This window comes from Heptranchias perlo, chromosome 20 (genome assembly GCF_035084215.1).
Source record: "Heptranchias perlo isolate sHepPer1 chromosome 20, sHepPer1.hap1, whole genome shotgun sequence".
Classification (NCBI taxonomy): domain Eukaryota; kingdom Metazoa; phylum Chordata; class Chondrichthyes; order Hexanchiformes; family Hexanchidae; genus Heptranchias; species Heptranchias perlo.
This window is the reverse complement of record NC_090344.1, coordinates 16,476,197-16,590,904: the sequence shown is the minus strand read 5'-3', so window position 1 is coordinate 16,590,904 and position 114,708 is coordinate 16,476,197. Positions and strand designations below refer to the sequence as shown.

General features: G+C 44.1%; 16 non-coding genes across 16 annotated transcripts; 6 read left to right on the top strand and 10 right to left on the bottom strand.

Moving 5' to 3' along the window:
* The first annotated feature begins 9,922 nt into the window (after positions 1-9,922).
* Positions 9,923-10,004, top strand: trnas-cga (transfer RNA serine (anticodon CGA)). Its single transcript has one exon. It is a non-coding gene; the product is annotated as a tRNA-Ser (tRNA).
* A 4,646-nt stretch (positions 10,005-14,650) lies between these two features.
* trnat-agu (transfer RNA threonine (anticodon AGU)) lies at positions 14,651-14,724 on the bottom strand. The gene has a single exon. It is a non-coding gene; the product is annotated as a tRNA-Thr (tRNA).
* Positions 14,725-24,320: 9,596 nt separating this feature from the next.
* Positions 24,321-24,402, bottom strand: trnas-gcu (transfer RNA serine (anticodon GCU)). Its single transcript has one exon. It is a non-coding gene; the product is annotated as a tRNA-Ser (tRNA).
* Positions 24,403-27,835: 3,433 nt separating this feature from the next.
* Positions 27,836-27,909, bottom strand: trnat-ugu (transfer RNA threonine (anticodon UGU)). The gene has a single exon. It is a non-coding gene; the product is annotated as a tRNA-Thr (tRNA).
* A 5,499-nt stretch (positions 27,910-33,408) lies between these two features.
* Positions 33,409-33,481, bottom strand: trnav-aac (transfer RNA valine (anticodon AAC)). The gene has a single exon. It is a non-coding gene; the product is annotated as a tRNA-Val (tRNA).
* Positions 33,482-39,603: 6,122 nt separating this feature from the next.
* Positions 39,604-39,677, top strand: trnan-guu (transfer RNA asparagine (anticodon GUU)). The gene has a single exon. It is a non-coding gene; the product is annotated as a tRNA-Asn (tRNA).
* A 6,302-nt stretch (positions 39,678-45,979) lies between these two features.
* On the bottom strand, positions 45,980-46,053 carry trnai-aau (transfer RNA isoleucine (anticodon AAU)). The gene has a single exon. It is a non-coding gene; the product is annotated as a tRNA-Ile (tRNA).
* A 4,669-nt stretch (positions 46,054-50,722) lies between these two features.
* Positions 50,723-50,804, top strand: trnas-cga (transfer RNA serine (anticodon CGA)). Its single transcript has one exon. It is a non-coding gene; the product is annotated as a tRNA-Ser (tRNA).
* Positions 50,805-59,545: 8,741 nt separating this feature from the next.
* Positions 59,546-59,634, top strand: trnap-agg (transfer RNA proline (anticodon AGG)). The gene is given in 2 exon segments: positions 59,546-59,581; positions 59,599-59,634. It is a non-coding gene; the product is annotated as a tRNA-Pro (tRNA).
* Positions 59,635-64,659: 5,025 nt separating this feature from the next.
* On the bottom strand, positions 64,660-64,741 carry trnas-gcu (transfer RNA serine (anticodon GCU)). The gene has a single exon. It is a non-coding gene; the product is annotated as a tRNA-Ser (tRNA).
* Positions 64,742-78,605: 13,864 nt separating this feature from the next.
* On the bottom strand, positions 78,606-78,678 carry trnak-cuu (transfer RNA lysine (anticodon CUU)). Its single transcript has one exon. It is a non-coding gene; the product is annotated as a tRNA-Lys (tRNA).
* A 770-nt stretch (positions 78,679-79,448) lies between these two features.
* On the bottom strand, positions 79,449-79,522 carry trnai-aau (transfer RNA isoleucine (anticodon AAU)). The gene has a single exon. It is a non-coding gene; the product is annotated as a tRNA-Ile (tRNA).
* A 1,867-nt stretch (positions 79,523-81,389) lies between these two features.
* On the top strand, positions 81,390-81,479 carry trnap-ugg (transfer RNA proline (anticodon UGG)). Its single transcript is given in 2 exon segments — positions 81,390-81,425; positions 81,444-81,479. It is a non-coding gene; the product is annotated as a tRNA-Pro (tRNA).
* Positions 81,480-82,005: 526 nt separating this feature from the next.
* On the bottom strand, positions 82,006-82,079 carry trnai-aau (transfer RNA isoleucine (anticodon AAU)). The gene has a single exon. It is a non-coding gene; the product is annotated as a tRNA-Ile (tRNA).
* Positions 82,080-95,367: 13,288 nt separating this feature from the next.
* Positions 95,368-95,439, bottom strand: trnaw-cca (transfer RNA tryptophan (anticodon CCA)). The gene has a single exon. It is a non-coding gene; the product is annotated as a tRNA-Trp (tRNA).
* A 6,322-nt stretch (positions 95,440-101,761) lies between these two features.
* trnak-uuu (transfer RNA lysine (anticodon UUU)) lies at positions 101,762-101,847 on the top strand. Its single transcript is given in 2 exon segments — positions 101,762-101,798; positions 101,812-101,847. It is a non-coding gene; the product is annotated as a tRNA-Lys (tRNA).
* Positions 101,848-114,708: the final 12,861 nt, after the last annotated feature.

Here is a 114,708-nt window from a genome sequence, read left to right as displayed (position 1 = left end):
GGTGTCTCAGTGTAAGTGGTCCCTTAATTTGGTGTCCCAGTGTAAGTGGTCCTGGGATTTGGTGTCCCGGTGCAAGTGGTACCTGGATTTGGTGTCCCAGTGTAAGTGGTCCCTGGATTTGGTGTCCCAGTGTAAGTGGTCCCTGGATTTGGTGTCTCAGTGTAAGTGGTCCCTGGATTTGGTGTCCCAGTGTAAGTGGTCCCTGGATTTGGTGTCCCAGTGTCAGTGGTCGCCGGATTTGGTGTCCCGGTGCAACTGGTCCCTGGATTTGGTGTCCCAGTGTAAGTGGTCCCTGGATTTGGTGTCCCAGTGCAAGTGGTCGCCGGATTTGGTGTCCCAGTGTAAGTGGTCGCCGGATTTGGTGTCCCAGTGTAAGTGGTCCTGGGATTTGGTGTCCCAGTGTAAGTGGTCCCGGGATTTGGTGTCCCAGTGTAAGTGGTCGCCGGATTTGATGTCCCAGTGCAAGTGGTCCCTGGATTTGGTGTCCCAGTATAAGTGGTCCCGGGATTTGGTGTCCCAGTGTAAGTGGTCCCGGGATTTGGTGTCCCAGTGTAAGTGGTCCCGGGATTTGATGTCCCAGTGCAAGTGGTCCCTGGATTTGGTGTCCCAGTGTAAGTGGTCCCGGGATTTGATGTCCCAGTGCAAGTTGCCCCTGGATTTGGTGTCCCAGTGTAAGTGGTCCCGGGATTTGGTGTCTCAGTGTCAGTGGTCCCGGGATTTGGTGTCTCAGTGTAAGTGGTCGCCGGATTTGGTGTCTCAGTGCAAGTGGTCCCTGGATTTGGTGTCCCAGTGCAAGTGGTCCTGGGATTTGGTGTCCCAGTGCAAGTGGTCCCGGGATTTTGTGTCCCAGTGTAAGTGGTCCCAGGATTTGGTGTCCCAGTGTGAGTGGTCGCCGGATTTGGTGTCTCAGTGTAAGTGGTCCCGGGATTTGGTGTCTCAGTGCAAGTGGTCCCGGGATTTGGTGTCCCAGTGTAAGTGGTCCCCGGATTTGGTGTCCCAGTGTAATTGGTCCCTGGATTTGGTGTCCCAGTGTAAGTGGTCCCTGGATTTGGTGTCCCAGTGTAATTGGTCCCCAGATTTGGTGTCCCAGTGTAATTGGTCCCCAGATCTGGTGTCCCAGTGTAATTGGTCCTCGGATTTGGTGTCCCAGTGTAAGTGGTCCCTGGATTTGGTGTCACAGTGTAAGTGGTCCCTTGTGTTTTGAGGCATCGCTCGTGGCATTTTTCTCCTCTTTCCACCTTTATAAAAATTGTTGCCAGCTTATTAATGCCATTAACCGGCTCTCGGTAGGGCACAGAAAAAATTTGACCTCCTAAGTTTCCCTGAGAATGACAGGTCTGAATTCTAGTTGGAGAACATTTAGCAATTAAACCAGACTGGGCGGGGCGGGCCTGAGGTGCGAATTAGCAACTGAAAAGTGGCGGCACCACGGGGGAGGGCCCGAGCACTCGGGTTTCTGTATTATTTATTTATTTATTTTGTTTATTGCCTCCCTGGCACAGACCTCGATGGGATGACAATAATTAATGTTCTGTTCACTAATTCCAGCTTTCAATGGCGGAGTATTTCCCCAGAATCCCCCGCGGTTCAGAATGTGCCCTATCAATGACGACAGGAGACCAGTGCGCAGGTGCAGGACCGGACCGTGCTCTGAGCATGCGCAGTGCGAGTGGTGGAGATGCACTGAGGCCGGGGAGGAATTGGATCTGTGGGTGGGCGGGGAAGTTTCACAAACACCCGGGGGCGGCTTGAGGCCACAAATAAGAGTAAAAAGGCCCCGTGTTTGCACTTCGGTGACAGGCCTGTCCGGCGGCCGCCCGGATGAGCAGTGTGACTGGCCGCCATCTTGGGAGAGGAAGTCATGGTGGAATTATGGCGCATGCGCGGCCATCTTGGTACGGAACAAAGAGTGGGCGGGGCTTCAGGGTCCCAGTGACCGGGAACAATGAGTGGGCGGGGCTTCAGGGTCCCAGTGACCGGGAACAAAGAGTGGGCGGGGCTTCAGGGTCCCAGTGACCGGGAACAAAGAGTGGGCGGGGCTTCAGGGTCCCAGTGACCGGGAACAAAGAGTGGGCGGGGTTTCAGGGTCCCAGTGACCGGGAACAAGGGGTGGGCGGGGCTTCAGGGTCCCAGTGACCAGGAACAAAGAGTGGGCGGGGCTTCAGGGTCCCAGTGACCGGGAACAAAGAGTGGGCGGGGCTTCAGGGTCCCAGTGACCGGGAACAAAGAGTGGGCGGGGCTTCAGGGTCCCAGTGACCGGGAACAAAGAGTGGGCGGGGCTTCAGGGTCCCAGTGACCGGGAACAAAGAGTGGGCGGGGCTTCAGGGTCCCAGTGACCGGGAACAAAGAGTGGGCGGGGCTTCAGGGTCCCAGTGACCGTGAACAAAGAGTGGGCGGGGCTTCAGGGTCCCAGTGATCGGGAACAAAGAGTGGGCGGGGCTTCAGGGTCCCAGTGATCGGGAACAAAGAGTGGGCGGGGCTTCAGGGTCCCAGTGCCTCATTTATTTTATTCTCACTCTGCCCACAGCGGGTTTAGAACTGAACCCAATCAGAGGAGAGGGAGGGAGAAAACTGGGAGTGGAGGGAAGAAATATTGGAGATGGTGGGATCGGTTTGGTTTTCAGCACAGGGAGGAGGGAGAGTGTGTGGGACGGGGATTTACAGCTTTGGAGGAACAAGAGAGGAAAGAATGTTCCACAGAGACTAGAATTGTCTGTTCTGAATTTCTATCCTGTATTTACAGTGATGACTTTTGTAAACTCCTTTTCCAGGGTACGAGAAGGTCAGGATTTGAAAACATCAGTGTGACTGGAAAAGCACCGAGACACACACACACCCGAGTGAGAGTGTTCCAGTGCACTGACTGTGGAAAGAGCTTTAACCAGTTACACAGCCTGAAAAAAACATTGCACCATTCACAGCGGGGAGAAACCGTACACGTTCTTCTGTGTGTGGACGAGGCTTCAACTGGAGAGACACAAGGACACCCGCAACACGGAGAAACCGTGGAAATGTGGGGACTGTGGGAAGGGACTCAATTACTCTCTGAGCTCGAAACTCATCGACGCAGTCACACTGGGGAGAGGACGTTCACCTGCTCCACACGGAACAGGAAAAGCACAGTTTCTGGTCTGGGGTGCGTTACCTGATCTCACCCGGAGTGGTATCAAGCATCAGAAAGCAGGAAACGCCCAGGCTTAGTCCCAGGCCTGTGCGGAGTTAGCTGTTCTCAGGCTCGTGGGTTCGAGCCCCACTTCGGGTGGTTTGTGTTTTAATTTTTAGGCTGATTTCACAGGCGATCCCCAGTTCGAAATTCCTATGGCAGAAAGTTGAAGGAGTATTTTGTATAAACTAGATTCAAGGGCAGTATCAAAAATGTCCTCCTTGATTCTGGACCTTCATCTCTCTCCAACCGCTCGCTGCTGCAGATTGAACTTTATTTCATTTCACCCGCAGCTCGGGGTCAGTGCGGATTTGAGGGGCTTTGGGCCGGTCTCTCCCTTCACAGCCCATCAGAGAGGCTTTGGGCCCGTCTCTCCGTTCACAGCCCATCAGTGCCGAGAAAAAGACGGAGAATTTTACACACATAATGTGTTCTGTAACTTTTCATAAACACTTCAGTATTTTTCACTCCGCATCCAAAATTTTGAGTTCTCCCCTGGTATGCCCGCTTTCTGTATTTATAAACATAAGTGTATTTCGTTCCGTGTCCAACACTGTGAGGTCTCCCCTGGTGTATTTGTATTTTGTGTTTATAAAGAGTGTACATTATTGACCGGGGGTTTGTGTGTAGTGGGTTTGAGGGTGAACTCTGATTCCCACTCCCTGATGGATTGAATGGAGGAAAGAATGAATGAGAGAGAGGCGCGATGTGGGAGACGGGATGATGGAAGAATGTGTCCACGAACCTGGTTAAAAGTGGCCAAACACAAGATAATATTAAGATACCATCAGCAGAACATTAACATAACCTGAGCTCCGAGATCTGGTCGATCCCATTCCCCCGAAGTAAGGAATGAGCGGGAGAGGCAATTCCACCCGGTTTATGTTTTTTTTCCAAAGCAACGCCACACAGTCCAACTTGGGATGGAGCCGAAACAGCTCAGTTGAGAATGCGAAAATTTGAAAGTCCCTAGTTCAATTCCGAATTTCAGCAGAATTTGGTTGTTTTGCTGTCGTTCTTTGGGTCGAATCTCGCATTAATTTACCCTGAAATTTTAACCGGCGCTGGAGGCTTGGGGAAGGAGTCGAGAAGCATCAAGGAAGAGAAATATTGATAGCATCTTTACTTAGCTTTATTTCTTTCTGCATTTTTCTCTGTTTTTTGCCTCTCTCAGCGCCGGCGAACATTTGATTTGAAGCATTATGATTCCTAAAGTGATGCCTTTTCCTCATCTCCGGGCGGCCAGACACGCTCTGTCTGTTTGATACTGCTTGTGACCATTAAAGGGCACAAGCCCCGAGTTAAACGTTTATCAGCAAACCGACAAAGCGATATTACAGCGGGAATATAACTCATTGCTTCATATTGTTAGATACTCAGTGACTCAGATTGCAATGTGTGTCAGTAAACATACCCGGATACTGAGTGACACAGATTGTAATGTTTTTCAGTAAACATACCTGGATACTGAATGACACGGATTGTAATGTTTTTCAGCAAACCGACCCAGATGCTGAGTGACACAGGTTGTCATGTTTTTCAGTGAACATTCCTGGATACTGAGTGACACAGATTGTAATGTTTTTCAGTAAACATACCCAGATACTGCGTGACACGGATTGTAATGTGTGTCAGTAAATATACCGGGATACTGAGTGACACAGGTTGTAATGTTTGTCAGTAAACATACCTGGAAAAATGGTTCCGGAAATGGAAAGAAATAGAGAGATAGGAAAAGAGACAGATAGAAAGAGATGGAGACACAGAAAGGTGAGTGAGAAAAGAAGGATAAATGAAGAATGAACAGAAAGATGCGTTTCTCCGCCCCAGGGGCAAAGATATATCAAACATTGTAATGAATGCTATTCTAAAAACTATTCCCTCTGACTTTTTGCGTGAATTTCCTTGTTTGCAAAGTCTGGATTTTCAAAGTTACTAAAATAACGTAATGCGTTACTGATAACTCGTATGGGGAACGAACCCGCGACCTTGGTGTTATTAGCATCACGCTTTAACCAACTGAGCTAACCGGCCTTTTATTTTTCTTACGGCCATCAGTTTGGGGCAGGCGTTGGATTTTCTGTGTTTCACTTCTCACACTGCGGAATACGGTTATTGCACCAACATTGAACACACCACATCCCTTAAACATTGTTACTTGTTTCTGCATAAAACTGGCAAGGGTATAAATCGAAATTAACAGATAAGGAGCACATTAATGCGACAAATTTAATTCTGGTAATAATTATGTTCTGAACAGTGAAGGGCCCACCCCGAAAACACTGTCCCGCTGTTAAACCAGTGGGCAGGACCCTGAGGTACTGCGAAAATCGTGTGCTGAGGTTTCCGTAGTGTCGTGCTTATCATGTTCGCCTTTTACGTGAAAAAGCTCTAGTTTTGAGGAACTTGCTTCGGATAAACCTCCAGGAGTCAACTTGTGCTTGGAGAAGGGACAATTCTTGTTCCTTCCTGTCAACTTTAACAACGGCTGTACCAAATTCCAGGTGTCATCAACTATCAACATTTGAAACCAGACCCTTAAAATGCAGTCTGGAAAGTGGAAAATGGTGAAAGTGCATCAGACACAAAGCACAAAAACATATTTAAAGTTTCACTATCCATGTTAGTATTTCCGTGAGTCAGCAGCATAAAGTTATCGGTTACAACAATTATTCACCTTTCACAGAATTTCATTAGTTTCATTAATTAATTTAATAACGTTCATTGGTCACTACAACCACAAGCTTGAGCTCGATGAAATATTAATGTTGTTAACCATGCAATGTGATGTTTTTCTCTGGCACAATCATTCAGCGCGTTCGGCTCTCAACCCAAAATTTGGTGGTTCGATGACCCCAAGGGACGATACAATATCCTGGATTTCAATGCGTGTTTTCACTGTAAGAAAATGCACCATAAATGAATTTGATGAAAAGTGACTAATATTGTTGACTTGAAATAGTTAGTGTGCTCCTTGACATTGCACCACATCGGAATCCAAATTGAGATTCGGGGCCAGAAAAGCACATGCATGCACGGAGGCAGAGGGCAAGGCTGAAGTATTAAATGAGTACTTTGTATCTGTCTTCACAAAGGAAGAAGAAGCTGCCAGAGTCAGTAAAAGAGGAGGTCGTGGAGATGCTGGATTGGATAAAAATTGATAAAGAAAAGGTACTAGAAAGGCTGGCTGTACTTAAAGTGTGTAAGTCACACGGTCCGGATGGGATGCATCCTTGGTTGCTGAGGGAAGTCAGGGTGAAAATTTCAGAGTTGCTGGCCATAATCTCCAATCGTCCTTAGATATGGGTGTGGTGCCAGACGACTAGAAAATCTCAAATGTTACTCCCTTTTTAAAAACGTGTGCAAGGATAAACCCAGCAACTACAGGCCAGTCAGTTTAACCTCAGTGGTAGGGAAGCTTTTAGAAACGATAAATACGGGATAAAAATAACAGCCAGTTCTACAAGTGTAGATTAATAAAGGAAAGCCAGCACGAATTTGTTAAAGGCAAATCGTGTTTAACTAACTTGATTGAGTTTTTCGATGAAGTAAAGTGCCACAAAATAGGCTTGTAAGCAAAATTGAAGTCCATGGAATAAAAGCATGGATCCCAAATTGGATAAATGACAGGAAACAGAGAGTCGTGGTGAAGGTATTTTTTTTCGGACTGGAGGAAGGTAGACAGTGTTGTTTTCCATGGGACTGGACTGGGACCACTGCTTTTTGATATATATTAATAACTTGGACTTGTGTGTACAGGAACAATTTCAAAAATTGCAGATAACACAAAACTAGTAAACAGTGAAGAGGATAATAATAGTCTTCAAGAGGACACAGATAATCTGGTGGAATGGGCGGACACATGGCAGATGAAATTTAATGCAGAGAATTGCAAAGTGATATATTTTGGCAGGAAGAATGAGGAGAGGCAATATAAACTAAATAATAAAATTCTAAATGAGGTGCGGGAATAGAGAGTCCTGGGGGCATATGTGACCATATCTTTGAAGGTGGCAGTACAGGCTGAGAACGTGGTCCTGGGCTTTATAAATAGAGGCATAGAGTACAAAATCAAAAAAGTTATGTTGAACATTTATAAAACACTCGTTCGGCTACAACCAGAGTATTGTGTCCAATTCTGGGCCCCGCATTTTAGGAAGGATGTGAAGGCCTCAGGGAGCATGCAGAAAAGATTTACTGGAATGGTTCCAGGGATGAGGGACTTCAGTTATGTGGACAGACTGGAGAAGTTGGGATTGTTCTTCGATCAGAGTCGGTTGAGAGGAGATTTGATAGAAGTGATCAAAATCATGAAGGGTTTAGAAAAAGTAAATAAAGAGAAGCTGTTCCCATTGGCTGAAGGGTTGAGAACCAGAGGACACAGATTTAAGGTGATTGGCAAAAAAAAACAAAAGCGAAATGAGTAAAACTTTTTTACGCAGCGAGTGGTTATGATCTGGAATGTGCTGCCTGAAATGGTGGAAGCAGAATCAACCGTGGCTTTCAAAAAGGAATTGGATAACTGCTTGAAGGGAAAAATTTGCAGGGCCACGTGGAAAGAGCGGGGGAATGAGGCTAACTGGATTCCTCTTACAAAGAGATGGGAAGGGTCTGGATGGGCCGAATTGACTTCCTTCTGTGCTGTAACCATTCTATGATTCGATGATTGGATGGACAGAGCGGTCTAAAAGGATAGGCGATCGGTTGTGGGGAGCAGGGAAACTTTCGACTGGTTGCACGGCTGTGTTACTGACGGCTCGTTGGTCTCGGATTATGGTTTTCACTTTGGGCGTTTCACTAATTGATATGTGAGAGGTCCGGGGTTCAAATTCCTGGACGAGCCCTCCTGTGTCACTATTTTCAGTGGAGATTCATTCATTTGTTTTCCACATCTTTTCAGCGTTGCAGAATACAGGATTGACTTAATTCTAGAGCATGTTTGACGTTCAGTGGCTCGAATGCAGAGGGTTTGTCGACGCAACACCACATAGGGAAAGGAAAATGTCTCAACGTGGTGTGCAGATTGAAGCTGAATGTGAATGTATCCCTTTTCAGGCGATCTCATAGGTGCAGAAAGAAAATCCTCCTTAATCGGCCGGGAATCAATCCCCGTCTCCTCGGGTGGCAGGTGAGAATTCTACCAGTGAAACAGCAACGTCCGGACGGTAGCGGCTGCATGTGTCCAGTTGGAAACCTGTCTGAAAGAACATATAGTCTCACAGATCTCCTGTGAGTACCCTGTGCATTCTGATTTAAAGCCGTGCATCAAAGGCGCTCGCAGCTGCGGTAGTCGAGTGGTTCAGACGTTAGATCTGAAACCCAACGGGGTATTCCGGCAGAAGTTGGAATCGTGCTATCGGCGCTATTGTGTAAAGTTTTGTTCAATGCTCAAATAAATATGATCTGGAGATAACGGGCTGCAATTCCTTCCCTCAGAGAGATACTCCACCGCGGCAGATCCTTTTAACTGGGAGCCCATTGGTCTCTTGCAAAATATCAAGATATGTGAAGGGAACTTCACAATGTTCCACAACTGTCCAAAACTGGGCACCGCACTTTATAAAGGATGTGAAGGCGTCAGAGAGGGTGCAGAAACATTTACTGGAATGGTTCCAGGGATGAGGTCTTCAGTTACGTGGGTAGACTGGAGAAGCTGGAGTTGTTCCCTTAGAGCAGAGAAGGTTGAGAGGAGATTTAATCGAAGTGTTCAAAATCATGACGTGTTCAGATAAAGTTAATAAAGAGAAACTGCTCCCGTTGGCGGAAGGGTCGAGAACCAGAGGACGCAGATTTACGGTGGTTGACAAAAGAACCAAAGGCGATATGAGGAAAAACTTCTTAAACTAGCGAGTAGATATAATGTGGAATGCATCGCCTGAAAGGGTGGTGGAAGCAGAATTAATCGTGGTTTCTAAAAGGAATTGGATAAGTATTTGAAGGGAAAATATTTGCAGGTATACGTGGAAAGAACGGGGGAATGGGACGATCTTGATTGCACTTAAAGAGAGCCGGCACAGGCTCGATGGGCCGAATGGCCTCCATCTGTGCAGTGACGCTTCTATGATTCCCAATCTCCATCTTAAATTCTGCTAACTTGATGTTCGGTTTTTTCTATACTTTTATCTCTCTATCTCTCTCTGTCTTTGTCTCTCTGTGTTTCCCCCTGATGGACTTCTCAGGCAGCCTTGAACGGCCATAGCTGATCGAACCTGCGCCACCAGCAGAGAAGGGTAAAGATAGAAAGACTGAGACGGTCGGAAAAGTAAAAATCTAACCCAGATGATGAATTCGCAGCTAATGTCTACACATTAATGTCTCTTCGTCCTCACAGTGAAAACATCAGTAATTTTATTCCACTATAAAAAGAAAGAAAGTCTTGTATTTATAAAGCGCGTTTCACGACCTCAAGACGTCCCAAAGTGCTTTACAACCAATGAAGTATTTTTGAAGTGCAGTCACTGTTATACTTGTGATGGAGTGGATAATCTGCGGATGCCGAGGGAGAGAACAATGTAACTTTAGAGCAATTAATTCTGAAAAGTCTCACTTGGCATTACAAGTCGCACATTGAAAACGAATGTGGTAAAGAGAGGCTAATATTGTTGATATGAAATAGTTAGTGGACAACTTTACATTGCTGCACATCGGAATAGAAAAAGTGATTGGATGGATAGTCTGATGGCCGATCGGCGAAGGGTGGCACCGAATTCTGCACTGGTTGAAATCTTTTGGTAGCAGTAGCTGGTCTGTTTTATCGCAGCTGCGATGGCCGAGTGGTTAAGGCGTTGGACTCGAAATCCAATGGGGTTTTCCTGCGTAGGTTCGAATCCTGCTCGTAGCGCTATTTCTTAAAGATTTGTTTAATGTTCAAATAAATATGAACTGGAGTGAACGGACCGTGTTTGCTCCCTCAGAGAGATGCTCCAGCGCGGCAAACGTTTTTAATTCGGAGCCAATGGTCACTTGCAAAGTTGCACGGCACGTGAAAGAATCACTCCCAAGCTCCATCTTAAATTCTGTTCGTTCGCAGAGCTTGATAATTATACTATTTATTTCGAAACTTTAATCTCTCCCTGTCTCTGCCTCTGTCTCTTGACTCTCTGAGTTTTCCCCTGATGGACTTCTCAGGTTTTCTTGAACGGCCAAGGATGGTCGAACCTGCAACACCAGAAGAGAAGGGTAAAGATGGAAAGACTGAGACGGAGGGAGAAGCAAAGGTGCAACCCAGCTGATGAATTCGTAGCGATTGTCCACACATTTATGTCTCTTCGACCTCACAGTGAAAAAATCAGCAATTTGAGTACAGTGCACTTACAGCAGAGTGTTTAAATGCGGATGTCGAGACATACACCAATCGATCCGTTGCCATGGTGATGACCGAATCTAAACACTGGACCACAAGGAAACGCTGAAAATTCTTTGGTGCGAACAAGCAGACCAACGCGGCCTTTCCCACTTGCCTCTTTGTAATTCAGGTCATTTTCGTGCCAGACAAGCTGTTCCCACAAAATTGCATCTTCTGTTCAAACTACTACTGCGACAGAAGGTGATGTTCAGGCAATGACAGCACCAAGTGCAACTAGGCAAGTACATGAAATGGAAAGTGAGGTAAAATATTACCACAAGCTGCTGAATGACATGTTTCCATTTCCAAAATTCACGATACGAATGCAGCTCCTGGCAAAACTGCAAGGCCACGCAGGTCCATCATGAATCATTTGAAGCAACTGGCAGTTTAAAGTGGCATCTCCTCCTGCTTCTGTCGGGGGTGAAGGAGAGACACCGTCGGTACAAGCGTACAGTTTGATTTTGTACAGAACTGTACAGAGAAGGAGCACATATACTGGGGCTGTGAGATATTCTATATTATTCATATTTAACCACAAGAATATCCGCAGTCAGAAGCTGAAAAGAAGGGAGAGATAAGAGGCCTGAGAATAAACACAGAGTTGAATGAATCACGAAAGAGTGAAAGAAAAGTAAATCTTACCAGTTCCGCTGTGTTCCGTGCGCAATCCTGGGAGCTCCCCGATGGACGAATGGTTCGAATTCAATGCTCCCACCGCCGCATGAGTTCGATTCCAAGTCAGGGAATTAACTTAAGCAAGAATTATGAAATTATTAAATTAATTACATGAAACTAATTAAACCCTATTGGTCGATGAATGACTGTTTTATTCACCATTAATCAAACGATAACTTTCTATTTCAGACTGAAGAAGATGTTGACGTGGTTACCGAGAAACAGTCAAAACTTTAATAAGATTTTTATGCTTTGCAGGTGATCAAATTGCATCATTTTACAGATTGTATCTTAAGGTTATGATTAAAAGCTCAGTGCAGCTGTTGTTAAATTTAAAATGAATAGGCAATTGTCGCCGTTTATCACAGGAGCGCCCGAACCGGTTCTACGATCAAGGTGAAAGCAACACAACGAGGAACATCTGATACAAGACGAAAGGCCTCGAGCGATGACAAAAATCCCCACAGCTTTGCTTTTCCAACATAAAGGGTGTGACATTTATTCTCTGAACATAGAAACAGTCTGGTCTTGCTCACTGCAGAAATCTCCATGTCACAGCGAACCAGCTCTCCTGCAGCTAGTGCGGCCTCCCTTCTGGCCTTTCGGGGGCTTGTCTGCCAAGGAGAATTGTGATGTTCTTGCTTCCAAAACATACATTGAAACCCTGGAACTTTGAGGCGAAGAATCCTGAGGAAAAATCAAATAAGAGCTCGAACCTAAACATCAAACTTTCGTGGTAACCGACAGCACCTACGAGACAGGCGAAGAGGTCACCTGATAAACCAATAATTAATTGGGCTAAACTTTGAGTTTGCAGCGACCAATATAACAACTGTCTACAGTCAGTCCAAAATGAATGGTTGAAGCTTGTAGGAGTGAAAATCCAAACAGCCGGTCTTCACTCTTAAAGTAGCAACTCTGAAGAAAAACATGCCGGAGAAATACTCGCTTTCAGTGCGGTGACACTGGGCCAGAGTAAAGCTCAGTTAATATGATTGGTGAGTGGCTGGAGGGTGGATTTAGAACTCCTGATCGATTGCACTGTGCATTTTCCAGATCTGCTTGGAGCACCAATCCCTTCAATTCATCACTTACAGGGACAATTCGATTCTCGGTTTCTTTTGGCTGACGCTTGGTGAAATTTTACAAATTGGAAGCGATCAGTGTCAAAGCTAAACACGTCACCGACATGCTCGCAGATACAAAGCGGCCACACTCTGCTTCAGCAAGATGAAAGCCGGGAGCGATTTCACGGTCAAATATAATCGCTAACAAAACTTATTCAAAGAAAGTGCAGGTCGTTGAGTTGCTTTTAAATCCTGATTGTTTGCATTGAACTTCTTCCCAATGCGTTTGAGAGCCACGTGGGGCGATTTGGGGATTTCATTTCCTTTTATGCAAAAGTTTCAAATGAAGTTCAAGGCCTGAAGTCCTGGGACCACTGTTGTTCGCAATTTATCGGTGCTGGGACCAGTGTTGATCACTATTTATCGATGCTGGGACCACTGTTGTTCACAATTTATCGGTGCTGGGGCCACTGTTGTTCACAATTTATCGGTGCTGGGGCCACTGTTGTTCACAATTTATCGGTGCTGGGGCCACTGCTGTTCACAATTTATCGGTGCTGGTACCACTGTTGTTCACAATTTATCGGTGCTGGGACGATTGTTGTTGACAATTTAGCAATGGGCGCTGTGGCTCAGTTGGTTAAAGCATCTATCTCGTAAATAGGAGGTCCTGGATTCAACTCCCCGCAGTGCCTTATGTAATCTATTATTTCCCAAAGGTAGGGGAGTCCCAAACGAGGGGGCATTGATTGAAGGTGAGAGGGGTGAGATACAAAAGGGTCCAGAGGGGCAAATTTTTTCAATCAAAGGGTGGTGAGTGTCTGGAACGAGCTGCTCGAGGCGGGTACAATTTTGTCTTTTAAAAAGCATTTGGACAGTTACATGGGTAAGATGGGTATAGAGGGATATGGGCCAAATGCAGGCAACTGGGACTAGCTTAGTGGTATAAACTGGGCGACATGGACATGTTGGGCCGAAGGGCCTATTTCCATGTTGTAAACTTCTATGACTCTATGACTCTAATTTATCTGTGCCGGGACGATTGTTGTTGACAATTTATCTGTGTTGGGACAACTGTTGTTCACAATTTATAGGTGATGGGACCACTGTTGTTCACAATTTACATTAATGATTTGGTCACAGGAATCGGAAATGCAATTTCAAAATTGACAGACAGCATATAATTGGGAGCTATAGTTAACACAAAGGAAAAATGCGAAAAATACCGGAAGACATCACGCAAAATGGGCGTGTAAATGCAAATTAGTTTCAATATTTATTGTGTATTCCCTTGCCTTGTTTGCCCTCCCTAAATGCATTACCTCATTCTCCAGATTGAATTACATTTGCCACTATTCTATCCACCTGTCCAGTCCACTGATCACTTACTGCAGTCCACAGCTTCCCTCCTCCCCATCAACCACACGACCAATTTTTGTATCTTCTGCAAATTTGTCAATAATACCCCGTATATTTATATCCAAATCAATGAAATGTGCTACGAAAAGCAGCGACCGAGTACGGAGCCCTGTGGAACCCCACTCGAGACAGCCTTGCAGTCACAAAAACACCCGACGACCATTACCCTTTGCTTCCTGCCACTCAGTCAATTTTGGATCAACTTGCCAATTTCCCTTGGGTCCAATGGGCTTTTATATTTTTGACCAATCTGCCATGTAGGACTTTGTCAAAAGCCTCGCGAAAATCTGTGTCGACAACAAAAAACGCACTGCACTCATCGACCTTCCTTGATACCTCCTCAAAAAATTCAATTCAAACGACCTTCCCTGAACAAATCCACGCTGACTGTCCTTCATTAGTCCGTGCCTTTCTATAAGAAGATTAATACTTTCCCCCAGAATTGAGCTCAATACCGAGGTTAGGCTGACTGGCCTGCAATAATTCGATCTGTCCCTTTCTCCCTTTTTAAACAACGGTACAACTTCAGCAGTCCTCCAATCCTCCGGCATCACACCTGTAACCAGGGAGGATTGGAAAATGATGGTCAGAGCCTCCACTATTTCCTTCCTTGCTTCTGTTAACAGCCTGTGATATATTTCATCCGGGCCTGGCGATTCAGGTGGAGTGATTTGGGGACTTCCTTTCCCTCTTTGCAAAAGTTTCCAACGCAGGTCAAGATCACAAGTCCAGGTCCAAATTAGGACGACTTCCGGGTTTGAATCTCAAATCGTGAAGGACACCACGACCCCAACGAACCCAGAAACAAGAAGGTGCCTTTAAATTAACATGTTACAGACACATTCTGTGAGAGGTCTGTCTGAGCAACGAAAGGGCGTTTTTGAACAGTCATTCTGGTATCCGTTTCCTCCTGAACAAATACCACATTGTTATTTTGCCGCTCAATTCCACAAATTAGGTAAATTAACAAGCTACACAAAGCACTGCTGGAAGTTGAACCCAGGATCTTCTGTTTACTGAACAGACGCTTTAACCAACTAAGCTACAGCGCCAATTGATGACACTGTGTCTCCACCTCCTCTCATTAATATCTATCAGCGACACTTCACTGTTGGGGGTTCAGGCCGTTTTATCTCTGTCCATTTCGCTTGTCCGTTTCCCTGTGCATTCCGACACTGACTGGATTTCTCGCTGTGTTTATCATTGTGTATCCATCAGTGCGTTGATACACGGATGATTATGTGTGATTGTATTTGTTACATTAAATAAATTAGGGCTTCAGACAATTCTCGCTCTGACATTGGAGAACTATTGAGCCGAACTTTACAGCGAAGTGTTGTTTATTGTGGTGCTGAAACGAAAAAATCATAAGAGGAGCAAAAAGGGAAAAGGAGAAAAACTTGTGAGGGAAAATGAGGACAACTCTCAAGGTTTTTATAAGTATATTAAGAGAAAGAAGGGAGGTTTAGTGTAATGTGCGCCGCTTAAAGACAGATGGAGGTGATATTGTAATTGAAAATCAGGAAATGGCAGAGTTGCTAAATTTTTAATTTGCATCGGTCGTCACAGTAATGGATGAGGCTAACATATCAGAGACACGAGGAAAACTGTTAATAAATCAATTGGATTCAGTATAAGTAAAATGATGGCGATGGAGAAAATAATTAGGCTAAAGATACACAAATCTCAAGGACCTGATGGTCACCATCCCATGTGATTAAAAGGAACAGGTAAGGAAATTTAGTCATGATCGACCAAAACTCTCTTGATTTATTGTAAACAATTTTACAACACCAAGTTATAGTCCAGCAATTTTATTTTAAATTCACAAGCTTTCGGAGAATTCCTCCTTCGTCAGGTGAACGATGTGAAAATCATTCACCTCGTTCACCTGACGAAGGAGGAAGCCTCCGAAAGCTTGTGAATTTAAAATAAAATTGCTGGACTATAACTTGGTGTTGTAAAATTGTTTACAATTGTCAACCCCAGTCGATCACCGGCATCTCCACATCATCTCTTGATTTAGGAATTGTTATTTAACGAAGTGCATCTTGATTGGAAGCTTCAGTTTGAGAAACATCTCCAAGTGATAATTGAGAGATGGAAAATGAAGCTGTTTGGCAGGAGCGCTGATGCTGTCGGTTGTTCGCTGCTCTCGTGTTGTACAATTGTTAAGCGTGCGTTACTTATTTATAGCAGTATGGGCTCCTGAAATGACCAGGTTGTGAGTTCGAGCGTCTTCTAAAACAATCAAAACTTTTACTCCGAACATTTTGACTGGAGTTCAAGGTACAACTGGTATGTTCCATAACGCATCTACTTCTTCATGTCCCCATGTGGGCTCTTGAGTTCCTCTGGCAATAGCAGGTGCCAGTTTACTTGTTCAAAGGGAGAGAGGGGGCTTTTCGCGGCAGCTGATATGGCAAAGGGGCCGGTACGAGATCATTAAATCTAAAGAACCAAACAAACAATTCTTCTTTTCGTTAAGCCGATATTCATCGGTTGGAAGTTTCGTGTGCGGTAAATTTGGAAGGGAAATATTCTGCCTGGTGTCACTGTGTAACGGGAGAAATTATTCAGCTCACAGATGTTAATACGTTGAAAAGTCGAGAGGCCTTTTCCAACTCCCGTGTGGGAGAAGTTCAGCTTTTGAGCCGCTGGGCAAAGTGTTATTTTAATTGGTGCTAACGAATGACAAGACATTTGGCACAAACAAGAAGAATTGTAAACTCACGAGTTCACTGTCCATGTTTCTTACATCATGTTTAACAGAAACAAGGATTCTCCTCAACACGTCACTGAGAATTTTATCAAACGGACCTCACCCTTGCTCGACGGCTGCAGGGATAATTCAGAGATCTCCCATGAATATGTACGATGGGAGCTTATGTAGTATCGAGCCTGGGTAGCTCAGTCGGTAGAGTATCAGACTTTTAAAGTGGGCAGTGAGCTGAAGGTCCAGCGTTTAACTCCCTGTCCAGGCTCCAAATTTCGGAACAGCTGGCAAGCTGTGACTTTGTAGGGGGACCTGCGATGTGTTGTCAAAGCTTCGATAGTATCTTGTTTCCCAGGGATGGGCAGTAATGCGCTGTCTGAGGCGGTTCCCGATCAGGAATTCAACTTTACTGTATTAGTTCACTGTATTAATTTCGCAAAACTCATTCAACTCTGTAAAAAAGACGAATATTTGTTCAAATCGCCATTGATCAACCAGTAACTTTCTGTTTCCGGCTGAAAGAAATGCGAACTTTTTTATGCGCTCATTCACCAGGCCGAATTTTGGGAGTTCAGAGGGGAAGTGAAAAAGGAAATGAGAGGCAAAGAGAAATATGACTATAGACTGACAGCCAACATAAAAGGGAACCCAAAAGACTTGGACAGGCATGTAAACAGGAAACGGGTAGTCAGAGGAGGGGTGAGGCCGATTCGGCACAATAAAGGAGATCTACTCATGGAGGCAGAGGGGATGGCCTCGGTACCAAATGAGTACTTTGCATCTATCTTTACCAAGAAGATGCTGCCAGAGTCTCAGCAAAGGAAGTTATCGTTGAGATACTGGATGGTCTAAAAATTGATAAGGAAGAAGCACTTGAACGGCTGGCTGTACATAAAGTCGATAAGCCACCCGGTCCGGATGGGATGCATGCTCGGTTGCTGAGGGAAGTAAGGGTGGAAATTGCTGAGGTACTGGCCATAATCTACCAACATCCTTAGATATGTGGGTGGTGCCAGAGGACTGGAAAATTGCAAAGGTTACACCCTTGTCCAAAAAAGGGTGTACGGATAAACCCAGCAATTATAGGCCAGTCAGTTCAACCTCAGTGGTGGGGAAACGTTTAGAAACGATAACCCGGGACAGAATTAACAGCCACTTGGACGAGAGTGGATTGATTAGGGAAAGGCAGCCCGGATTTGTTAACGGCAAATCGTGGTTAACTGACCTGTTTGAGTTTTTTGATGAGGTAACAGAGAGGATAGATGAGGGCAATTTAGTTGATGTAGTGTATAAGGACTTTCAAAAGGTGTTTGCTAAAGTGCCGCATGGTGGGCTTCTCATCAAGATTGCGGCCCATGGAATAAACGGGGCAGAAACAACATAAATGCAGAATTGACGAACAGCAGGAAACAGATTACTGGTGAACTGTTGTTTTTCGAACTGGCGAGAGGTGTACAGTGGAGTTCCCCAGGGATCAGTGCTGGGACCACTGCTTTACTTGATACATATTAATAACTTGGACTTGAGTGCACAGAGCACAATTTCAAAATTTGCAGATGAAACAAAACTTGGAAGAGTAGTATACAATGATAAGGATAGTGATAGACTTCAAAGGATATAGACAGGCTGGTGGCATGGGCGGAGACGGGGAAGATGAAATTTATCGCAAAAAAAATGCGAAGTGATACATTTCGGTCGGAAAAACGAGGAGAGGCAAAATAAACTCCAGGGCACAAATGTAAAAGCGGTAGAAGAACAAAGAGGGGTTTATGTGTACAAATCGTTGAATGTGGCAGGGCAGGTTGAGAAAGCGGTTAAAAAGCATACGGCATCTTGGGCTTTCGAAATAGATGTATAGAGTACAAAAGTACAAAAGTATAGAAGTCAGGATGAAGCTTTATAACACACTGGTTCGAACACAACTGAAATTTTGTGTGGGGTTCGGGACACCGCACTTCAGGAAAGATGTGAAGGCATTCGAGGGGGTGCAGAAAAAAATACTATCATAATTCCAGGGATAAGGGACTTTACTTACGTGGATAGACCGGAGAATCTGAGGTTGTTCTCCTTGGAACAGAAACGGTTTTGTAGAGATTTGATAGAGGTATTCAAAGTCATGAAGGATCTCGGCATGGAAGATGGAGAGAAACTGTTCCCATTGGCGGAAGGGTCAAGGACCAGAGGACATCGATTTAAAGTGATTGGCAAAATAACCAAAGATGACATGAGGAAAAGCCTTTTGACACAGCGAGAGGTTCGGATCTCGAATGCACTGCCCGAGGGTGTGATGGAGGCAGATTCAATCATGGCCTTCAAAGGGGAGTTGGATGAGTACTTGAAAGGAAACAAAATGCAGGGCTTCGGGGAAAGGCAGGGGAGTGGTTCTAGCTGGATTGCTCTTGCAGAGATCTCGCACGGACTCGATGGCGCGAATGGCCTCTTTCCGTGCTGTAAGCTTTCTATGATTCAATTCTATGTGTAGGTTGCAATGCAAAGGGAACAGAGCGTGCCAGAAATCGATACGACTCTGAGTATCCTCACAAGCAATGTATTTTAAGAGCAACTAATTCTGAAACGTCTTACTTGATAACTCAAGTCGTGCACTTGAAAGCAATTTGGTAAAGGGAGAATAATATTGGTGAATGGAAATATTTGGTGTACAACTTGATATTGCTGTCCACCCGAACAGAAAACGAGATCGGATGGACAGAAGTGGTCTGAAAGGATGGGCGATCGGCTGTGAGACGCAACCAACTTTTACACTGGCTGCACAGCTAAAGTAACAGCGGCTCGTTGGTCGAGGGGTATGATTCTCGCTTCGGGAGTTTCATTGAGTAATATGCGAGAGGTCCCGGGTTGAAGTCCCGGACAAGCCCGCATGTGTTTCTCCTTTTAGTGAAAAGTCACCAATTGTCTTCTCACATCTTTTCAGTTTTGCTGTTGGGAGAACTGAATTATATCCAGAGGATGTTTGAGCTCCAGTGGACTGAATGCCGAAGTTTCGTCGACCCAATACACATGAAGCAAATAAAATGTCTCAAGAAGATGAGGAGATTGAAACTGAATTTGGATTTTTCCCAATTCAGGCGGATATTAGATGACGGGATAGAAAGCCACATATCCAAGTTTGCCGATGACACCAAGATGGGCAGCATTGTAAGCAGTGCAGATGAAAGCATAAAATTACAGACAGGCATTAATATAATAAATGAATGTGCAAAATTTTGGCAAATCGATATGAATTTCGTCAAGTGTGAGGTCATCCACTTTGGACCTAAAAGGATAAATCAGCGTACTTTCTAAATGGTGAAAAGCTCGAAACAGTGGAGGTCCAAAAAGACTTAGGGGTCCATGAACATACATCATTAAAATGTCATGGACAGGTACAAAAAATAATCAAAAAGGTTAGTGGAATGTTGGTCTTTATATCCAGAGGACTAGAATACAAGGGGATAGGCATTATGATACAGTTATACAAAGCTCTGGTTGGACCACACCTGGAGTATTGCCTTCGGTTCTGGGCAACGCACATTAGGAAGGATATATTGGCTATGAAGGGAGTGCAGCGTCGATTTACTAGAATGTTGCCTGGACTCCACAGTTTAAATTACGCGGAGAGATTACATAAACTCGGGTTTGCCTCGAATTGAGTAGATTAAGTGCTGATTTGATCGAACATTTCAAAATATTAAGGGGAACTGATGGGGTAAATAGAAAAAAAAACATTTCCGCCCGTTAGCGTGTCCAGGACTCGGAAAAGCAGCCTAAACATTAGGGTCAGGACTTTCAGGAGTGAAGTTGGGAAACACCTCTGCAAGCAAAGGGAGGCAGAAGTTTGGAACTCTCTTCCGCAAACGGCAGTTGATGCGAGCTCAATTGTTAATTTTAAAACTGAAATTGATAGATTTTTGTTAACCAAAGGCATTCAGGGACATGGGGCTAAGGCGATAATATGCAGTTAGGTTACATATCAACCAAGATCTCATTGAATTGCGCATAATGCTCGAGGGGCGAAATAGTATACTTTTGCTCTTCAGCTCCTCATTGTTACAGAATGATCCTGCATTGTATCGGGAATCGAACCAAGGTCCCCAGCGGAACAAGTAAGAATTCGACCCCAAGCACCATCATTGCCCGCGTTTGTAACAGCAGCATGTGTCCATTTGGAATCCGATCTGAATGAATATGCCGTTTACAGCTGCGGTGGCCGAGTGTTTAAAGCGTTGGACTCAAAATTCAATTGATGTTTTCCTGCCCAGGTTTGAATTCTGCTCGCAGAGCTACTGTTCAAAGATCCCTTCAGTGCTGAAATAGATTAATTGGAGTTAATTGACCGCATTTATCTCTCTCCCAGAATGAGAGATTCTCCAGCGAGGCCGATGCTTTTAACTTGTGTCCAATCTTCTCTTGCAAGATTTCAAGACCCAAGAAGGAATCTCTCCCAATCTGTAACATAAATTCTGCTAGTTTGCAAAACCTGACATTTATACTCTTTATTTTCTTTGCATGCATCTCTCCATCTCTCCCTGTCTCTGTCTCTTGTCTCTCTGTATTGTCCACAATGGACTTCTCAGGCTTCCTTGAACGGCGATGGCTGATCTAACCTGCAACAATAGCAGAGAAGGGTAAAGAAAAAAAAGACTGAGGAAGTCGGAAAAGGAAAGGTGCAACCCAGCTGATAAATTCGGAGCTAATGTTTCCACATCCGTGGCTCTTCGTTCTCATGGTGAATGAAAGCAGCAATTTGAGTAAAGTGTACTTATGGTGGAGTGTAAACTATGACGATGCCGAGACAGACGACAATGTCGTTTCAGAGTAATTCATTCTGTAAAGTGTTACTTGATAATACAAGTCGGACATTCAAAACAAATTTGATAAAGAGAGACTAATATTGTTGATCTGAAATAATTAGTTTAGAACCTGATATTGCTCTACATCGTATATCGTACAAGAAAGCGAGTTTGGATGGCCATGGTGTTCTGAAATGATGGCGGATCGGCTGCGTGGCAGCGAAATTTTACAGTGGCTGCACGGCTCTGTTGCCAGTTGGACTTTGGATCTGATTCTCGCTCAGGGAGTTTCACTGGTTCAAATCCCGGTATGAGCCCCCTTGCGTCCCCATTTTTCGTCAAAAACCACCAATTGGCTTCTCACATCTTTGAAGCAAGTGCAGAAGGTAGGTTTGACTTATCTCCAGCAGAGCATGTTTGAACACCAGAGGAGAGAATGCAGAGGGTTTGTCCACGAAAGACACGTGGACGAAATGAAGATAATCTTTCAAGAGGTTGTGCAGATTGAAGCCGGCACATGAATTTATCCCAATTCAGGCGATCTCATGGGTGCAGATACAAAAGGTAAAGGAAGCTGCATTGGCCTGGAACCAAACCCCTGGTTTCCCTTCGGCAGGCGAGGATTCCACACTGAACCACCAATCCACACACGGCTGCAGGCTGCACGTGCAGCGTTGGATACAAGTCTGGAACATGCAGTCTGGCAGAGTTCCTGTGATAAGCCTGCGTAGTCTCCAACCGCGTGCTACCTGTGGGTGACCAAACGAGTGGGTCAAGTATGGCCTTGAAATTCACTGAGATTCGAAATCACATCACACCGCAACTGTAATATGGTCAAATAAATAAGAGCTGTAGTTACCAGGCAGTGTTTACTTTTTCAGAAATAATGTAAGAATCCAGCCCTATGTACACGTCTAAGATTTCACGGCATGCGACGAATTTCCTTTAAGCTGCCACCTAAATTCTGCTCAATCACAGAATTGGAGATTTATACTATTTTTCTTTGCATGTATCTATCTATCTCTGTCTGCGTTTCTTCACTTTCGCTGTTGATCCCTAATGTACTTATCAGGCTTCCTTCAACAGCCAGGTCTGCAAACCCGGGATGGGAAAAGGCTGTCGGTTCTTCGTCCAATTGTTGGATTTCGACGGGATGAGATTTGCTATTTTCCGTCTCCGTTTTCGGAAAAAATAAACCCAGATGGGATTCCCCATCCTCGGGTCCCGTCACCTCCGGGTAATGGGAATGAACCCGATCTAGCACTCGATTTAATATCTGTATTCTCATTGTTTAACAATAAAATTATGGGGATATATTTATTTTGAGGACACATTTTAGAAATTAACATATAACAGACTTATTCGAAAATTAGAAGCACGTGGGATTAAAGGGTCGGTGGAAACGTGGGCAAGTAATTGGCTAAAGGATGGGAGGCCGAGATTAGTGGTGAACGGATGTCTTTCTGACTGGAGAGAAATATGCAGTGGGATCCCCCAGGGGTCGGTATTAGGATTATTGTTTTTCTTGTTATATATAAATGACTTGGATGTGGCAATAGGGAGTACAATTTCGAAGTTTGCGGATGATACAAAACTTGGTAACGTCGTAAATAGTGAGGAAGATAGCAGCAGACTTCAGGAGGACAAAGGCAGACTGGTGAAATGGGCAGTCACGTGACAGATTTAACGCCGATCAGTGTGAAGTGATGCACTTTTGGAAGAAGAACATGGAGAGGCAGTATAATCTAAATGGAACAATTTATTGGGAGTTCTAAGAGCAGAGGGATCTGGGGGAGCATATTCAGAAAACAGGGCAAGTTGATAAGGTGGTTAAGAAAGCGTATGGGATACTTGGCTTTGCAAATGGGGGCATTGAATACATTCAAAAGGGAAATCATACTAATCCTTACAAATCATAGGTTAGCCCTCAGCTGAAGTATATTGTACAGATCTGGGCACCACACTTTAGGATGAAAAGGCATTGAAGAGGATTCAGAGCAGGTTGACCTGGATGACACCAGTGATGAGGGACTTCAGTTTTGTGGAGAGATTGGAGAAGCTGGGATTGTTCTCCTTACAGCAGAGATGGTTAACGGGAGACCTAATAGAGGTATTCAAAATAATGAGGGGTTTTGAAAGAGCAAGTAGGGAGAAACTGTTTCCTCTGGTCAGTGGGTCGGTAACCGGAGATCACAGATTTAAAATAATTGGCAAAAGAACAAGAGGGGAATTGAGGAGATTTTTTTTCACACAGAGGGTTGTTAAGATCAGGAACGCACTTCCTGAAAGGATGGTGGAAGCAGATTCCATAGGATCATTCAAAAGGCAATTGGACATAATTGAAGAGGACTAATTTGCAGTGTTATGGGGAAAAATCTGGGGTTTGGGTCTAATTTGGACAGATCTTCGAAAAAGCTGAAACTGGTACGACGGCCGAATGGCCTCCTTCTGTGCTGTAAATTCTCTGATTCTATGATAACCTTCTGAATCATTGCAATTGATGCTATTCGTTGTTGAGGAACCAAGAAAATTATAACCATGATATTCGGCTTCTCCATTCCCTTATGACTATCGCAGATTATAATGTCCAGGCGGGGGTGGGACTGAATGGGGGATAGAGTGCGGAGATTGGAATGGAAGCCCAGCAGAATGAACTTGGTCTCATCAGTTTTTGTTATTTTTCCGACCAGTTGCCCGAAGCAGGCGGTGAACCTTCGTGTCGAGAGAGGATGGTCATTTCAGTTCAGAAGGAAAAAGGTCTCAAGAAAATCGGGTAAAACGCACACAGAATGTTCCGGGACTTACAGCACACCCCTTTTAAACAGACACAGATATGGAATAATCCGGGACTAACAGTACGTCCCTTTTTAACGGACACAGACACGGAATGATCCGGTCATAAATCTTCATTGTGGTTCATAAGTTTCTCTTACGTTGACCATAAGATTTACTCTTTTTACAATGACACCAATGTGCAATCTGATACTTCGCGACCGTACAATCTCAACACCTTCCTGGAAGGAACTGTTGCTGATTTCAGCAAACAATGCAAAACCCACGGTCTGCCGTTTCGAGAAGGATGGGACTTCGACCAGATCTTCAGGGTGGACTGAATGAGAGAAACAAAACTTAAACAAAATAACGACGAGGATGGGACTCGAACCCACGCGTGCAGAGCACAATGGATTAGCAGTCCATCGCCTTAACCTCTCGGCCACCTCGTCGCATTATGAAATAAGCGAAAGCTCCTTTATTCAAAATGAAAATACTGGCTATGTTGCCAACCTGAAGTGGAAACTGCAAATGTGTTTATCCTCAGCAGGTCAGGCAGAATCTTTCGACAGAGAAAAAGAGTTAACGTTTCAGGTCGATGGCTATCATTTGAGTATTCCAACTCACTCAACTTGAGCATTGTAGATGGTTGAACGGCTTTAGGGAATTAGAAGGTGAGTGACTTGGCTCAGAATATCCAGCCTCTGACCTGCTCTTGCAACCACAGTTTGTATGTGGCTGGTCCAGTTATGTTTCCGGTTAATGGTGACCACTAGTTTGTTGATGGTGGGGGATTCGGCGATGTTAATACCGAATCCCCACAGAAGAGATTTACTGTAATGATTCCAGGGATGAGGGGCATAGGTTTTGTGGACAGATTGGAGAAGCTGGGGTTGTTCTGCTTGGAACAGAGACGGTTCCGAGGAGATTTGATAGAGGTATTCAAAATCATGAAGGATCCAGACAGAGGAAATAGAGAGAAACTGTTCCAATTGGCGGAAGGTTCAAGGAACAGTAAACATCGATTTAAGATGTTTGGCAAAAGAACGAAAGGTGACATGAGGAAAAACTTTTCCACACAGCGAGTGTTTAGGATCTGGAATACACCGCCCGAGGGGGTGGTGGAGGCAGATTCAATCATGGTGTTCAATAAAGAACTGGATAAGTATTTGAAACGAAAGAAAATACAGGTCTACAGGGAAAGGGTGGGGGAGTGGGTCTGTCTGGATTGCACTTGCAGAGAGCCGGCACGGACTCGATGTGCCGAATGGCCTCTTTTCGTGCTGTGACCTTTCTATGATACAATTCTATTTGTCGGAGGCGATGCAAAGCGACCGTAGCGTGACGTAAATCGACCTGCTTATGTACATTCCCTGATAATAAATCCTAGTGTGATGCAAAGAAGAAATTCATAATTATGGGACATATCTTTTATATTATACTGACTATAAGAGGGACTCGGTTCACCAGGGCGCCATTGTGCACATTGATTGATACTTCACCGAGATCACCCCGTCGAAGAAACAGTTGGGTGACAATCCAGACTTTGCTGAATTGTGCACACAGGTTCAAACCAGCAATGCGGAAAAGCACTTCTTATTAAAGAAGGGTTTTTGGTGAGGCGGCCAAAATGAAAAACTCTACAAATTCTGGCAGCAGTGAGATACGAACCGATATAATTCAGAGATGGAAGCCAGCATCTCAGACAGCGAAGTTACTCACGCACATGGCAAATCCTTCAGTTCTGATGATTCAGGTCATCGAGCTGAAACGTTCCCTCTGGTTCTTTCTCCACAGGTGCGGCCTGACCTGCTCAGCGTTTTCAGCATTTTCTGTTTTCATTTTCGTGATTTCACAATAGCTGTTTTCCTGAAAACACCCAATTTGACCCAAGGACGCAGCTCGCACTTCACTTTCCTCACGCGCTTAAAGTCTGCCGTTTCCGAACTAAATCTCCTCCGCGCCGGACATTCAAAGGACCTTTCGCTCACGGCCAATCTCCTGTAATCGACACTTTTTCACCATTGCCGCTCTTTGCATTTCTCCTCATTCCTTTTCAATCGGACATTTCCACAGACCTATTAAGATCAAGCGGAACATTTCCGACTTTCCTTCACCGCCCAGATTGCTGAAGTGCACCTTTCAGCCGTCATTCGCAGCTATGTGGCGCCTTCCGTCTCTCCCGCACATCAACTGCTCGGGGAAAAGCGCCAACGACCATGGAAACAAAACCCAGTTCTTCAGTTAACATCCCCCGTGTCACAAGATACCCCATGGAAATTTCACGGAAAATTATGCGCTGTCCTTCCGAATGCCAGCACTGCTTTCTTTGAGCTTGTCTCTGGAGCAGATCGAAATGTATCGACTGGTTTCAAGGCACAAATGAACATTGATGCGAACGGGACATGTGCCCCCGAGAAACAGCGGTCGATGGAGAGCAAACTTAAAGGCGTAAGAATGTGAAAGTGAATGTTAGAGTAGGCAAGGCCGCAGGAAAGTCTCAATGAAATAGACCATGATCGTAGAAGGAAGGAAAAGCTGGAAGAAGCGGCAGGTCTGAATTGTGGATCATCCAGCAGAGACACATGGAGAACAAAAACAGGATAAAGACACAGGTGCTGGGGCAGAAAGAAAAAGCACGAAATAATAGGAATGAAAAGAGAGTGAAAGAAAGAATGGGAGAGAGGGAGGTGAAAGAAAGAAAGAGAGAAAGAAAGATAGAAGGGAGAGAGAAAATCAAGCGTGCAATACTCACCCCGCAAACGGGCGCTGCTCCCAATCGGCTACACTTGGCCCCACAGACCCTCATCCCATTCACACCATCCTTCAATACACTGTCAATGTTGTGCAGTGAAACAGAGAGTTTAAAGGTATAAAGTCACACACACCATCCTACAATACACTGCCAATGTTGTGCAGTGAAACAGAGAGTTTAAAGGCATAAAGACACTCACACCGTCCGAAAATACATTGTCAATGCTGTGCAGTGAAACAGAGAGTTTAAAGGTATAAAGACACACACACCATCCTAAAATACACTTTCAATACCTGTGCAGAGAGACAGAGAGTTTAAAGATACAGAGATACTTACATACTATCCTACAGTACACATTAAACATCCGTGCAGTGAGTCAGAGAGTTTACAGGTACAGAGACACTCACCGCGTCCCACAATACACTTTAAATCATGTGGTGAGTCAGAGCGTTTCAGGATATAGAGAAATTCACCTTCTTTTTTCAAAAGTGGCACATCCCAGAAGCAAGAGAGAGCGTGGGTCAGTCTCCCTCTCCTGATAGAGCTGAGGCTTGTCAGTCAAGAGTCCCATCCTCCCTGTATTGGCCGTGGAGGAAGTGCAGAGTAGATTTAATAGAATACCTTCAGCCTGACCGAGCTTAGGCTGACTGGCCTGTAATGACTTGATCTATCCTTTTCTCCCTGTTTATAAAACAGTACAACGTTAGCAGTCCTCCAATCCTTCGGCATATCACATGTAACCAGGGAGGATTGGAAAATGATGGTCAGAGCCTCCGTTATTTCCTTCCTTGCTTCTGTTAACAGCCTGGGATATATTTCATTGGGGTCTGGAGATTCAGGTGGAGTGATCTGGTGACTTCATTTTCCTCTTTGCAAATTAGGACTACTTCCGGGTTTGAACCTCAAATTGTGAATTATACCCTGACCTCAACGAGCCCAGAAACAAGAAAGTGTCTTTAAGTTAACCCGTTGCTGACACATTCTATGAGAGGTCTGACTGTACAATGAAAGGGCGTTTTGGAAGAGTCAATCTGATATCAGTTTCCTGCTCAAACCTGAACAAATACCAATTCCAAAGTGCCATTTTGTCGCTTGATTCCACAAATCAGGTAAAAATAATTAGTTACGCAAGGCACTGCTGGGAGTTGAACCCAGGCTCTTCTGTTTACAAAACAGATGCTTTAACCAACTAAGCCACAGCGCCCATTCATGATAGCTAAGTCCCACCTCCTCTCACTAATATCTATCAGCGATACGTCACTGTTTGGGGTTCAGACCGTTTCATCTTTGTCTGTTCAGCTTGTCCGTTCACCTGTTCATCCCGATGCTGCCTGCATATCTCGTTGTGTTCATCTTTGTGTGTCCATCAATGCGTTGATATACGGATGATTATGTGTACTTATGTTTGTTACATTAAGTAAATTACCGGTTTGGACAATTCTCTCTCTGAAAGTGAAGAAATATTGAGACGAACTTTACAGCAAAGTATTGTTTATTTTGGTGCTGAAAATTAAAAACCGGAAGAGGCCCAAACAGGGAAAAGGAGAAAAACCTGTTAGGGAAAATGAGGACAACAGTCAAGATTTTTACCAGTATATTAAGTGAAAGAATGGAGGCTTAGAGTAATGTGGGCCGCTTAAAGACAGATGGAGGTGATATTGTAATTGAAAATCATGAAATGTAGAGTTGCTAAATATTTACTTTGCTTCGTTCTTCACAGAAATAAATGAGGCTGACATATCAGAGATATGTGGAAAACTGTAAATAAATCAAGGGGATTCAGTATAAGTAAAATAATGGCAATGGAGAAAATAATTCGATTAAAGATAGACAAATCTCCAGGATCTGATGGTGACCATCCCAGGGGACTGAGAGGACTAGGTGAGGAAATTGTACATGCTTTAGTCATGATCGTTCAAACTCTCTTGGTTCAGGAATTGTTCCTTTGATGGAAACAATTTCAATGTCACTCCATTATTTGGGATGGGTAGCAGAGATGATGCTGGAAATTATAGACCCATTCGTCTGACATCCTTTGTGGGGAAGTTGCCAGTATCCGTTATTAGGGAAAGAAAGATTGAGCACTTGGATAAACATGAATTGATCAGAGAGAGCCAGCATGGATATTTTGTAAGTCAAGTCTAACAAAACTAGTTGAACTTTATGAAGATGTAACTAACGTGGTAGATAATGGAGTGTCCATGGTTGTTAAATGATATTGACTTCCAGAGGTATTCGATAAGGTACCATATAAGAGACTCTTAACGACAATGACAGTGCGTAGAATTTATGGCAACTTAATGAAATGGGTAGGGAGTTGGTTAGAAGGTGGGAGACAGAGACCCGGCATAGAAATGACGTAGACCAAGGAATAGAGAGCCGTATATCCACGTGTGTCGCTGACACCAAGATAGGTGTCACAGTGAGTCATGTAGATGGAAGCATAAAGTTGCCAAGGGAAATTGATAAATTAAGTGAGTTGGCAAAACTGTGGCAGATGGAGCTTACATAGAATTACATAGAATGTACATCACGGAAACAGGCAATTCGGCCCAGCTAGACAATGCCGGTGTTTATGCTGCAAACAAGCCTCCGCCATCCCCATTTAATCTAGCCCGATGAGCAAACCATTATATTCCTTTCTCCTCCATTTCTTTTTCTAGCTTCGCTGTAAACGAATCCATGCTATTCGGCTAAACTACTCCTTGTGGGAGCGAATTGCACATTCTAACTTCTCTCTGGGTAAATGTGTTCCTCTTGAATGCAATGTTGAATTAAATAGTGACTACCTTATATTCATTGCCTCAATGATTTGGAGTCCCCACCTCCACAAATGCAAACACCTTATCTACGTCCAACCTATCAAACCCTTGGATAATCTTAAAGTCCGATATCAGGTCACCCCTCAGCCTTCTCTTTTCTATGCAGAAGAGCCCCAGTCTGTTCAAACTTTCAATATGGAAAAGTGTGAGTTCATCTACTTTGGACTGAAGCAAGATAGATCAGAGTATTTTCTAAATGGTGAGAAGCTCGGAACTGTGGAGGAGCAGAGAGATTTAGGGGTCCAAGTACAGAAATCGCTCAATCCAGTGGAATGGTAGAAAAATTGATTTAAATGTCTCATGGGATGTTGGCCTTTATCTCAAGGAAGCTGGTATTCAAAGGGGGGAAGTATGTTACAGATAGAAATCCCTGCTGAGACCCCATTTAAAGTACTGCATTCAGCTCTGGGCACCACACATCAGGAAGGAAATATTGGCCTTGGAGTGGTGCAGCGCAGAATGACCAGAATGATACCGGGGCTAAAATGGTTAAATTATGAGGACAGGTTATGCGGACGTCGGTCCTCATTTTTCTCTCAAGGATCCGGCCCCATCCGTTTACTGTTGACGGGAGCGCGTCTGATACTAAGTCAGTCAGAATCGGATGCAAATCACATCACGGGCACAGCGGGTCTGGGACTGGCGACTGGTTTTACATTGAGTCTTTTTTATGGGATAGGCTGTACATTGTTTGTATAATAATAATAAGTTTGATACAATGAAGGTTTTTTCCGTTATTTCCCATTTCCACTCTCACCAGTTTTATACAGTAACAGGTAACAATCTTTAAGGGATGTGATGTACAGTGTTGGTGGAATCAGTGTAATTTAACTTGATATATTGTAAAATCTCTTGTCTATCCCAAGCTCTTAACTCAGGTTTAGACCCTCACCTAGTTTAAAATCAGCCACTCACTGATATAAATAAATCAGTAACAACCCCGAAACCTCAGCGGGTATATTTGTTCCGATACTAAGTGACGGTCCCAATTTCCACTGAAATTCTCGATGAGCAAATACCAGAGGCTGTTTTGGGTTTGACAAACTGAAACAGATTGTTTTAAAAGCCGGAAAGAGGGAAAAACTCGTGGTTGATATTTAGTGTTATACATTAACTCTTTCTGTTTCCGATTTACAATTTCTCTTTGTGTGTGACTGACAGGAGCGGCTATAACGGAGCCCAGTGACTGGGTAACGAGCTGCGCTGAATCATTGTCCTGTGTTACAGACCGGCTCGTTAGACCTGTTCATTTCGTCTCATCTCATTGTCAGCAAACAGGACATTACTGAAGTTAAGGCTGGTGAATAACAGCTCGAAATATCAATCCTCTCTACCATTGGGGACAGAGTCTTCCGAAAAACAGGGATTTTCACTCGTGCAAATTTCATCCACATTTTCTGCTCTTCATTTCTCTGATCTGTTTGATGCGGCTTTGCCTACAATTCACGACTTACATGAAAACCTCAATTTTACAGTCGATTTTCGGGTCAAGAGTTATGGTGAGATTTCAAATAATTGAAATCCACCCTTATTAACGCCAATATCGTCACCTACACGTTTGACAAATGCAAAGCGGCTTCACTCACGGTTTTGTGCACAACTCATTCAAAGATACTTTCGGTAATTGGAGGGTCTTTGAAGTGATGACACGAACATAACAGTTCGCGCTGCCGTTTTCCGCAAGACGCTTCAGATTCATGTGGAATGATTTCGGTCTGGCGGTTAAATCCGTTCCCTCTTCACAAATCCCTCTTTGAACCTGTATCCTTTAGTATTTTTGAGAACCGATACCAAATCGGTTTGCCCTGTACTGTACATTACTTTTTTAAAAATATTACAGATAAGCAGAGCACTTGAGCTGTCACAGCTGTGACTTTGACTTATCTCCCTCTCCTCCAGATCTCCCCGGTAACTGCCACTAACCACAATCTTCTGTCACACTTCTCCATCAGAAAGTTCCGAGCCTCGGTTTTCAAATGAAATAAAGCCCATCTCTTCAATCAACGACATCCCAGGGAGAGATTCTCAGTTTCATTTCACACTTTATCCAAATCCTCTTTAAAGCAACATCAAAAGTTGTCCTTTAGTTAATAATAAGATCAATAAAAGTTCTTATCTTCTGGGGTTTTGTTTCAGATTCCAGGCCTTTTAAAGTTCACTGCGGATATTTATCGAAGCGCATCTTGATTGGAGGCTTCTTGGAGAAATCGGAAAAAGATCACAACGCGATAATTCAGAGACGGAAAATGAAGCTGTTTGACGGGAGCACTGATAGAACCGATTGTGCGCTGCTCTTGTGGCGCAAGCGCTCAGCGTGCGGTACTTTTATGAACTCCAGAAATGCCCAGGTTGTGAGTTTGAGCCTCATCTGGAACAATCGAACATTTTGAGTTCAAGGTGCAACTGGTAAGTTCCATAACGTATCTACTTCTTAGTTTTCCCATGTGAGCACTTGGGTTCCTCTGGCCTACCGTCTTGCAATAGTAGGTGTGAATTTATTTGTTTATAGGGGGAGAGGGAGCGATTAGCGACAGCTGATATGGCAAAGGGGCCGGTACGAGATCTTTCAATCTAAAGAACTAAACATACAATTCTTCTTTTCGTTTAGCGGATATTCATCAGTTGGAAGTTTCGTGTGGGGAAAATCTGGATGGGAAATATTCTCCCTGGTGTCACTGTGTCACGGGTGAAATTATTCATCTTACAGATGTTAATACGCTGAAAGGTCGAGAGGCCTTTTCCAGCTCCCGTGTGGGGCAAGTTTAGCTTTTGAGCCGCTATGTAAAGTGTTATTTTAATTGCTGCTAACGAATGACAAGACATTGTTAAATAATAGCTGCATCATTAAATAAATTTAAAACAGAAATAGACAGTTTCCTAGAAGTAAAGGGAATTCGGGGTTACGGGGAGCCGGCAGGAAATTGGACATAAATTTAGATTTGAGGTTCGGATCAGATCAGCCATGATCTTATTGAATGGCGGAGCAGGCTCGAGGGGCCGATTGGCCCACTCCTGCTCCTATTTCTTATGTTCTTATGTTCTTATTTGGCACAAACACGAAGAATTGTAAACTCACGAGTTCACTGTCCATGTTTCTTACATCATGTTCAACAGAAACAAGGATTCTCCTCAACACGCTGCTGACAATTTTATAACAGGCACCCTCACCCAATTTCGACGTCTACGATGGATAATTCAGAGTCCTACAATGAATATGTACGATAGGAACTTAACAAATTGCGAGCCTGCGTAGCTCAGTCGGTGGAGCAACAGACTTTTAAAACGGGTAGTGATCTGAGGATCCAGTGTTCTGGTTGTAAATTTTGAAACAGCTGGCAAGTTCTGTCTTCGCAGCGGAGCAGCAACTACGGGACAGACGATGCCTGTGATGTGTTGTCAAAGCTTCGGTGTTATCTTGTTTCCCAGGGATGGGCAGTAATGCGTTGTCTGAAGCGGCAATTGCAGCTTCCTGCCAGTGATCGGACAGACGGCCTGAATGTTGTTGCTCTCGTGGCCTCACTCAATGCGGGAGCTGGGGAACATCAAAAAACTGATCTGTTTGTTGCCGCGGCTGCAATGCTGTTTATAACTGTATTTATAAACAGAGGCAGCGCTGCAGGATCCTTTAATGACCTCTCACAAATCAACTGAAAACAATCGCAATGTGCAGCTTTGAGAGGGGCTTCCTGCACAGTCGGGGCATGAAACGTGAATGAGGGCGAGACACGTATATGTGTAGTGTTTGAATGTGTATTGAACTTTACAGAGAATGGAAAATATATCAGTTCTGTGAGGTGTGGTATTTTGTTCACATTTAACCACAGACTGAATTCTTGCTTTTTTTCAGACGTATTGATTTTTCGTGGGGAACTTTTTCAAAATGTTTCTGCCCGGTTTCGAACCGGGGACTTTTCGCGTGTTAGGCGAACGTGATAACCACTACACTACAGAAACTCTGCTGTACATTTCGCTATAGGAAACCCTCAGAAGATAGCTGCCGACTGCAAATGCTCTCAGTGTGGGAGACGGGTCCCTGTCCCGTTCAGGGAATTAAATTCTACAAAATAGTTTACTGTATTAATTTCGCAATACTCATTAAACTCTGAAAGAAGAAGAATAGTTGTTCAAATCGCCATTAGTCAACTAATGACTTTCTGTTTCAAGCTGACGGAAATCCTAACTTTTAAAAAATTTATTCACCAGGCAGAATACAGAAAGTTCAGAGGGGAACTGAAAGTGGAAATAAGAGGGGCAAAGAGAGGGTATGAGAATAGACTGGCGGCCAAGATAAAAGGCAATCCAAAAGTCTGCCACAGGCATTGTAAACATTAAACGGGTCAGAAGAACCCGACTTTCATTCGGGACCACAAAGGAGATCGATTCATGGAGGCAGCCCAAAAATGCATCTGCTGGGTTTCGAACCAGAGACTTTTTGCGTTTTAAGCGAACGTGATAACCACGACACTACAGAAACTCGGCTGCGCATATTTTTATAGGAAACCCTCAGAAGATAGCTGCCGTCTGCAAATGCTCTCAGTGTGGGAGACGGGTCCCTTTCCCGTTCAGGGAATGAACGACGACGAAATAGTTCATTGTATTAATTTCGCAATTCTCATTAAACTCTGAAAAAAGACGAATAGTTGTTCAAATCGCCAATAATCAACTCATAACTTTCTGTTTCAGGCTGACGGAAATCCTAACTTTTTTTTTATTCATTCACCAGGCAGAATATCGAAAGTTCAGAGGGGAACTGAAAAGGGAAATAAGAGGGGCAAAGAGAGGGTGTGAGAATAGACTGGCGGCCAACATAAAAGGCAATCCAAAAGTCTTCCACAGGCATGTAAACATTAAACGGGTCGTGAGAACCCGACTCTGATTCGGGACCATGAAGGAGATCGACTCATGGAGGCAGACGGGGTGGCCCAAAAATGTTTCTGTACGGTTTTCAACCGGGGATCTTTCGCGTGTGTTGCAAACGTGATAACCACTACACGACAGAAACGCTGCTACATACGTTGTTTTAGGAAACCCTCAGAAGATAGCTGCCGTCTGCAAATGCTCTCAGTGTGGGAGACGGGTCCCTGTCCCGTTCAGGGAATTAACTTCTACAAAATAGTTTACTGTATTAATTTCGCAACACTCATTAAACTCTGAAAAAAGACGAATAATTCTTCAAATTGCCATTAATCAACTAATAACTTTCTGTTTCTGGCTGACGGACATCCTAACTTTTTAAAAATTCAATCACCAGGCAGAATACAGAAAGTTCAGAGGGGAACTGAAAGTGGAAATAAGAGGGACAAAGAGAGGGTATGAGAATCGACTGGCGGCCAACATAAAAGGCAGACAAAATGTCTTCCACAGGCATGTAAATATTAAACGGGGAGTAAGAACCCGACTCTGATTTGGGAGCATCAGGGAAATCGATTCATGGAGGCAGAGGGGGTGGCCCAAAATACTGTGGACCAAACTCTGGAAAGTGGGTTGAGGCTCGATACCTCTTTTTTGACGGCTCAGACACGAAGGGCCGAATAGCCTCCTTCTGTGGGGTAACTTTCTATGATTCCATGATATGATTGCCGTCTGTCTCGGAATGGTGTTAATATACAATCTCCTCTAAGTATACTTTAATCAAATTGGTGCCTCTGTTTCACTGTGAGAGCGAAGAGGCATTAATGCGTAGACATTGGCTGCAGCAGCTGGGTTGCCCCTTTACTTTTCCTCCTGTCCCAATCTTTCTTTAACCTCCTCTGCTGGTGTTGCAGGTTCGATCAGCCATCGCCGTTCAAGGAATCCTGAGAAGTCTATCAGGGGATAACACAAGACACAGAGACAGGGAGAGATAGAGAAATGCATGCAATGAAAATAAACTGCATAAATAGAATTATACACCCATTATTTTTTGAGTTCGTTCATGGGATGTGGGCGTTGCTGGCAAGGCCAGCATTTATTGCCCATCCCACATTGCCCTTGAGGTATGGTTACAGTACAGAAGGAAGTTATTCAGACAATCGAGCCCGTGCAGGCTCATTGCAAGAGCAATCCAGTTAGTCCCATTCCCCCGCTCCTTCCCGGTAGCCCTGCATTTTTTCCCTTCAAGTACTTATGAAATTCCTTTTTGAAAGCCACGGTTGGATTTGCTTCCACCATCCTTTCAGGCTGCGCGTTCCAGATTACAACTACTCGTTGGGAAAAAAGTGTTTCCCCATGTCGCCTTTGGGTCTTTTGCCAATCACCTTCAATCTGTGTCCTCTGCTTTTCGACCCTTCCGCCAATGGGAACAGTTTCTATTTATTTACTTTATCTGAACCCTACATTATTTTGAACACTTCTATCAAATCTCCTCTGCTCCAAGGAGAACAACCCCAGCACGGGGTAAATGCGGTCAAAGTAGCTTCAATTCATTTATTTGAGCATTAAACAGCTCTTTAAACATTACTGTGACATTATGGTAGCGTGCCCTCGCGGTCTCAGATGTTCCATCAAATTTCTACGGAGGCGTGGGTTTGAACCCCACTGCTGTTAGAATTTCTGCCAATGTTCATCTTGGCCGATTCGCAGAAAACCCGATTGTCGTGCGATGGAGCAGAGGATGTGAAAGAAGCTGAAAGTGAAAGTGCAGATATTATTTTCATCGCAATGACTGGACACTTTTCCATAGGTAAGGGCCTCTCACCTTAAGGTTCTTTCCAGCAGAGTGGGACAGGTGATCAAAGTGACTGGGCTCGAGCGGCGCAACCAGTCAGTGCGCGGTCCTTATCTGACAGTCCAGGGCCGGGAAATGGCGAGGTTGTTAGTCGAGGCCCACCGAAACCAACCAATCCTTTTCCTTGTGAAAATTTCGGCCGGAGTTGAACGTACAATTGGTGTGTTCCAAAATGCATCTAGTTATTTGCATCGCCGTGTGGTTCCTCCGGCGTATGCTGTTGCAATAGCAGATGAGAACATTTCGGACTGAGATGAGGAGAAATTTCTTCACTCAGAGGGTGGTGAACCTGTGGAATTCTCTACCACTCAAGACTGTGGAGGCCAAGTCAATGAATATATGTAAGAAGGAGCTGGATAGATTTCTAGTCACAAAAGGCATCAAGGGGTATGGGGAGAGAGCGGGAATATGGTATTGAGGTCCAGGATCAGCCATGATCGTATTGAATGGCGGAGCAGGCTCGAACGGCCGAATGTCCGACTCCTGCTCCAATTTTCTAAGTTTCTATTTACAATTGGTGTGTTTCGTAATGCATCTAGTTATTTGTTCAGCCATGTGGTTCCTCCAGCCTATTCTGTCGCAATCGCAGATGAGATGTTTAGTCTTCTTAGTTTACAGAGGGAGGCTTCGGAATTGGAGCCACAAACTATGATTTTGATCCATCTACAAATTATGGGATTTAGCTTGAGCTTTAAACCAGCGCGTTAGACCGCTCAGCCACGATACTTTCCATCTTGCGATCTTCAGGAGCTAGTTTTACAGGAATAGACTTACTGCAAGCAAGAATTCTACCCCTCAAGCACCAATGCTCGCACCGCAGCAGGATGAATGTGTCCAGTTAGAAACCTGTCTGAAGGAACATCCCGTCTGACAGAGCTGGAAGTCCAGCAGATTGACTTTCGCGGTGAGCAGATGATGAGCCTCCTTCTTGAGAGTGTTTCGCCAATCCAGCTCAGAGTGGATTAAGCCTTATAAATTCGGGTGGGACTGGAGCCACTTGTATCAGAGGAAGTGGATGGGGGCTGTTTCCCTTCCTTGACAGATATTAATGATCCTGTTCCGGTTTTGCTGCAAAATTTCACTTCCCAGCTCCGAAATCAACGAACTAAAATTCAACGGTGGTGTGATGCGAACACACAATTTCTGAGCGAAAAGTCCGATGTGCTACCCATTGCGCGACTAAACCGGTTATAAATTATATGATTTCACATTACCCATATGCTGCTTATGAACTTTTGATGCGGTAGAGCAAGTGGTTCGAAAGCTCAGTGGGGTTTCAAATGAACTCCTGAGAAAGTTGGTCCAATGCATAGTGCTCCCTCTCCCTCTCTCTCTCTTACTCTCTTGAGCTCTCACTCTCCCCGTTTATCTATAGAGGGTTCGAATACAAAGAGGTGGAAGTTGTGTTGCAGCTGCACAGAGCTCTGGTGAGACGCCATCTGGCGGACTGCAATCAGTTCTGGGCACCCCACCTCAAGAAGTATGTATTAACCTGGAGGCTCGAGGGGCTGAATGGCCTATTCCTGTTCCTATTTTGCAATGAATGAAACAATAATTCAAGAATCGAGACGCTAATGTATCAGGATGAGTGAGTGAAGAATGTTTTCTGTTTGAAGTACTGATTTCATTTATTGAATATCCTCAGTGACTCAGCTCAGTGCAGTCCAGTCCATACACCTGCTCGCACAAAGTGGCATTTTCTTTGAGAACACGAAAGATGTGTTCAGGCCATGACAGTACCGAGTGCGGGTCGGCCTGCGCGTGAAATGGAAAATTGAGGTGAAATATTACCACAAGCAGCGGATGTCTCTGTTTCCATTTCCAAAATGCACGCACGCACGGGCCGAATCGATGCAGCTCCTGGGAAATCTGCGAGGCGAGGCAGGGCTGCCGTGGATCATTTGAAGCAACTTACACACACACGATTCGGCCCGTTTCACGTGGCATCTCCTGTTTCTAACTTTTCTTCCCCTCCCGCTTCCTCTACTCTTCCAGCTGCCAGGTGAATTAGATGCTTGGTGAAAACACAGGGGAATTCATGAATCCCATCCTGACCTGGACAGCAGGGAGCGAGAGGGAAAGAACGGTACTGCCCATTGAGAAGGGATGGATTTTGCGCATGCCGGGAAAAATAGGCACAAAGATCTCATCTCCCTGCTTCTTTGGAATGTGGGATACCTTAATGCTCAGGTGATGATCTCACTGCCCCCCCGGCCCATGATCTCCACTCGCACGCTCCGTCCAATCTCGCACACCTTTGCTTGGGTTTGAAATCGTGTAACTTTTCACACTGCGATTCAATTTGAAGAAAGCGATGCTGTGATAACATGTGGCTATTGAGGAGTTGCAGTGCAAGAAGGCGAATGATAACAGTGACAGTTCTGACACTGTGAGCGACAGTTAAAGGTGGACAACATTTACAGTCTCATGCAGCAGGTCTGGGTCCAAATCTTTCACGTGACATCTCCTTCTGCTTCTGTCACTCATTTTCCTCCACGGAGAGTTCATTTGGAATTCCTGTGCGTCTGCAATGCGCATTTTCCAGATCTGCTTCGAAAAATCGGGACTTTAAAGGCATTGCAATGACCTGCACTTTCTTTAAATGAGTTTTGTTCGCATTGCGTTCGACTGTGAAATCGCTCTCGGTTTTCATCTCAATGAAGCAGACTGTGACCGCATTGTATCTGTCAGCGTGTAAGTGGTGAGTTTGGGGTCAGCACGGGTGGTTTTCAACTTTTGAAATCTCACCAATTACAAGAGAAAAGAGACATTGAATCAAATTGTCCCTGTCAGTGATGAATTGAATGAATATCGCTCCAAGCAGACCTGGACAATGCGCAGTGCAGCCGCACAGGAGTTCCAAATCCACCCTCTCGCTACTCGGCAATCGCATGAACTGAACTTTGCTCTGACCCAGTGTCACCGCGCTGAAATCGAATGTTTGTCGGCCACATTTTTTCTTAACACCATAGTTACTGGTTTAATGGTGAAAACTGCCGTCCGCTGCACTGTAAGTACAAGAGACAACTTTGTAGACACCGTGTAGTGCCACAGACCTGCTCGTTGGACCTGCTCGTTTCATCTCCTCTCATTTTCACCACACCTGAAAATTACTGGAGCAGAGAATGGAGAATCACAGCTCGAAAAATCAATCCTCTCTGCCACGATGGGACTAAGGCTTCCAACATACAGATGTTTAATGGCAAGGTGAGTTTAATGTTCAGAAATAATACAGCACAGATTTTCACTCATGCAAGCTTCACACCCTTTATTTTGGAAAAGTAAACTGATGGTGGAGAGATGTTATATTGATCGCTGCAACCTGAATTTTTAGCTCGTTGAATCAATGGTTCAATAGCAAACGTATTGTGTCTCTGTGGCGCAATCGGTTAGCGCGTTCGGCTGTTAACTGAAAAGTTGGTGGTTCAAGCCCACCCAGGGACGGTAGGTAAACTTTTACCTTAAGATTCATGGTCTCGTATTTCCTGGTTTCAAATATATGTTTTGTCTTCAAAAAAATGCACGGTTTCGATGGCCAGCTGAGCACGGCCGATCTTCCACCATATAACCTGAGATTGCCTTCACGGAAATAAGAATTCTTCTTGACAGACAAGGTCTAAAGATTGCAGGAGAGCCGCTTCACTCTGACAAGGATGTTTCTGCAGTGAGCGACACCAGACTGTTTCCACAATAAATGTCAGTCCTTTTATTTTGGAAACGCAAAATTGTTTTCGAATTCCGAAGGGTTTCAGTTCATTTGTGAACTCCACCACTGACACTGCTGAAGGTTGTAGGCTCAGGGAGTGGGGCCTCCAGGAGTGGACTGTAAGAAAGCTGGGTTTCGGCATCCTGACAAATATCTGCCGAGGAACCAGAGGAAACCGAACGAAGGAACCGTCTGGGGTTTTACCTGTTGGTTTAGGTCTCGGGGTGAATGATTCCTGACTCCCCGAACTGTCTTACATTTAACTCAGGTCAGATCAGGATTAATTCAGTTTACAGGAGGATAGTGTCAAATATCACCCACAATCGAGGGAGACAAAAGCAGCCATTAGAGAAGCTACGAGATCATTGGAAAAGAAGATGGTGCAGAATTGTGGGAATAAAAGCAAACGCCTTTTCAGCTCCGTCAGGATTCAGAAGACCATTAAAGATAGTTTAGGTCCACTGAAAGGCAGTTCAGGACAGATTCCCGGACTATGGCAGAGCTGTTAAATGATTATTTCTCATCAGCCTACACTCCCGTGGATGATGCTCAGATGCCAGCTGTGGGATGTGCTGTCGACAATAACATCATAAATATTAAAATAGAAAGGGATGTCATCTTGGATAAATTACGAAATTTCAAAATAGATTGTGCTCCATGTCCAGATGATATTCACCCACGGGTGTTTAAAGAGATGGCACGGGTGCTCTGTGAGCCCCTTGCCTGTATCTTCAACTGCTCAATGGAGTCAAGGATTGTCGCCTCAGATTGTAAGGTAGCTCACGTCGTTCCCATTTTCATTAAAGGGGACAAATCAGAGCCAAGCGATGACGGGCCCATCAGTGTGAAATCGATCAGAGGGAAGATGCTTGGAGGGATCCTAAGCGATGCTGTTTATGATCACGGGGAAAGAGAAGGGGCCATTAGAGATACTCAACGCGGTTTCCGGAAAACAAGGTCGTGTCTTAAAAACTTGCTTGAGTTTTTTGAAGAAGTTGCTGGGTTAGTGGATGAGCGTAATCCGCTTCACATTTTCTATCTCAGGCTTGTCAAACTCATTTTCGATGAAGAGCCTGATCCGATATCATGGCACTTGGCCTGGGCCACATTCAGCAAAAGTTATTAAACTAGAAATACATGAAGATGAACTATATTGGTACTGACTTACATTTAGATTTTATTTACTTCTACTGCTGCTCCCGATACCTGGCACCTCTTAGCTTGAACCATTGCATCAATATTTGGAGTAAATGACTGGGCTGTGCGATGTCTTGGATAAAAACATGAGGCCACTTGTCATTACAGAACTTTGGAAGTGATTTCCACAGTTTCACATTCCCTGTGTAAAGATGTTTCTCTTGATCACTGCATTAAAGCAGAAAGTAGGGGTTAAGGGTCGCTACTCAGACTGGTAAAAGGTGGAAAGTGGTGTTCCACAAGGATCGGTGCTGGGACCACTGTTCACAATTTGTATGAACGATTTGGACTCGGGAATTGGATGTACAATATAAAATGTACGGATTACATCAGTTTGGGGCGGGGTAAAGCTGATACTGATGAAGACTACAAGAATATACAAGAAGACATTAATAAACTTGCAGAATGGGGGTGTAATTGGCAAATTAATTTGAATAAAGATGAGGATGAAGTGGAGCATTTTGGTTGCAAGAACAAGGAGGCCTCATAATGCTTGGACAATAAGAGTCTATATGGGGTAGAGGAGTACAGGGATCTAGGGACACAGATCCACAAATCACTAAAATTAGTGATGCAGGTTAAAAAGGCCATAAAAAAGCAAACCAAGCACTAGGGTTCATTTCTAGAGAGAAAGAATTGGAAAGATATGTTAAAATTGTATAGAACCATGATTAGACTACACTTGGAGTACTGCGAACAGTTCTGGTCTCCATATTATATGAAGGACAAAGAGATACTGGAGAAGGTGCAAAAAGGATGTCACCATATAAGTGGTCGCTGGATTTGGTGTCTCTGTGTAACTGATCCCTGTATTTGGTGTCCCAATGTAAATGATCCCTGGACTTGACGTCTCAGTGCAAGTGGTCCCTGGATTTGGTGTCTCTGTGTAAGTGGTCTCTATATTTCGTATCCCTGTGTACGTGTCCTTGGATTTGATGTCTCAGTATAAGTGTTTCCTGGATTTGATGTCCAAGTGTAAGTGGTCCCTGGATTTGGTGTCTCAGTGTAATTTGTTCCCGGATTTGGTGTCCCGTGTAAGTAGCACTCGATTTGGTGTCACAGTGTACGTGGTCCCTTGTGTATTGAGGCATCGCTCGTGGAATTTTTCTCCTCTTTCCACTTTTGCAAAAATTGTTGCCAGCTTATTAAAGCCATTAACTGGCTCTCGGGTAGGGCACAGAAAAAATGAGACCTCGTCAATTTCCCTGATAATGACAGGTCTGAATTCGAGTTAGAGAACATTTCGCAATTAAACCAGACTGGGCGTGTCGGGCCTGAGTTGCGACTTACGAACGGAAAAGTAGCGGCCAGTTTACCTCGCACCATGGGGAAGGGCTGAGCACTCGGGTTTTTGTAGAATTTATTTATTATGTTTGTTGCCTCCCTGGCACCAACCTCGACGGGATGACAATGATTAATTTTCTGTTCGGCAATTCCGGCTTTCAATGGCGGGGCATTTCCCCACAATCCCCCGCGCCTCAGAATGTGCCCTATCAATGACTACAGGAGAACCGTGCGCAGTGGCAGGACCGGGCTGTGCTCTGAGCATGAGCAGTGCGAGTGGTGGCGAAGGACTGAGGAGGAAGAGGCGAGTCGGAGGCCGGGAGAAGACGGGGGAGTAATTGGACCTATGGTTAGGCGGAGAAGGTTCACAAGCACCTGATCACATCTTGAGGCCACAAATATGCGTCCACAGGCCCAGTGTTTGCACCTCGGTGACAGGCCCGACCAGCAGCCGTCCGAAAAGCAGTGTGACGGGCCGCCATCTTGCGAGCGGAAGTCATGGCAGAATCTTGGCGCATGCGCGGCCATCTTGGCACAGGAACAAAGAGTGGGCGGGGCTTCAGGGTCCCAGTGATAGGAACAAAGAGTGGGCGGGGCTTCTGGGTCCCAGTGACAGGAACAAAGAGTGGGCGGGGCTTCAGGATCCCAGTGACCAGGAGAGAAAATCATTGCCTCATTTATTTTATTCTCACTCTGCCCACAGCGGGTGTAGAACTGAACCCAACCAGAGGAGAGGGAGGGAGAAAACTGGGAGTGGAGGGAAGAAATATTGGAGATGGTGGGATGGGTTTGGATTTCAGCACAGGGAGGAGGGAGAGTGTGTGGGACGGGGATTTACGGCTTTGGCGGAAAAGAGAGGATGGAAAGTTCCATAGAAACTAGAATTGTCTGTTCCAAATTTCGATCCTTTATTTAGAGTGATGACTTTTGTAAACTTTTACAGGGTATCAGAAGGGGAGGATTTGCAGACGGGAAATTCAAACCAAGTATCACATCAAGATCTGACAGAGTCACTCGATTCACCAGGACCTGAATATCATCGACCTTTGAATGTGGAAGGAGAAATGTTTGTCTTTTCTGTCTGTGGGACAAGAATTCAAACATCAGTGTGACTGGAAAAGCACCGAGACACACACCCGAGTGAGAGCGTTCCAGTGCACTGACTGTGCAAAGAGCTTTCACCAGTTACACAGTCTGAAAAAACATCACACCATTCACAGCGGGGAGAAACGGTACACGTGTCCTGCGTGTGGACGAGGCTTCAACTGATCATCCAACCTGGAGAGACACAAGGACACCCGGACCACGGAGAAACCGTGGAAATGTGGGGACTGTGGGAAGGGATTCAATTACCAATCAGAGCTGGAAACTCATCGACGCAGTCACACTGGGCAGAGGCAGTTCACCTGCTCCACACAAAGCAGGAAAACCACAGTTTCCGGTCTGGGGTGCGTTTCCTGATCTCACCGGAGTGGCACTGAGCCCCACAGAGCAGGAATATCCCAGGCCTGTGCTGAGTTTTCTGTTGTCAGGCTCGTGGTTTCGAGCCCCACTTAGGGTGGTTTGTGTTTTTATCTTTAGGCTGATTTCACAAGCGATCCTCAGTTCCAAATTCCCCCGGCAGAGAGTTCAAGGAGTATTTGATATAAATTAGATTCAAGGGCAGTATCAGAAATGTCCTCCTTGATTCTGGACCTTGATCTCTCTCCAACCGCTCGCTGCTACTGATTGAACTTTATTTCAATTCACCTGCAGCTCGGGATCAGTGCGGATCAGAGTGTCTGCGGGCCCATCTCTCCCTTCAGAGCCCATCAGTGCCGGGAAAAGAATGGAAATTTTACAGACATTACGTGTTCTGTAACTTCTCATGAAAACTAAAGTGTTTTTCACTCCGTGTCCAAAACTGTGTGGTCTCCCCTGGTGTGTCCACTTTCTGTGTTTATAAACACTTTGGTGTATTTCGTTCCGTGTCCATAACTGTGAAGTCTCCCCTGGTGTATTACCATTTTGTGTTTATAAAGAGTGTAAATTATTGACTGGGGGTTTGTGTGTTGGGGGTTTGAGGGTGAGCTCTGATTCCCGCAACCTGATGGATTCAATGGATGAAAGAATGAATGAGAGAGAGGCGCGATGTGGGAGATGGGATGATAGAAGAATGTGTCCACGAACCTGGTTAAAAGTGGCCCAAACACAAGATAATATTAAGATATCATCAGCAGAACATTAACATAACCTGAGTTCCGAGATCTGGTCGGGTCCCATTCCCCCGAGGTAAGGAGTGAGCGGGAGAGGCAATTCCACCCGGTTTATGTTTGTTTTTTCCAAAGCAACGCCATACACTCTAACTTGGGATGGAGTCGATATAGCTTAGTTGAGAATCCAAAAATTTGAAAGTCCCTGGTTGAATCCCGAATTTCAGCAAAATTTGGTTGTTTGGATCTCGTTCTTTGGGTCGAATCTCGCATTAATTTACACAGAAATTTTAACCGGCGCTGGAGGCTTGGGGAAGGAATAGAGAAGCATCAAGGATGAGAAATATTCATAGCATCTTTATTTAGCTTTATTTCTTTCTGCATTTTTCTCTGTTTTTTGCCTCTCTCAGCGCCGGCGAACATGTGATTTGAAGCATTTGGTTTCTGAACTGATGCCTTTTCCTCATCTCCGTTCTGTCTGTTTCTAACTGCTTGTGATCATTAAAGGGAACAAGCCCCGAGTTAAACGTTTATCAGCAAACCGACAGAGATATATCACAGCGGGAATAAAACTCGTTGCTTCACATTGTTAGATACTCAGTGACTCAGATTGTAATGTGTGTCAGTAAACACACCCGGATACTGAGTGACACAGTTTGTAATGTGTGTCAGTAAACACACCCTGATACTGAGTGACACAGTTTGTAATGTGTGTCAGTAAACACACCCTGATACTGAGTGACACGGATTGTAATGTTTTTTCAGTAAACACACCCGGATACTGTGTGACACGGATTGTAATGTTTTTCAGTAAACATACCCGGATACTGCGTGACACGGATTGTAATGTGTGTCAGTAAACACACCCTGATACTGAGTGACACGGATTGTAATGTGTGTCAGGAAACATACCCGGATACTGAGTGACACAGATTGTAATGTGTGTCAGTAAACATACCCGGATACTGAGTGACACAGATTGTAATGTGTCTCAGTAAACATACCCGGATACTGAGTGACACAGATTGCAATGTGTGTTAGTAAACATACCCGGACACTGAGTGACACAGGTTGTAATGTTTGTCAGAAAGCATACCTGGAAAAATGGTTCCGGAAATGGAAAGAATTGGAGAGATGGGAAAAGAGACAGACGGAAAGAGATGGAGACACGGAAAGGTAAGTGAGAAAAGAAGGATAAATGAAGAATGAACAGAAAGAGTTTTTTTCTCCGTCCCAGGGGCAAAGATATATCAAACATTGCAATGAATGCTATTTCAAATACAATTTCCTCTGACTTTTTGCGTGAATTTCCGTGTGACTCAAGTCCGGATTTTCAAAGTCACTAAAGTAATATCATAAATTACTAATGGCCCATGTGGGGATCGAACCCGCGACCTTGGCGTTATTAACACCACGCTCCAACCAACTGAGCTAACCGGCCATTTTTATTGTTTACGTCAGTCGGTTTGGGGCACGCATTGGGTGGTCTGTGTTTCACTTCTCACACTGCGTAATACGGTTATTGCAGGAACATTGAACACACCACATCCCTTAAACATTGTTACTTGTTTCTGCATAAAACTGGCAAGGGTATAAATCGAAATTAACAGATAAGGAGCACTTTAATGCGACAAATTTAATTCTGGTGATAATTATGTTCTGAACAGTGAAAAGCCCACCCGTGAAACACTGCCCCGCTGTTAAACCAGTGGGCAGGACCCTGAGGTACTGCCAAAATCGTGTGCTGAGGTTTCCGTGGTGCAGTGCTTATCATGTTCGCCTTTCACGTGAAAAAGCTCGATTTCAGTTCCCGCATAAAAACATAGTATTGAGGAACTTGCTTCGGATAAACCCCCAAGCGTCAACTTGTGCTTGGAGAAGGGAAAATTCTTGTTCCTTCCTGTTAACTTTAACAACGGCTGTACCAAATTCCAGGTGTCGTAAACTATCAACATTTGAAACCAGACCCTTAAAATGCAGTCTGGAAAGTGGAAAACGGTGAAAGTGCATCACATACAAAGCACAAAAACTTATTTAAAGTTTCATTATCCATGTTAGTATTTCCGTGATTCTGCAGCATAAAGTTATCGGTTACAACAATTATTCATCTTTCACAGAATTTCATTAGTTTCATGAATTAATTTAACAACGTTCATTGGTTACTGCAACCACAAGCTTTAGCTCGGTGAAATATTAATGTTGTTAATCATGCGATGTGATGTTTTTCTCTGGTACAATCATTTAGCGCGTTCGGCTCTTAACCCAAAATTTGGTGGTCCGATGACCCCCAAGGGACGATACAATATCCCCGATTTCAATGCGTGTTTTCATTGTAAGAAAATGCACCATAAATGAATTTGATGAAACGTGACCAATATTGTTGACTTGAAATAGTTAGTGTGCAACTTGACATTGCACCACATCGGAATCCAAATTAAGATTCGGGGCCAGAAAAGCAGATGCATGCACGGAGGCAGAGGGCAAGGCTGAAGTATTAAATGAGTACTTTGCATCTGTCTTCACCAAGGAAGAAGAAGCTGCCAGAGTCAGTAAAAGAGGAGGTCGTGGAGATGCTGGATGGGATAAAAATTGATAAAGAAGAGGTACTAGAAAGGCTGGCTGTACTTAAAGTGGGGAAGTCACACGGTCCGGAGATATGGGGGTGTGCCAGACGACTGGAAAACCTCAAATGTTACTCCCTTTTTAAAAACGTGTGCAAGGATAAACCCAGCAATTACAGGCCAGTCAGTTAAAGCTCGGTGGTAGAGAAGCTTTCGGAAACGATAAATACGGGATTAAAATAACAGCCAGTTCGGCAAGTGTAGATTAATAAAGTAAAGCCAACACGAATTTGTTAAAGGCTAATCTTGTTTAACTAACTTGATTGAGTTTTTCGATGAAGTAAAGTGCCACATAATAGGCTTGTCAGCAAAATTGAAGCCCATGGAATAAAAGCATGGATACTAAATTGGATAAATGACAGGAAACAGACAGTCGTGGTGAACGGATTTTTTTCGGACTGGAGGAAGGTAGACAGTGTTGTTTTCCATGGGTCTGGACGAGGACCACTGCTTTTTGATATATATTAATGAATTGGACTTGTCCGTACAGGAACAATTTCAAAATTCATAGATAACACAAAACTAGGAATTGTAGTAAACAGTGAAGAGGATAATAATAGTCTTCAAGAGTACACAGACGGGCTGGTGGAATGGGCGGACACATGGCAGATAAAATTTAATGCAGAGAAGTGCGAACTGATATATTTTGGCAGGAAGAATGAGGAGAGGCAATATAAACTAAATGATACAAATGAGGTGCGGGAATAGAGAGTCCTGGGGGCATATGTGCACACATCTTTGAAGGTGGCAGGACAGGCTGAGAACGTGGTCCTGGGCTTTATAAATAGAGACATAGAGTACAAACACAAGAAAGTTATGTTGAACCTTTATAAACACTGGTTCGGCCACAACCAGAGCATTGTGTCCAATTCTGGGCACCGCATTTTAGGAAAGATGTGAAGGCCTTAGAGAGCATGCAGAAAAGATTTACTAGAATGGCTCCAGGGATGAGGGACTTCAGTTATGTGGACAGACTGGAGAAGTTGGGATTGTTCTTATAGCAGAGTCGGTTGAAAGGAGATTTGATTGAAGTGTTCAAAATCATGAAGGGTTTAGAAAAAGGAAATAAAGAGAAGCTGTTCCCATTGGCAGAAAGGTCGAGAACCAGACGACATAGATTTAAGGTGATTGGCAAAGAAACCAAACGCGAAATGAGTAAAACTTTTTTTACGCAGAGAGTTGTTATGATCCAGATGTGCTGTCTCAAACGGTGGAAGCAGATTCAATCGTGGCTTTCAAAAAGGAATTGGATAAATATTTGAAGGGAAAAATTGCAGGGACACGGGGTGACAGCGGGGGAATGAGACTAACTGGATTGCTCTTACAAAGAGATGGCAGGGTCTGGATGGGCCGAATTGACTTCCTTCTGTGCTTTAACCATTCTATGATTCGATGATTGGATGGACAGAGCGGTCTAAAAGGATACGCGATCGGTTGTGTGTAGCAGGGAAACTTTCGACTGGTTGCACGGCTGTGTTGCTGACGGCTCGTTGGTCTCGGATTATGGTTTTCACTTTGGGCGTTTCACTTATTGATATGTGAGAGGTCAGGAGTTCAAATTCCCGGACGAGCACTCCTGTGTCACTATTTTCAGTGGAAATTCATTCATTTGTTTCCCACATCTTTCCAGCGTTGCAGAATACAGGATTGACTTAATTCTCGAGCATGTTTGACGTTCAGAGGCCAGAACGCAGAGGGTTTGTGGACGCAAAACCACACAGAGAAAGGAAAATGTCTCAACGTGGTGTGCAGATTGAAGCTGAATGTGAATGCATCCTATTTCAGGCGATCTCATCGGTGCAGAATGAAAATGCTCTTGAATCGGCCGGGAATCAATCCCCGTCTCCTCGGGTGGCAGGTGAGAATTTTACCAGTGAAACAGCAACGTCCGGACGGTAGCGGCTGCATGTGTCCAGTTGGAAACCTGTCTGAAAGAACATATAGTCTCACAAATCTCCTGTGAGTACCCTGTGCATTCTGATTTACAGCCGTGCATCAAAGGCGCTCGCAGCGGCAGTAGTCGAGTGGTTCAGACGTCAGATCTGAAACCCAATGGGGTATTCCGGCAGAAGTTGGAATCGTGCTATCGGCGCTATTGTGTAAAGTTTTGTTCAATGCTCAAATAAATATGAACTGGAGATAACGGGCTGCAATTCCTTCCCTCAGAGAGATACTCCACCGCGGCAGATCCTTTTAATTGGGAGCCCAGTGGTCTCTTGCAAAATATCAAGATACGTGAAGGGAACTTCACAATATTCCACAACTGTCCAAAACTGGGCACCGCACTTTATAAAGGATGTGAAGGCCTCAGACAGGGTGCAGAAACATTAACAGGAATGGTTCCAGGGATGAGGTCTTCAGTTACGTGGGTCGACTGGAGAAGCTGAAGTTGTTCCCTTAGAGCAGAGAAGGTTGAGTGGAGATTTGATAGAAGTGTTCAAAATCATGACGGGTTTAGATAAAGTAAATAAAGAGAAACTGCTCCCGTTGGCGGAAGGGTCGAGAACCAGAGGACGCAGATTTACGGTGGTTGACAAAAGAACCAAAGGCGATATGAGGAAAAAATTTTTAAACTAGCGAGTAGATATAATCTGGAATGCATCGGCTGAAAGGGTGGTGGAAGCAGAATTAATCGTGGTTTCTAAAAGGAATTGGATAAGTATTTGAAGGGAAAATATTTGCAGGTATACGTGGAAAGAACGGGGGAATGGGACGATCTGGATTGCACTTAAAGAGAGCCGGCACAGGCTCGATGGGCCGAATGGCTTCCATCTGTGCAGTGACGTTTCTATGATTCCCAATCTCCATCTTAAATTCTGCTAACTTGATGTCAGCTTTTTTCTATACTTTTATCTCTCGATCTCTCTCTGTCTTTGTCTCTCTGTGTTTCCCCCTGATGGACTTCTCAGGCAGCCTTGAACGGCCATAGCTGATCGAACCTGCGACACCAGCAGAGAAGGGTGAAGATAGAATGACTGAGACGGTAGGAAAAGTAAAAATCTAACCCAGATGATGAATTCGCAGCTAATGTCTACACATTAATGTCTCTTCGTCCTCACAGTGTAAACATCAGTAATTTTATTCCACTATAAAAAGAAAGAAAGTCTTGTATTTATAAAGCGCTTTTCACGACCTCAAGACGTCCCAAAGTGCTTTACAACCAATGAGGTATTTTTGAAGTGTAGTCACTGTTATACTTGTGGGAGAGTGGATAATCTGCGGATGCCGAGGGAGAGAACAATGTAACTTTAGAGCAATTAATTCTGCAAAGTCTCACTTGGCATTACAAGTCGCACATTGAAAACGAATGTGGTAAAGAGAGGCTAATATTGTTGATATGAAATAGTTAGTGTACAACTTCACATTGCTGCACATCGGAATAGAAAAAGTGATCGGATGGATTGTCGGATGGCCGATCGGCTGTGGGTGGCACCGAATTCTGCACTGGTTGCACCCTTTTGGTAGCAGTAGCTGTCAAGTTGTTTCATAGCTGCGATGGCCGAGTGGTTAAGGCGTTGGACTCGAAATCCAATGGGGTTTTCCTACGCAGGTTCGAGTCCTGCTCGTAGCGCTATTTCTTATAGATTTGTTCAATGCTCAAATAAATATGAACTGGAGTTAACGGACCGTGTTCCCTCCCTCAGACAGATGTTCCGGCGCGGCAAACTCTTCTAATTCGGAGCCAATGGTCACTTGCAAAGTTGCACGGCACGTGAAAGAATCTCTCCCAAGCTCCATCTTAAATTCTTTTCGTTCGCAAAGCTTGATATTTATCCGATTTGTTTCTATACTTTAATCTCTCCCTGTCTCTGTATCTTGACTCTCTGAGTTTTCCCCTGATGGACTTCTCAGGCTTTCTTGAACGGCCAAGGATGATCGAACCTGCAACACCAGCAGAGAAGGGTAAAGATGGAAAGACTGAGACGGAGGGAGAAGCAAAGGTGCAACCCAGCTGATGAATTTTTAGCTAATATACACACATTTATGTCTCTTCGCCCTTACAGTGAAAACATCAGCAATTTGAGTACAGTGCACTTATAGTAGAGTGTTCAAATGCGGATGTCGAGACAGACACCAATCGATCCGTTGCCATGGTGATGACCGAATCTAAACACTGGACCACAAGGAAACGCTGAAAATTATTTGCTGCGAACAGGCAGACCAACGCGGCCTTTCCTACTTGCCCCTTCGTAATTCAGGTAATTTTCCTGCCAGACAAGCTGCTCGCACAAAATGGCATTTTCTGTTCAAACCACTATCGCGACAGAAGGTGATGTTCTGGCAATGACAGCACCAATTGCAAGTAGGCATGTACATGAAATGGAAAGTCAGGTAAAATATTACCACAAGCTGCTGATGGACATGTTTCCATTTCCAAAATTCACGCATCGAATGCAGCTCCTGGGAAAACTGCAAGGCCACGCAGGTCCATCATAAATCATTTGAAGCAACTGCCATTTTAAAGTGGCATCTCCTGCTGCTTCTGTCGGGGGTGAACCGTACAGTTTGATTTTGTACAGAACTGTACAGAGAAGGAGCACGTATACTGGGGCTGTGAGATATTCTATATTATTCATATTTAACCATAAGAATATCCACAGACAGAAGCTGAAAAGAAGGGAGAGATAAGAGGCCTGAGAAAAAACACACAGTTGAATGAATCACGGGGGGTGCGCGACCTTGGGAGCTTCCCGATGGAGTGATGGTTAGAATTCAGTGTTCCCAAAAACCTCATGAGTTCGATTCCAAGTCAAGGAATTAACTTTAGCAAGAGTTATGAAATTATTAAATTAATGACATGAAACTAATTAAACCCTGTTGGTAGATGAATGACTGTTTTATTCACCATTAATCAAACGATAACTTTCTATTTCATACTGAAGGAGATGTTGACGTGGTTACCGAGAGACAGTCAAAACTTTAATCAGATTTTTATGCTTTGCAGATGATGAAATTTCATCATTTTACAAACTGTATCTTGAGGGTATGATTAAAAGCTCAGTGCAGCTGTTGTTAAATTTAAAATGAATAGGCAATTGTCGCCGTTGATCACAGGAACGCCCAAACCGGTTCTACGATCAAGATGAAAGTAACGCAACGAGCAACATCTGATACAAAAATCCCCACCGTTTTGCTTTTCCAACATAAAGGGTGCGCCATTTATTCTCTGAACACAGAAACAATCTGGTCTCGCTCACTACAGAAATCTCCATGTCACAGCGAACCAGCTCTCCTGCAGGGAGTGCGGCCTCCCTTCGGGCCTTTCGGGGGCTTGTCTGCCAAGGAGAATTGTGATATTCTTGCTTCCAAAACATACATTGAAACCCTGGAACTTTGAGGCGATGAATCCTGAGGAAAAATCAAATAAGAGTTCGAACCATCAAACTTCCGTGCTCACCGACAGCACCAACTAGACAGACGAAGAGGTCACCTGCTGAACCAATAATTAATTGGGCTAAACTTTGAGTTTGCAGCGACCAATATAACAACTGTCCACAGTCAGTCCAAAATGAATGGTTGAAGCTTGTCGGAGTGAAAATCCAAACAGCCGGTCTTCACTCTTAAAGCAGCAACTGTGAAGAAAAACATGCCGGAGAAAGACTCGATTTCAGCGCGGTGACAATGGACCAGAGTAAAGCTCAGTTAATATGATTGGTGAGTGGCTGGAGGGTGGATTTCGAACTCCTGATCGACCGCACTGTGCATTTTCCAGATCTGCTTGGAGAACCAATCCCTTCAATTCATCACTTACACGGACAATTCGATTCTCGGTTTCTTTTCGCTGACGCTTGGTGAAATTTTACAAATTGGAAGCGATCAGTGTCAAAGCTCACCACGTCACCGACATGCTCGCAGATACAAAGCGGCCACACTCTGCTTCAGCTGGATGAAAGCCGAGAGCGATTTCACGGTCAAATATAATGGCGAACAAAACTTATTCAAAGAAAGTGCAGGTCGTTGAGTTGCCTTTAAATTCCTGATTGTTCGCATTGAACTTCTTCCCAATGCGTTTGAGAGCCACGTGGGGCGATTCGGGGACTTAATTTCCTTTTATGCAAAAGTTTCAAATGCAGTTCAAGTCAAAAGCCCTGGGACCACTGTTGTTCACAATTTATCGGTGCTGGGACCATTGTTGTTCACAATTTATCGGTGCTGGGACCACTGTTGTTCACAATTTATCGGGGCTGGGACCACTGTTGATCACAATTTATCGGTGCTGTGACCACTGTTGATCACAATTCATTGGTGCTGGGACTACTTGTTCACAATTTATCGGTGCTGGGACCACTGTTGTTCACAATTTATCGGTGCTGGGGCCACTGTTGTTCACAATTTATCGGTGCTGGAGGAACTGTTGTTCACAAATTATCGGTGCTGGTGCCACTGTTGTTCACAATTTATCGGTGCCGGGACCACTGTTGTTCACAATTTATCGGTGCTGGGGCCACTGTTGTTCTCAATTTATCGATGCTGGGACCACTGTTGTTCAAAATTTATCGGTGCTGGGGCCACTGTTGTTCACAATTTATCGGTGATGGGATCACTGTTGTTCACAATTTATCGGTGCCGGGACCACTGTTGTTCACAATTTATCGGTGCTGGGACCACTGTTGTTCACAATTTATCGGTGCTGGGACCATTGTTGTTCACAATTGAAAGATGCTGGGATCATTGTTGTTCTCAATTTATCGGTGCTGGGACCACTGTTGTTCACAATTTATCGGTGATGGGACCCCTGTTGTTGACAATTTACATTAATGATTTGGTCACAGGAATCGGAAATACAAATTCGAAATTGACAGACAGCACATAATTGGGAGCTGTAGTTAATACAAAGGAAAAATGCGAAAAATACAGGAAGACATCAGTAAACTTGCAAAATTGGCGTGTAAATGGCAAATTAGTTTCAATATTTATTTTGTATTCCCTTGCCTTGTTTGCCCTCCCTAAATACATTACCTCATTCCCCAGATTGAATTGCATTTGCCACTATTCTATCCACCTGTCCAGTCCACTGATATCTTACTGCAGTCTACAGCTTCCCTCCTCACCATCAACCACACGACCAATTTTTGTATCTTCTGCAAACTTGTTAATAATACCCCGTACATTTAAATCCAAATCAATGATCTGTACTACGAAAAGCAGCGACCTAGTACGGATCCCTGCGGAACCCCACTCGAGACAGCCTTGCAGTCACAAAAACACCCGTCGACCATTACCCTTTGCTTCCTGCCACTCGGTCAATTTTGGATCAACTTGTCAATTTCCCTTGGATCCAATGGGCTTTTACATTTTTGACCAATCTGCCATGTAGGAATTTGTCAAAAGCCTCGCGAAAATCTGTGTCGACAAGAAACGCACGACCCTTATCCACCTTCCTTGATACCTCCTCAAAAAATTCAATTCTAACGACCTTCCCTGAACAAATCCATGCTGACTGTCCTTCATTAATCCGTGCCTTTCTAAATGAAGATTAATACTTTCCCCCAGAATTATGCTCAATACCGAGGTGAGGCTGACTGGCCTGCAATGATTCGATCTGTCCCTTTCTCCCTTTTTAAACAACGGTACAACTTCAGCAGTCCTCCAATCCTCCGACATCGCACCTGTAACCAGGGAGGATTGGAAAATGATGGTCAGAGCCTCCGCTATTTCCTTCCTTGCTTCTGTTAACAGCCTGTGATATATTTCATCCGGGCCTGGCGATTCAGGTGGAGTGATTTGGGGACTTCCTTTCCCTCTTTGCAAAAGTTTCCAACGCAGGTCAAGATCACAAGTCCAGGTCCAAATTAGGACTACTTCCGGGTTTGAACCTCAAATCGTGAATTATACCACGACCCCAACGAGCCCAGAAACAAGAACGTGTCTTCAAGTTAACGTGTTTCAAACACATTCCATGAGAGGTCTGTCTGGACAATGAAAGAATGATTTTGAACAGTCTTTCTGGGATCTGTTTCCTCCTGAACAAACACCAAGACCACAGTGTTATTTTGTCGCTTAATTGCACAAATTAGGTAAAATAACAAGCTACACAAGGAACTGCTGGGAGTTGAACCCAGGATCGCCTGTTAACTGGACAGATGCTTTAACCAGCTAAGCCACAGCGCCAAGTGATGATCTTACGGGTCCACGTCCTCATTAATATCTATTAGCGACACTTCACGTTTGGGGGTTCAGGCCGTTTTCTCTTTGTCTGTTTCGCTTGTCCGTTTCCCTGTGTATTTCGATGTTGCCTGCATTTCTCGCTTTGTTTATCTTTGTGTATCCATCAGTGCGGTGATACACGGATGATTATGTGTGATTGTATTTGTTACATTAAATAAATTAGGGCTTCAGACAATTCTCGCTCTGACATTGGAGAACTATTGAGCCGAACTTTACAGCGGAGTGTTGTTTATTGTGGTGCTGAAACTAAAAAATCGGAAGAGGAGCAAAAAGGGAAAAGGAGAAAAACGTGTGAGGGAAAATGAGGACAACTCTCAAGGTTTTTACAAGTATATTAAGAGAGAGAAGGGAGGCTTAGAGTAGTGTGGGCCCCTTAAAGACAGGTGGAGGTGAAATTGTAAGTGAAAATCAGGAAATGGTAGAGTTGCTAAATTTTTACTTTGCATCGGTCGTCACAGAAAATGATGAGGCTAACATACCAGAGACACGAGGAAAACTGTTAATAAATCAAGGGGTTTCGTACAAGTAAAATAATGGCAATGGAGAAAATAATTAGACTAAAGATAGACAAATCTCCAGGACCTGATTGTTACCACCCCAGGGGATTAAAAGGAACAGGTGAGGAAATTGTACATGCTTCAGTCATGATCGATCAAAACTTTCCTGAGTTAGGAATTTTTATTTAACGAAGCGCATCTTGATTGGAGGCTTCTGTTTCAGTAAGATCTCGAAGTGATAATTGAGAGACCGAAAATGTCGCTGTTTGACAGGAGCGCTGATGCTGTCGGTTGTTCGCTGCTCTCGTGTTGCACAATTGTTAAGAATGCGTTACTTATTTACAGCAGTATGGGCTCCAGATATGACCAGGTTGTGAGTTCGAGCGTCTTTTAAAACAATCAATCCTTTTACTCCGAACATTTTGACCGGAGTTCAAAGCACAACTGGTATGTTCCATAATGCATCTACTTCATAGTGTTCCCATGTGGGCACTTGTGTTCCTCTGGCCTACCGTCTTTCAATAGCAAGTGCCAGTTTACTTGTTCATCGGGGGAGAGGGGGCTTTTAGCGGCAGCTCATATGGCAAAGGGGCCGGTACGAGATCATTAAATCTAAAGAACCAAACAAACAATTCTGATTTTCTTCAAGCCGATATTCATCGGTTGGAAGTTTCTTGTGGGGAAAATTTGGAAGGGAAATATGCTGCCTGGTATCACTCTGTAACGGAAGAAATTATTCAGCTTACAGATGTTAATACGCTGAAAGTTCGTGAGGCCTTTTCCAGCTCCCGTGTGGGACAAGTTCATCTTTTGAGCCGCTGGGTAAAGTGTGATTTTAATTGCTGCTAACCAATGACAAGACATTTGACACAAACAAGAAGAATTGTAAACTCACGAGTTCACTGTCCATGTTTCTTACATCATGTTCAACAGGAACAAGGATTCTCCTCAACACGTTCCTGAGAATTTTAACAAACAGACCTCACCCTTGTTCGACGGCTGCAGGGATAATTCAGACACCTCTCATGAATATATACGATGGGAGCTTATGTAGTATCGAGCCTGGGTAGCTCAGTCGGTAGAGTATCAGACTTTTAAAGTGGGCAGTGAGCTGAAGGTCCAGCGTTTAACTCCCTGTCCAGGCTCCAAATTTCGAAACAGCTGGCAAGCTGTGTCTTTTCAGGGGGACCTGCGATGTGTTGTCAAAGTTTCGGTGGTATCTTGTTTCCCAGGGATGGGCAGTAATGCGCTGTCTGAGGCGGTTCCCGATCAGGAATTCAACTTTACTGTATTAGTTCACTGTATTAATTTCGCAAAACTCATTAAACCCTAAGAAAGAGGAATACTTGTTTAAATCGCCATTGATCAACCAGTAACTTTCTGTTTCCGGCTGAAAGAAATGATAACTTTTTTATGCGCTCATTCACCAGGGCGAATTTAGTGAGTTCAGAGGGGAAGTGAAAAAGGAAATGAGAGGCAAAGAGAAATATTACTATAGACTGACGGCCAACATAAAAGTGAATCCAAATGTCTTCGACAGGCATGTGAACAGTAAACGGGTAGTAAGGGGAGTGGTGAGGCCGATTAAGGAGATCTACTCATGGAGGCAGAGGGGATGGCCTCGGTACCAAATGAGTACTTTGCATCTATCTTTACCAAGGAAGAAGATGCTGCCAGAGTCTCAGCAAAGGAAGTTATAGTTGAGATACTGGATGGTCTAAAAATTGAAAAAGAAGAGGCACTTGAACGGCTGGCTGGACTTAAAGTAGATAAACCACCAGATCCGGATGGGATGAATGCTGGTTTGCTGAGGGAAGTAAGGGTGGAAATTGCGGAGGTACTGGCCATAATCTACCAACATACTTAGATATGTGGGTGGTGCCAGAGGACTGGAGAATTGCAGAGGTTACACCCTTGTTCAAAAAACTGTACGGATAAACCCAGCAATTATAGGCCAGACAGTTTCACCTCAGTGGTGGGGAAACTTTTAGAAACGATAATCCGGGACATAATTAACAGTCACTTGGACGAGGGTGGACTGATTAGGGAAAGCCAGCACGGATTTGATCAAGGCAAATCGTGGTTCACTAACCTGAAAGAGTTTTTTGATGAGGTAACAGAGCGGATGGATGAGGGCAATTCAGTTGATGTGGTGTATATGGACTTTCAAAAGGTGTTTGATAAAGTGCCGCATTGTAGGCTTATCATCAAGATTGCGGCACATAGAATAAAGGGGGCAGTAACAACATGAATGCATAATTGACTAAGAGCACGAAACAGAGATTACTGGTGAACGGTTGTTTTGCGAACTGGAGAGTTGTACAGTGGTGTTCCCCAGGGATCAGTGCTCGGACCACTGCTTTTCTTGATATATATTAATGAGTTGGACCAGAGTGCACAGAGCACAATTTCAAAATGTGCAGATGAAACAAACCTGGGAAGGGTAGTAAACAGTGTTAAGGACAGTGATAGACTTCAAAGGACATAGACAGGCTGGTGGCATGGGCGGAGACGTGGCAGATGAAATTTAACGCAGAAAAATGCGAAGAGATACATTTCGTTTGGAAGAACGAGGAGAGGCAATATAAACTCCAGGGCACAAATGTGAAAGCGGTACAGGAACAAAGAGAGGTTCATGTGTACAAATAGTTGAATGTGGCAGGGCAGGTTGAGAAAGCGGTTAAAAAGCAGTCGGGGTCCTGGGCTTTATAAATAGATGTTTCGAGTGCAAAAGTTTCGAAGTCAGGATGAAACATTATAACACACTGGTTCGAACACAACTGAAGTATTGTGTCCGGTTCGGGACACCGCACTTCAGGAAAGATGTGAAGGCCTTGGAGGGGGAGCAGAAAAAAATTACCAGCATAATTGCAGGGATGAGGGACTTTAGTTACGAGGATAGACTGGAGAATCTGAGATTGTTCTCCTTGGAACAGAGACGGGTTTGTGGAGATTTGATAGAGGTATTCAAAATCATGAAGGATCTCGACGTAGAAGATGGAGAGAAACTGTTCCCATTGGCGGAAGGGTCAAGAACCAGAGGACATCGGTTTCAGGTGATTGGCAACATAACCAAAGGTGACATGAGGAAAAACTTTTTCACACAGCAAGAGGTTCGGATCTGGAATGCACTGCCCGAGGGTGAGATGGAGGCAGATTCAATCATGGCCTTCAAAAGGGAACTGGATAAGTACTTGAAAGGAAAAAAAATGCAGGGCTTCGGGGAAAGGCGGGGGAGTGTTTCTAGCTGGATTGCTGTTGCAGAGAGCGAGCACGGACTCGATGGGCCGAATGGCCTCTTTCCGTGCTGCAGCCTTTCCATGATTCAACTCAATGTGCATGAGGCGATGCAAAGGGAACAGAGCGTGCCGCAAATCGACACACCTCTCAGTATCCTCCCAAGCAATGTAGTTTAAGAGCAAATAATTCTGAAACGTCTCACTTGACAACTCAAGTCGTACACTCGAAACCAATTTGGTAAAGGGAGACTAATATTGGTGATTGGAAATATTTGGTGTGCAACTTGATATTGCTGGACACCGGAGCAGAAAACGAGATTGGATGCACAGACCTGGTCTGAAAGGATGGCCGATCGGCTGTGGGAGGCAACGAACTTTTACACTGGCTGCAAAGGTGAAGTAACAGCGGCTCGTTTGTCTAGGGGTATGATTCTCGCTTAGGGCGTTTCATTGAGTGATATGCGAGAGGTCCCGGGTTCAAATCCCGGACGAGCCCTCCTTTTAGTGAAAAGTCACCAATTGGCTTCTGACATGTTTTCAGTGTTGCTGTTGGTGGAACTGAATTCCATCCAGAGGATGTTTGAGCTCCAGTGGACTCAATGCCGGAGTATCGTCGGCGCAACACACGTGAAGGAAATAAAATGTCTCAAGATGATGAGGAGTTTGAAGCTAAATTTGGATTTTTTTCCAATTCTGGCGGATATTAGATGACGGGATAGAAAGCCACATATCCAAGTTTGCCGATGACACCAAGATGGGCAGCATTTTCAGCAGTGCAGATGGAAACATAAAATTACAGAGAGGCATTAATATAATAAATGAATGGGTAAAATTGTGGCAAATCGATAGCAATTTAGTCAAGTGTGAGGTCATCCACTTTGGACCAAAACGGATAGATCAGAATACTTTGTAAATGGTGAAAAGCTCGAAACAGTGGAGGTCCAAAAAGACTGATGTGTCCATCTACATACATCATTAAAATGTCATTGACAGGTACAAAAAATAATCAAAAATGTTAATGGAATGTTGGTCTTTATATCTCGAGGACGAGAATACAAGGGGATAGGCATTATGATACAGCTATACAAAGCCCTGGTTAGACCACACATGAAGTACTGTATTCAGTTCTGGGCAACGCACCTTCGGAAGGATATATTGGCTGTGGAGCGAGTGCAGCTTCGGTTTACTGGAATGTTACCTGGACCCCAAGGGTTAAATTACGCGGAGAGATTACATAAACTCGGGTTTACCTCGAATTTAGTAGATTTAGAGCTGATTTGATCGAACTTTTCAAAATATTAAGGGAAACTGATGGAGTAGATAGAGAAAAACTATTTCCGCCGGTTGGGATGTCTAGGACTCGGGAACATCGCCTAAATATTAGGGTCAGGACTTTCAGGAGTGAAGTTGGGAAACACCTCTGCAAGCAAAGGGAGGTAGAAGTTTGGAACTCTCTTCCGCAAACCGCAGTTGATGCGAACTGAATTGTTAATTTTATACCTGAGATTGATCGATTTTTGTTAACTGAAGTTATTAAGCGATACGGGGCGAAAGCGATTATCTGGAGTTCGGTCACATATCAGCCATGATCTGTTTGAATTGCGGAACAGGCTCGAGGGGAGAAATGGCAGACTTATATTCCTCAGCTCCTCATTGGTGAGAATGATTCTGCATTGGCCGGAAATCGAACCAAAGTCTCCCGCATAAGAGGTGAGAATTCGACCCCTGCACAACCAATGCGCGCGTTCTTAATAGCGGCAAGTGTCCATTTGGAATCCGATCTGAACGAACATGTCGTTTACAGCTGCGGTGGCCGAGTGTTTAAAGCGTTGGACTCAAAATTCAATTGAGGTTTTCCTGCCCAGGTTTGAATTCTGATCGCAGAGCAACTGTTTAAAGATTACTTCAGTGCTGAAATAGATTAATTGGAGTTAATTGACCGCATTTATCTCTCTCCCAGAATGAGACATTCGACAGCGTGGCCGGTGCTTTTAATTAGTGTCAGATCTTCTCTTGCAAGATTTCAAGACCCGAGAAGGAATCTCTCCCAATCTGTAACTTAAATTCTGCTAGTTTGCAAAACCTGACATTTCCACTCTTCATTTTCTTTGCCTGCATCTCTCTATCTCTCCCTGTCTCTGTCTTTTGTCTCTCTGTGTTGTCCCCGATGGACTTCTCAGGCTTCGTTGAACGGCGAGAGCTGATCGAACCTGCAATAATATCAGAGAATGTGGAAGAAAAAAAAGACGGAGACAGTAGGAAAAGTAAAGGTGCAACCCAGCTGATAAATTCGTAGCTAATGTATCCACATTCATGGATTTTCGCTCTCATCGTGAATGAAAGCAGCAATTTGAGTAAAGTGTACTTATGGTGGAGTGTAAACTATGACGATGCCGAGACAGACGACAATGTCGTTTCAGAGTAATTCATTCTGTAAAGTGTTACTTGATAATACAAGTCGTACATTCAAAACTAATTTGATATTGTTGATATGATATAATTAGTGCAGAACCTGACATTGTTCTACATCGTATATCGTACAAGAAAGCGGAATTGTATGGACATGGTGTTCTGAAAGGATGGCGGATCGGCTGCTTCGCAGCGAAATTTTACAGTGGCTGCACGGCTCTGTTGCCAGTTGGTCTTTGGGTCTGATTCTCGCTCAAGGTGTTTCACGGGTTCAAATCCCGGATGAGCTCCGTTGTGTCCCCATTTTTAGTCAAAAATCACCAATTGGCTTCTCATTTCCTTTCAGCGGTGCAGAAGGCAGGTTTGACTTATCTCCAGCAGAGCATGTTTGAGCACCAGAGGACAGAATGCAGAGGGTTTGTCCACGAAAGACACGTGGATGAAATGAAGATAATCTTTCAAGAAGTTGTACAGATTGAAGCCGGCACATGAATTTATCCCAATTCAGGCGATTTCATGGGTACAGATACAAAAGGTAAAGGAAGCTGCATTGGACTGCAACCAAACCCCTGGTTTCCCACCGGCAGGCGAGGGTTCTACACTGAACCACCAATGCACGCATGGCTGCAGTTTGCACGTGTAGCGTTGGATAAAAGTCTGGAACATGCAGTCTGGTAGAGTTCCTGTGATAAGCCTGCGCAGTCTGCTCTACAGCCGCGTGCTACCTGTGGGTGACCAAACGAGTGGATCAAGCATGGTCTTGAAATTGACTGAGATTCGAAATCACTTCACACCGCCACTGTAAAATGGTTAAATAAATAACAGCTGTAGTTTCCAAGCAATGTTTACTTCTCTCAGAAATAAAGTTATAATCCAGCCCTATGTGCATCTCACGACATGAGACGAATTTCCTTTAAGCTGCAGCTTAAATTCTGCTCAATCACAGAATTGGAAATTTAGACTATTTTTCTTTGCATGTATCTCTCTATCTCTGTCTGCGTTTCTTCACTTTCGGTGTTGCTCCCTAATTGACTTATCAGGCTTCCTTCAACGGCCAGGTCTGGAAACCCGGGATGGGAAAAGGCTGTCGGTTCTTCGTCCAATTGTTGGATTTCGATGGGATGAGTTTTGCTATTTTCAGTCTCCGTTTTCGGGAAATATAAACTCAGATGGGTTTTCACCTCCTCGGGTCCCGACACCTTCGGGTAATGTGAATGAACCCGATCTATCGTTCGGTCTTAATATCTGTATTCTCATTGTTTAACAATAAAATTACGGGGTTACAGTTATTTTCAGGACACATTTTAGAAATTAACACATAACAGACTTATTCGAAAACTAGAAGCACGTGGGATTAAAGGGCCGGTGTTAACGTGGGCAAGGAATTGGCTAAGGGAAAGGAGGCAGAGATTCGTGGTGAACAGATGTTTTTTCTGACTGGTGAGAAATATGCAGTGGAATCCCCCAGGGGTCGGTATTAGGATTATTGCTTTTCTTGTTACATATAAATGACTTGGATGTGGGAAAGGGGAGTACAATTTCGAAGTTTCCGGATGATACAAAACTTGGCAACGTAGTAAATCGTGAGCAAGATAATAGCAGAATTCAGGATGAGATGGATCGACTGGTGAAATGGGCGGTCACGTGACAGATTTAACGCCGATCAGTGTGAAGTGATGCACTTTTGGAAGAAGAACATGGAGAGGCAGTATAATCTAAATGGAACAATTTATGGGGGTTCCAAGAGCAGAGGGGCCTGCGGGTTCATATTCATAAAACAAGGCAAGCTGATAAGGTGGTTAAGAAAGCATATTGGATACTTGGCTTTGTAAACAGGGGCATTGAATACAAAAAAAAAGGAAATCATACTAATCCTTACAAATCAGTGGTTCGGCCTCAGCTGAAGTATATTGAACAGATCTGGGCACCACACTTTAGGATGAAAAGGCATTGAAGAGGATTCAGAGCAGGTTGACCTGGATGACACCAGTGATGAGGGACTTCAGTTTTGCGGAGAGATTGGAGAAGCTGGGATTGTTCTCCTTACAGCAGAGATGGTTAACGGGAGACCTAACAGAGATATTCAAAATAATGAGGGGTTTTGAAAGAGCAAGTAGGGAGAAACTGTTTCCTCTGGTAAGTGGGTCGGTAACCAGTGATCACAGATTTAAAATAATTGGCAAAAGAACTAGAGGGGAATTGAGAAGAATTTTTTTCACACAGAGGGTTGTTAAGATCAGGAACGCACTTCCTGAAAGGATGGTGGAAGCAGATTCCATAGGATCATTCAAAAGGCAATTGGACATAATTGAAGAGGACTAATTTGCAGTGTTATGGGGAAAAATCTGGGGTGTGGGTCTAATTTGGACAGATCTTCGAAAAAGCCGACACTGGCACGACGGCCGAATGGGCTCCTTCTGTGCTGTAATATTCTATGATTCTATGATTACCTTCTGAATCATTGCAGTTGATGCTATTCAGTGTTGAGCAACCAAGGAAATTATAACCGTGATATTCGGCTTCTCCATTCCCTTATGAATACCGCAGATTATAATGTCCAGGCGGGGGTGGGACTGAATGGGGGATAGAGTGCGGAGATTGGAATGGAAGCCCAGCAGAATGAACTTGGTCTCATCAGTTTTTGTTATTTTTCCTACCAGTTGCCCGAAGCAGGCGGTGAACCTTCTTCTCGAGAGAAGATCGTCATTTCAGTTCAGAAGGAAAAAGGTATCAAGAAAATAGGGTAAAACGCACACAGAATGATCCGGGACTTACACCACACCCCTTTTAAACAGACACAGATACGGAATAATCCGGGACTAACAGTACGTCCCTTTTTAACGGAAACAGACACGGAATGATCCGGTCATAAATCTTCATTATGGTCCATAAGTTTCTCTTCCGTTGACCATAAGATTTACTCTTTTTACAATGACACCAATGTACAATCTGATACTTCGCGACCATACAATCTCAACACCTACCTGGAAGGAACTGTCGCTGATTTCAGCAAACAATGCAATACCCACGGTCTGCCGTTTCGAGAAGGATGGGACTTTGACCAGATCTTCTGGGTGGACTGAATGAGAGAAACAAAACTTGAACAAAATAACGACGAGGATGGGATTCGAACCCACGCGTGCATAGCACAATGGATTAGCAGTCCATCGCCTTAACCTCTCGGCCACCTCGTCGCATGCGGAATTAAGCGAAAGCTCCTTTATTCAAAATGAAAATACTGGCTATGTTGCCAATCTGAAATAAAAACTGTAAATGTGTTTATCCTCAGCAGGTCAGGCAGAATCTTTAGACATAGAAACAGAGTTAACGTTTCAGGTCGATGACCATCACATGAGTATTCCAACTCACTCAACTTGCGCCTTGTCGATGGTTGAACGGCTTTGGGGAATTAGAAGGTGAGTGACTTGGCTCAGAATATCCAGCGTCTGACCTGCTCTTGTAACCACAGTATGTATATGGCTGGTCCAGTTATGTTTCTGGTTAATGATAACCACTAGTATGTTGATGGTGGGGGTTCGGCGACGTTAATACCAAATCCCAACAGAAGAGATTTAATGTAAAGATTCCAGGGATGAGGGGTATATGTTTCATGGATAGATTGGAGAAGCTGGGGCTGTTCTGCTTGGAACAGAGACGGTTCCGAGGAGATTTGATAGAGGTATTCAAAATCATGAAGGATCTGGACAGAGTGGATAGAGAGAAACTGTTCCTATTGGCGGAAGGTTCAAGGACCAGAGAACATAGATTTAAGGTGTTTGGCAAAAGAACCAAAGGTGACATGAGGAAAAACTTTTCTACACAGCGAGTGTTTAGGATCTGGAATACACCGCCCGAGGGGGTGGTGGCGGCAGATTCAATCATGGTCTTCAACAAGGAACTGGATAAGTATTTGAAACGAAAGAAAATACAGGGCGACAGGGATAGGGTGGGGGAGTTGGTCTATCTGGGTTGAACTTGCAGAGAGCCGGCACGGACTCGATGTGCCGAATGGCCACTTTTCGTGCTGTGACCTTTCTATGATTCTATTCTATTTGTGGGAGGCGATGCAAAGCGACCGGAGCCTGACGTAAATCGACCTGCTCATGTACATTCCATGATAATAAATCCTAGTGTGATGCAAAGAAGAAATTCATAATTATGGTCCATATCTTTTATATTATACTGACTATAAGAGGTACTCGGTTCACCAGGGCGCCATTGTGCACATTGATTGATACTTCACCGAGATCACACCTTACCGTCCCAACACCTCCGTCTAAGAAACAGTTGGGTGGCAATCCAGACTTTGCTGAATTGTGCAAACAGGTGTAAACCAGCAATGCGGAAAAGCACTTCTTATCAAAGAAGGGTTTTTGGTGAGGCGGCCAAAATGAAAAACTCTACAAATTCTGGCAGCAGTAAGATTCAAGCCCACATAATTCAGAGATGGAAGCCAGTATCTTAGACAGCGAAGTTACTCACGCACATGGCAAATCCTTCAGTTCTGATGATTCAGGTCATCGAACTGAAACGTTTCCTCTGGTTCTTTCTCCACAGGTGCTGCCTGACTTGCTCAGCGTTTTCAGCATTTTCTGTTTTCATTTTTGTGATTTCACAATGACTGTTTTCCTGAAAACACCCAATTTGACCCAAGGACGCAGCTCGCACTTCACTTTCCCCAAGCGCTTAAAGTCTGTCGTTTCCGAACAAAATCCCCTCCGCGCCGAACTTTCAAAGGACCTTTCGCTCACGGCCAATCTCCTGTAATCGACACCTTTTCACCATTGCCGCTCTTCTCATTTCTCCTCATTCCTTTTCAATCGGACATTTCCACAGACCTTTCAAGATCAAGCGGAACATTTCCAACTTTCCTGCACCGCCCAGATTGCCAAAAATGCACCTTTCAGTCGTCATTCGCAGCTATGTAGCGCCGCCCGTCTCCCCCGCACATCAACTGCTCGGGGAAAAGCGCCAACGACCATGAAAACAAAACCCAGTTCTTCAGTTAACATCCCCCGTGTCACAAGATACCCCATGGAAATTTCACGAATGCCAGTCCTGATTTCTAAGTGCTTGTCCCTGGAGCAGACACGCAGATGGAAATGTATCGACTGGTTTCAAGGCACAAATGAACATTGATGCGAACGGGATATGTGTCCACGAGCAACAGCGGTCGATGTAGAGCAAACTTAAAGGCATAAGAAAGTGAAAGTGAATGTTAGAGTAGCAAGGCCGCAGTAAAGTCTCAATGAAATGGACCATGATTGTGGAAGGAAGACAAAGCTGGAAGAAGCGGCGGGTCTGAATTTTGGATCATCCAGCAGAGAGACATGAAAGAACAAAAACAGGATACAGACAAAGGTGCTGGAGGCAGAAAGAAAAAGAACGAATTAAGAGGAATGAAAAGAGAGTGACTTACTTGAGAGCGAAGAGACATTAATGTGTAGACATTGGCTGCAGCAGCTGGATTGCCCCTTTACTTTTTCTACCGTCTCAGTCTTTCTTTCACTTTCTCTGCTGGTGTTGCAGGTTCGACCAGCCGTCGCCGTTCAAGGAAGCCTGAGAAGTCCATCAGGGGACAACACAAAAGACCGAGACAGGGAGAGGTAGAGAAATGCATGCAAAGAAAATAAAGAGAATAAATAGAATCATACAATCATAAAATGGTTACAGCACAGAAGGAGGCTATTCGGTCCATCGAGCCCGTGCCGGTTCATTGTAAGAGCGATCCAAATCGTCCCACTCCCCCGCCTCTTCCCGTTAGACCTGCATTTTTTTCCCTTCAACTATTATCAAATTTCTTTTTGAAAGCCACGATTGAATCTACTTCCACCGCCCTTTCAGGCAGCACATTCCAGATTATCACTACTCGATGGGTAAAAAAAGTGTTTCCCCATGTCGCCTTTGGTTCTTTTGCCAATCACCTTAAATCTGTGTCCTCTGGTTCTCGACTCTTCCGCCAATGGGAACAGTTTCTATTTATTGACTTTATCGAAACCCTTCATGGTTTTGAACACTTCTATCAAATCTCCTTTTAATGTTCTCTGCTCTGAGGAGAAGAACCACAGCACGGGGTAAATGCGATCAATTAGCTTCAATTCATTTACTTGAGCATTAAGCAGCTCTTTAAACGTTCCTGTGACATGATGGTAGCGCGACCTCGCGGTCCAGGGTGTTTAATCAACTTTCTATGGAGGCGTGGGTTTCAATCCCACTGCTGTTAGAATTTCTGCCAATGTTTATTTTGACCTGTTCGCAGAAAACCCGAATGCAGTGCGATGGAGCAGAGGCTGTGAGATAAGCTGAAAGTCAAAGTGCAGATATTATTTTCATCACGGGGACAGGACACGTTTCTACAGGTCAGGGCCTCTCGCCTTACGATTCTTTCCAGCAGAGTGGGACAGGTGATCAAAGTAACCGGGCTCCAGCGGCGCAATCGGTCAGTGCGCGGTCCTTATATGGTATTACAGGGTCGGGAATGTTCGTCGAGTCTCACCGAGATCAACCAATCCTTTTCCTTGTGAACATTTCGACTGGAGTTGAAGGTATAATTGGTGTGTTCCAAAATGCATCTACTTATTTTAATTGCCATGTGGTTCCTCCGGACTACGCTGTTGCAATAACGGATGATATGTTTACTGTTATGAGTTTGCAGGAGGGAGGCTGCGGAATTGGAGCCACAAACTATGATTTCGGTCCATTTACAAATTATGGGATTTAGCTTGAGCTTTAAATCAGCGCGTTAGACCGCTCAGGCACGATACTTTCCATCTTGCGATCTTCAGGAGCTACTTTTACAGGAATAGAATTACTGCAAACAAGAATTCTACCCCTCAAGCACCAATGTTCGCAGGCAGCAGGATGCATGTGTCCAGTTAGATGATGAGCCTCCTTCTTGAGAGTGTTTCGCCAATCCAGCTCAGAGTGGATTAAACATTATAAATTCGGGTGGGACTGGAGCCACTTGTGTAAGAGGAAGTGGAGGGGGTTGTTTCCCTTCCTTGACGAACGTTATTGATCCTGTTGCTGTTTTGCTGCAAAATTTTACTTCCCAGCGCCGAAGTCGCTCGTTTTAACAGCGGGTCAACATCAAAAGGCGTGGAGAAAATGAGGGCTCGTCCGCGATCTCTCGCATATTTCAATCAGTAAACCCGAATCAAGAATCATTCCCCTGGACCAACGAGCCTGCTGAAAAAATAGCACCAAGTAGCGATATGCGAGGGTGACTTTCTGAGTATCAGCGCCCACTTTCCCCAAATCTCCTTTAAAGTACAGTAAATAAAAATATGCCCGTACATGAGTGAAAAGTTATAAAGCTAATTTCTTCTATGTTGGGTTTTGTTTCGGGTTCCCGATGCTGTTCTAGGTGACTGGGGACGGTTCATGAGTTAACGGGTGTAAGGTTGCGATACTCCGGTGTAAGCGTGCAGATCCTCCGGTGTAAGCGTGCAGATACTCCGGTGTAAGCGTGCAGATACTCCGGTGTAAGGGTGCAGATACTCGGATTTAAGGGTGCAGATACTCGGATTTAAGGGTGCAGATACTCGGATTTAAGGGTGCAGATCTTCGGATGTAAGGATTTGTTGCCGCGACTGAAATGCGGCTTAGAACTGTTGTTATTGTCCGAGGCAGCGCTGCAGGATCCTTTAATGATCTCTCACAAATGAACTGAAACCTTTCGGAATGTGAAGACAATTTTGCGTTCAAAAATAAAGGTATTGACATTCATTGTGGAAACAATCTGGTGTCACTCACTGCAGAAATATCCATGTCAGAGTGAAGCGGCTCTCCTGCCACCTTCGGACCTTGTCTGTCAAGAAGAATTCTGATTTCCGTGAAGCCAATCACAGGTTAAATGGCGGAAGATCGGCCGTACTCAGCTGGCCATCGAAACCGAGCATTTATTTTGCAACCAAAGCACACATTGGAAACCAGTAAATGCGAGACCATGAACCTTAAGGTAAAAGTTACCCTTGCGTCCCTTGGTGGGCTCGAATTACTAACCTTTCTATTAATAGCCGAACGCGCAAACCGATTGTGCGACAGAGAAGCGATACGTTCGCTATTGGACCACTAATTCAACGAGCTAAAAATTCAGGTTGCAGCGATCAATATAACATCTCTCTACTATCAGTTTACTTTTCTAAAATAAAGTGTGTGAAGTTTGCACGAGTCAAAATCTGTGCTGTATTATTTCTGAACATTAAACTCACCTTGCCATTAAACACCTGTATGTTGGAAGACTCAGTCCCCTCATGGCAGATAGGGTTGATCTTTCAAGCTGTGATTCGCCATTCTTCATTCTCTCCCAATAATATAGAGGTTTGCTGAAATTGTGATGAGTTGAAATGAGCAGGTCCAACGAGCAGGTCTCTGACACTACACGGTGTACACAAAGTTGTCTCTTGCACTTACATTCAGGCGGGCGGCAGTTTTCACTCTTAAACCAGTAACTATGGTGTTAAGAAGAAAAAGGCCGAAAAATACTCGATTTCAGCGCGGTGACACTGGGCCAGAGTAAAGTTCAGTTAATGTGATTGCCGAGTGGCGAGAGGGTGGATTTGTAACTCCTGTGCGGCTGCGCTGCGCATTGTCCAAATCTGCTTGGAGCGATATTCTCTTCAATTCATCACTTGCAGGGACATTTGATTCCATATTTCTTTTCTCTGGTGCTTGGTGAGATTTCAGAAGTTGAAAACGACCCGTGCTTACCCCAACCTCGTCAATTACACGCTGACAGATACAAAGCGGTCACACTCTGGTTCATTGAGATGAAAACCGGGAGCGATTTTACCGTCGAATGCAAAGGCGAACAAAACTCATTCAAAGAAAGTGCAGGTCATTGAGGTGCCTTTAAATTGCTAAGTGTTTGCACTGAACTTCTTCCCAAAGCGTTTGTGATTCACATGGTGTGATTTGGGGATTTCTCCCTCTTTGCAAAAGTTCCATCCGCAGTTCAAGATCAAAAGTCGAGGGCAAAATGAGGCGCCTTCCTGAAATTTGGGAACTAGGGAAGCAGACTTTAGAGCAAGGTTCTGTTTATTGAGAAAAAGCAGATACAATATTCATCCCGGTAACGATCCAGAATCCGATCAGCTCGAAAAGTAACGGTTACCCCGGCGGGATTTGAACACGCGGCCTTCTGGTGGAGCAGTGAGTGATGTGGATAGAAGGAGGAAGTTGAAAAGTGGGAAATGATAGATTCAGTGAGTGGGCAAAACTGTGGCAAACAGAGTTCAATGTGAGTGAGAGCGAGGTCATCCACTTTAAATCTAAGAAATATGAATCAGAGTATTTTCCAAATGCTGATAAGCTCGGAACTGTGGAGGAGCAGAGAAATGTAGGGGTCCTTCCACAGAAATCACTTCAAACTAGAAAAGGTACAAAAAAGGTTTGAATTTTTCAATGAGATGTTAGTAACGGCTGGTCAGCTTGCCAGATTAATACATGCCATAAGTTCGTGATCGCGGGTTTGATTCCTGTCTGGGCTAATAAGGGGCTTTGTTTTGGGTTTTCGTAATTTTAAAATCCAAGCTTTACAAACAGATCCACAGACAAATTCACGGGACAATTTTATTGAATAACATCCATTGTAACTTTACCCCTGGGCCGGAGAAACACGTCTTTCTTTTTTCTTTTTCTTTCTCCGGTTTGCAGATGAACGTTTAACTCGCGGCCTGTTCCCGTTAATGATCATCAGCAACAACAGAGAGACAGAGCGGGTCTGACCGCCCCGAGATGTGGAAAACGGATCAGTTCAGAACAAATGCATCAAATCAAATAGTCACCCGGCGCCGAGAGAGACAAAACCAAGAGAAAAAGGCAGAAGGTAACAGAGAAATAAAAAACAAAAAAAGACGATAGAAATATTTCCCATCCTTCATGTCTCTCTATTCAATCCCCAATCCTTCAGTGGCGGGAATAAAATTTCACTGTAAATAAATGTCAGAATCGACCCAAAGATGAAGAAACTAAACAACCAAAAACTGCCAAACACGGGATTGAACCAAAGACCTTTAAATTTTCAGTCCAATGCAATCCCGACTGAGCTATTGGGACACCAAAGCAAATACAACTTTTCTTCATTGACTTGCAAGAAAATATAAACCCGCGAGGCCATGCCCCTCCTGTTCATTACCGCACTTCATAGATAAATATCGCTCTCATGTATACACACAAGCAGTTCATGTATAAACATCACACGCATATATACACACCCACAGTTCATATATAAACATCGCACTTATATATACACACAGAGAGTTCATGGATAAATATCACACTTATATCTACACACCCACAGATCATATACAAAGAAAACACATATATGCACACCCACAGTTCATATATAAACATCACACTCAGATGTACACACCATCAGATCATCCATAAACATTGCACTCATATAGATACACCCACAGTTCATATATAAACATCGCACTCATATAGATACACCCACAGTTCATATATAAACATCGCACTCATATATGCACACACACAGTTCATATATAAATATCGCACTTATAAATACACACCCACAGTACATATATAAGCATCACATTCAAATATACACACACACAGTTCATATATAAACAACACACTCATATATACATACCCACAGCTCATATATAAACATCGCGCTTATAAATACACACCCACAGTTCATATATAAGCATCACACTCATATATACACACCCACAGTTCATAAGTAAACATCGCACTCAAAAATACACACCCACAGTTCATAAGTAAACATCGCACTCATATATAAATAGCCACAGTTCATATATAAACATCGGACAAAGAAGTACGCACCCACATTTCATATGTAAACATCACAGTCATATATACACACCCACAGTTCATATCTAAAAGGCACATTCATATATACATACACACAGCTCAGATATAAACATTGCACTCATATATACACACTCACAGTTCATATATAAACATCGCACTCATATATACGCACCAGCAGTTCATATTTAAACATCACACTCGTATATACTTACCCACAATGCATATTTAAACATCACAAATATATATACACAACCACAGTTCATATTTAAACATCGCACTCATATAGACACTCCCACAGTTTAGGAAACAGCAGCGCACTAAAACTTACACACTGAGTTTATAGGAGGGAGATCGGTTCCCACCGCCGCTAGAGCTCTCGAAGTGGCAGAGGCGGAAGCACCAGGAGCCGAACAAACTCTGGATCCCATCGTCAACACAGGCAGGTAGATCCACCTGTGAAATTGCATCGCACTTGTGTATGAGGGAGGGTAATGGCTTCTGAGAAGGAACAAGGGGGTCTAATTGCTTCTTAGTGGAGATCCGGTGGGGCAAGGGGAACCCAGAGAGGGGAAGGGACTATGAGAGGATATTAGAGAGTGTAAGTGGGTCACAGGGTGGGCAAATGAGTGTCAGAGGGTATCAGCGAGTATAAGAAGGCTCAGGGTGTATGGGTGGATAAGGGGCATTTAGCGGGCATCAGAGAACATAAAGGGTGCTGAAAAGGTTCAAGGAGGATAATGGATTCTCTGAGGATATCGGAGAAGATAAGGAGCTCAGGGAGAATCGAAGAGGGCAAGGGGGTGGGGGTTGTGTTCAGTCGGTATCAGGGAGGCAAATTGATCCAGAGTTGTCATCTTCTAAATATTACATTTTCTAAACATCAACGCATTTAATAACAGCAAAAAATGAAGCCGATTGAACCGATAATCTGCCGTGCCCCATGTGGAGGGAATGGGAAGGTAGATTCGGGAGGGAGTGGATATTTGGCAACATTCACGGTTTCCGTTCACACAGCTCAGTGTTGTGTGTTTGTATAACTGGATATCATGAACTAGAGATAAGAGGTTGCATTTTGAACCTTTTATCACCCAGTTTGAGAAATAAACTCAATCCCCAATCCTTCAGTGGCTGGGATAAAATTTCACTGCAAATAAATGCGAGAATCGCCGCAAAGAAGAAGAAATTAAATAACCAAAAACTGGATTGAACCAAAGACCTTTAAATTTTCAGTTTAATGCAACCCCGACTGAGCCATATGGACACAAAAGCAAATGCAACTTTTCGCCATTGTCTTGCAAGAAAATATAACCCCAAAGACGCCTTGCTGTTCATTACCGCACTTCATATATAAACATCACACTCATATATAACCAACCACAGTCCATAGATAAACACCGCACTCATATATACACATCCACTGTTCAAGATATAAACACCGCACTCATATATACACATCCACAGTTCAAGATATAAACAACGCACTCACATACACACACCCACAATTCATATATATAAACATCGAACATATATATACACACCCACAGTTCATATGTCAATACTGCACTCATATATATACATCCATAGTTCATATATAAACATCACACTCATATATACACACCCAGAGTTCATATACAAACATCGCACTCCTGCATACACACCCACAGTTGATATATAAACATCGCACCCACATATACAAATCGACTGTCCATAAACATCTCACGCATATATACACATCCACAGTTCATATATAAACATCGTACTCATAAATACACACCCACAGTTCATATATAAACATCGCACTCAGAGATACTCACCCACAGTTCATATATAAACATCGTACTCATAAATACACACCCACAGTTCATATATAAACATCGCACTCAGAGATACTCACCCACAGTTCATACATAAACATCGTACTCATAAATACACACCCACAGTTCATATATAAACATCGCACTCAGAGATACTCACCCACAGTTCATATATAAACATCGCACCCACATATACAAATCGACAGTCCATATATAAACATCGCACTCATATATGCATACCCACAGTTCATATATAAACATCGCACCCATATATAAGCACCCAGAGTTCATATATAAATATCGCATTCATTAATACTCACCCACAGCTTAGATATAAACATCGCTATTTTTTATTGGTGCGTGGGATGTGGGCGTCCCTGGCGAGGCCAGCATTTATTGCCCATCCCTAATTGCGCTTGAGAAGGTGGTGGTGAGCCGCCTTCCAGAACTGCTGCAGTCCGTGCGGTGAAGCTTCTCCCACAGTGCTGTGAGGAAGGGAGTTCCAGGATTTTGACCCAGCGACGATGAAGGAATGATGATATATTTCCAAGACGGGATGGTGTATGGCTTGGCGGGGAACGTGTAGGTGGTGGTGTTCCCATGTGCCTGCTGCTCTTGTCCTTCTAGGTTGTAGAGGTCGCGGGTTTGGGAGGTGCTGTCTAAGAAGCCTTGGCGAGTTGCTGCAGTGCATCCTGTGGATGGTAAACACTGCAGCCACTGTGCGCCGGTGGTGAAGGAAGTGAATGTTTAGGGTGGTGGATGGGGTGCCAATCAAGCGGGCTGCTTTGTCCTGGATGGTGTCGAGCTTCTTAAGTGTTGTTGGAGCTGCACTCATCCAGGCAAGTGGAGAGTATTCCATCACACTCCTGACTTGTGACTTGTAGATAGGTGAAAGTCTTTGGGGGGTCAGCAGGTGAGTCACTCGCCGCGGAATACCCAGCCTCTGACCTGGTCTTGCAGCCACAATATTTATATGGCTGGTCCAGTTAAGTTTCTGGTCAATGGTGATCCCCAGGATGTTGATGGTGGGGGATTCGGTAATGATAATGCCGTTGAATGTCAAGGGGAGGTGGTTGGACTGTCTCTTGCTGGAGATGGTCATTGCCAGGCACGTGTCTGGTGCGAATGTTACTTGCCACTTATGAGCCCAAGCCTGGATGTTGTCCAGGCCTTGCTGCATACGGGCTGGGATTGCTTCATTATTTGAGGGGTTGCGAATGGAACTGAACACTTTGCAATCATCAGCAAACAACCCCATTTCTGACCTTATGATGGAGGGACGGTCATTGATGAAGCAGCTGAAGATAGTTGGGCCTAGGACACTGCCATGAGGAACTCCTGCAGCAATGTCCTGGGGCTGAGATGTTTGGCCTCCAACAACCACTACCATCTTCCTTTGTGCTAAGTATGACTCCAGCCACTGGAGAGTTTTTCCCCTGATTCCCATTGACTTCAATTTTACTGGAGCTCCTTGGTGCCACATTCGGTCAAATGCTGCCTTGATATCAAGGGCAGTCACTCTCACCTCGCCTCTGGAATTCAGCTCTTTTGTCCATGTTTGGACCAACGCTGTAATGAGGTCTGGAGCCGAGTGGACCTGGCTGAACACAAACAGAGCATCGGTGAGCAGGTTATTGGTGAGTAAGTGCCGCTTGACAGCACTGTCGACGACACCTTCCATCACTTTGCTGATGATTGAGAGTATACTGATGGCCGGTAAATGGCCGGATTGGATTTGTCCTGCTTATTGAGGGCAGGACATACCTGAGCAATTTTCCTCGTTGTCGGGTGGATGCCAGTGTTGTCGCTGTACTGGAATATTTTGGCTAGAGGCGCAGCTCGTTCTGGAGCACAAGCCTTCAGCACGACAGCCGGGATGTTGTCGGGGCCCATAGCCTTTGCTGTATCCAGTGCACCCAGCCGTTTCTTGTTATCACGTGGAGTGATTCGAATTGGCCGAAGACTGGCTTCTGTGATGGTGGAGATATCGGGAGGAGGCCGAGAATGATCATTCATCCGGCACTTCTTCCTGAAGATGGTTGCAAACGCTTCAGCCTTGTCTTTTGCACTCACGTGCTGGACTCCGCCAACATTGAGGATGGGGATGTTTACAGAGCCTCCTCCTCCCGTTAGTTGTTTAATTTTCCACCACCATTCACGACTGGATGTGACAGGACTGCAGAGCTTTGATCCGATCCGTTGGTTCTGGATTCGCTTAGCTCTGTCCATAGCATGTTGCTTCCGCTGTTTAACATGCATGTAGTCCTGAGTTGTAGCTTCACCAGGTAGTCACCAAATTTTTCGGTACGCCTGACGCTGTACCTGGCATGATCTTATGCACTCCACATTGAACCAGGGTTGATCCCCTGGCTTGTTTATGAATGGAAGAGTGAGGAATATGCAGTGTCAAGATATTAAAGATTATCCTGGAATAGAATTCTGCCGCTACTGATGGCCCACAGCACCTCACGGATGCCCAGTTTTGAGCTGCTAGATCTGTTCTGAATCTATCCCATTTAGCGCGCTGATAGTGCCACACAACACGTTGGATGGTATCCTCAGTGCGAAGACGGGACTTCGTCTCCACGAGGACGGTGCGGTGGTCACTCCTACCAATACTGTCATGGACAGATGCATTTGCGACAGGTAGATTGGTGACGACGAGGTCAAGTAACTTTTTCCCTCGTGTTGGTTCTCTCACCATCTGCCGCAGTTCCAGTCTGGCAGTTATGTCCTTCGGGCCTCGGCCAGCTCAGTCAGCAGTGATACGACCGAGCCACTCTTGGTGATGGACATTGAAGTCCTCCATCTAGAGTACATCCTGTGCCCTTGCTACCCTCAGTGCTTCCCCCAAGTGGTGTTCAACATGTAGGAGGATTGATACATCAGCTGAGGGAGGGCGGTTGGTGGTAATCTGCAGGAGCTTTTCTTGCACTTGTTTGACCTGATGCCATGAGATTTCATGGGGTCCAGAGTCAATGTTGAGGACTCCCAGGGCCACTCCCTCCTGACTGTATATCACTGCACCGCCACCTCTGGTCGGTCTGTCCTGCCGGTGGGACAGGACATGCACAGGGATGGTGATGGAAGAATCTTGGACGTTGGCTGAAAGGTATGATTCTGTAAGTATGGCTATGTCAGGCTGTTGCTTGACAAGTCAGTGGGACAGCTCTCCCAATTTTGGCACAAGTCCCCAGATGTTAGTGAGGAGGACTTTGCAGGGTCGACTGGGCTTGGTTTGCCTTTGTCGTGTCCGGTGCCTAGTGGTCAGATGCCGGGTGGTCCGTCCGGTTTTATTCTTATTATGACTTTTATTAGCGAGATTTTACAACTGAGTGGCTTGCTAGGCCTTTTCAGAGGGCAATTAAGAATCAACCACATTGCTGTGGCTCATTTATACTCACTCACAGTTCACATATAAACATCGCATTCATATATACTCACCCACAGTTCATATATAAACATCGCACTCATATTTTTACACCCACAGTTCACATACAAACATCGCTCTCATATATAAACTCATTCGGTTTATAAAGCAACAGCGCGCTCATACACCCACACCCAGTTTATAGCAGCAGATCGGTACCGATCGCCGATAGAGCTCTCAGATTCCGAGAGTCCGAAGTAGCAGCGACCGAACAAATTCTGGATCTCATCCTGAACACAGACCGGTCGATCCACCTGTAAAATTACATCGCACTTGGATATCAGGGAGGGTAATGGTTTCTGAGAATGTATCAGGGAGCCTAATGGCTTCTTAGTGGCGATCCATCGGGGCAAGGGGATCTCAGAGAGGGGAAGGGACTGTCAGAGGGTATCAGAGAGTGCAAGGGGATCTCAGAGCGGGGAAGGGATAGTCAGATGTCATCAGAAAGTGTCAGGGGGCTCAGAGAAGGGAAGGGACTGTCAGAGGGCATCGGAGAGTACATTAAGAACTGAGAGAGGGGATGGACTGGCGAGTCTGAGAGAGTGTAAGGGGGCTCAGGGCAGATCTGTGTAAGGGGCACTCAGTGGGTATGAGAGAAGGTAAAGAACGCTGACAAGGTTCAAAGATGATCATGGACTCTCTGAGGTCAGAGACAGAGTGTATCAGAGAAGTTAAGGAGCTCAGCGAGAATCAAAGAGGGTAAGGGGGGCTCAGGATGTATCAGAGAGGCGAATGGATCCAGAGATATCATCTTCTAAATATTACAATTTCGAACATTCAACATTTTTGATAACAGCAATAAATGAAGCCGATTGAACCGATAATCTGCCGTGTCCCATCTGGAGGGAATGAGAAGGTAGAATCGGGAGGGACTGGATATTTGGCAACGCTCAAGGTTTCATTTCACACAGCTCAGTGTTGTGTCTGTTTTTTAACTGGATTTCATGAACTCGAGAAAAGAGGTTGCAATTTGAAAATTTTATTACCCATTGTGAAAAATAGAACACAAATCGCCCAACGTGGGGCTCGAACCCACGACCCTGAGATTAAGAGTCTCATGCTCTACCGACTGAGCTAGCCGGGCTGGTTGCTAAAATTTTTCCCATTCTATTATTGTAGAGAGACAGCTGTTGGCTTTGCTGCAGGGGTTCAGTTCGTTCTGCAATCTCAGGGTTTCTCCTTCTGTGCACCTGATTTTCATTCTGGAGTCAGTCTGATGCCTTTTGCACGTCATTCAGCACCACGCTGAGCTGAAAAGGAACATCGGAACAGGAGAGGGCCATTCAGCCCCTCTTCCTGCTGTGCCATTCAATTCGATCATGACGTGATCTGCAACTCAACTCTCCTTCCCCGCCTTGGACACAAATCCCTTGGAACCCAAACCGAGAAATGATCTATCAATATCAGTCTTGAAAATTTGAATTGAGCCACAATCCACATCCTTTTGGCCGAGAGAGTTCCAGCTTTCGGCCGTATTTTGTTTGCGAAAGTAATTCCTGATTTCTTGCCTGATTGGTCTGTCTCCAATTTCAAGATTAAAACCCCTCATTATGGATTCCGCCAACATAGAGAGAGATGACACAAAGATAGACAGAATTATAAGCAGTGCAGATGGAAGAATGAGATCACAGAGAGAAATTACTCGATTAAGTGAATGGGCAAAACTGCGGCAAATGGATTTCAACGTAAGCAAGTTTGAGGCCGTCCACTTTGGACCTCAAAAAGATAGATCAGAAAACATATTAATGGATGTCACTCCAAAAAATTAACCTCATGACATTTTGTGTGGATTCGCTTGTTTCTGAAGTCTGCCAAACTTTTAAAAGTTACCGAAATATTGCAATAGGAACCTTATGGCCAGTTCGGGGATCGAACCCGCGACGTTGGCGTTATTAGCACCACGCTCTAACCAACTGAGCTAAACGGCCATGTACACATCTTAGCTTTATGGGCTAACCCGCGTGTTGGGTAGTTTGTGTTTATTTTTACACCGGCTGACATGGTTTTTGGACGAATGTTGATAACATTGTTACTTGTTTCTGTATACATTGTCGAGGATGTAGATCAAAATTAACAAACAAAGAGCACTTTAATGTAACAAATTAAATTCCGATCAATATTATTTTACAAACAATGAACAGCCCATCCATAAAACACTGCCCCGCTATAAAACCTGTGGGCAGGACCCTGAGCTACTGTGAAAATGATATCACCGCAACGTGATTCGATCACGCTGCGTTTTGACGTTGAGTCAGATGTCTGTCTGTCTATCTGTCTGTCTGTTTATCCGTCTGATTGGGTCTCGGCCTTATTCTCAGGTCAGGCTTTTTGTTTGCTGGCTGCAGGCCTCGCTCCCCGACTGACTGAACAACTGCCGGGCCGTGTGTCCGAATCAATGACTGTGACTGACTGTCTGCCCATTTATGGCCACATTTCTGAGTTCCTGCCTTCGCTCTGTGTCGCAGGCCTGTCTCTGTCCCTTAGCATCACAACACACCCACAAGCTTCACGACTGAACGTAGGTTTGGTCAGTCTGTCCTCGCAGGTCCTTCGGAAGCTAATGATTTTGAACTGAATTATTTTTCCTGAGTGACTTGTGAAGTTTGGTTCAGTGATATGTTTGCGAAAGAGAACGGAGGAAATAGTTAGTGTGCAACTCGACATTTCTCTACATCGGAATAGAAAACGTGATTGGATGGATAGAAGAGGTCTGAAAGGATGGCCGATCGGCTGTGGGTGGCACCGAATTCTGCAGTGGCTGCAGTGGTTCATTACCGGTAATGAAAATGAGGTAATATACTACCACAAGCTGCCGGTGAAAATCATTCAATTTCCCAAACTTGACCCACCGAATCAAATGAAGCTGCTGGGAAAGCGACAAGACAACGCCGGTCTATCGGGCATCGTTTGAAGCAACTGGCAGTTTAAAGTAGCATCGACAGCCGTGGAAGCACTGCCATGTGCCGCTGCGAGCGCCGAGTGGTTGAAGCGTTAAATTCAATATCAAATGGAGTTTTCCTTCGCAGGTTTGATTTCTGCTCGCTGAATTATTGTTTAAAGATCCGTTCAATGCTCAAATGAATGAACTGGATCTAATTCACTTCATTTATCTCTCTCAGAGCATGAGAGATACTCGAGCGTGGCCGGCGCTTTTAATTGGGTGCCCAATGTACTCTTGCAAAATTCAAATACACAAGAAAGAATCTTGCCCAATCTGCAACTAAAATTCTGCTACTTTGCAGAACCACCCATTTATAAGCGACTTTATTTACATGAATCTCTCTATCTCTCCTTGTCTCTATGTTGTCTACTGATGGACTTCTCAGGCTTCCTGGAACGGTGAAGACTGATCTCACCTGCAACACCAGCAGGGAAAGGTAAAGGAAAAAATGTCTGAGACGGTCGGAAATGTAAAGGTGCAACCCAGCTGATAAATTCTTAGCTAATGTCTCCACATTTTTGTCTCTTCGCCCTCACAGTGAAAGAAAACAGCAATGTGAGTAAAATATACTTATGATAGCTTGTATACTCTGACGATGCCGAGACAGATGCCAATGTAGCTTCAGATTAACTAATTCTGAAAAGTATTATTTGAAAAAACAAGTCGTACATTGTAAACGAATTTAGTAAAGAGAGGCTAATATTGTTGACTGGAAATAGGTCGTGTACAACTTGATATTGCTGTATTTTGGAATAGAAAACGAGATTGGGTGGACAGAAGCGGTTGAAAAGGATAGCCGATCGGCTGAAGACTATGGTGAAATTTTAGACCGGCTGCAGGGCTTTCTGGCAAGCGGCTCGTTGGTCTAGGGGTATGATTCTCGCTTTGGGCGTTTTTCTAATGGAATATGCGAGAGGTCCCGGGTTCAAATCCCGGACGAGCCCTGTTATCTCACTGCTTTTTAGTGAAAAGTCACCAATTGGATTCTGACATCTTTGCAGTTGTTCGAATTGAATTATATTTGAGCTCCAGAGGACAAAGTGCAGAAGTTTCCAAGGCGCAACACACAGGGAGTAAATAAAATGTCTCAAGATGATGTGGAGATTGAAGCTGAATGTGAATTTACCCCAATTTAGGCGGTCTCATTGATATTAGATGACGGGATCGAGAACCACATATCCAAGTTTGCCGATGACACAAAGATAGACAGAATTATAAGCAGTGTGGATGGAAGAATGAGATTACAGAGAGATATTACTAGATTAAGTGAATGGGCAAAACTGTGGCAAATGGATTTCAACGTAAGCAAGTTTGAGGCCGTCCACTTTGGACCTCAAAAAGATAGATCAGAAAACATATTAATGGATGTTACTCCAAAAAATTGACCTCATGACATTTTGTGTGGATTCGCTTGTTTCTCAAGTCTGCCAAACTTTTAAAAGTTACCAAAATATTGCAATAGGAACCTTATGGCCCGCACGGGGATCGAACCCGCGACCTTGGCTTTATTAGCACCACGCTCTAACCAACTGAGCTAACCGGCCATGTAGACATCTTAGCTTTATGGGCTTACCCGCGTGTTGGGTAGTTTGTGTTTATTTTTACACCAGCTGACAGGGTTTTACAACGAATATTGAATAAACCACATCCCTTAAACATTGTTACTTGTTTCTGTATATACTGTCGAGGATGTAGATCAAAATTAACAAACAAAGAGCACTTTAATGTCACAAATTAAATTCCGATCAATATTATTTACCAACAATGAACAGCCCATCCATAAAACACTGCCCCGCTTTCAAACCTGTGGGCAGGACCCTGAGCTGCTGTGAAAATGATATCACCTCAACGTGATTCGATCACGCTGCGTTTTGACGTTGAGTCAGATGTCTGTCTGTCTATCCGTCCGATTGGGTCTCTGCCTTATTCTCAGGCCAGGCTTTTTGTTTGCTGGCTGCAGGGCTCGCTCCCCGACTGACTGAACAACTGCCGGGCCGTGTGTCCGAATCAATGACTGTGACTGACTGTCTGCCCATTTATGGCCACATTTCTGAGTTCCTGCCTTCGCTCTGTGTCGCAGGCCTGTCTCTGTCCCTTAGGATGACAACACACCCACAAGCTGCACGACTGAACGCAGGTTTGGTCAGTCTGTCCTCGCAGGTCCTTCGGAAGCTAATGATTTTGAACTGAATTATTTTTCCTGAGTGACTTGTGAAGTTTTGTTCAGTGATATGTTTGCGAAAGAGAACGGAGGTCATAGTTTGTGTGCAACTCGACATTTCTCTACATCGGAATAGAAAACGTGATTGGATGGATAGAAGAGGTCTGAAAGGATGGCCGATCGGCTGTGGGTGGCACCGAATTCTGCAGTGGCTGCAGTGGTTCATTACCGGTAATGAAAATGAGGTAATATACTACCACAAGCTGCCGGTGCAAATCATTCAATTTCCCAAACTTGACCCACCGAATCAAATGAAGCTCGTGGGAAAGCTACAAGACAACGCCGGTCTATCGGGCATCGTTTGAAGCAACTGGCAGTTTAAAGTGGCATCTACAGCCATGCAAGTACTGCCATGTGCCGCTGCGATCGACGAGTGGTTGAAACGTTAAATTCAAGATGAAATGGAGTTTTCCTTCGCAGGTTTGATTTCTGCTCGCTGAATTATTGTTTAAAGATCCGTTCAATGCTCAAATGAATGAACTGGATCTAATTCACTTCATTTATCTCTCTCAGAGCATGAGAGATACTCGAGCGTGGCCGGCGCTTTTAATTGGGTGTCCAATGTACTCTTGCAAAATTCAAATACACAAGAAAGAATCTTGCCCAATCTGCAACTAAAATTCTGCTACTTTGCAGAACCACCCATTTATAAGCGACTTTATTTGGATGAATCTCTCTATCTCTCCTTGTCTCTTGTCTCTATGTTGTCCCCTGATGGACTTCTCAGGCTTCCTGGAACGGTGAAGGCTGATCGAACCTGCAACACCAGCAGGGAAAGGTAAAGGAAAAATAGACTGAGACGGTCGGAAAAGTAAAGGTGCAACCCAGCTGATAAATTCGCAGCTAATGTCTCCACATTTTTGTCTCTTCGCCCTCACAGTGAAAGAAAACAGCAATGTGAGTAAAATATACTCATGGTAGCTTGTATACTCTGACGATGCCGAGACAGATGCCAATGCAGCTTCAGATTAACTAATTCTGAAAAGAATTATTTGAAAAAACAAGTCGTACATTGTAAACGAATTTAGTAAAGAGAGGCTAATATTGGTGACTGGAAATAGGTCGTGTACAACTTGATATTGCTGTATTTTGGAATAGAAAACGAGATTGGGTGGACAGAAGCGGTTGGAAAGGATAGCCGATCGGCTGAAGACTATGGTGAAATTTTAGACCGGCTGCAGGGCTTTCTAGCAAGCGGCTCGTTGGTCTAGGGGTATGATTCTCGCTTTGGGCGTTTTTCTAATGGAATATGCGAGAGGTCCCGGGTTGAAATCCCGGACGAGCCCTGTTATCTCACTGCTTTTTAGTGAAAAGTCACCAATTGGATTCTGACATCTTTGCAGTTGTTCGAATTGAATTATATTTGAGCTCCAGAGGACAAAGTGCAGAAGTTTCCAAGGCGCAACACACACGGAGTAAATAAAATGTCTCAAGATGATGTGGAGATTGAAGCTGAATGTGAATTTACCCCAATTTAGGCGGTCTCATTGATATTAGATGACGGGATCGAGAACCACATATCCAAGTTTGCCGATGACACAAAGATAGACAGAATGATAAGCAGTGTGGATGGAAAAATGAGATAACAGAGAGATATTACTGGATTAAGTGAATGGGCAAAACTGCGGCAAATGGATTTCAACGTAAGCAAGTGTGAGGCCGTCCACTTTGGACCTCAAAAAGATAGATCAGAAAACATATTGATGGATGTTACTCCAAAAAATTGACCTCATGACATTTTGTGTGGATTTGCTTGTTTCTGAAGTCTGCCAAACTTTTAAAAGTTACCAAAATATTGCAATAGGAACCTTATGGCCCGTCCGGGGATCGAACCCGCGACCTTGGCGTTATTTGCACCACGCTCGAACCAACTGTGCGAACCAGCCATGTACACGTCTTAGCTTTATGGGTTTACCCGCGTGTTGGGTCGTTTGTGTTTATTTTTACACCAGCTGACAGGGTTTTACAACGAATATTGAATAAACCACATCCCTTAAACATTGTTACTTGTTTCTGTATATACTGTCGAGGATGTTGATCAAAATTAACAAACAAAGAGCACTTTAATGTAACAAATTAAATTCCGATCAATATTATTTTACTAACAATGAACAGCCCATCCATAAAACACTGCCCCGCTATAAAACCTGTGGGCAGGACCCTGAGCTACTGTGAAAATGATTTCACCGCAACGTGATTCGATCACGATGCGTTTTGACGTTGAATCAAATGTCTGTCTGTCTATCTGTCTGTCTGTTTATCCGTCTGATTGGGTCTCGGCCTTATTCTCAGGCCAGGCTTTTTGTTTGCTGGCTACAGGCCTCGCTCCCCGACTGACAGAACAACTACCGGGCCGTGTGTCAGAATCAATGACTGTGACTGACTGTCTGCCCATTTGTGGCCACATTTCTGAGTTCCTGCCTTCGCTCTGTGTGGCAGGCCTTTCTCTGTCCCTTCGGATCACAACACACCCACAAGCTTCACGACTGAACGCAGGTTTGGTCAGTCTGTCCTCGCAGGTCCTTCGGAAGCTAATGATTTTGAACTGAATTATTTTTCCTCAGTGACTTGTGACGTTTTGTTCAGTGATATGTTTGCGAAAGAGAACGGAGGAAATAGTTCGTGTGCAACTCGACATTTCTCTACATCGGAATAGAAAACGTGATTGGATGGATCGAAGAGGTCTGAAAGGATGGCCGATCGGCTGTGGGTGGCACCGAATTCTGCAGTGGCTGCAGTGGTTCATTATCGGTAATGAAAATGAGGTGATATACTACCACAAGCTGCCGGTGCAAATCGTTCAAATTCCCAAACTTGACCCACCGAATCAAATGAAGCTCCTGGGAAAGCTACATGACAACGCCGGTCTATCGTGCTTCGCTTGAAGCAACTGGCAGTTTAAAGTGGCATCCACAGCCATGCAAGTACTGCCATGTGCCGCTGCGATCGCCGAGTGGTTGAAGGGTTAAATTCAAGATCAAATGGAGTTTTCCTTCGCAGGTTTAATTTCTGCTCGCTGAATTATTGTTTAAAGATCCGTTCAATGCTCAAATGAATGAACTGGATCTAACTCACTTCATTTGTCTCTCTCAGAGCATGAGAGATACTCGAGCGTGGCCGGCGCTTTTAATTGGGTGCCCAATGTACTCTTGCAAAATTCAAATACACAAGAAAGAATCTTGCCCAATCTGCAACTAAAATTCTGCTACTTTGCAGAACCACCCATTTATAAGCGACTTTATTTGGATGAATCTCTCTATCTCTCCTTGTCTCTTGTCTCTATGTTGTCCCCTGATGGACTTCACAGGCTTCCTGGAACGGTAAAGGCTGATCTAACCTGCAACACCAGCAGGGAAAGTTAAAGAAAAAAAAGTCCGAGACGGTAGGAAATGTAATGGTGCAACCCAGCTGATAAATTCGGAGCTGATGTCTCCACATTTTTGTCTCTTCGCCCTCACAGTGAAAGAAAACAGCGTTATAAGTGAAGTACACTGATGGTAACTTATATTCTATGACGATGCCGAGACAGATGACAATGTTGCTTCAGATTAACTAATTCTGAAAAGTCTTATTTGATAAAACAAGTCGTTCATTGGAAACGAATTTGGTAAAGAGAGACTAATATTGGTGACTGGAAATAGTTAGTGTAAAACTTGATGTTGCTGCACATCGGAATAGAAAACGAGATTGGATGGGCAGAAGAGGTCTGAAAGGATGGCCAATCGGCTGAAGACGGTGGTATGATTCTCGCTTCGGGTGTTTCAACTTCGTGAATATGCGAGAGGTCCCGGGTTCAAATCCCGGACGAGCCCTTTTATGTCACTGTTTCTGTGTTCGAAGTCACCAATTGGATTTTGATATCTTTGCAGTTATTAGAATTGAATTATATTTGAGCTCCAGAGGACAGAGTGTGGAAGTTTCCAAGGCGCAACACACACGGAGTAAATAAAATGTCTCAAGATGATGTGGAGATTGAAGCTGAATGTGAATTTACCCCAGTTTGACCGGTCTGATTGATATTAGATGACGGGATCGAGAATGACATGTCCAAGTTTGCCGATGACAGAATTGTAAGCAGTGTAGATGGAAGAATGAGATTACAGAGAGATATTACTAGATTAAGTGAATTGGCAAAACTGTGGCAAATGGATTTCAATGTAGGCACGTGTGAGGCCGTCCACTTTGGACCTAAAAATGTTACATCAGAATACTTTCCAAATGGTGAATTGCTCGAAACTCTTGAGGTCCAAAGGGACTTAGGGGTCCATGTACATACATCATTAAACTGTCATGGACAGGTACAGGAAATAATCAAATAGTCAAATAGAATGTTGGCCTTTATATCTGGAGGGTTAGAATACAAGGGGTTAGAAGTCATGCTTCAGTTGTACAAAGTTCCTGGTTCGGCCAAACCTGGAGTACTGTGATCAGTTCTGAGCACCTTAGGAGTGATATATTGGCCTTGGAGGGAGTGAAGCATAGATTTACCAGAATGGTATCTGGATTCCCAGCGCTAAATTATGAGGAGAGATTACACAAACTAGGGTTGTTGTGGGGAAAATGCTGGAGTCTATAATTAAGGATAGGGTGACTGAACACCTCGAGAATTTACAGTTAATCAGAGAGAGCCAGCATGGATTTGTGAAAGGTAGGTCGTGCTTGACAATGCTGATTGAATTTTTTGAAGAGGTGACTAAAGTAGTGGACAAGGGAATGTCAATGGATGTTATTCATATGGACTTCCAGAAGGCATTTGATAAGGTCCCACATCAGAGATTGTTAGCGAAGATAGAAGCCCATGGAATCGAAGAAAAAGTACGGACTTGGTTAGAAAGTTGGCTGAGCGAAAGGCGACAGAGAGTAGGGATGGGTAGGTACTCACATTGGCAGGATATGACCAGTGGAGTCCCGCAGGGATCTGTCTTAGGGCCTCAATTATTTACAATATTCATTAACGACTTAGATGAAGGCATCGAAAGTCTCATATCTAAGTTTGCCGATGACATAAAGATTGGTAACATTGTAAGCAATGTTGATGAAAACATAAAATTACAAAGCGATATTGATCGATTAGGTGAATGGGCAAAACTGTGGCAAATGGAATTCAATGTAGACAAATGTGAGGTCATCCAATTTGGATCAAAAAAGGATAGAACAGGGTCCTTTCTAAATGGTAAAAAGTTAAAAACAGTGAATGTCCAAAGGGACTTAAGGGTTCAGGTACATAGATCATTGAAGTGTCATGATCAGGTGCAGAAAATAATCAAGAAGGCTAATGGAATGCTGGCCTTTATAACTAGAGGACTAGAGTACAAGGAGGCAGAAGTTATGCCAGAGCCGTACAAAACCCTGGTTAGACCACACCTGGAGTACTGTGTGCAGTTTTGGGCACCGCACCTTCGGAAGGACATATTGACCTTGGAGGCAGTGCAGCGTAGCTTTACTAGAATGATACCCGGACTTCAAGGTTTAAGTTACGAGGAGAGATTACACAAATTGGGGTTGCATTCTCTACAGTTTAGAAGGTTAAGGGGTGATCTGATCGAAGTTATTAGGGGAACAGATAGGGTGGATAGAGAGAAACTATTTCCACTGATTGGGGATTCTAGGAGTAGATGGCACAGTCTAAAAATTAGAGCCAGACCTTTCAGGAGTGAGATTAGAAAACATTTCTACACACAAAGGGTTGTAGAAGTTTGGAACTCTCTTCCGCGAACGGCAATTAATACTAGCTCAATTGCTAAATTTAAATCTGAGATAGACAGATTCTTTTTGGCAACCAAAGGTATTAAGGGATATGGGCCATAGGCAGGTATATGGAGTTAGATCACAGATCAGCCATGATCTTATCAAATGGCAGAGCAGGAACGAGGGGCTGAACGGCCTATTCCTGTTCCTATGTTGCATTCCCTAGAATTCAGAAGATTAAGGGGTGATTTGATCGAAGTTTCAAGATATTAAGGGGAACTGAAGGGGTAGATAGAGAGAAACTATTTCCGCTGGTTGGGCAGTCTAGGATTAGGGAACATAGCGTAAAAATTAGAGCCAGGACTTTCAGGAATAAAGTTAGGAAACACTTCTACACGCAAAGGTTGGTAGAAGTTTGGAACACGGTTCAGCAAACGGCAGGTGAAGCTCCCTCAATTGTTAATTTTAAATCTTAGATTGATAGGTTTTTGTTAACCGAAGTTACGAAGAGATATGGGGCTGAGGCGGTTATAGGGAGTTAGGTCACAGGTCAGACATTTTTAAAATATTCATGGAATGTGGGCGTCGCTGGCAAGGCCAGCATTTATTGTCCATCCCTAACTGCCCTTGAGAATGTGGTCGTGAGCCGTCTTCTTCAACTGCTGAAGTCCGTGTGGTGAAGGTTCTCCCACAGTGCTGTGAGGTTAGGAGTTCCAGGATTTTTACCCAGTGACGACGAGGGAACGGCGATATATTTCCAAGTCGGGACGGGGTGTGAATTGCAGAGGAACGTGCAGCCGGTTTTGTTCCCATGTGCCTGCTGCTCTTTTCCTTCTAGTTGGTAGAGGTCGTGGGTTTGGGAGGTGCTGTTGAAGAAGCCTTGGCGAGTTGCTGCAGTGCATCCTGTGGATGGTACACACTGCAGCCACTGTGCACCGGTGGTGAAGGGAGTGAATGTTTAGTGTGGAGGATGGGGTGCCAATCAAGCGGGCTGCTTTGTCCTGGATGGTGTCGAGCTTCTTGAGTGTTGTTGGAGCTGTACCCATCCAGGCAAGTGGAGATTATTCCATCACCTTCCTGATTTATGCCATGTCGATGGTGGAAAGACTTTGGAGAATGAGGAGGTGATTCACTCGCCACAGAATACCCAGCCGCTGACCTGCTCTTGTCGCCAGAGTATTTATGTGGTTGGTCCAGTTAAGTTTCTGATCCGTTGTCACCCCCAGGATGTTGATTTGAGTGATTCTGCGATGGTAATGTCGTTGAAAGTCAAGGCGAGGTGGTTAGAAAGTCTCTTGACTGGCACTTGTCTGGCGCGAATGTTACTTGCCACTTATGAGCCCAAGCCTGGATGTTGTCCAGGTCTTGCTGCATGCGGGCTCGGACGGCTTCATTATCTGAGGGGTTGCGAATGGAAATGAACACTGTGCAATCATCAGCGAACATCCCCATTTCTGACGTTATGATGGAGGGAAGGTCATTGATGAAGCAGCTGAAGATGGTTGGGCCTAGGACACTGCCCTGAGGAACTCCTGCAGCAATGTCCTGGGGCTGAGATGATTGGCCTCCAACAAACTCTACCATCTTCCTTTGTGCTCGGTATGACTCCAGCCACTGGAGAGTTTTCTCCCTGATTCCCATTGACTTCAAATTTACTCGGGCTTCTTGATGTCACACTCGGTCAAATGCTGCCTTGCTGTCAAGGGCAGTCACTCTCACCTCACCTCTGGAATTCAGCTCTTTTGTCCATGGTAGGACCAAGGCTGTCATGAGATCTGGAGCCTGTTTGTCCTGGTGGAACCCAAACTGAGCATCGGTGAGCAGGTTATTGGTGACTTCGTGCCGCTTGACAGCGCTGTCCACGACACCTTCCATCACTTTGCTGATGATTGAGAGCAGACTGATGGTGCGGCAATTGGCCAGATTCGATTTGTTCTGCTTTTTGTGGACTGAATTGCGGAACAGACTCGATGGGCGAGATGGCCGACTCCTGATCCCGTGTTCCTCATTGGTGCATCGCATTGATAAGCAGGCGAGAATTCAATGCCAATACCACCAATCCTCCCATGGCCATTTGCTGCATGTGTCCGTTTGGAATCCTGTTTGAAAGCACATGCAGTCTGGCGGAGGTACTGTGATCCCCCTCCTCAGTCTGACCCACAGCTGTGCAAGAATTACTTTGTGCAGCTGCAATGGCCTCGTGTTTGAAACGTTAGACTCACACCCCACTCGGGTTTTCTTGCCCCGGTTTGAATTCTACTCGGTGAGTTACTGTTTAACGATCTGTTCAATGTCCAAATGAATAAACTAGAGCTAATTGACCGCGTTTACCTATTTCAAAGCAGGAGAGGCATTCCACCGTGGCGGGCGACCAATGCTTTCTTTCAAGATTTCAAGACACGAGAAGGATTATCTCCCAATCAGCAACTTAAATTCTGCTAGATTGCAGAACCTGGCATTAATACTCTTTGTTTATTTCCTTGCATCTCTGTATCCGTCACTGACTCTGTCTCTTGTCGACAAGTGTTTAATTTTTTACATACATTATTCATGTGTATAATATATTATATAATAATTCATGTGTTTAATTTATTATCGAAATAATTCAATTGTTTAACTTATATAAATAATTCAATAGTTTAACTTAATATATCAATAATGGAATTGTTTAATGTATTATATAATGAAATTGTTTAATTGATTGCATAAATACTTCATGTTTAATGTATCATATAAATAATTCATTTTTAAAATTTGTTATATCATCAACTGTTTAATTTATTATATAAAGAACACAAGTCTTTAATTTGTTAATACAAAATTCAATTGTTTAATTTCTTTTATAATAATTTGTGTTTAATTTATTGTATAAATAATTCAATAGCTTAATTGGTTATCTAAATAATTCAATTGATTAATTTATCATATGACTAAATCAATTGTTTAATTTATTATATGAATAGTTCAATCCTTTAATTTTATGTATAAATAATTCAATTGTTTAATTTATAATATAAAGACAAGTGTTTAATTTATTGTATAAATAATTCAATTGTTTAATTTACAGTATAAACAATTTAACTGTTTCATTTATTATACAATTTATTCAAGTGTTTATTTTTATATAAACACTTCAAATGTTTAATTATCAAAATAATTAAAATGTTCAATTTATTATAAAAATAACTCAATAGTTTGTTATATAAATAATTCAATAGTTTCATTTATTATAAAAATAATTCATTAATTTAATTTATAATTGAAATAATTCAATTGGTTTATTTATTATATAAATAATTCAAGTGTATATTTTATTATATAAATAATTCACGTGTTTAATTGTTATAAATAAATTTTAAAATGTAATTATATAATAAATTAAAGGGTTTAATTTATTATACAAATAATTCAATCGTTTAATGTATTATCCAAATAATTCAATTGATAGAATTCTCAGGCTTCCTTGAATGGTGAAAGCTGATCTAACCAGCAACACCAGCTGGCTGAGACGGTAGGAAAAGTAAAGTTAAAACGCAGCTGATGAGTTCGTAGCCAATATCTCCACATTTATGGAGCTTCAGAGCAATTCATTCAGCAAAGTGTTTCATGATAATGCAAGTCGTACATTCAAAACGAATTTGGTGAAGAAAGGATAATATTGTTGACTTGAAATAATAAGTGTTGAATCTGATATCGCTGTATATCATATATTGTAGAAGAAAGCGAGAATGGACGGATATTGTGTTCTGGAAGGATGGCTGATCGGCTGTGTGACAGCGAAATTTTACATTGGCTGCACGGCTCTGTTGCCAGTTGATCTTTGGATCTGATTCCCGCTCAGGCAATTTCACTGGTTCAAATCCAGGAGCTCTTATTCACTTTCACTGGATTTCCCACTAAAGCCCAAACAAAGTTTCACTCTCTTCGGTCCTCCATAAATCCTGATGTCGCAGCCTCTCTCACTCCGGGAGCTGGCGAACAGCAGAAAACTGATGGTTTTGTTGTCGCATCTGGAATGCGGTTTTGAACTGTTGCTATTCGCCGAGACAGCGCTGCAGGAGCCTTTAATGATCTCGTTCAGTGAAGAGAGACCGGAAGGCGGCTCCCAGACGGGGCTCAGGCCGGGACCGGGCAGCGGCTGGATGAGAGAGCGGGGCTCCTGCGCTGTTGCTGTTGCTGCTTCCGCCTCTGTGAGTTCGTGCGGCGGTCGGTACTGATCTCCCTCTCATGGATACGGCTCCAACTATTGGTTGTGGGCCTCGTGGCGCAACGGTTGCGCGTCTGATTTCAATATCGGATAAATGCGTGTTCGATTCACGTTTCCACGGCGGTTAAATGTCTCTCTGTTTTATAGCGGTGCCGTCTTTTTGGGATGGGCTGTTCACTGTTTGTAAAATAAAAATTATTGTGGAATCATAGAATGGACACAGTACAGAAGGAGGCCATTCTACCTATCGAACCCATGCCGGCTTTATGTAAGAGCAACTCAGTTAGGCCCTTTCCTCGTAGCCCTGCATTTTTTCCCCTTCAAGTATTTATCAAATTCCTTTTTGAAAGCCACGATTGAATCTGCTTCCACCACCCTTTCAGGAAGCGCATTCCAGATTATAAGTATTCGCTGCGTAAAAAAGTTTTTCCTCATGTCGCCTTTGGTTCTTTTGCCAATCACCTCAAATCTGTGTCCTCTGGCTCCCGACAGTTCCGCCAATGGGAACAGCTTCTCTTTATTTATTTTATCTGAACCCTTCATGACTTTGAAAACTTCTATCAAATCTCCTCTGAACCTTCTCTGCTCTAAGGGAACAATCCCAGCACGCGGCAAATGCGGTCAATTGGTTCCAATTCATTTATGTGAGCATTAAACGGACCTTTAAACAGTGGCCATGTTTTATGGAAGCCTGAGCTGGTGGTCAAAGGTGCGTGGATCCAATGTCTGGGGTGTTTCTGGGTTCAAATTTCACCACTGACAGAATTTTTGGCAATGTTCATTTTGACCTGTTCACAGAAAACCCGATTGTAGAGCGATGGAGCAGAGGATGTGAAAGTAGCTGAAAGTGAAAGTGCAGATATTATTTTCATCACGGGGACAGGACACGTTTCCACAGGTGAGGACCTCTCACCTGAAGATTCTTTCTAGCAGAGTGGGACAGGTGATCAGAGTGACGGGACTCTAACGGCGCAATCGGTCAGTGCGCGGTCTTTTTATACCGTAGATTCTGGGGAAATGCCGAGGTTGTTAATTCGAGTCTCAGCTAGATCAAACAATCCTTTTGCTTGTGAACATTTCGACCGGAGTTGAAGGTACAATTGGTATGTTCGAAAATGTATCAACTTATTTGAATTGCCATGTGGTTCCTCCGGACCACGCTGTTGCAATAGCAGATGAGATGTTTAGTATTACTTGTTTACAGGAGGGAGGCTGCGGTTTTGGAGACGCAAACTATGATTTTCATCTATTTACAAATCGTGGGATTTAACTGGAAATTTAAACCAGCGCCTCCGACCGCTCAGCCAGGATACTTTCCATCCTACACTTCAGGAGCTAGTTTTACAGGAATAGAATTACTGCAAGCAAGAATTCGAATCCTCAAACTCCAATGCTCACACGTAAACCTCTCGGCATTGTGATAATATACACTCTACCATAAGTATACTTCAATCAAATTAGTGTTTTGTTTCACTGTGAGAGCGAAGAGACATTGATGTGTAGGCATTGGCTGCAGCAGCTGGCTTGCACCTTTACTTTTCCTACTGTCTCAGTCTTTTATTTCTTTACCCTTCTCTGCTGGTGTTGCAGGTTACATCAGCCTTCGCCGTTCAAGGAAACCTGAGAAGTCCATCGGGGACAACGCAGAGAGAGAAGAGCCAGAGACAGGGAGATATAGAGGGATGAATGCAAAGAAAATAAGGTGTATAAATGTCAGGTTTAGCAAACCAGCAGAATTTAAGTTACAGATTCCGTCTCCGGATCTTGCAAGAGAAGTTTTAACATCCAATTGAAAGCATCGGCCACGCTGTTGTATCTGTCATGCTGGGAGAGAGGTAAATAAGGTTAATTAACAACAATTAATCTGTTTGAGCATTGAAGAGATCTTTAAACAGTAGCGCTTCCAACAGAATTCAAACCTACGCAGGAAAACCCCAATTGGAATTTTGAGCCCAACGTTTCAACCATTCGGCCATCGCAGCTGTCAACCCCATGTTCGTGCAGACAGAATTCCAAATGGACACATGCAGGGACTCTCGGTCCGAGCATTGGTGGTTCAGGGGTAGAATTCTCGCTTGCTATATGAGAGACCCGGGCTCGATTCCCAGCCAATGTAGGAACGTTTTGCATTCTGCACCAATAAGTAACTTCGGAACAGGGTCCAATGGTCACTGTTTCAAGGTCTGTTCAATGCTCAAATGAATTGGAACGAATTGACCGCATTTGCCGCGAGCTGGAGTTGTTCCCCTTCGAGCAGAGAAAATTCAGAGGAGATTTGATCGAAGTGTTCAAAATCATGAAGGGTTCAGATGAAATAAAGAAAGAAGAGCTTTTCTAATTTGCGGAATGGTCTGGAACCACAGGACACAGAATTGAGGTGATTGGCAAAAGAACCAAAGGCAACATGAGGGAAAACTTTTTAAAGCAGTGAATAGTTATAATCTGGGATGCGCTGTCTGTGAGTGTGGTGGAAGCAGATTCAATCGTGGCTTTTAAAAATGAATGGATGAACACTTGATGGGGAAAATGCAGAGCAACGGGGAAAGTGCCCGGGAATGGGAAGAACTGGATTGCTCTTACAAAAGGCAGGTACGGGATTGATGGGTCGGACGGTCCATTGTATGATTCCATGATAATTGTTATTTTACAAATAGTGAACACACCATCCGCTGTGAAATAGAGTCAGCGAGACACTGAAACGCCGTGAAAATGTTTATGACCCCGACGTGATTCGAACACGCATCCTTCTGATCTGGAGTCAGACGCGCTACCGTTGCGCCACGAGGTCCACACAGGACCTTTTGAGCCGGATCCATGGGAGGGAGATCGGTATTGAACGCCACAGGGACTCTCAGAGGCGGAAGCAGCAGCAGCAACAGCGCAAGAGCCCCGCTCTCCAATCCAGCCGCCGCCCGTGGTGAGTTACCGGTCCCGGCCTGAGCCCTGTCTGGGAGCCGCCTGCCGCTCTCTCTTGACAGAACGGTACCGATCCTGTTTCAGCTCACACACAGGATCAGGAATCCCGCTCCTGACAGATTCACTTCTTTAAACCTTAGATTCAATTAATTGGGATTTAATTCAATCCTCATCTGCCCTCCCCTTTGTCAGTTCAGGACTTCATTTAAACCGATACTTGGAGCTCTGTTTTACAGGTTGCCCACTACAAACACATTTTGCTGCTAAATTCTGCTCAATAAAAAGTGCCCAGGAACTCGGGAATTTCTCCTGGGTACTGAGTTCGAGTTAAGGAACAATAGAGGTGAGATTACACTACTTGGTGTATTCAATAGGCCACCAGATAGTGGGACGGATATAGAGGTGCAAATGTGCAGGGAAATTAGAGAGAAGTGCAAAAGCCATAGAGTGGTGATAACGGGGGATTTCAATTATCCTAATATAGACTGGGATAACAATAATATAAGGCGCAAAGAAGGGGAGGAATTTTTGAAATGTGTTCAGGATAACTTTCTCGACCAGTACGTTTCTGGCCCACTGAGGAAGGAGGCATTGCTGGACGTGGTTCAAGGGAATCAGTCGGGCCAATTGGAGCAAGTGTCAGTGGGGAAGCATTTTGGGAGCAGCGATCAGTATCATAAGGATTAGAATCGCTATGGAAATGAACTTTGTCCACTCTTAGTAAAAATTCTCAATTGGAGGAGGGTCAATTTCAGTGGGATGAGAACAGATCTGGCCCCGGGAAATTGGAATCCAACATTGGCAGGCAAAACTATAATTGGACAGTGGTTTGTCTTTAAAAAGATGATTCGGGTATAGAGAAGGTACATTCCAACGAGGGAGAAAGGTAGGGCAACTAAAGCCAGAGCTCCGTGGGTAATAAGAGAGATAGAGAGTAAGATGAAGTGGAAAAAACAGGCGTATGACAGGTATCAAGCTGATAACACAAGTACCAAACCGAGATAATATAGAAAGATCAGAGAGGAAGTGAAAAAACAATAAGGGGGGCAAAGAGAGAGTATTAGAAGAGCAGACAACATACAAGGGAATCCAAAAGTCTTCTACAGACATGTTAACAGTAAACGGGTAGTAAGAGGAGGGGCGGGGACGATTAGGGACCATAAAGGAGATCTACACATGGAGGCAGTGGGCATGGCAGAGGTACTAAATGAGTACTTCGCATTGTTCTTTAACAAGGAAGAACATGCTGCCAGATTCTCGATAAAGGAAGATATAGTTAAGATACTGGATGGGCTGAAAAATGAGAAAGAAGAAGTACTAGAAAGGCTTGCTGTACTTAAAATAGATAAGTCAACTCGTCTGGATGGGATGCACGCTCGGATGCTGAGGGAAGTAAAGGGGGAAATTGCAGAGGTACTGGCCATAATCTTCCAGACATCCTTAGATATGGGGATGGTGCCAGAGGACTGGAGAATTGCAAAGGTTACAACCTTGTTCAAAAATGTGTGTAAAGTTAAACCCAGCAACTATAGGTCAGTCAGTTTAACCTCGGTGATGGGAAAAGTTTTGGAAACGATAATCCGGGAGTGAATTAACAGTCACTTGGACGAGTATGGATTGATTAGGGAATGCCAGCACAGATTTATTAAAGGCAAACCGTGTTTACCCAACTTGATAGAGTTGTTTGATGAGGTAACAGAGAGGGTAGATGAGGTCAATGCAGTTGAAGTGGTGTATATCGATTTTCAAAAAGCGTTTGATAAAGTGCCACGTGGTAGGCTTGCGCTCAAGATTGCGGCCCGTGGAACACAGGGAGCAATAGCAACATGGTAACAGAACTGGCTAAATGACAGGAAACAGAGAGTTGTGGTGAATGGTTGTTTTTCGGACTGGAGGGAGGTGTAAAGTGGTGTTCCATACGGGTCGATGCTGGAACCACTGCTTTTCTTGATAGATATTAATGACTTGGACTTGGGAGTAAAGGGTACAATATCAAAATTTGCAGATGACACAAAACTTGGAAGGGTAGTGAACAGTGAGGTGGATAGGCTTCAAGAGGATATGGACACGTCGGTGGCATGGACGGACACGTGGCAGATGCAGTTTAAGACGGCAAAATGCGAGGTGATGCATTTCGGTGGGAAAATGAGGAGAGGCAATATAAACTGGAGGGCACAATTCTAAAAGGGTTAGAGGAACAGAGGGATCTGGGGGTATATATGCACAAATCGTTGAAAGTGGCAGGGCAGTTTGAAAAAGCGGCTTAAAAAGCAGACTGGATCCTGGGCTTTATTGAGAGGGGCGTCGAGTAGAAAAACAAGGAAGTCATGATGAACCTTTATAAAACAAATCGAATATTGTATCCAGCGCATTTTTGGAAGGATGTGAAGGCCTTGAGAGGGTGCAGAGGAGATTTACTGGAGTGATTCCAGGGATGAGGGACTTAAATTACATGGATAGACTGGAGAAGCTGGGATTGTTCTCCTTGGAACTGAGAAGGTTCAGAGGAGATTTGATAGAGATATTCAAAATCATGAAAGGCCTAGACAGAGTAGATAGAGAGAAACTGTTCCCATTGGCGGAAGGGACATGAACCAAAGGGCATACATTTAAGGTGATTGGCAAAAGGACCAAAGGTGACATGAGTAAAAACTTCTTTACACAGCGAGTGGTTGGAATCGTTGATTTTTGTGCTTTGCATGTGATGAAATTTCACCATTTTAAAGACTGTATCTTAAGAGTGCGATTAAAAGTTCAGTGCTTCTGACACCAGGAATCTGCTGCAGCCGTTGTTAAATTTATTAATAACAGGCAATTGTCCCCGTTTATCACAGAAACGCCCTAACCGAATATGCGATCAAGATGAAAGTAACGCAACGAGAAGCATCTGATTTAACACAAAGGCATCGGGCGATGACAAACATCCCCACCCGTTTTGCTTTTCCAACATAAAGAGTGTGACATTTATTCTCTGAACATAGAAACAGTCTGGTCTCGCTCACTACAGAAATCTCCATGTCACAGCGAATTAGCCTTTCGGGACCTTGTCTGTCAAGATGAATTGTGATTTGCGTGAAACCAATGTTCCATTCCTTTATATGTTTCATGTGCCTGCTCTGCGATCACAAGGTTTTTGTTTAGTCCACGGGGTAAATGTTGGACTAACAGCCCTGCTCAGCCGCCAATGATCACGGTACATTTTCTTGCAGACAAAACGCACATTGAAACCCTGGAACTTTGAGGCGATGAATCCTGAGGAAAAATAAAATAAGGGCTCGAATCAATCAAACCAATAGCACCATCGAGACAAGTGAAGAGGTCACCTGCTAAACCAGTAATTCACTGAGCTGAAGCTTGAGGTTGCAGCGACCAATATAACAGCTGTCTGTCGACTGAGAGGTTAATTTTCTAAAATGAATGGTTGAAGCTTGCAGGACTGAAAATCCAACGAGCCGGTCTTCACTCTCAAACCAGCAACTGTGAAGTTAAGAGGTACGTGCCGGAGAAATACTCAATTTCAGCGCGGTGACATTGGGCCAGAGTAAAGGTCAGTTATATAATTACCGAGTGGCGAGAGGATGGATTTGGAACTCCTGATCGACCGCACTGTGCATTTTCCAGATCTGCATGAAGCATCAATCCCTTCAATTCATCACTTACAGAGACAATTCGATTCTCGTTTTTCTTCCCCTGAGATTGGCGAGATCTTCAAAATTGAAAGCGACCCATATCAGAGCGAACCTCGTCACCGACATGCTCACAGATACAAAGCGGCCAAACTCAGTTTCAGTGAGATGAAAGCCCAGAGCGGTTTCAAGGTGAAAGGCAACTGCAAATAAAGCTCGTTCAATGAAAGTGCAGGTCATTGAGATGCCTTTAAGTTCCTGATTGTTTGAATTGAACTTCTTCCGAAAGCGCTTGAGATTCAGGTGGAGTGATTTGGGGACTTCTTTTCCCACTTTGCAAAAGTTTGTACCGCAGCTCAAGAACAAAAGTCCAGGGCTAAATTAGGGCTTCTCCGGGGTATGAACCTCGAATCGAGAATTATACCCCTACCTGATCGAGCCCAGAAATAAATCAGTCTAAGTAAAATAACGGTATTGGAGAAAATAATTCGACCAAAGATAGAGAAATCTCCACCCCAGGGAACTAAGAGGAATAGGTGAGGAAATTTTACATCCTTAAGTCATGATCGTTCAAAACTCTCTTGTTTCAGGAATTGTTCCGTGGATTGAAAAATTTCCAAAGTCACTTCATTATTCAGGATGGGGAGGAGAGATAAAGTAGAAAATTACAGACCTATTAGTATAACGTCTGTTGTGGGGAATTTACCAGTATCTGTTATTAGGGAAAGAATGACTGAGCAAACCCTAATATTCCTTTCTCCTCCATGTGTTTATCTCGCTTCCCCGTAAATGCATCGATGCTTTTCGCCTGAACTACTCCTTGTGGTAGCGAGTTGCACATTCCAGCGAGTCTCATTGTAAATATGGTTCTCTTGAATGCCATATTGGATTAAATGTGACTATCTTATATTTATGGCCCCAATTTTGTTCTCCTCCCCACAAAATTGCAAACACCTCTGAACTATCAAACCCTTGCATAATCTTAAAGTCCTATTTCAGGTCACCCTCAGCCTTCTATTTTCCGTGGAAATGAGCCGAAGACTGTTCAATCTTTCAATATGGGGAAGTGTGAGGTCATCCACTTTGGACCTAAGCAAGATAGATGAGAATATTTTCTAACTGGTGAGAAGCTAGGAACTGTGGGGGAGGAAAGATGTTCACGGGTCCAAGTGCAGAAATCATGAAAAATCAGTGGGCAGTTCCAAAAAATAATTTAAAAGGCGAATGGAACTTTGGCCTTTATCTTAAGGGAGCTGGAATTCAAAGGGGTGGAAGTTATGTTACAGTTATATAAATTCTGCTGAGACCACATTTAAAGTACTGCATTCAGTTCTCGGCACCACACCTCAGGGAGGATATATTGGCCTTGGAGGGGGTGCAGCGCGGATTCACCACAATTATACCGGGGCTAAAATGTTTAAATTATGCGGACAAGTTGCAGAGAAAAGGTTTGTTTTTCATTGTGCATAGAAGATTAAGTGATGATGTAATCGAGTTCTTGAAGGTGATTAAATGAGCCAATGGTGTGTGTGTGAGCTGTGAAACAGCTTGAAATCCCAATCCTCTCCACCACTGGGGACTGAGACTTCCAACATACAGGGATTTTCACTCGTGCAAGTTTCATCCACATTTTCTGCTCTTCATTTCTCCGACCTGCTTGTTGCGCCTTTTCCTTCAATTCAGGACTTACAGGAAAAACTCGATTCTGCGGTCAATCTTCGGGTCACGTGGTGAGATTTCAAATAATTGAAATCGACCCTTATCAACCTCAGGATGAAGATGTTTGATGCGAGCAGTGGTGACACAGACCGTGCGCGGCTGCGGTGGCGCATTGGGTCAGCGCGCGTTACTTCCACAATAATTATACGCTCGAGAAATGCTGGGGTTGTGAGCTCCAGCGCCGTCGAAGGTAGTTGAAACTTCTCAACATTTTGACTGGAGTTCAAGGTAAAACCGGTTCCATAACGCATCGACTTCTTCATGTCCCCATGTGGGCACTGAGGCTCCTCTGGCCGACCGTCTTGCAATAGCAGGTGAGAGTTTATTTGTTAAAAGGAGTGAGAGTGGGCAATTGGCGACAACTGAAATGGTAAAGCGGCCAGCACGACATCTTTAAATCGAAAGAAACAAAAACACAATTCTTCTTTCCGTGAAGCAGGTATTCATCGGTTTGAAGTGTCGTGTCGGGAAAATTCGGGAGGCAAATCTGCTGCCTGGTGTCACGGTGTGACGGTTGAAATTATTCAGCTTTCAATTGTTGATCGGCTGAAAGGTCGAGAGGCCTTTTCCAGCTCCCGTGTGGGACAAGTTTAGCTTTTGAGCCATTGGGTAAAGTGTTATTTTTAATTGCTGCTAACGAATGACAAGACATTTTGTACAAACAAGAAGAGTTGCAAAATCACGAGTTCGCTGTCCATGTTTCTTTCATCATGTTCAACAGAAACAAGGATTCTCCTCAACACGTTGCTGAAAATTGTATAAAAGGGATGCTCCCCCGAATTCGACATCGACAGGGATAATTCAGAGTCCGACCATGAATCTGTATGATGGAAGCTAATCCAACAGCGAGCCTGGATAGCTCAGTCGGTAGAGCATCAGACTTTTAAGAACGGGTAGTGATCTGAGGGTCCAGGGTTCAAGTCCTTGTTCAGGCGAAAACTTTTAAAATAGCTGGCAAGTTCTGCTTTTCCAGCGGAGCAAAATCAGCGAAAGGAGCAAGAGTTGGCCATCCAGTCCCTCGAGCCCACTTCGCCAATTTGATTAGGTCATTGCTGATTTTCGACCTCAACTCCACTTTCCTGACCTGTCCCCATATCCTTTGAGTTCCTTCGTGTCCAGCATTCTATCTATCTCAGTTTTGAATCTATTCAATGGCTCAGCATCCACAGCCCTCTGGGGTCGAGAATTCCAATAGTTCACAACCTTCTCAGTGAAGAAATTATTCCTCATCTCTGTACTGAATGGCCGGCCCCTTATCTTGAGATTATCATCATTAGCTCTAGACTCTCCAGCAAGGGGAAACAGCATCCCAGCATCTACCCTGTCAAGCCCTCTAAGAATTTTATATGTTTCAATGAGATCACCTGATTATTGAAAACTGCAGAGAATATAGGCCCATTCTACTCAATCTCTCCTCACAAGACAACCCTCTCATCCCAGGAATCAATCGAGTGAACCTTTGTTGCATCCACTCTAAGGCAAGTGTATCGTTCCGCAGGTAAGGAGATCAAAACTGTACACAGTACTCCAGATGTGGTCTTACCAAACACTATATAATTACAGCAAGGCTTCCTTATCTTTGTACTCCAACCACCTCGCAATAAAGGGCAACATACCATTTGCTTTCCTAATTGCTTGCTGCATCTGCATGTTAACTTTCTGTGATCCGTGTGCAAGAGCACACAAATCCCTCTGAATACCAACATTTCGCAGTCTCTCACCTTTGAAAAGATATTCTGCTTTTCAATTCTTCCTACCAAAGTGAATAACCTCACATTTCCCCACGTTATAATTCATCTGCCAACTTCTCGCCCACTCACTTAACCTGTCTGTATCACTTTGCATCCTCTTTGCGTCCTCCTCACAGCTTACTTTCCCACCTAGTTTTGTATCGTCAGCAAACTTGGATACATTACACTCGGTCCCCTCATCTAAGTCATTAATATAGATTGTAAATATCTGAGGCCCAAGCACTGATATTCACGGCACCCCACTAGTTACAACCTGCCAACCCGAAAATGACCTGTTTATTCCGACTTTCTATTTTATGTACATCAACAAATCCTCAATCCATGTTGATATATTACCCACTATCCCATGAGCCCTAATCTTGTCTAACAAACTTTTGTGTGGCACCTTATCGATTACCTTTTGAAAATCCAAATATTCTATATCCACTGGTTCTCCCTTATCTACCCTGCTATCTACACCCTCATAACCTCTAACAGAGTTGTCAAACACGATTTCCCTTTCACAAAACCGTGTTGCATGTGCCTAATCATGTTATGATTATCTAAGTGTCCTGCTTTCAAGTCCCCAGTAATAGATTCTAACATTTTCCCTCCTACTATTGTCAGGCTAATTGGCTTGTCGTTACCTGTTTCCTCTCTCCCTCCTTTCTTGAATAGCGGGGTTACTTTTGGTACCTTCCAATCCATGGGGACCTTTCTAGAATCATGGGAACTCTGGAAGATAAAACCAATGCATCCACTATCTCTGCAGCCACCTCTTTTAAAACCCTGGATGTTGGCCACCAGGGCCAATGAATTTGTCAGCTTTTCGTCCCATTAATTCCTCCAGTACTTTTTCATTACGAATCTTCATTGCTTTAGGTTCCTCACTCTCATTAGAACCTTGGTTCCCTAATAGTTCTGGTATGATTTTTGTGTCTTCTACTATGACGACAGATACAAAATACTTGTTTAACGTCTCTGCCATTTCCTTATTCTCCAATATAAATTCTCCTGTCTCTGTCTCCAAGGACCCATGTTTACATACGCTAATCTCTTCCTTTAAACATTCTTAAGAACATAATAACATAAGAAATAGGAGCAGGAGTAGGCCAATCGGCCGCTCGAGCCTGCTCCGCCATTCAAAAAGATCATGGCTTATCTGATCCTAACCTCAAATCTAAATTCATGTCCAATTTCCTGCCCGCTCCCCGTAAACCCGAATTCCCTTGTAGAAGCTCTTACAATTCATGTTTACATTTCCTGCTGGTTTAGCCTCTTTCTATATTCTCCCATTTTAGCAATTTCTTGGTCATCCTTTGCTGATTTCCAAAACCCTCCTAATCCTCAGGCTTACTACTCTTTTTGGGAAGAATATAAGCCTCTTTTACCCGAATTCCATCATTAATTTCTCCACTTTTCCGGTGGTGTTTTTAATCCTCAAGCGAATGTAATTTTGTTGAGAAATTATGAATTATTTCTTTAAATGTTCGCCATTGATTATCTACCATCATATTTTTAATCTAATTTCACAAACCATCTCAGCCAACTCACCCCTCATAACTCCGTTATTGGTTTTGTTCAGATTTAAGACCCTTGTTTCGGACTTAACGACATCATTCTCAAACTCAATCTGAAATTCTATCATTTTATGATCATTCTTCCCCAGAGGATCATTTACTTTCAGATTACTAATTAATCCAGTCTCATTACACAATATTAGATCTAAAATAGCCTGTTCCCTTGTTGGGTCCTCGACATATTGATCTGGAAAACTGTCTCGAATGCATTCCATCAACATAAAACAGCTTATCTTGAGTTGCGAACATGGTGTCAACACGATAGGATGATTATGACTGGAAGACACGGCCAGATCTGCCAGGTGAATTAGATGTTTGTTGCAAACACGGAGAATTAATGAAACCAAGACTTCCCTGCAGAGCAAGGAGTTGGAAAGAAAGATGCTGGGCATTGAGAGGCGAAGGATTTTGTAGATAGCAGGATGAATGGACAAAAGGATCTCAACTCCCTGCTTCTTTTCTACACTGATAAATCGAGACAAAAATATCATCTCCGTGCTTCTTTCAGATAATGAATGTCTTAATGCTCAAGAGATCGCTGATCCAAGCCAATTATCTCCACTCGCACTCTCCTTCCAATCTTGCACACGTTGCTTAGCTTTGAAATTATGCATTTTTTCACACTGGGATTCAATTTGAAGAAAACGATGCTGTGATCAGCTGGTGTTGTTCCGGAAATGGAGTAAAAGAAGATACATAAAAGGCTAATGATAACAGTGACTGTTCGAACACTGTGAGCTACATTTAAAGGTTCTTCATCATTTAAAGTGTCAGGCAGCAGATCTTTTCCAAATCATGACAGAAATGGCAAGAAAATTTCATGCAGACTTTGATCAACGGCACGACTTTCGAACAGGAGGCATTTTACAGAAGGCAAGAAAGTGCATTGTTTATCGCTCTTATGGGTTGTAAAATTGAAGAATGATGGGCTGCTGGCTGTTCAGGCAGGAGCGGTGAAATTGCTCATGTTGATCAGGAGCGAGCTTTGTGCTCAGTCGGGGGAATTTGGTTGGTGCTATTTTGAACCACACCAGGAAAGTCAAGTTCCCTGATCGGGAATCAAACATGGTGCCGCGGCGGCGAGAGCGCCAAATCCTCAGCACTGAACCACCAGCGAATCCGCTGCAATTTTCATTAAAGCAAGCAGACCAACGCTGCCTTTCCGACTTGTCCCTTTGAAACTCACATCACTTTCGCCCCAGACAAGTTGCTCGCACAAAATGGAATTTACTGTTAGAACATGAAAGCCTTTTTTCTGACAACGACAGCACCAAGTGCGGGTCGGCAGGTACATGAAATGGACAGTGAGGGGAAATATTACCACAAGCTGCTGGTGGAACTGTTTCCATTTCCAAAACGCACGCACCGAATCAGTGCAGCTCCTGGGAAAGGTGCAAGGCAACGCAGGGCTGTCATGTCTCACATGAAGCAACTGACACACACAAGATTCTGCCATCACGAGCCATCTCCTTCTGTTTCTGTCACTAATTTATCTCGAGCTTCCTCTGCACCTCCACATGCCGGTGAAGGAGATGTTCAAAGTAAATACAGAGACTTAACGAGAAAAAAACCTCAACTGGAAATGAGGAGAGGGGAAGAATGGTGTTGGTATTGAGAGACGATGGATTTTGCAGATACCAGGATAAATTGACACAACGACCTCATCTCCCTGCTTCTACGGATACTGAATATCTTAATGCTCAAGAGATGTTCTCACTGCCCCAGGCCCGTTATCTCCAGTCGCATCTCCCACCAATCTTGCATATGTTGCTTCGCTCTGAAATTGTGCATTTTTTTACACTAGGATTCCATTTGAAGAAAACATTGCTGTGATCAGCTTGTGTTGTTAAGGAGATGGAGCACAAGAAGATATATAAAAGTCCAATGATAACAGGGACTGTTCAGACACTGTGAGCTACAGTTAAAGGTCGGCAACATTTAAAGTGTCAGGTAACAGATCTTTTCCAAATCTTGACAGAAATGGCAAGAAAAAGGAACGCGGACTTTGATCAATGTCACGACTTTCAAATAGCAGACATTTTATACAAGGCAAGAAAGATTTGCAAGGATGTTGCCTGCACTGTAGAATTTTAGCCAAGAGGAAAGATTGGATAGGCTGGGGATGTTTTCTTTGGAACAGAAGAGGCTGAATGCAGATTTAATTGAGTTGTACAAAACTATGAGGGGCCTAGTGTGGATTGGAAGGACCCATTTCCCTTCACAGGGAGGATAGTAACCAGTGGCATAGATTTAAAGTGATTTGTAGGAGGATTAGTGTGGAGCTGAGGAGAAATTCTTTCGCCCAAGGGTTGTGGGGTCTGCAACTCACTGCCTGAAAGGATGGTAGAGGCGGACACCCTCATCGCATTTGAAGAGTACGTGGGTATGTACTTGAAGCGCTGTAAACTATAAGGCGACAGACCAAGAGCTGGAAAGTGGGATTAAGCTGGACAGCTCTTTTTCGGCTGGCACAGACACGATGGGCCGAACGGTCTCTTTCTGTGCCGTAAATTCCTATGATTCTATGATTCTAATTAACAGTAAGCAGGATAGTTTCGGGGTCATGAGAACGCTACTGAAGAAAAATAACTGCTAGGAACCAAGCAATGTGTCCCTGTAAACCACAGACTCGGGAAGCTCCAGCTCCAGTGACAGGGATGGGTCACAACAGTGTATAAAAGTGAGCGGATACTGATGTAAGGGGCAGTCGGGACTGGAGACACCGGAGATCAAGCTCAGGGCGCCTGAGGTTCCATCCAGAGGGATCATCTCGTGTACACGGGGGACTTGCATGTTTACTCTGGTACGGTAGAGGAAAGAGAATTTGCTCATATATTTCTTGATAAGGTATTAAAGTTGCTGACTCTCAGACTTGTTAATTAATAAGACAATGCATTAGTTAGAACCTTCCTCCCCTAAGTCTCTCTGCTCCTCGACTTTAAAACTTTGACCATTTAGTTTACATTTCATCTCATTTTTCTTCCTCTCAAAATGTATCACGTCACATTTCTCTCCATTAAACTTCACCTGCCTGTTTCCGAACCTGTGAACGTCACAATGAAGTCACTGACTCCTCTTCACAGTTCCCCACGCTGCCAATTTTGGCGTCATCTAGAGATTTTCACCTTGTGTCCCACATACCCAAGCTCAGATCATTCTCAATATTGAGAAGAGCAATGGTCACAACACTGACCCTGGGGGACACCATTGTTTACATCTGTCCTGTCTGAAGAACATTCATTAACAACTACTCTCTGTTTTCTGCCCTTTCCACAACTTCCTACCCACACTGCCTCATTCATTTTAATACCGTGAGTATTAATTTTATCAACAAGCCTCCTGTCCGGCATCTTATCAAATACCTTTGCACAATCCATCTGCACAACATCCACTACATTCCCTTTATCAGAAGACTCGAGTTATCTCAAGTTATCCATGTTGGCTATTCTTAATTAATGTGTTTATCCAACAAATGTTGAAATGTTTGCTCCACCTCATCTGGTTTCATCTGTTTCAAGCCACAACAGAAAGGTCGAGTTTGCTCCTGGAGCTTAAGATAAATTATTTTTTTACGATGATGCTTCAGACAATGGGGACATCTGGGCTTAGACCCGCCCATTCGGTGCCGCAACTCACGCCCCTCACACACTCCGATTGGTTGGAGGACCAACTGTTCTCTCATCCCTCCAGTCAATTTACCATAAGACCATAAGATCATAAGATCATAAGAGATAGGAGCAGGAGTAGGCCATTCGGCCCCTCGAGCCTGCTCCGCCATTTAATGAGATCATGGCTGATCTGATGTTTACTTCAACTCCACTTACCCGCCCTTTCCCCATATCCTTTGACTCCCTTGCGAATCAAAAATTTGTCGAACTCAGCCTTGAATGTATTCAATGACTCAGCCTCCACAGCTTTTAGGGGTAAAGAATTGCAAAGATTCACAACCCTCTGGGAGAAGAAATTCTTCCTCATTTCCGTCTTAAACGGGCGACCACTTATTCTGAGACTATGCCTCCTAGTTTTAGATTCATCCATGAGGGGTAACAACCTCTCAGTATCTACCCTGTCGAGTTCCCTCAGAATCTTGTATGTTTCAATAAGATCTCCTCTCATTCTTCTCAACTCCAATGATTATAGACCCAACCTGATCAATCTTTCCTCATAAGACAGCCCTTCCATACCCGGAATCAACCGAGTGAACCTTCTCTGAACTGCCTCCAATGCAAGTATGCCCTTCCTTAAATAAGGTCACCAGAACTGTACGCAGTACTCCAGATGTGGTCTCACCAGCACCCTGTACAGTTGTAGCATGACTTCCCTGCTTTAACACTCCAACCCCCTCAAAATAAAGGCCAATATTCCGTTTGCCTTCCGGATTACCTGCTGCACTTGTATGTTGACTTTTTATGTTTCATGTACGAGGACACCCAGATTCCTCTGTACCGCAGCATTTTGTAGTATTTCTCCATTCAAATAATATTTTGCTTTTTTATTTTTCCTCCCAAAGTGCATGACTTCATATTTTCCCACATTATATTCCATCCACCAAATTTTTGCCCATCCGCTTAACCTGTCAATATCTCTTTACAGTCACTTTGTGTCCTTATCGCAACTTGCTTTTCCACATATCTTTGTATCATCAACAAATTTGGACACAAGACACTCTGTTCCTTCATCCAAGCCATTATTATATACTGTAAAAAGTTGAGGCCCCAGCACTGATCGCTGTGGCACCCCACTCGTTACAGGAAATTGCAATAAATTCCTGCTGCTCCTTTTGGTCCGGATATCTCGTTAATCACCATGGCGGGATTAATGGAGAAACTGACGGTTCTGAGGTGCAGTTGGAAAATAAACATTAATTGAACCCGTCAGTTGCAACAATTAATAAAACGAAATTAATACAAGTTACCGAATGAAATATTTTCTGGAGTTCACCAAAGTGTGTGTGTGGGGGGGGGGGGCTTCTATGACGTGTATTTGTGCCGGTTTAAATGGCACGAAGGGCTGGGCTTTCAGTTTATTTCATTATCCTTGATCCAAACGCGCTCTCCCTGCTTCAAATGTTTTTGCTTTTCGCACAGATATTACGATAAGCAATGGCGGCTGTAGCACCCAGCATGCAGCGCCGTAGAGATTGTGCCCTATCTGAATCAGAGGAGCACAGTGCGCAGGCGCAATAGTGACTCATTATCGGGCAGTGTGTCCTGAGCATGCGCGGTCAGTGGAGGCTGCGGGAGGAGCGCGTTCGGTGCAGGTGAGAGGATCGGAGCAAGAGGATCAATAAACCCCGGGGCCCGGGTCCGGGCTCAGGCCCAGGCTCAGGCTTCACAAACCCCGAGTGCGGCCCCAGACCCGAATATAAAACAGTGAACATTATCCCCCCTCACTACCCGCCGGTTTCCGGTTTCTCCCGTTTCGCTCCGGACCAACTCTCAACAAAAGGCCGCGGCCCCGCGCCTGCGCGGAGTAAACTGAGAATTCCCAGGGAGCGTCTGTGAATGAAGGAGGAATGGTGATTGGTCAGGGAGCGTCTGTAAATGAAGGATAAATGGTGATTGGTAATGGGAGCGTCTGAAAATGAAGGAGAAATGCTGATCCGTCAGGGAGTGTCTATAAATGAAGGAGAAATAATGGTGGGTCAGGGAGCGTCTGTAAATGAAGGAGAAATGGTGATTGGTCAGGGAGCGTCTGTGAATGAAGGAGGAATGGTGATCGGTCAGGGAGCGTCTGTAAATGAAGTAGAAATGCTGATCCGTTAGGGAGTGTCTATAAATAAAGGAGAACTAATCGTGGGTCAGGGAGCGTCTGTAAATGAAGGAGAAATAGTGATCGGTCAGGGAGCGTCTAAAAATGAAGGAGAAATAACGATCTCTACACCTTTCGTCATCCAGGGATCTCCAGCTTTGGAGGCCGTTCCTTTCCTCCTCGTGGGAATCTGTCTGCTCTGTGCTCAAACCAACTCCTCCTTGAAGGCCTCCCATTGTTCAATTACTGTTTTGTTGCCAATTTTTGATTCCAATCCACCTGGACAAGATCCCTTTTTAACTCACTGAAATTAGCCCTCCTCCAGTTAAGAATTTTCACATTTGACTGTCCCTTTTCCTTTTCCATAACTATTCTAAACCTAATGAGATTATGATCACTGCTGCCCCACTGAAACATGCTCCACCTGCCCCACTTCATTCTCCACACCGAGCCCACTGCTGTACTCACATTCACTCTCTCACATTCACTCTGTCACACTCACTCTCTCACGCTCACTCTCACATTCACTCTTTCACACTCTCTCACATTCACTCTCTCACATTCACTCTCTCACATTCACTCTCTCACCCTTTCACTCATGGTTTAGCACCACTGAAAGATGATGCGATGAGTTTGGATTTCAGCTCAGGGAGGAGGGAGAGTGTGTGGGACGGGGATTTATAGCTTTGAGGAACAAGAGAGGAAAGAATGTTCCATAGAAACTAGAATTATCTGTTCTAAATTTTTATCCTGTACTTACAGTGATAACTTTTATAAACTCCTTTTACAGGGTATTTGAAGGGGTGGATTTGCAGACAGGAAACTCAAACCAAAGACCACGTCAAGATCTGACAGAGTCACTCGATTCATCAGGACCTGAATATCATCGGCCTTTGAATGTGGAAGGAGAAATGTTTGTCTGTTCTGTCTTTGGGAAAAGATTTGAAACATCAGTGTGAGTGGAAAAGCACCGAGACACACACACCCGAGTGAGAGTGTTCCAGTGCACTGACTGTGGAAAGAGCTTTAACCAGTTCCAAAGCCTGAAAAGACATCACACCATTCAAAGCTGGGAGACACCGTACACGTGTTCTGTGTGTGGACGAGGCTTCGACTGATCGTCCAACCTGGAGAGACACAAGGACACCCGGACCACGGAGAAACCGTGGAAATGTGGGGACTGTGGGAAGGGATTCAATTAACCGTCACAGCTGGAAATTCATCGACGCAGACACACCGGGGAGAGGCCGTTCTCCTGCTCCGAGTGTAAGAAGAGATTCACTGAGTCATCCCACCTGCTGACACACCAACGAGTTCACTCTGATGAGAGATCTTTTACATGCTCTGACTGTGGGAAGAGCTTTAAAAGCAGAAACAAACTTCTGAGACATCAGCACGGTGACACTGGGGAGAGGCCGTTCATCTGCTCTGTGTGTAAGAAGAGATTTACTCGTTCGTCCACCCTGCTGAGACACCAGCGAATTCACACTGGGGAGAGGCCATTCTCCTGTTCCGTGTGTAAGAAGAGATTCACTCAGTCATCCAACCTGCTGAAACACCAGCGAGTTCACACTGGGGAGAGGCCATTCTCCTGCTCGGTGTGTAAGAAGAGATTCACTCAGTCATCCACCCTGCTGAGACACCAGCGAATTCACACTGGGGAGAGGCCATTCTCCTGTTCCGTGTGTAAGAAGAGATTCACTCGGTCATCCAACCTGCTGAGACACCAGCGAGTTCACACTGATGAGAGACCTTTTAAATGCTCTGACTGTGGGAAGAGATAAAAAATCAAAAGTAATCTGCTGACACACCAACGTACTCACATTGGGGAGAGACTGTTCACCTGCTCCGTGTGTGGGAATGGATTCACTAATTCATCCCACCTTCTGAGACATCAACTTGTTCACACTATTGAGTGACCTTTAAACTCAGTGACTGTGAGAAGAGCTTCAAAAGCAGAAATGAACTGCTGACACATCAACTGACACCTATTGGGGAGAGACTGTTCACCTGCTCCGTGTGTGGGAAGGGATTCACTCAGTCATCACACGTGCTGAGACACCAGCGAGTTCACATATGACTGCAGGGGTTGGATTCTGCTGTTAATCCCATCCTGGACTGAACCATGTTCATTCTGACAGTTGGGGTTTGTTTCTGCTGATGTCAATAACCCCTATAACTGGGCTGGAGTTTAATATTCTGGATATCTGTTAAATCAATTAGCTTTGTTTTAAACACTTTATTGTTGATTTTGGTCTTTCCCACCTGAGTCTTTAGCATCACCTGGCTGGATCCCAGAAAGGACAATCTGGGGGGGAGGATCGTCCGGTGAGAACTGAACTTCAGCCTGGACACAGTCCTTCAGGGCCACACTGAGAGGGGCAAATGGCACTTTGGTCTTTCTCGTCTCTCTTCACTGACAGTGAAGTCGCCGTGCGGGTTTATCTTGCGTGTAAGAAATGTGTCCCAGCCGCTCTCTTTCATGGTTCCGATCTCCTAGGCACGGAACAGAAGGGTCCTTTCCAATGGATTGAAGAAGGACAATGGTGAATGCTGGAAAAGTGCTGTCAAATCAGAGATTGGTGTAAAACTGTGATCGATTCCTGACTGGAAGTGAAACGGCAGGTTTAAGTCTCCAGTCTAAAAATAACTGGTAATTATTCTATGAAGATTTAAATTGTTTGTGTGACAGTCCTGAGTCCACCAATTAAGGCAGGCGAAAATAAACCCATTTAAAATCAGTGGGTTAAAGCGTGCAATAAAATAGCAGAAGAGGTAATTCACATGAGCCTGTTAACTGCTGGTACAATTATACAACAGGCATTTGATCTGTAGGTAAAGAAGGATCTGCAGTGTGTTTCCAGAATTCCCTGTTTTATTGATGTCTTTGTGTTCGACACCAGGATGATGAAAGATACACGACCCTGACCATTCACGGGGTGGGGGCGATCCTGACAGTTACTCTGGGATCACTCCTGCTGCGGAACTCCACCACTGACCCTGCTGAAGGTTGCAGGCTCAGGGAGTGGGGCCTCCAGGAGTGGACTGTAAGAAAGCTGGGTTTCAGTATCCTGACAAATATATGCCGAGGAACCAGAGGAATCCTTACTAAGGAACCGTCTGGGGTTTTACCTGTCAGTGTGGGTCTAGTGGTGAATGATTCCTGACTCCCCGAACTGTCTTACATTTAACTCAGGTCAGGCCAGGATGAATTCAGTTCACAGGAGAATTGGGACAAATATCACCCACAATCAAGGGAGACAAAAGCAGCCATTAGAGAAGCTCAGAGATCTTTGGAAAAGAAGATGGTGCACAATTTTAATAATAGTCAAAGCTTTTCCAGCTGCGTCAGGAGTCAGAAGACCATGAAAGATGGATAAGGGCCACTGAAAGAAAGTTCAGGACAGATTCCCGGGCTATGGCGGAGCTGTTAAATGACCATTTCTCATCAGTCCACACTCCTGTGGATGATGCTCAGATTCCAGCTGTGGGATGTGCTGTCGACAATAGCATCATAAATATTAAAATAGAAAGGGATGTGATCTTGGATAATATATGAAATCTCAAAATACTTTGTGCTCCAGGTCCAGATGATATCCACCCCCGGGTGTTTAAAGAGATGGGACGGGTGCTCTGTGAGCCCCTTGCCTGTATCTTCAACTGCTCAATAGAGTCAGGGATTGTTCCCTGAGATTGGAAGGTAGCTCACGTAGTTCCCATTTTCATTAACGGGGACAAATCAGAGCCGGGGAATGACAGGCCCATCAGTGTGACCTCGATCAGAGGGAAGATGCTTGAAGGGATCCTTAGAGATGCTGTTTATTATCACGGGGAAAAAGAAGGAGCCATTAGAGATACTCAACACGGCTTCCGGGAAAGAAGGTCGTTTCTCACAAACTTGCTGGAGTTTTTTGAAGAAGTTACCGGATTAGTGGATGAGGGTAATCCGGTTCACATTGTCTATCTCAGGGGTGCGAAACTCATTTTCTATGGTGGGCCTGTTCCGATATCCTGGCACTTGGCCTGGGCCACATTCAACAAAAGTTGTAAACTAGAAATAGATGAAGATGGACTATATTGGTGCTTACTTGCATTTGGGTTTCATTTACTGCTACTGCGGCTCCCGATACCTGGCACCTCTTAGCTTGAACCATTGCATCAACATTTGGAGTAAATGACTGGGCTGAGGCCTGTCTTGGATAAAAACATGAGGACCACTTGTCATTACAGTACTTTTTGCCCCAAACACTAACCGTGGAAGTGAATTTCACAGTCTCACAACTCCCTACGTAAAGAAGTTGCTCTTGATCACTGCTCTATAACAGATAGCAGGGGTTAAGGGTCGCTTCGCTGCTCAGACTGTATAAGGTGGAAAGAGGTGTTCCACAAGAATCGGTTCTGGGACACTGTTCACAATTTACATAAACGATTTGGACTCGGGAATCGGAAGTACAATTTCAAAATTTACGGATGACACCAGATTAGCGGGGCGGGGGGCTGTGGGTGGGTGGGGTGGGGTATAGATAATATTGATGAAGATTGCGACCAAATACAAGAAAACATTAATAAACTGGCAAAATGGGTGTATAATTAGCAAATGAATCTAAATGCAGATGCGGGTGAAGTGGAGCATTTTGGTAGAAAGAACAAGGAGGCCGCATGCTACTTGGACAATGAGAGTCTAAATGTCCTTGGTTCCAAAGAAAACAATCCCAGCCTATCCAATCTTTCATCA